This window comes from Petaurus breviceps, unplaced genomic scaffold (assembly GCF_028583685.1).
Source record: "Petaurus breviceps papuanus isolate PSGF00001 unplaced genomic scaffold, PetGlider_PUasm1.0 90919, whole genome shotgun sequence".
In the NCBI taxonomy this organism is placed as follows: Eukaryota; Metazoa; Chordata; class Mammalia; order Diprotodontia; family Petauridae; genus Petaurus; species Petaurus breviceps.
This window is the reverse complement of record NW_027187378.1, coordinates 3,099,699-3,243,877: the sequence shown is the minus strand read 5'-3', so window position 1 is coordinate 3,243,877 and position 144,179 is coordinate 3,099,699. Positions and strand designations below refer to the sequence as shown.

Below are 144,179 nucleotides of genomic sequence, written 5' to 3'. Positions count from 1 at the left end.
GCTTGAAAATGAAGGCTTATAACCACATCTAACTATCCATCTATTTCACCGGTTTGACCAGAGCCATAGCTAGGAATTTTTGTATCCAGGGCAAGAAAGAACAACAGTGCTCTGTGTGTGTGTTTGTGTCTGTGTGTGTGTGTGTTTTGGGGGGTCAGGAATGGGTCATGGTAAATACTGATGCACCAGAAATGGAACATAGCCATAAAGACAGGATAGGAGAGAAGCTCTACAATAAATGAGGACAGGCCTGACTCTCTGCAATTAGCAGCATCAGATCTAGGAAGGAGCCCCCATTCTGATGCAAGAATACCCCAAATTATGTCTGACCTTTCTACTTGCCGTAGTTACTATTCTTTGGGCTCATTGGGTGCATAAGGCCAGAAAAAGGAAAGGAATACATGGTGTGGGAGGACAAGTTGACCCAAGATAATCTTAGTTTGCAGAACAAAAGGAACTCCTTCCATAAATCAAATGGAGTCTATATATAGAATCAGAACAAACACACCTGCTTATTTTGGGCTACTTGAACTTTCTTTTGTTTTGCTTTTCATTCTGACATGGGAAGAAACTAATAAATATGCCTCCAGGAGTTTGAGAGTCCCTCATCAAATATACTCCAAAGGACATCTTTCATTTGCATCTCACCAAAGGGTTAGGTCTGTGGTCACTTTTGATGGAGGGAGGGGGAAGAGAGGAAAAGCATTGTGGTTTGACATAAACATCATGGGGACTAGGCAAAAGAGAGGGAGAAGTTTCTCAAATGAAAGACTAACTAAATGAAAAACCTGTTCTACAATTAGAAAGGCCAACAACAAAGTCACATTTATTGGAAAGCCTAGACGAACATGTCTCAGCCTGTCTGCAAGTCTAACAACCCGTGGATCCTTTGTAGGCCTCCCAAATCCGGTCTCCACTGAAACTGGCAAATCCACAGTGGCCTTGCAGGCATGGGTCCATTTTTATAGTCGTAGAACAAAAGTATTTTCCAGGGGAAGGAACACTTTTTTTATAAGTTAGGGTCTTTTATCCACTAGCTCTGTAACCTTGGGAAAATCAAGTGATTTCTCCCCTGTAAGCCTCAGTTTCTTATGATCAAGGGTTTAGGTAAGGTCAGTTCAATTCCTAACATTACCTCACTCCAAGTTTAGAATGACTTACTCCTAATAAGCTTCCTAACAGAGCTACTTTAAAATGCAATAGACTTCTTCCTAAGGTATTAAGTTCCCCATTATCAGAAATATTCAAGTATAAGTTGAATAAGCACTTGTCACAGACATTGTAGAAAGGATTCCTAAACAAGGCAGGGGGTTGGATAAGATGACCTCTAAGGGACCTTCCAACTCTAAAGTCCTATGATTATATGATTTTACTTCAGTTAGGAATAAATGATATTCTTAAATACTGGCTTAGAAATCAGAGGACATGGATTCAAATTCCCACCTCTGATGCTTACTATCAGTGATGATGATGATGATGATTGGTGACAATTATGATGAAAACATTTCTATACAACTTTAAAGTTTGCAAAATGGTTTATATATGTTAATCCAATTGATCCTCACAACAACCTTGGGAGGTAGATGCTATAATTATCCCTATTTTACAGAAGGCACTGAGTGACTTGCTGGGGTCACATAGTCAGTGTCTGAAGAAGGATTTTAATTCAGGTCTTTCGGACTCTAGTTCCTGGACTCTAACCACTGTGCTACCTAGGTATCCCAAAAGTCACTTAACTTCCCTGTGCCTCAGTTTCCTCATCTATAAAATGAAAAGGTTGAATTAGATGGCCATTGAGGTCCCATAACTCAAGATACTAGATCTATACTCCTATAATCCCAATAGATATATAGATATACATATAGATAGAATATATAGAGACTATACAGTCTCTATAATTCTCTCTCTTCTTTTGCTTTTGGGTTACATAATTTTCTTATATTAGACTTTAAGCAGGTCCAGGTATTAAATTTGAAATGTCATAATAGTCTTACTAATGATAGACTTAATAATAGACTTACTAATGATCATGATAGATCTATGTTTATATCTAGATCTAGATATATCTTTATCATGGTAGGTTAGCTAAGACTATCATGAATATATGTATATGTATTCACATATGTGTATATATGTATATGTGTGTATATACACACATACACAAACAATGTAGTGGGAAAAGCCTATATATACATATACACATTTCCAAATTTTTATCTATATCAATATTGATATATATGTATGTCCACATCTGTATGTGTGTGTGTGTGTGTTTCCCTGGCCCTCAGTTTCCTCATCTATAAAATGAGGGGGTTGAACAAGATGACCTTTGAGGTCCCATACCCCGAGATGAGAGAGAGAGACAGAGAGGTTTTGCTTGCCCCAGACGAGAACATCTACCTCACTATGTATACCTTAACCAAATAGTTCTTTTTTATGTTTTGTTTTTTTGCTTTAAAAAGTATTTTGTTTTTTCCCACAATTACATACCAAGAAAATTTTTAGCATTCATTTTTACAAGATTTTGAGTTGCAAAATTTTCTCCCTCCCTTCCCTTCCCTCTTCTGAAAATGGTAGGCAGTTGGATATAGTTTATACATATGCTATCATGTAAAATATATTTCTATATTTACCATAGTTATGAAAGGATAAACAGATGAAACCATGAGAAAGAATAAAGTAAGTGAAAAAAATACGCTAAACCTGCATTCAAAGTATATCAGTTCTTTATCTGGATATGTGTAGCATTTTCCTTTGTGAGTCCTTTATACTTGTCTTGGATCATTGTGTTGCTAAGAAAAGCTGAGTCATTCATAGTTGATCATCACATGATATTGGTGATACTGTATACAGTGTTTTACTAGTTCTGCTCATTTCAATTTGCATCAGTTTGTACAAGTCTTTCCAGGTTTTCCTGAAACATGCCTGTTCATCATTTCTTATTGCACAGTATATTCATATACCACAGTTTGTTCAGTCATTCCCCAATTGATGGGCATCCCCTCAGTTTCCAATATTTTGCCATCATGAATAGGGCTGTTATAAATAATTTTGCACAGTAGGTCCTTTTTCCTTTTTAATGGTCTCTCTGGTATACATATCTAGTAGTGCCACTGATAGATCAAAGGGTATACACAGTTTGGCTGCCCTTTGGGTATAGCTCCAAATTGCTCTCCAGAATGGTTGGTTCAATTTACAACTTCACCAATAGTGTATTAGTGTCCCAGTTTTTCCATATTCTCTCCAATATTTATCATTTTCCTTTTTTGTCATATTAGTCAATCTGGTGTGAGGTGGTATTTCAGAGTTGTTTTAATTTGTATTTCTCTAATCAAAAGTGATTTAGAGCCAGTTTTCACATGTATATAGGTAGCTCTGATTTCTCCATCTGATAACCGTCCATTGATATCTTTTCACCATTTATCAATTGGGGAATGTTTTATGTTCTCATAAATTTGACTCAGTTCTCTATATATTTTAGAAATAAGGCCTTTATCAGAGACATTTGCTGTAAAGATTGTTTTCCAACTTTCTGCTTTCCTTCTAATCTCGATTTAATATGATCAAAATTATCCATTCTACATTTTGCAATGCTCTCTCTCTTGTTTGGTCATGAATTCTTCCCCTCCCCATAGATTAAACAAGGAAACTTCCTTAATCTTCTAATTTGGTTGTTCTGTTGTCTATGATACCTTTCAGCAAGATGTAGTTTCCTTTCCTTATGTCTTTTAATTAGGTCTATTTTAGCTTTTACTTTGTCTAAGATCAGAACTACTATCCCTGCTTTTTTTTTTAACTTCAGCTAAAGCATAATAGATTCTGCTCCAACCCCTTACCTTTACTCTGTCTGTGTGTCTCTCTGCTTCAAGTGTGTTTCTTGTAAGCAACAGACTGCTTAATAAGCAACATTTGAGCTACTCTGCTATCTGCTTCCATTTATCTGAGAGTTCATCTCATTCACATTCATAGTTATGATTACTGTGTATTTCCCTCCATCCTATTCTTCCCCCTGTTTGTCCTCTCTCCTTTCACCTTCTCTCTGCTTGACAGTGTTTTGCTGCTGTCTACCACTTCCCCTAATCTGCCCTCCCTCCTTAAATTCTCTTCCCTGTCAGTTAAGAAAGATTTTTATATTCATCTAATTGTGTGTATTATTCCCTCTTTGAGCCAATACTGATGAGAGGAAAGCAGTGCCCATTGTCTTCCCTTCCATCTTCCTCTCCATTGTAATAGGTCTTTCTCGCCTCTTCATGTGAAATAAGTTACCCCATTCTACCTCTCCCTTCTTTCTGCACCCACTATGCTCCTCTTTCTCATCCCTTCATTTTTTATGTCATTCTCTCAAATTTACCTTATCCCCATGCCTTCTGTCTAAGTATATTCCTTCTATCTACACTGTTAGTGATACAGTTTTTAAGTTGCCAGTATCATCTTTCCATGTAAGGTCCTGGAGAATGCCGGCTTACCTAGGTGAGCCAAACACATGGACATCCAGATGCCATAGGGTATCTGACTGGGGCACGGTGCTGAAGCATGTGATAATTCTCTGAGTTGTAGTCTTCCGGTTCCCCTGGCTATGCTAAGACATGTGGGGGGTCCTGGTATCGGCTTTTGCCTGCTCCATAGAACTGGGGCTCAGGATTTCCAGTTGATTTGCTGAGGTGGGACTTGCTGCTGGCTTGCTGGGACACTTCCTGTCCTGAAATGTGCTTCTCTTTTACCCAAGTGAGATGGATTGTTCATGCCAATTCTCCGAGTTTCCTGGGCTAAAAGACCACTCTGCCCCATCTTTCTGCCAGATCCACTGTTCCAATATTTGCTCTGGGTGCTATTTCATGGTTGTTTAGTTGTTTGGAAGTGAATGTGAGAGAGCTACAGCAACTTACTGCTTACTCTGCCAGAAGTTCCCTTACATACAATTCTTAAAACTTGTGGGTCATCAGAAAGTTGGGCTATTACTGCTTTAATAGAGCTGTCCTTTGAAGACATGTAGTCTCATTTCCTTTGATAAAGATGGAAACTCAGAAGGTGTCAGTGATGTGGCCCAAAGAATACAATTTCTGTATCCTTTTTGTATGAGTAAGTTCATCCACGTGGTTTATATATTATTCAATTAACCCTCTAGTTAGATCAACTGAGTGTGAGACTTTAACATTGTTCCTTTACATGTTAAACCTGACTAACAGAGACATATATCTAAGGCAGCCAACAGCTGAAGAATCTTACATTGGTGGGCCTTCTGACACTAGGTACCTTGATGACATTCCCAGATTCTCTTGTATGTTCTCTGGATGGTTGTTGTTTCTTTGGACAGTTTTAGATTCAGAAGTTCCTGAGGTACCTGGAGATCGAATCCCAGGCTCAGACACTTAGCACCCACCCAGAAACACCTGGCTGTGTAACCTTGAGCAAGTTACTTAACCCCAGTTGCTTAGGGGCGGCCAGGTGGCTCAGCGAGTAAAAGCACCGGCTCCAGTGTCGGGATGACCTGGATCAAATCTGGGTTCAGATACTCAGCACCACACCCAGAAATAACTGACCGTGTAACCTTGAGCAAGTTACTTAACCCCGACTGCTTTAAAAAAAAAAAAAGTTCCTGAGGCAGTAACTTATAATTTGCTGCATATTTACCAGTCAACACACTGCTAGGTTCACTAAATGCTTGCTGATTTTATTTGGGTATAATAGGTAAACATCACTATTGATACCAGACCAAGAAGTTTACAGAAAAGTTTGGTTTAGGCCATCTTTAATTAAAATGCAAAAAAAATCTACTTTCTATGCCTCTCCCTCCTCCAGTAATTTAATTCTGCCTATATGGTGATGCAAAGTGTTGCCAAGAATCCCATGGAGTCCTGTGTAAACTGACACCCTTGCCAACAAAACTCCATATTAAAACAACAAAAGGCTGTGGGCCTAAGACATACTTACAGCTTCTCTTACAATAATCCCCCTGGGAGACTGTCACAGAGCTGCCAAAATCTCTCCCATATCCTGAGAGTGACTTAAAAACCTCACCTCAAAAACCTCTTTGAAGGACTTTCTGAAAGCAACAGCTTTCAGATCTGTGGGGCACAGTAACTCCACAGGCACCAGTTCTGTGGAAAAAAACAAAAAACAAAACCAAAAAAATAAAAATGGAGGACTGGAAAGTATTAGGCTCTTCTACTCACTGGCTACCCCACAGTGAGCAAAGGCATCATTGTGCAGCCTGTTTCTATTTCAAGAGCTATTTCTATTTCAAGAGTTAGTGAAGACTACCACAAACAACTGGCATTTATATGGCACTTTCCATAAATTATCTCATCTACTTCTATTGATTGTCTATAAGTTGGTGTGAGGATCATGTAAGATAATGTAAGTGAATGTTATGCTTAGTGGGATGTTATGTTAGTAATGATAATAATAATAAAGTAGTGTTAGCTTAGGTGGGACAGTGGATAGAGTGCAGGGCCTTGAGTCAGGAAGACTCATCTTCTTCATCTGAGACTTCATCTGAGTTCAAATCCAACCTTGGACCCTTACTAGCTGTGTGACCCTGGGCAAGTCACTTAACCCTATTTGCTTCAGTTTCTTCATCTGTAAAATGAACCAGAGAAGGAAATGGCAAACCCCTCACTCTGTTATCTTTGCCAAGATAATGGAGTCACAAAGAGTCAGATACAACTGAACTATAACACCAACAATCACTTAGCTCAGTCACCAATCTACTCTATAATTGATACTATAATATCCTCTTATAGCAAAATGACCACACTTTCATTGTATGTTGAAGTCTTATTACTGGATTGTCTCCACAAGAGCCATGTTATAGATGAGACTTCATCAAAGTCATCTTCATCACCACCACCATCATCTTCATAGCCATCTTCCTACTCCTATTTTGTATCTGTATCATGCTTTCTCTTTCTTAAAAAATTTCCCCATATGTTATTTGTTTATGTATGCCTCACTAATCAACTTTGGAGCAAGGATGGAGAACTGACCGTGAGTTTCAAAGTCCCCTGAACTAGTTTCATCTATAATGTTGGCCCAACAGGAGGAGGTATCCATAAATATCTGGGAGGAAATGTTTAACTCCATGGTGCTACTCATAAGCAATGGAAAGATTGATGTGCACACTCTCTCTGGTACAGCCTGACAGGTGAAGAATGGCACAGAAGGAAAGGGGAGAAAGATATATAGAAGGTAGTCAATCACAGGAAAAGACATTGGGCTGGTCAAATAATAAGAAGAGCTGACAATATATAGACTATTCCATTAATAGATTGTAGCTCACAGTGCTAAAAATGGCTAACTGGGAAGCCAAAAACTGAATGGAATGAACGAATGACTCTAGTATTGGGATAAAAATGGAAATAGTGAGTTCAAGATGATTAATTGATGATTAACTGCTGCTTACTTTATGACAAGCAGTGACAGACCTGAATGAGACTTTTAAAACATTTTATTGATATTTTCTATTTTTACTTCTCCTGGTTTTCCCTCTTTATTCTTCCCTTTCCCTCCTCTGAGAGAGTCATCCCTTACAACAGCAATAAAATGTTAAAAGAGGAAAAAAATCAAAATTAAGCAAAACTAATCAATATATAGAAATTTTTCATACCTTTTGACTCTCCCCACAACTTCTTCAAAAGAGTGTGGGAAGCAGTTGTTTTTCAGTTGTTCTGTGGTGGCTGTCCTTTCCATACATGTGAATGTGTGGGAGTGTGTACATGTGTGTGTGTGCATGCATGTGTTTTAGCTCTGCTTACTGAACAGGATTTTTTTTATCTTGATGATAAGTCAGTAGTAGGTACCAGTAGCTCCATTTTACCAATGAAGTAACTGAGGGTAAGAGAAATAAATAATTTGTCCAAAGTCATAGAACTATCTAGAGAAAAAGCCAGTATCAGAATCCATGTCTCCTGACTCCTGACTCTCCTGTTCTTCTTCCTTCATTGTAATTCCATGAGTAACCCACCCTCCAATGAGACAAACAGGACACTCCCGTTTGTATGGCATTTTTCTCTGTAACAAAAAGTGTTTAGTAAGTTTCCGATGAATATTGATATTCCATCTGTAGGTCTGTCCTCCTACCTGTGAAAGAAGATGTGGAGTAAGAATAGGAGTAATGAGCAGTTTTCAATCACTTCAAGCTGAAAGCTATTTATTAAACCTGACAGTGGATTCTTACACTGGGTCCCTTGCCCTCTCATCTCTCCTGACCTCCCACCACCTTCTTTTCTCTTCTTAGACTTATTTAAGAAATAATTTCTGAATTATATTCATAATTTATGAAAAGAAATGATAAAATCAAAACATATTAATGCTGGCATACAAGCTCCAGTCCTATTAATTATTAACAGCCCAAAAAGGAAGTCAGAAATTATTCCAAAGGTGACAGAGATAAAGGAGTCAGCTTGCAAATACAAAAAGCTTATCTGAGGCCTTTATACATAGAGATTTCCAACCTATAACATGCATATTAAATGCAAATTTAGCTCTTATCTCAATGAATGCCACAATTTCACACTTAGATAGAAATCAGATCTAATCCTTCCTGCCTTTCTTTTATTTTGGAAGTTGAGGATGGATTTATAAGCTGGAGGCCACCTACTCTAGACCAAAGATTTAGAGCCAGAAGAAACATTAGAGGTCATCCAGTCTAACACACTCATTTGACAAATGAGGAAACTAAGGCCCAGTGGGGTGAAATGATTTGTTCAATGTCACACAGGTAGAATTTCAATCCAAGTTCTCTGACTCCTTATCAATAATCTTCCCATGGCACTAATCCTATGTGTGATGTGAAGGCCAATTTCTTCCCTTCGCTTAGCTATCCCTTGCCAACACTCAAAAAAAATCTCCCTTATCCTTTTGCATAGTGTCTGAAAATTCATCAGAAGAGGTCAATTTATTTGAATCTTAGAGGTTTCTCTATCATGAATCCCATATTAAGAATTAAATGTTATTTGAGAGGTCTTATATTTTGTAATGACTAGTTGCTGACATCTTAGTGGGAACTGATCGGATAGTAGCACTTAGATGGCATAGTCTGAGGGTCTAGGAAAGGAAAAAAGAACTTTGGCAGGGGGCCTAAGATAACCAGTCTTCTTCATAAATCTGCCTCATACCTGTTCTGACAATAAATAATAGAGGTAACCTTCTCCCAATAAAACTAACTCTCAAAGTTCTCACACCATTTTAAGTATTAGGCCCAGTCATCATAAATACAGACTGGGTAAGAGGTAGCTTTCTTTGGTTTTTGTTTTTTGTTATATTTTTTGAGAGGTTGATTCATGCTACCTTTCATTTAGCTGATATAACAAAGGGGTCTGAGCCAAAGAAGAATGGGAAGCTAAGAAATGTGATTCCCACTTACCTCACTTCCAAAGACTGCTGATTTCTGGCTTGGCAAAGCTATGCAGTTTCAACTTTTGTATTTTGTCCTTGGCACTTTAGAGATGGTGCTTTTTTCTTTCTTTCTTTCTTTCTTTTTTTTGAGATTTTGCTTTTGCCCAGCATTTGAAGCCCTCTCAAGAAGAATGCTAGTGAACAGCTGAATATTTAACCCAGTGAGTGAGCATGGGTCTGGGGGGGGTGGGGAGAAGAAAGGAAATTGCTACTGAATCTAAGTTAACAGTTTCAGGAATCTATCAACTCTGTTGGCATATGGAAAGGAGTCATTAAAATAAAAGAATTCCAAAAGTGTTAACATAACCTCAAAAAGGAGGAGCCAATCAATCAACAAGCATTCCAGTAACTACTGTGTGCCAGACACTGGGCTGTCTACATCTTGTCCTCTTCCCCTAACCTTATTGGCAACATAGTACAATGGAAGGAATGTTGAAATTGGCATACACAAACTGGATGGGGATCTCAGTTCTGCCATTTGGACAGTGTGATCTTGGGTAAGTAACAGCTTCTCTGGGCCTGAGTTTTCTCATCTGTAAAATAAGGGAAGTAGATGAAATGACCTTTAAGGTCCATTTCATATCTAAATCTTACATTGACTCTGTCATGGGGTCAGAAGACCTCATTTAGTCCTAACTATGCCACTCTGAGACCTTGGGCAAGAAACCATATTGTTCAGAACCTCATTTTTCTCATCTGTTAAATGGGAGGGTTGGAAATAGGGATCACTAAAGTTCCTATCAGTTCTAACATTTTGTAATTCCAACTTTATTGCATGTGTGATTGAGTGAGATTTTGGAGACTTCATTATTTTGCTCAGTGAATTCTGAGTATTTGACAGTAACAACAGGTATCTATTTCTACAAAAGAAAGAGTTTAAAGGGTTGGAATAGTACTGAAAACAGTCTCTCCTTAGTTATCCTTTCCTCCTTCCCTCCCACTTCAACTTTCTCTCGATTCTCTTCTTCCAATTCCTTTGCAAAGATAACATCACTGTTCTCTAAATAAATTATAAGGATATATTCCAAGTAAAAGAAAAATACATTGGACAAAGTTTTTCTGGACTATATTCTGTTCCACTTAATGAAAAGTCAGAGTGTTTTCCTTTTCTAAGTTCTACAAATAAGTCCTGATCTCAGCAATGGCTGAAAAGTACACAGGTTACTTTTGTTTTCCCATTTTGCCTGCTTTATTATTAAAAAAAAAAAAAGAGGTGATTCCATTACATCTAACAAGAAATGGTGTAACACCAGGGCTTGAGATGTACAAGTAGGTCCTACTGGCTTTCTGCGGTAGACTGGAGGGGCAGTGAGACTTTTTAAAAAAATCACTGCATAAGAGCTTCAGTGACTGATGCGATGCAGGGTCTGTGCGCTAAGCTTCTGACCTCAACGGTTTCTACAGTAACAGGGAGACTGACTGTGCTGTCTATTCTTGGATTCACACTGGAAGCCAATTAAATTAAAAGGCTATTCATTTCATTATATTTGTCTCCAGGCTGCTTAAATAGAAATGCAAACGACTCCTATTGAGAGAGTTTTCTGCATCATAGAAATTGAGATCACACTCCTAGACCCTATAAAGTGCACAGCCAAAGTCCAATTAGGATTGATTCACAAGACTGATTTTTTTTTCTCTTGCAAATATTCTTAGGGGATATTTTAAATGAAGTCTTAATTTAAGCCCTGACAGTAGTCAGACCATTTCCTAATAAAGAACTTTCCTTTTCCTGGTATAGAAGTGGTCACTACTGGTGAGGAATGTAGCATATGTGGTTAGATGAGGCTGCTGTCATTTGTCATTTAGTTTTCCTTAAAATGTTTTTTTTTTCTTCCCTCTGTTGATTATTTCCAATTTGTCCTATACATAGTCTAGTTGTTTGTAGATTGTCTCCCCCATTAGACTGAAAACAACTTGAGAACAGAAACTTTACCTTTCTTTGTGTCCTTAGTACTTAGCACAATGCCTGACAATTAGAAGGTACATAATAAATGTTTATTAACTGACTGACTTTGCTGTAAGAAAAGGTTTGATGGGGAGAGAGGAAGGGGGAGTTAAAAAGGAAATAATTTTAGTGGGGGGATAAAAGTAACAAAATATTTAAAAAAAAGAAAAAATGGATTGCCAAGCACTAGTAAAGGATTGATGTATAGAAAAGGAAGTTTCCCTGAGACTTAGCATGGAGGGACAGAAGTAAACCTTTTGGAGACAATCTAAGTGGTGAAAAAAAGCTGTCACTCTCCTTTAAAAAAAGAAAAGAGGAAAAATTTTCTACTCTATTCCACTCCCAATAAACAAAACAGACTTTTAAAAACTGAATCAAGAAAATAATGTCATGACTTCATCCCATCACATGAGATAATTGAAGTGACATTACCAGGTATAACAAAGCTTGACCTTACAAAGAAGAGTATGTGTTTGATCAAATGGGAAGAATGAGAAGAGGAATTGGAGTCTTATTTTCTTTTCAATATCCAGGCTTGGCATGAAGAATAACACCCCATTCCTTGAATGAATATAATTTTAGTTTTAGACAGGTGACCTTCACTGTAAAGACAGAATTTTCAAAGTAGGAGAAACTTACAAAATAATAACCTGCAACCTTCCATTTGTGAATCATTTCTGCAGACAGGCAAACACAAATTTCTGTTTGCCCATCATCAAAGGCACATCAACTATTAGGCCTTCTATAATGCCCATGCTATGCAAGCTTTGTTGATAGAGTAGATGTGGGTTACAATGGCTGCAGCAGTCTTCATTGCAGCTTATCTGGATATGGCTGGCAGGGTATAATAAACTGAATGAGACTGAGATGACAAAACATCTGGACACTTATGAAAACACAGAACTATTTCCAAGAGCTTAAAAAAAGCTGTTTAGATCAAGTTGATGAACACTTAACTTTCTGCTCATTTTGAAGAAAAAAAAATGTTCCCATATGAGGACACCTTAGCTGAGGCCTTGAAATGTCTGTTCCCTTTAAAAAATAAAAATAAAAATCTGAGAAGAATTTGTCAGCAGTAGCTCGGAGAAAAGAAAAAAAAAATAATTAGCTACCCAACTTCTTCCTTACCCCTGCCCCCCATTCAAAATATCTTTTATTCCTTTGTCTTAAAACAGACCATATGCACACGTATGTGCATACCTGGTGCCTGATTCCATGCCCATTAGAATCCTCCCTAAAATAAATGCTATTTAGGATGAGACTTCAAGATAGCATGATTGAATTAAAATTGAGAAGTTTGGGACTCGAATACATTCAAAGTGGCATTTATTAGAATCAAAAAGTCATCAAATTGCATGATGCTGATATGCCCTTATCGCTAGATTAAAAAAAACAAACCTCAGATGCCTTTGGTCGTATCACCATTTTCCTTGAGCACCAAGGCCAAAGTATAGTAATTTTAGAAGCACTACAGGGGAAGAGGATAACTAGGTTGGAACATCTGGAACTTGGCCCCTGGGTATCAAATTTCGGCATCATAGAAACAACAGAGTTGAACACATAAATAGAGAGATCAATTGGTTAAAACATGAAATTATCAGAACGCTACTGTGAGCTTCTCCCAGTCTTAGACTGTTAGTACTTCTACCCAACCACTTAATAGCAAGAACCCTCTCTAGCTTTGAGCTCAACTGTGATGTGGTGCAACATAGACCCAGGTATAATCTGTGGATGTCTGCCCCTGGTGGAAAAAAAAAAAAAGAAATGGCAGCTCTGCAGGGGGAATGAAATACAGGCAAGATACTGAACTTCATTCTTCTTTCAGTTGAGATGCTCCTCGGGAACAACGTTAAGTACATAATCCTAAAAGAAAGACAAAAAGTTTTCTTGGTTTTAATGGTTGGATAAATATATCTAAACAGGTAAAGAAACGATTGATTATTGAATGATTGATTGAACTTGTAAAACAATGGGACCAACATTAGTAGGGAAACCAGCAAACACATGTCCCAAGAAAAGATTTGCCCAGGTTTTGGTAATTACTCTTATGTCCATGATCTCCATCATCATAAACCAGCAGTCTCTGTGATAAGTCATTCAAGAAATTGATGACCATCTTCCTAGAGGCTATTCAGGGTCCATTTAACCTCTGTCCCGAGTCATTCTACCAACTAGACTTTACATGTTATAACTGATTGTTAATATGAACGAACGTCCACAGTCTGAGACATTTTGTGAAGATAGAATTCATGGAAAAATTCAGTCAGATTGAAGTAGAGAACTCACATTATATGAAGATAATGTCTGGGAATGGGAGTAAATGGCCAATCCACTTCTACCCGCATGAAATGATCCTTGTTTATATTCATCTGAGATAAATCTGCAGCTAGGTGGTGCAGTGGACAGAGCAACGAGTCAGAAGTCAGGAAGTCCAGAGTTCAAATACAACTTCAGGCATTTCCTAGCTATGTGACTCTGGGCAAGTCACTAAACCTCTATTTGCCTCAGTTCCTCATCTGTAAAATGGGGACACACTGGAGAAGGAAATGGCAAGTCATTCCAGTATCTTTGCCAAGAAAATGCAACATGGACAATGTCCATGAGGTCACATAGAATCAGACATGACTCAACAAGATAAATCTATGTTTGGTAATAAAGCATCCCACTTCTTTAGTTTTCCAATTGAAACAGTACACATTCTGAATCTTACAAGTACTGTTCATGATTCAACAGCATAAATACGTTTGTTAGAATCAACTCAATGGTCCTCCAACAGACCAGAGAGCAAGAATATTTAAAATCTACAGATTCAAGTCCCAAATTTCATTGTTGTTATTAGCATGAAATAGATTTCAAATGAAAGGTAGACCAAGTTTGAAGTGGCAGAGGCCACCATGAATCTTACAATACACTAACAAATGCTCAACCAGCCTCCGCTTGCAGTATAGTGACAGGGATCTCATTATGAATATCTCTAATTGGTGGACTTTTTTTTCCTTCTGTGTTAAGCTAAAATCTTCCTCTTTGTAATTGCTTGCTTTCATCTTGGTTCTAGCCCTAAGCAGAGTTAATTTAACAACATTTAATCATATGAATATTACTACCATTCTCTTTAGTCTACTTTCTCCCAACTGGCCAGTTGGACAACACAGCTCCCTCCTTCCTTCCTTCCTTCCTTCCTTCCTTCCTTCCTTCCTTCCTTCCTTCCTCCCTTCCCTCTTTTCCCTCCTCTCCCTCTGTCCACATAGGGAATTATCCCCTTACTTGTGGTGCTCTGCCCAAAGAAATATAAATTTTAATAACTGAACCTAGCAAGATTTCTTGGAATTTATAGGCTAGAGTTCTTTTTTATGGACCATGCCTTAAGCCTAAATTATTCTGGCTCTATTATTGGCCAATAATAGGTCCCAGTCCAAGTCTAACTTGGTCATTGTTTGGATTCTGATGGCTCAGAGTGTAAGTAGTAATTATATCTGTTTTGGCCAGAAACCCTGAAGGTCTCTCCCTCCCAGATTGATTTTATTTATTTTTTTGACTAAGTAAAAGAGGTCATTCTTTGCCTCATTTTTACCTAGCCTTAATCACTGAATGGGCATTGCCTCAAACAAACTAGGACTTGAGAAAGATCTTAGCTTAAAAAGATCAAGGCCTCCCACTGTATCCAGGGCCATCTCCAGTCGTCCTGATCTATATCTTGCCACTGGACCCAGATGGTGTCAGAGGAGAAAGTGAGGCTGGTGACTTCACAAAGTCCTCTCTCACTTAGATCCAATTCACTGGCATGTCACAACATCTCCTTCCTGATGTCATGGTCCTCCTCAAGAACAAAAGACAAACAGCAACTTTCTCCAATATAAACATCCCATTTCCTTTAACCAAATCACAAACAGACAAGGCTTTGAGTCACTTCACCATATCCTGGTACCTCTTCCATGTGTGTGTCTGTGTGTGTCACACACACACACATATAATTCTTGTACCACTTCCATAAATATGTATATGTATATTTGTACAGACATACGTTTTAAGATAGATCAGTTATATATGTATATATATGTACATGTGTATGTGTATGTATGTGTACGTGTATGTGTGTGGACTCCTTATCTCCCATTGGATCATTGCATCTAGATACAAACATCTACATATCTTCTCAAACTTAAGAAGCCTTTTCTTGACCCTTCTACTTTATCCAATTACTATACCACTTTTTCTTTCCCTTTCCAACCAAACTCTTCGAAAAGATTGTCTACAACCCATACTTCTGCTTTCTTTTGTCTTCAAACCCTTGCACTCTGGCTTTCCTCCCCATCATTCTGCAGAAACTGTTTTCTCACATAGCAATAATGACCTCCCGATATTCAAAAGTATGAAAAAAGAAGAAAAAAGTGAGTCAGATGACATAACGCTACTGAACAATGGAGAGAAGGTCTATTTTGCATTCACCTACTTTACCAAAGTGAACTATCTTTAAACTGGAAAAAAGAGGACAAACATATTCAGAGAAACTAGATATTTTAATCTAGTTCAATAAACATTTACTGTGTGCCCTTATTGTATTATACTAAGTGCTAGATTGGGATAAGCAGTGTGATAACAGTCAAAAGGTTAGAGAACTTTGGCTCAAATTCAAGCTCTGTTGCTTACTATGTCACCTTATGCAAATAACTTTCCTTCCATGTGCCTCAGTTTTTCTATCTGCTAAATTAGGTAGCCATGCTTTCTCAGTTCCCTTACAGCTCAAAACCCTATGAAAACTACAATTAATAAGAAATAGTCTCTGATCTCAAGAGCTCACAGTCAAGTAACCTATGACTTTCAGTGAGTTCAAGTCTTCAAACCCTGACAAATTATATTCCAGAATAAAGAAAAAACTTCAGTTATGTCATGGACCCTCTATCAGTCCTCTTTGAGGAATCATGGAGAGTGGAACAGGCACCATGAGACATGCAGATAATCTGATTTTCAAGAGCTGGGTTACAAAACTATAGCCCACGAGCTTGATGCAAATCCTGGAAAAACAAAACAGCTTATTAAACAGATTTTAGCATGGCACAGAAAACTGTTGGACATAGAATCATGAAATCTTGGTTTAACTATTGCCTCAAACCCTTCCTATTTGTGTGATCATAGGCAAAATTTCTGTAAAATGGGAATAAAGATATTGTATTATGTCGAGAGCCAGCCTCTGACCCGGTCCATACATGGGAAGACTTTGGCTCTGGATTTCTCTCAAGCCAGTTCCCAGCGAAGGCTATATTATGCCTTAAGATTGGCTCACCATCTCTTTCTGACTTGCAGGAGCTTAGGATATGATAACCGAGCTGTGACCCAGACATAGATGTGTGCAAGGGAACAAGGATAATAAAACATATGGAATTACGTAAGTCAACAAGGACATAAAAACATACATATATGCTAAATGTACAAGGACAGTAAATATTTTTGCATGTATTCCTAAGAGATAATTGCTTTGCATTCATTATATAAACCCGGCCCTTTGATCAATAAATCGGAAACTGCTATGACAGATTCTCACCTGGCTCGCATCCATTATTCCACACTCCTTGGTTCAGCCTGTGCCCATTTTGATGCAGGCCTCAGTACCATCTGCCTCACCAGGTGATTATGAGAAAGGTAGGTGCTTTGTTCGTATTCTGTGACTGACCACTTATCCACTGGGGAATTACTTTTTTCTTATATATAGATATGTGTTAATTCCCCATTTATGTTAAATATCAGACTCTCACCAAACATATTTAATGATAAGACTTTTTCCAATCGCCACATTCCTTATCTTCCTCAAACTGATTTTATACATGTTAAAGCTCTTCAGTTTCATGTAATTTAAATTATCTGCTTTTTTGTGATTGCTTCTATTCTTCATTTGATTAAGAATTCTCCCCCTGACCAACTCTGTGATTCTTTTCATATATCAATTATTGCCTGAACCCCTCATTTGCCACTTACCATAGTGTCTTATTGTGGATATATACATATACATATACATGCATATGTATATGTATATATACATACACATACATGTATGTGTATGTCTCTGTTAATGCGATTAAAAATTCACTGAGGGCAGGGGCTAATTATTATAATAATCATGAAAAGGCACGCATAATGATAGAGATAAAGATAAGGATAGGAAGAGAAGAAGAAGAGGAGGAGGAGAAGGAGGAGAAGGAGAAGAAGAAGAAAAAGAAGAAGAGAAGAAGAAGGAGAAGGAGGAGGAGGGAAGGCAATGATGGTACTATATTAACTAAATATAACCAGAGAATGCTTTATGGCTAACCAAAAACTTTATATGGGTTATCATACCTGACCCTTAAAATAGGCTTGGGAGTTAGGCAATATATGCATACTTTCCCATACCGTCAGAAAACAAATGGCTAACAATTCTCAGACAGAGGTCTCCTTAGCTTTCTCTTTGTCTGCATATGCTTCTGTTATGATCCATGAAGAGGTAGGTTTTTGTAAGTATCTTGGCACCCTTCTCTTGTGTCACTAGCAAACTTCTCCCTAAACGATCATTTTTATGGCTCCTCAGAAGTGTCTGAAAATGTAGGGTAAATGAAAGTTCCCTCACTCATAACTACAGGACCATTTGAATAATGATGTGGCGAGATTATTCAGTTACAGGTAAAACAGAGAACAGCAGAGCTTGAAGGGAATTAGATCATCTAGTTCAAAACAAACATTTTATAAATGAAGATGCTGAAGCCCCAAGACACAAAGTGATTTTCCCAAGATCACACAGTAGGTTTGTGCAGACTTTTGTCTATCCAGAGGTGAGATCATCACCAATTCTGGTTCCTGGTGTCAGCAAGAAACAGCTCCCTATGACTGATGATTATGAATGGCCCCTTGACAATGAACCAAGATGGTAGCAGATATCTATCAGCAGCTTGGTTTCCACAATCCCCTGCTCACCAGCTAGAACTATGATGGGGCATTTTACAATACAGGCTTTGCTACCTCATGAAACATTATAATCATATAAAATGTTATGGTACAGATCTGTGAGTAAAATAGTACCTGCCCTTGACATCTCTGTCTAGATCTTTGCTTTGCTTTCTAACACATGGTGCTCCATGTCCTCAGAAAGCTCCCCTGCTCAAGCACAAGAGGTGCCAGATTATAAGGTATTAGCTTTATCCCTAGCTTTCATGGATATTGTTGAGTCTACTTCATATCTGTACATGGAGCACTGGGCACTCGCTGCCCACTGGGCATTATGACCAAGGCAGCAGGAGGAATTTTTAGCATCTAAAATAAAAAACCTGGCTTGTAAATAAAATGAGGGAGCTGGCACTTCTTAGACCTGCTGTGTTTGGACTCTAGGGAATGACCTCATTTGAATTATAATATTTTTTAATTAAATATGTATGCTCTTGCATTCCTCCACTATCTGTGGGAGAATGGTCATAGGTAGCATGGAGGAGGGAGAAAAGGGAAAAAGAAGAGGGAGGAATCTATCAGGGAGAGAGACAGAGAGAAAAGAAGAGAGGAAAAGAGGAGAGGAGACAGAAGAGGGGGAAAGGGAGAGGTGAGAGAGACAGTGAGAGACAGAGAGAGAGAGAAACAGAGAAAGGAGAGAAGAGGAGAGTAGAGGAGAGGAGGGGGGAGACAGAGAGACAGAGACAGACAAGAGAGAGAAACAAGAGAGGTTGGTTCAAATTCCTCCTCTGACACTAGCTAGCTGTGGGACTCTTGGCAAGTTCTATATGCCTAAGGTGGCTCCTTAGTTGTTCTATATGTCATAGACTTAGTTGTTGCAATCTGTGTTGGTGGAAAGACTCCAGGCATTCCATGCTGGTGAAATCACAGATTTCTTATGTATTCTTGTGTGTGTGTGTGTGTGTGTGTGTGTGTATACCACAGTAGGACAGCTAGGTGGTGCAGTGGATAGAGCACTGGGCCTGGGGTCAGGAAGACCTGAGTTCAAATAGTAGCTGTGTGACCCTGGGCATGTAACTTAACCTTCTTGCCTTAGTTTCCTCATATGTCAAATAAGCTGGAGAAAGAAATGGCAAACCCCTCCAGTATCTTTGCTAAGAAAACCCCCGAGGTCATGAAGAGTTAAACAAACTCAAAAACAACAAGAATACATACATACACATATATCTATATCTATAGATCACATGTAGTGCTGTGCTCATTAATTCTAAGGTTTGGTATGGTACAGATAAACACCCCATACATCTTATTGTTATCTACCTGAAGTTCACAGACAGATATTCAGAGCTAGGATAAGGTTTGCAACATCCCCAGTGCAGTGTCTTGCACATGGTAAGCCCTTAACAAATTATTTCCTTATTCCCTTCTCTTCTTTATATGTGGAAATATGAATGTTTATTGACATTTGTCAAGTTCACAATAGAGCATTTAAAAAATAAATTCCTATGTAGCACAATCCCCTTTAAGGAAATGAATAGGTAAACCTTCAAATTTAAAAACAAATTCAGGAGGTGTGATTTTCTTTGCAAAAAGATTCTTCATTTTTCAGAAGCGTTTGCTACAGCCTTCATTTAATATTATATCAACCTTATTAACATTGCTTATATTTGTTTATATCGGTGATAAACCTGATAGAGAAGCTTGTAGGAGAGAAACTTAAGGCATTCATCAATTGAAGGTCAATCATAAATGAAGATAAAATATCACTAGAATTATTGTAAGTTAGTGAGGAAATTACTGAAGATAATTTTATATACAACTTTTTGAAGGACACAATTAGTATTTCAAGTTCAGTATGCCTGCATATGGTTACTATAAACACTACTGGAAAAGCTTACTCAGGTTCTTCATCTATGAAATGGGAACAATAATATCAGTACCACTTGGTTCAGAAAGGTATTCTGAGGCTCAAGCCTACATGTATATAAGGTACTTTACAAAATGAAGGGCATTGCTATGATGAGGTGGCAGCCACAGATTTCAAATATGGGGCTTTATGAATCACCCATTTCTCACAGTTTAATCCTTAAGGTAAGCACCAAACATCGGGTCATTAAGCTATTCAGAAATCCCCCTATCTTCCTACCTGCTGTACCTCCTAGGGCAGGCCTTAACTCTGATAGTATCCCATTTCTGATTTAAGTTGAAGACATAGTTGGCCAGACTGTCTCAATACTCTGGAATCTGCTTCTCTACCCTCAAGCATGGGTGTAAGACTCTGGTTTCCAAACAAGTACCTTCCTTCTCTACTGCACTAAATTACCACCTCAAGATATGTCACCTTTAGCATGCATCCATGACCTGAGGAAGTCCCTCCTGTCCACCTCTTGACTTTTAGGTGACAGACTGCTCCCACAGGCCTTTGTCCTTTCCTACTTCAGGTCTTGTGCTATCTCACCCAGACTCTGGAAACCACTCTCCTTCCTCAATGATATCTCTCCCTCATCTGCCTAGATTAAATTCTATTTATCTAGATTTTCCAGACTTGGCTCTGAATGGTGAAACCATCTTTCCAACATCTGCCTCATGTGGTCTTCAGCCTCTGGGGTCCAGCCCTTCCCTGCTCCTTAAGCCCAGCATCTCAGGATATTGATTGCCATTTTGCTTACTATATGGCTTCTCTTTCCATACTGAACTATCATCTCATCCTGAGCTCCTGCCTTTTTAGCTGAGATGACAAAGAAACGAAAAACTAATGGGTAGAGAATACATTCCCTTGTTTTTAGCTCCTGGATGGAATTTCTTCCCTCTCTCTTGCAGAGTCCTGGCTTGTGCTTGGGGCCCTTCCCTCAGAGGGAGGATCCCAAAGATGACATGCTTTTGCTATAATTACAAATAAAAAATGCATGAGCATACACCAATAACAACATATTTTTTCCACCCTCTCAAGTAATCAGGCAGGGTCATTTCACCACAGCCTACATCTCCAATGCATTATAATCACAGGCAGCATGGTGTAATTCAGCCATGCAAATTGTCCTTGGCTCATATGCTTGGGGACTAAGAGAAATCATGCCACCGTACTTTGGGCAAGCCGAAAGGTTAATGTAAAACAGTCATGAAATTCACAGCAGCAATACTATAGCCCTTTAGGCTACTGACATCAGATGTCTCACCTTTAGACCAAATCCTTGCAGACAAATATTCAATCAGTCCTTCCTTCCTTAAAGAGCAGAAGACCTAGGGCCAAATTGTGGCTCTGTCATTTATGACTGATTTAACTATGAACCAGTGATTCTCTGTGTGTCTCAGTTTCCTCATCTGTAAAATGAGTGGACTGGGTTCAGTGGTCTATAAGGTTGCTTTCACTTCTAAATCCATGATCCTATGACATTTGCATTCCTTTATTTTTTCCTCCTCCTGGGCTATAAATATCATCTCCTTTGGCATTTCCCCACCGGCTCTACTTACTTTCCTCTTTTTTCTTATTTTTTTGCATCCTCAATAAATTCTCCATGTTTTACATCTAGGCATGGGGCCCCTAATAGGAAATGATATGCCAATAAAGGTGAAAGCAATGTCCAGGAATGAATAGAATCCTAGAATGCTAAAGGTGGACAGAACATTAGAGTTCATCCATCTCACCACATTGATTTTTAAAAATTAGGAAATTGGGGAGCAGTAAATTGTCCAAGCTGGTACAGCTAATGAGTGGCATGGCTGGGACTAGTCAAGTCTCCTGGCTCCCAGGCTTCTGCATAAATGAGTAGAATGGGAAGTAACACTATCCCAGGCAAAAAATGTAAAGCTCACAAAGTTTGCCTTTGGTTTATCTAAAAAAATCCTTTCTCTCTCTCTCTCTCTCTCTCTCTCTCTCTCTCTCTCTCTCTCTCTCTCTCTCTCTCTCTCTCTCTCTCTCTCTCTCTCTCTCTGTCTCTGTCTCTCTCACTCTCTTTCCCTCTCTCACCATGTAGGTAGAGCAGTGGAGTGCCTTTTGGCAAACCCTGAAGTCAGGAAGATGCATCTCTCCTAGTTTGAACCTGGCCTCAGACAATTACTAGCTGTGTGACCCTGGGTAAATTACTTAACCCTGTTAGTCTCAGTTTCCTCATGAAGAGTCAGACATGACTGAAATGACCAAACAACAACATCTCTACATCCTTTAGTGCCCCATATTCCAGGGACCCAGTGCCTTAATTTGGCCTTCTCGCCAGCCACCAGACTGTGTCCAGTCCCTGGCAGTGAAGCACAAGATCTGGTCAGTCTTACCAAGCTGCCAAGGTCTTGACTTTGCAAGGAATGTGTAGGTCTGTCCTCTAAACTATCTGGCTTATCACCAGCTTGCTTATGAGGTGGTAAATTTTTAGGCTAAAGCAAGTCACAAAGATCACCTACTAAGGTGTGTTGGAGGAATAATCTGTACCAGTGACCATGACTTGTTGAAATATAGCAGTCTGTACATGTGTCATATTCTTCCTCTAGACTCCAAGCTCTCTGGGGGCTGACCTTGTATCTTATCTAAACTTTGTACTTCTCCAGGGTTCAGCACAGCACTTTGTACCTAGTTAACACTTAATAAAAGAGGTTGAATGGACTCTTTGCCATCACTCTTTTGTACCTTTCCTTCTTCTAGGGATACCCAATATAACCTTCCTCCTAGGAACCAAATATTGTTATACTTTCTCGAGACCTGGAATCAAAATCAGATCTTAGTTAAGTATTTTATAAACTCAACAACACTAAGGTGTAGATGAACAATAAGGCTATCCTTAAAGGGACTGTCAGCACTCCAAGAGGGACAAGGAGTCTTACATTAATTGGAAGGAATAAAAACATTAATTATGAAATTTCAGGCTTTAGCTGAGTGGTTGTTTTGTTTTGTTTTGTTTTTTGGTCTGGGCCTGTGATTTCATTCATGTGGGAAGCTCTAAAAATTCAGATTTTCTCTTCTATACCAGATCAGCTACTCCCTATAACTTAGAGCCTTAGGGAGCTTCCTGGGACACCAAGGGGTTAACTAACTTGTCCACAGTCACACAGTGAGTATGTGTTAGAGGCAAGTCTTTGTGTTTACTTTTTTTTCCTGAACTTAATAAATAAAACAAGAACTCCCATAACATAGTAGAATAGAAAAAAAGATGATTGTACATGAAACTGCAGATCTATTATGTACAACTTGCTATTCCTTTTAAATGTATAATAAAGTTATCATGTAACTTTATTTTCCCCCTTTTTTCTTCCTTCCCCTACCACCACCCTAGAGATGGCTACCATTAGACACAAATACATACCATTCTATACCTACTTCTATTTATGAGTTCTTTCTTTTTCTGGATGTAGATAGGGTTTCCCTTCATGTGTCCTTTGTAGTTAATTGGGTTTTTTATAATAGTTAAAATGACTTAGTCACTCAAAGTTGTTCTTAAAACAATGTTGCTGTTTGCAACATTCTCTTGGTTCTGCTCATTTTGCTCTTTATTATTTCCTGTAAGTCTCTCCATGTGTTTCTAAGATCATTGAGCCCAGGACCCTCTTTGCCATTCTGTCTTACCTAAGCATAATGAGCATCTTTTAATCAATATATAGGTAGGGTACACATAAAGGAAGTAGATGTGAAAGCTGAGAAGTGATAAGTTAGCTCTTTAATCACATTTATCAACAGTCTAGCAATAGATATTGCTATATTCTAGGATGTCTGTCAAACTTGGTCTACACATGCATCTCCACGTGGCTAGACATGAAGTGGCAGGAGGGGTGTAAGAAGCTAGGACACATCTTGGTAGATACCTGCGGAGGGGAATTTTAGAAACCCCAGAGCTATTAACTTCAATTACATTCCAACCCCAGGTTTCAGAGGACAGCCGATTTAAGTAACCTATGTTTCATTTCTATTCCCAGATTCCCTCACACTGTAGATATGGTCCCCTTCCCTTCAAAGTGAAGGGGAAATGAGGAAGTATTGAAAACATACTTCTCCCTTCATCCTTCAGACAAATGCAAGTAGAGAAAATGAGCCAAATTACCCCTACATTGCTGCTTCTGTTCCATTTCCCATAAGACTCATTTCATTCCTAGCCAAAGCAATGACTTATACCTGGAGATCTCTGAAGTTGGAGTCTAAAGCAGCATTTCCATCTGCCTTGAGAACTTCCCACCGATCCTCTCTGAACATCTCCCTGCACGAAAGCTCTCCTTACCCAGAAGTTAGCAGCTGACAGGGCGATGGATGGCTTAATGACTAAGAAAAACACTGATGATGGTTCTTTGAAGCACTGGGTTTCTCTACCATGTCTATGCACATTCCAGTGATTTTTTTCTTCCACTGTTCCTCTCAGGGGAGGAAGGATGGCATAGTGGTAAGAGTATTGAACTTAACCTCAGGAGGGATGAGTTTAAATACCATCCCCAATTCTTGTGTCACCCTACAAAAGTTACTTAAACTCTAAGATAGCAGTTTTCTCATCTTTAGAGTAGGATTCCCTAGAAAGGTAATAACTCATCTCACAAAGCTAGGGGAGGATCTAATCAATCAAAGAAAGAGAAAAAAAAAATAGTGTCCTTACCTTTAAGGTTCAAATCCTACTAGCTAGGGCAATCCATGTAACCTCTTGGTCAGTCATTTAGTCACTAAGGAAATGGGAAGGGAACAAACATTTATTAATTATGTGCCAGGCACTATGGTAAGTACTTTACAAATATTCTCTCATATCATCCTCACAACCTTGGGGTGGAAGTGCCATTATTATCCCCATCTAATAGTTGAAGAAACTGAAGCATACAGAGGTTAAGTGACTTGCTCAGGGTCACACAGTGTCTGAGTCTAGATTTGAACCTGGGTCTTCCTAACTCCAGGTCCGGCATTCTATCCACTGAGACATTTAGTTGCCTCTATAAACATTTATTAAGGGCCTACTATGCACCAGACACTGTGATAATTGCTGGGGATAGAAAGGCAAAAAACATTCCCTGCCCTCACGCAGTTCACAGTCTAATGGAGGAAACAACAGGCAAACAAAGATGTGCAAACAAGCTGAATAGACGATAAATAGGAAATAATCAATAGAGGGAAGGCACTAGAATTCAGGTTGATTGGAAAGGGCCTTCCTTTAGAAGGTGGACTTTTGGCTGAGGCTTGAAAGAAGGCAGGGAAGCTAGGAGGTAGAAATTGCCATGCCTTTGTATTTAATGCTCCGTGTGACTGGAAAGCACTCCCTCCTTACCTTTACAGAATTCCTCTATTCCTTTAAGAGGAATGAACCATATTCTACATGAAGGGAAGGTAGGGGCACAGAAGATATAGCACCAGGTCTGGAATCAGGAAGATCTGAGCTCAGAACTGGCCTCAGATACTTACTGGATGTGAGATCCTGGTCAAGTCACTTAACCTCTGCTTGCCTCAGTTTCCTCATCTGTAAAATGAGAATATTAATAGCATCTACCTCCCAGGGTTGTCATGATTTTAAAGAGACAATGATTTTAAAGCTCTTAACATGACACCTGGAATGTAGTAAGTGCTATATAAATGTTATTATTATGGAGCTTTACCCGATCTCCCAATTGTAATTTCCCTCCCTCACAATCTACTCTGCATATATTTATATTTATTGATGCTATATTTGTGCTATTTATACTTATTTATTTACATGTCTCTCCCATTAGAATGAGTTCTTTGTAAATAGAGTTTGTTTTATATTGTAAGACCAGGACTTAGCATGCATCCTGGTACATAGTAGGTGTTCAATAAATACTTGTTTATTGATTGAAAAGGGAGGGGGGGCTTGGACCAAATGGCCTGTAATGTCCCTCACAACTTTATGGTCTTCTATCCTTCATAATCTATATAAAGAGTTTCATAATCCTTAAAGCACTATGAGAGCATCACCTAAGATTATATAAAATACCACAAAACAGTCTCAATTAATCTTGCTGACAGATTCCAAGGTAGACATGAGGAAAAACGGTAGTGATAAGTGGATGGCGCTGATATCTCACTCAGAACAAACACAGCCAGCACTTCATGCAATTTGGTTAGGGTGGTGACAGTTATTTAGTTCTAATGTTTCAAGCTTGAAAGGCTTAGGAATGGCTGCATAAATTCCTCTGGTGACTTGGGCCTTTGCTGTTTAGGGAGGCCAACCTTGCTTTTTCCTTCTATTACACAAAATGTGTTCACAAATCACTCTTAGAGTAATTTGTCACTGATGATTAAGGTGGTTATTAGGAAGGAGCTGGATTTTAAAGAGTTATCAAAGGCAGTTGTGCATTTCATCAGCAAGAGAAATGGGGGTCAAATCATGCTACTATTTAATTACCCTGTTTTCCTCCAGAGATAATTCAGCTTCTCCAAAGGGTCTTGATTTTCTTTATTTTAAAGTAGGAAAATAGACTAGTTGCTAGTCACTTAATGAATCAGCACACCAGATATGGTGGTTGTGTGTCTTCTAAAATGCCTCCAGATCAAAAGGATAAAGAAATAAGAATTACCTAATAATGACAGGGACTTGAAAACATTTTATTGCTTGTCAAAAAATTACTTTTAATTAATTTTAAAAAGACATAGAGGTTGAGGTAACAGACCATAAACATTCTTTAAGTCCCTCAAGAATTGCTTACAGAACCAAGTCTTTTTGGGGGTGTGAGTCAGAACAACAACAACAATAACAAAAACCACAACTATATAACACTAAGGATTGCAAAGTGCTTCCATAAACATGACTTCATTTTATCCTCCCAACAGCCCTATGAATAGTTTCTATTATTTATACTTTGCAAAAGAAGAATCTGAGATTCAGAGCTGTTAAGTGACTTGTCCAGGGTCATGCTGGTAGGAAGTCTCTGGGATAGCATTTGAATTCCAGTGGTTGCTTCCAACTTTAAAATTTCATGATTCTCGGATTCACTGGGCAAAACAAAAAACACGAAACACAGTACAATATAAAATAAAAAGAGAAAGGAGAGGAACATTGTTTTTTTCAATATGCCATATGGTCCTCTTCACAAGACCAAAAAAAAGGGGATCGACCTTGACAGTAGCAAACGTTTCTTGAGCCACTGCCAATAATATTCATCTCAAGCAACTATATTCTATGATATAGTATTCTTCTGACAATGCTCTCTAAATTGTGTATCATGAAACCCAGAAAGTCACAAATAGGAAGGAAGGAAGGAAGGAAGGAAGGAAGGAAGGAAGGAAGGAAGGAAGGAAGGAAGGAAGGAAGGAAGGAAGGAAGGAAGGAAGGAAGGAAGGAAGAGAAAGGAATGAAGGAAGAGAGGGAGGGAAGGGAGGGAGGAAGAAAGGAAGGATAGAAAGAAGGATGAGAGAAAGGAAGGAAAGAAGAGAGGAAGGAAGGAAGGAAAAGAGGGATGGAAGAAGGGAGGGAGGGAAAGAGAGAAAGAGGGAGGAAGGGAGAAAGAGGGAGGAGAGGAGGGAGGAAGGAAGGGAGGGAGGGATAGAGGGAAGAAAGAAAAACTTACTAAGTACATAGTAAGTGCCAAGTACATGCTAACCACAGGGGATACAGATACAAGCAACAGCGGCCCAGCCAGCCGGGAGCTCACACTCTAACAGCAGAAGACACACAAAAGGAAGCTGAAGAGGAGGGAGGGGAGAGCACAGTGGTTGGAATCACAGAAACAGCTGTCATGCAGACTTGTTTATAGAAATAGAGTGTTTATTATAACAATTCAGGATCAGGTCACTAGAAATTACACAAGAGTTATCATTAAGGAGCCCAGAATCAGAGGCTCCTGCTAGTGCTCACATACCATGGTTCTGTGTATAAGTAACTCAGCTCGGATCCCTGACTTGACATCCATAAAGATTTCAGAAAGGTCATGTTGAACCAAGCTTTTGTATTTGGGCTCTTCTGATGCTCTGATAATAAATTAAATTCAATTAAAGTCATAGGAGATGCTTGACATTGATACAAAAAGGATATTGACCTACCCTTCCTACCTTAATCTGTACCACAGAAGGGCCTGTATGTCCAGTCAATCAGGCAAAGTGCAGGGCAATTAATTTCTCCTTCTGTCTTCTCTTTGCTCTATTTTCCTTATGCAATTTAATCTTTTTTTCCTCTATTCTTTTCCTTCTTTATAATTTTTCTGCCTCTTCTTTCTTTTTTAAAAAATGGTTAGGATCTCTCTAAAGAACCAATTTCACTGTAGCATTGATCTTACAGACAATAGGCCTGTAGATTAAAACTCTGTTGTAGTTTCTAAATCAAAGGATGATTTGGATGACTGATGGTCAGCAGTCTCACACTAATTTTTTTTTAATAACTGGAGAGAAAGCGTTCTTATCATCTCCTCCCTAAAGACTTTTTTTTACCTTACAGTATCAAATGCACAAAACAGAATGACGCAAGTCTTGGACTCCCATTTTCCTTTGATACATGGGGTTATAAAAATATCATAGATTCACAAGAGGAAATGACGTCTCACTATTATGCATCCAGTCAATATTATCCTTAAGTGAAAGGGTATTTACTTCAGGCTTACATAGAATCCAACACTTTGAAGTTAGAACAAGTAAAATGGAACCCTTGTTTGGGAGTCATGATGCCTGAGATCAAGTCCTAGCCTTTTTACTAATCCTGAGGGACCTCCAGCAAGGTATTTCATTTCTCTGAGACTCAGTTTCTACATGTAGAAAATGACTTGGTTGGACTGTATAATCTCTAAGTTTCCTTTTACATTCAAGGTTCAGTCCCTCTGTGGTTTCCTTAGACCTTCATCACTGGCATATTAACAAAAAATGTAATGACAGGAGTTTTAAAAATGGGTCAGTCAAAATGGTCAAGAGTGAGGGATTACTGATGGAGAGTTCACATGCTCCATTAGCTTCTACACAATGCTAAGCACCTTCCCTTTCTATTTACCTGTCATAAACTCTGTATATTATCTTGTATGTACATAGCTATTTACATGTTGTCTCCCCCAACTCAGTGTATGTTCCTTGAAGATAGAGACTGTTTTTGCCTTTCTCTGTTTCCCTAGCCTAGTGCTTAACAAAGTGCCTGACACTCAGTAAGTGATTAAGGACTGCATTGGTGAAGGGAGTTCTTACAGCAATAAGATTACAGATCAATTGGAATAAACTGGAATATTCACCCCTTTTATCCTTCACAATCTAGTCTTCTTATCCAAACAGTCTCAGTCAGTCAGCCATTTCAACAATTCATTCACTATTGTCTTTGACCCTCTTTTCTTCATGGCTTTCTGCTCTTACTGCCTTAAAAAATCCCATTAACTCTCTCTTTTGAATATAAGCTCCATGAAAACAGGAACTACTTCACTTTTGACTCTTTATTCCCTGCACTTAGCACCATCCCTGGAACATAGTGGGCACTACTTAAATGCTTGCTAGCTGATTGATTTTCTACTCTTGCTTTCCTGCTGTCAAGTATTTCCAGAGGAAGTTATAGTATTTGGTTGATTGGTACCACTACAAATTCATGCTCCCAACCCTCATTTAGGACCACCCTCCTTTCTTAAAATTCTTCTCCTTTGCCTGGCAATATATTTTAATATCATACATTCTACATTATCATATTCTCTACTATATCTAGTTCCCTTTCCACCTCACCTCTGTCTCTTTTGTCCCCTTCTGTCATGCCTTAAATGCAGGCACTTGCCAGAATTCTTCCCTCAGTCTTCACTTCTCTTCTCCCTACATTCTTCTCTTCAGTAAATTCATCTGTTCTCACAACTTCAATTAACACTTTTACATGGGTGTCTCTCATCAGTGTTTGGACACATGTCCATGATTAGTATAATCATCAGGGTTGAGAACAGGCAATTGTTTCCAGGTAAAGAACAGCAAGATCTAAGTCAGAATTCAAAAAAACAAAATCAGTTGGCCAAACCTGGTCAGTACCAATGCTTTTTGAAAGCACCTACATCTAAGGGTTGAGATGGAAACAAGAAGCTGTTTGCAAGGGTTGAGATCAGGAGTTCGGGAGATAGCTACCAGATGAGGAGGCAAGACATAAGACATGTTGGGGAGTCAACCTTTCTTTGACTGATTTGACCGAATCCATAAAGCTCCAGCCCTTTCTTCATGGCTTATGTGGATTCTCCAACTCTACTCTGAGCCAGTACATCACTATGGTCAAGACTTATGGCCATCATTCTCCCTCATGACTCATCCATATCAGAAAGGCTGTGGTATCATGCAGTGGCTTCCAAGTCTACATGTCTAGGCCTCGTTTCTTTCCTGAATTCCAGTCCAGTTTCCTCCTAGACTTCATGATATAGTAGAAAGAACACTGATTTGGAAGTCAGGAGACTGCCACAGTTTCTTCTTCTATGAAAGAAGCCTTTAAAGTCCCTTCCAGATCTAAATCTGTAACCCTCTGAGCCATGCCTAGATGTTTAGCCACCATCCCAAACTCAGTTGCCTAAAACCAAACTCATTAATTTTCTCTCACAAAATTAGCTCCTTTTGCTGACTTCCTTTCTTTCTATTATATGCAACTCCCACTCAACCAGTATTGAAAATTTCAAATCATCTTCTGTGCCTTCTTCTCCCTTTCCCCCACCATATCCAATTTGCTGCAATATCCTGTCAATTCTTTCTCTACAACATCTTTCATACCCACTCTATCTCCTTTCTATTCCCATTGTTTAGTTCAAACTATCATTATCTCTTTGTAATAGTCTCCCAGCTTAGTTCCCTGTCATCAGTTTCTTATCCTTGAAATCTAGCCTACACATGCTGCCAGACTTAATATCCTTAAAGTACAGTTCTCACCATATTACCCCCTCTTCTCAAAAACTTTCAAAGGTACTTCACTGTCTACCAAATTAAGTCAAAATTCCTCAACCTGGAATTCAAAACTCTCCCCAGTATGGCCCTGGTAACTATTCTCCATCCACTTAGCATTCCAGTCAAACTATCCAATGTTCCCTGAATATTCTTTGTCCTTTTTTTTTTGCCTCTGTGTCTTCGCTTTTCCATCTACCTGAAAAAACTTTCCCCACATACATACCTCTGCTAAAATAATCCTAAACCTCTTTCAAGGTCATCTTCAGGTGACATCTCCACAAAACTTTCCTGATCCTCCCACATGGCAACAATAGCTTCCTTTACCAAACACCCAGAATACTTTATATCTCACTTGTGCTTCCCACATAATTTTGTCTTGTATCAGTTATCTGTGTCCATGAAATCCTTGCCATTTCACCCTGATCAGATAAACTCTGGGAGGGCAAGGATCATGTTATCATTTCTCTTAGCAACTATTCTAGGACCTAGAAAATGCTCAATAAAGAGTTGTTTATTGGCACCATCAGTGGTACAAGAAAAGGCTGCCCTGGGTTATTATCTGGGATGCCTTGTAGGCACTGACCTATTTGGTGTGATTATAACTGTCATTGATATGGTACATTTTGGTTTAGAAAAAGCTTTCCACAGGGCCTCTCATTTGATCTTTACAACAATCCTGTAAGATCAGAAGGGCAGAATTATTCTCTTTTATGAATCAATCGATCCATGAACAAGTGCTAACTATGTACCCGGTATTTACTGTGTTGAGTCCTGGAATACAAATACAAAGTATTAAGTGCAAAGATCAGAACCATCCTGATTCACAAGGAACTTACATTCTTATGAGGTAGATAAACAGGATCACATATAAACATACACAGCACAAATGCAAACATATGTGAAGTTGTCAAATATGAGGTAGCTGGGAGCACTGGGAAAAGCTTAATATACAAAGGAGGCTTGAGGTGTGTTTTAAAGGAAGACTGGGAACAAGGAGGGATTGTATTCCAGGCACGTGGGACTATGAGAGCAAAGACCTGGAGAGGGGAGTGCTGTGGTAAGACCAGAGATAATGCTACTTTGGCCCCAAAAATCTCAGAATTCCAGAAGAAGAGACTCAGTGGGCATGAAGGGAAGTAATTTGACTGTATTCACACACATACTAAGTGGCAGAGCAAAGATCTGAACCCAAGACTTCTGATTCCAAATCCAGGGCTCTTTCCACTCTGTCACCATGCCCTAAATGTTGGTTTGACAATTTTTCAATAAAAAAGTCTTTCATTTTGAAAGTCAAAAGTATTTCAAAATCTTTAGTTAATTAGATAACAGGTTTAGATGCAAACAATTACTTATTATTATCATTGTTACCACACTTGGTTGAAGTAGAAGAAATAGCACAGTATAATGATTAAGACCAATTATAATAATAAGTAATAGCTTGCATTTATATAGAACTTAAGATTTGCAGTGTTTTATAAATATGATTTTAGTTGATCTTCCTAACAGCTATTTGAGATAGGTACAGTAATTATTAGTATTAATTATTAATTAACATTGATTAACAACATTAATATTTATAATTTTACAGATGACAAAACAGGCCAAGTGAGGTTAACTGACTTGTCCTAGGTCACACAACTAGCAAATGTTAAAATCAGGATTCAAACCCAGGACTTCTGGAGATGAAGCACAGAATTCTTCACAATACAACACAAAATGTCTATTGTTCCTCAACATTCTCAGGAAGATTCCACCCCCAAGCAATGGCGGTAGATTTGGGTGGGGTAAAGAAAACTTCAAAGCCAAGAGATAATGCTTGGCTGCTGGCTAAACCCAGCTAGTTTATAAATGGGTTAGGGAAAAGGTATCAGGATCATGCATAGACAGCCATGGATACCAGGGGGAATAATAATAAACACCACCAGGGAGGTATGTGGTGTGATGGGTATCCAGAAAAGGGATTCATTGCTGTCTATGTAATAATACTAGCTAGCACTGATATAGCACTTTAAGGTTTACAAAGTGCTTTACAAATATTATCTCATTCTATCCTCACAGCACCAAGAAGTAGGTGCCATTATTGATTCAGGATTTTAAAACTGGGACAGTGAAAGTAAGGAGCAGCCTAAGAATGTCAGAGGCAAACATCCCCCAAATTCTGCAGCGCATCTTAAAGACTCTCATCGTACATTTTTTAATAATCATTTCAAACAGTGGATGATACATTGCTACTGGGAGTTACTCCTCTCTATAAAAGCTGCTTTGCTTTACACAAAGGAACTATTTAACATAAATCCAAACAAGGGATGGGGAAAGGAGAGGCTATAGTATTGCTTACTTGCAAATTGTGTAATTTTTGTTAATTATGTAATCCTTAAAATAAATAAACTAAAAAATAAACAGCCTTTTTGTATTTCAGTCTTAATACTTGCTCCTTTTTGTAACTGCCAGAGCCATAATGGCCCCTTTCTTTCCCTCCCTGCTCCCCAATACAGATATGAATGAAAGCTTTTTAAACCATCTCCTTAGAAGTTCTATTAGATTGGTTCCAGTACATAGAGGTGGGAAGGAGCTTCACCCATACACTGATTTAAGACCAGTTCAAATAAAAATGTACATGTTAAAAAGACTTGAGGGAAAACATTTTCAGTTTTTTAAAAAGGTTTTCCTCTTTATACATAAAGATGAGGAAATTTAGACATAGAGGTTAAGTGACTTGGCCAAGATCACAGCTACTGAGTGTCCGAGGCTGGATTTGAACTCAGGTTTTCTTGAATTCAAGTCCAGCACTTTGTCCAAAGTACTACCTGGCCACCCAATGTATTGCTAGGGTGCTTACTTATAGGATGGAGTTGAAGGGGATTGGGGGAGTTTCAATAAAGTTTTATGGAGAAGGTATCATTTGAAAATGACCTAGAGTGTTTGGGTGGGATTTGTGTATGTAGGAAGGGAAGTTCAAGATGATCAAAGAGTGAAGATATAGAGGCCAAAAAAAAAGTATTCAGGAAACATCAAAGACACAGGGGTGTGTCATACTGGAAGAGCCTGGTTGTTGGTTGTTGTTTTTTTTTAACCATTTATATAGCATTTACTATGTGCCAGGCACTGTGCTAAGAGCTTTACACATATTATCTCATTTGATCTTTATAACAACCTCTGGGAGGTAGGTGCTATTATTACCCCCATTTCACTGATGAGGAAAATGAGGCAAATGGAGAATTCAGATTTGCCTAGAGTTATATAGCTAGTAGGTGTCTAAGGTCACACCTGAACTCAGATCTTGCTGACTCCAGGCCTGCCACTCTATCCACTCTGCTACCTAGCAGTATTCTAATCTGATTACCTCATTTTAGAGGTAGAAGACTGAGATGTAGAGATAGCTATGGAAGAAAGGACACAGTTCTTGAACTCTTATTCTGGTTAGGTTGAATATTTTGAACTTTAAAAACAAACTTAGAATCTGAGATCTTGACAAAAGTTTTGTGGACATAGGGAGGGGTGGGAAGGAAGGATGTTAACTTCCATTAATAGCCTATCTGTCTTCTTTTTTTCCAGCATCTCAAGGTGTTCAAAATGTTAAGTCTAATAGATCCCTCTTTTATTAGTACGATGATTAGCTATCATTCCTGAGTCCTCTGCAGTCTTCATTCCTTTCTCTCAAAAACATAATTGAGCCAATAATTTGGCAAAACAGTGAAAGTTGTTAGCTAACTGCTACAAGGCATTTCAGTCAGCAATAATGCCATCCAGGAGATTCATGGCTGAAGAAATGCATAAACAGCAGCCGCTCTCATCCAGAGAAGTTTTATTGGAGATGAAGTTTGGAGCTCTGCAAGGCCTGATTTATTGTAGGGGAGATCAATGTGAAAACACTGTCAAGCTTCTGGAACTAGCAAGATATTTAGATCGCTCCACTCACGTACATCATATTTATGAAAGGAACAGGAAACTGGCCGATTATATATTAGAAAATCCTGGAAGACAAACTACAGCCTTTCCAACGAAGCCTTTTATGAACTGGATTCCAAAAGGCTTCCTTCATTTGTCAGTACTTTGTGACTGGGGAGACAGCCAGCTTCCTAACATGCTTCCATTTTGAAAACTGGTCTTCATTAGGCTTGAAAAATGTTCCTTGTTTCTAATTGCAAGTTGCCCCACTTTCTTTAGTAACCAGAAGATATTCCAGATTTGATGGGGCCCAGGAAGGGGTTGCCCAACAGTAAAAGCTAGCTCAAAGGTCCTAAGTAAACCTTTGCAAAGAAAAAAAAAAGGTCTGGACCCCAACACGCATACTGATTCTGACTTGTCCCCACAGGTGATATTTCTGTCTCCTAATTTTTACTGATGTATAAGAGTATTTATATGACTGTACTGAATCACTTTGGAGGATCTTAATGGACTCTTATCTCCCAAACTGACCAGCTTGTCTAATAAAGCTTTGAATAATCTTATCTGCCAACCAGAGATGAAGTCTTTATGCTACAACAAAACCAGATTTCAAGGTGTACCACTCCAGTCAACCATACCAATGAACTTTCCCTGGATATCCGCACACTGTGGGGGTTTCTTGGGCACTGGATACAGATGTTCATAGGCTCAGAGATGTTTAAAGCTGAGATATTAGAGAATATTTAGCCTGGATCCCTTATTTTATAGACAAGGAAACTGAAGTCCTCATCTTCACTGTCAAATGGGAAAGGGCAAAAAATGTAAACTTAAAATTTTGAAAAGGATTGTATGGCGATGAATTGGGCTTCAGAATATCTGGATTTTACTCCAGATGTGTGCGCACAGATGTCAGTCCCCTTCTGTGGAGCTCATTTTTTCCAAACTGTAAAATAAGAAGGTTGGATTGGCTCTTTACCAGAGGTGAAGTAACTTGCCTAAGGTCACAGAGTTAAGGACAGAGCCAGAATGAGAGCCCAAGTTTCCTGGCTTCTGGTTGGGGGCTCTCCTCACCAGTACTCCCTTCCACCATCCTGCTTATTCTTGAATTCAGTTTCAGTCTTTTCCTTAACTGCTTTTCTTTTCACTTTATAGAGAATATCAAAGTCATCCAGCTGGCTGGTCATTGGTATCCTAAAGACTTTTCTGAAGTAGTTGTTATTGTTGAAATTATCAAGATAATGTCATTGTTTACCAGTGTTTCAACCTTTCCACTCCATTTGGGGAACACAGCTCCTCTTTTGAGTTAAAGGCTTTCCTTCTAAACTGATGGTACAGATGGTTGAATTTATCAGCATTTCAACCCTCAAAAAGGGTTGGTGGGCTGATTTTTTTTTTAAATGTATACAGAGGAGGCTCAATCTCAATTCTCTTGTTGCTTTTTTCTCCTTTGCCCAGGGCTTCTACAGACTTCAAAAGGAGCTCTAGGCAAGCAGGAGACTCAGAGGAGAATGAGTATCTGACCTAATTAAGCATAAACCTTACAATTTTTTCCTCTTTGCAGATGAAAAATTCCCTTTTCTCCACCTGCCTTTCCCTGCTTGATTCCTCCTTATACTGATTTCCTAAAGGAGAGAACCACCCTGTATTTCCCCCAAAGAATCTTAGTTCCTGAAAGTCAGTTCCAACGTTTTAACAGGAAGCAGAGTACAGCCAGGATATCATAATGATATGGAACACTTAGATATTCTTTCCAATCATCTTACCATCTAATGACCTCATCTGGTCCTCTGAACCACCCTCTAAGGTCCACAGAGTAAGCAAATATGCTCAGGCATATTATGGGTCCTTTTTCTATTCAAGCAGAGGGTGAAGGAACTTTCTGAATCTCTCCTCTTTTTCATAAAATATCTAGTCACTCCCCAACCTTAGCTGCATTGTAAACAAAGTCATGGATTAGTTGCATGATTCTCCTTAGAGTTCAGTTCTGCTCCCCCTGCAAATCCTTCCCATTCCCTTATCTAAGTACTACCTTTCTTTTAATGTCCACCTCCTCCATAAGGTCCCTTCCAGATAGACCCATATTCCATGGCCCTACTCTAACCCACAGGGGACTCAACCTTTCCTGTGGCCAGGAGGCACAGTAGATAGGGAACTGGGTCTAGAATCAGGAAGGTCTGAGTTCAAATTTGACCTCAGATAATTACTAGTCATTTAACCTCTGTGTGCCTCAGTTTCCTCAACTGTAAAATGGGGATAATAATATCAGCTACCCCACCCCCCATTGTTGTGAGTGATTTCTAAAGTGCTTAAGTGCTATTAGTATTATTATCATTATTGTTACTAGCTGATATTTTGTGTCTCTAGACTTAATGTGGATTGCAAATTTGGCCATGGGAAGGGATTTCTCCTCTGCTGGGGGTTCAGTTTATTCTTTAGCAAATAATCTCTTTGTTGTTTGTTTCTTTCTTTGTTGTTGTTGTTTGCTATTCCGTGCCACCATACAACTAATTCCTTGTTGTGATGCCCTATTTAGGTTTTTAAGAATCTTCAGTGGCTCCCAACTGCCTTATGGATAAAAGTAAACTTCTCAGCTTGACATTTAAAACCGTCACAATCTGGCTCCGGCCTGCCTACCTTCACAGACATATTTCACGATATTCCCCTTTTACACACTGTGTATTATAGTCAACCCAACCTACCTGCTTTTCTCCAAACCCGGCATTTCATTTACAACATCTGCCTTTGTACTGGCTGTCCTCCATTTGAGGACTGTACCCCTAAGTCACCTCTACTCTCATAATCCCTATTTTCTTTAAAAGCTCAGCAGTGTGCCACTAACTATAAGAAGTTTTTCCTGGTCAATACGGGAAGAAGAAGCAGCGATTTTATTGTCAATGAATAGTACAAAGCAATCAGAGAAACAGATCACAAAGCTGGCACAGAGGTATGATGCATTAGTAATGGGAGGTTTCAATTATCCAGACATAAAGTGGAACTGCTTTTGCCAAAAGCAGAGGAGATATTTTCTTACTTGCTTTAATAAGAAATTTATCTCTTTCGAAGGGTGGAGGAACCAATGAGGAGGAATTTCTATACTCAATCTGCTTCTCACTGACAGAGGAATTAATTACCTGGATTAGAAATGATAAGAACATAGTGGAAAGAACTGACTTCCTCTGAGAGTTTGTGATATCGAAATTGAAAGATACAGTCTGAAAACTACTCTAGGTTTTTGGAAAATAAAGTTCAGAGAAAGACTAGGTATGATCTAATGAACTAAAATTCTACAAGTCAGCCCAAGAGAAATGGGAAGTTTAAGAATGAAATTCTGAGAACACAAAGGGAAATACTTCTAGTAAAGGGGGGGGGAGTGGGAAATAGTTATCTAAAGGGATCAATGTGGATGCACAGGAAACTCACTAGCAAACTTTTGCTTTTAAAATATAAATACAGAAGATAGGAAGAAGGATAGATAATAGAGGATAAATATGATTATCACACAGTTCTATAAAAAGAAGATCAGGAGTGTTAAAGTAGGTAATGAATTGAGTTTACAGGTAAGCTAAAAACAATAAAAGATGGGCTTTCATTTATTTATTTATTCATTTATGTATTTATTTATTTTACATTTAGCTCTACTGGGGAGCAGAGAAGACTCAAAGAAGATATTTTATTATTGCTGGAGATGGGTGGGACGATGATGGCCAACAGGGAGAAGGCAGAGCTGCAACATTTTCTCTGCCAAGAAGAACGATATTTGCATTGGAAATGACTGAACAAAAATGTCTACATGGGAACTGCTAGCCAAGACTAATAAGGAGATAATAACAGAACATCTATTGTCCTGTTTAAGGTAACTTGAAGTGAAAACTTTTTAGTTTGATAATTCAAAATGAACCTTATTACCTTAGAAGCTTACACTTTAGAAGAATGAAAGCTCTTAGACAGAAAAGACTGTCTCATTTTAATATTTTTATCCTTAGTACTTAGCACCTTCCTGAGGTCCACATAAATTCTTAATTGACTGATTAGGTGATGAATTCAAGTCACCAGGCTTAGATAAACTATATTCTCTGGTACTAAAAGAACTGATGGATATGATAGCTGAGACATTGTCAACAATCTTTGAAAAATCAAGATGGCAGGAAATATTTTGAATTTCAAAAAAATAATATATAACAATAATAATGATGATGATAATAATAATATTGAGCATTTATATATGTGTCAGGCACCATGTCAAGCCCTTTGCAAATACTGCCTCATTTGATTCTCACAGCAACCATGGGAAGTTTTACAGTTGAGGAAATTGAGAAAGACAGGTTAAATGACTGTTCACACAGCTAGTCAGTATCTAAGGTATGATTTGAATTCAATTCTTCCTGACTTCAGGCCCAGAGCTCTATTCACTGCATCACTGAATAATAAAATAATGGAAGAGAACAAAGTCTGCAAACTAGAGGATAATAAAGCTGAATTTAATTCCTGGGAAAATTCTAGAATAGATCATTAAAGAGGTGGTTAATAATGGAAGAAGTAGTAATAACAAAAAGCCATCATGGCTTCTTCAAAAACAGGTTAGTTCCTTTTATACACACACACACACACACACACACACACACACACACATGTACTAAACAGAGGGGCAGCAAGGTGACACATTGCATGGAGCACTGGGCTTGAAATTAGGAAGATTCATCTTCTGAGTTCAAATTCAGCCACAAACACCTCCTAGCTGTGTGAACTTGGGCAAGTCATTTAACCCTGTTTGACTTACTTTTCTCATCTGTAAAACCAACTGGAGAGGGAAATGGCAAACCAACCCATTATCTTTGCCAACAAAGCCCTAAATGGGGTGACAGTCAGACAGGAGTGAAATGGCTAAACAACAACAACAAAAAGTATTAGAATGGGAGAATTCATTGACTACAATTTACCTAGATTTTAGCAAAGTATGAAATGAAAATTATATCATGTATTCTTGTGGAAAATGTAAGGAGATGTGGAGTAGACAGTGATACAATGAGAGGAATTTAGATGTGGCTGTACATAGCCAGAGTCAAGGAGAAGCATCACTGTTAGGTTGGCAAGGTCATCTTGGCCAGAGATCTTTCATGGAGGGCCTTCAGGGTCTGGGCTTAGAATCATTCAGCATGTTCATTAGCGACTTGGTTAACAGCATAAATGATGTGCTCATCAAACCTGCAAATGACATAAAGCTTACAGGGATAATTAAGACACTGGTTGACAGAACCAGGATCTACAAAGATCTTAACAGGCTGGTTCATTGAGCTGAATATCATTAGAAGAAATTCAATAGAGATAAATATTAGATCTTACACTTGGGTCCAAAAAACGACATCTTAACAAGTATAAGGTGGAGGAAGCACTGACAGACAGTATTTGTTCTGAAAACAATCAGAAGATTTTAGTGGCCTGTAAACTCAATATGAATCATCGGCATGTTGCTACAGCCAAAAAGACTAATGCAATCTTGGCCTCCATCAAAAGAGTCATAGTTTCCTCAAGTAAAGTGATACAAGCACTGCTCTCTGTCCTGGTCCGACCACATCCAGAGCACTGCATTAAAGGATACCAAGGATGGTAACCAAGAGAGTGAAGGGCCTCAGAGAAGACTGGTGGGTGTGGGGGGAATGGTAGCTATCTTCAAAAGGACTACCAAGTGGGGAGCAATCAAACTTATTCCGTTTGGATCCAAAGGGCAGAACCAGAAGTTGCAAAGAGACAAATTGAAACTCGAAGTCAGGAAAAAGAAAAAAAGAAAGAAAGGAAAAACCTTCCTACCTGAGCTGTATAAAAGTGGAATGAATGGGCTGCCTTAACAGCTAATGGGATCCCTGTCATCAGTTATCTCTAAGTAAAAACTAGTTGACTGCATGTTGGGTACATTATTGTAAGCAATCTTTTGGGGTGTTAATTGGACTAAATGGTGACTGATGTCCCTTCTAACTCTGAATTCTATAATTCTTTTCCCATGTGTAATTAGTTCTTTCTTCCTCTTCAAACAATCATAAGCATATGTCTTGTATCCCCCCTCCTCCAACAGAATTAAAGTTAATTGAAGGCAGAGACTTTTTCGGTTTGTCTTTGCATCCCCAGCTTCTGGCTCAAAATTTACTAAATTTAATTTTAAATGTAATGCTTACTAAGTGATTTGTTCAATTGGATTTCCAATGGATAATAGATAATGGATTTCCAATGGCTAACTGTCTATGTGTTCAAGTGGTACAAATCCCTGATCTCTGTTTAACCCCTTTAAAACTCACAGAGCTTGACATTTCTTCTAACACTAATACCTCTTCCCCATTATCACAAAGCGTGACATGGTACAGAGAGCATTCCAGCACAGTGCTTGGCACACAGTAGGTGCTTAATAAAAGTTTATTGTTCTATTGATTAATCCTGGCTCTGTCCCTGAGCCACTGCACCATTCTCTAAGTCTCAGGGGCCTCCTTTATAAAATGGGCATGCTGATACTTGCCTTTATAAACCCACAGGGGCAAGAGAGTGCAGCAAAAGCACTTTTCGAAAGGAAAAGGGCTCTAGGGATGTAGAGGGCAGAATCATAAATGGACTACACACAACCAACAGTCTTGGCATCACAATTTGGTTGGAAAATTGGAGTTTCTGTATTGCTATCCCTGTAAATACTGAGGACAGAGGCAGGAGGGGGGCAGCAATCATGTGTAGTTAAACACGCACACGCAGGCTTCAGATCTGACACCTTCCCCATGATCAGCCTGGAACCTTGCAGAGCTAGACAACTCACTGACTTCAGAGCTTCCTGTCTTAGTTAAAAAGATACAAATTGCTTCCCCAGTGCATCCTCTCCGGGGAGCGGCACAGGATAAATCAGCCAGATTTGCATGAGTTCGTCCTTCAGCATAAACTTCAGGAAGATCTTATTATTTTTTAATCTCATTTCAATAGGCTTGCTTTTTAAAGGCAGCTGCGTGTTTGTGTTGGGGCTGCTTAGTAGGTTGGATTTGCTTCCTGGATGGCACTCATGACTGGGAAACATGAAGAAGGGGAGCAAGGGATGAGTGAGCTAGTTAATGAGGATTGCTGCTGGAGTCCTTTATCAGGCCCAGGATACCTTTTCCTTTGCGTGGCATTTGAAACTTCTCATGGCAACAATGCTTTGTGAGAACACATTCTAGTAGAAAGGAGGCCAACCTGGAATTAGGAAGATCTGACTTCAATTCCTGCCCCCAACACATGGTGACTGTTTGACCTTGGGTAACTGAAACTTTCAGAGGGTCCCAGGAATCTCTTTTATTTTATTGTTTGATTAATTGCTTTTTGGAGGGGGGAAGGCAGGCAGTTGGGGTTTAGTGACTTGCCCAAGTTAACATAGCTAGTAAGTATTAAGTGTGTGAGGCCAGATTTGAACTCAGGTCTTCCTGATTCCAGGACCCATGCTCTATTCACTAGCTGCCCCCCAGGGAACTCTTTTAAGGTGGCAAGTTGCAGTGAGCACCTTAGGAGCTGGGAATATCTTTAGCATTTTTTTTTCTATATCTCCAGTGCCTAGAATAATGCCTGATGCAGTGCTAGGTATTTAATAGATGCTTTTTGACTGCCTTCCTGACTGATCTGCATAGGTAAAAATTTCTCACCCCAGGTTTCCTGCATCAATGAAATTACAGATCCTCACTTACCACCCTCCAAGACCCCCAAAATAGCCCAAACTGTGAACACCCTGACTAGGGCTTGTTGCTTTTCATGGTCTCTATGTTGCAGTCAAAGTGGCAAACTCATTGGTCCATCTGTAACCTATCTCCATATCTTTCCATAGGCTGTCCTTTAAATATTGGAACAATTCAATCCTCACTTTCTCCTTCTGACTCTAGCTCACTTCAAGGCTTAAGTCAAGTTGCACTTCTTATATGGTCTTTCCAATTCCCCCTAGCTACTGGTATTTCTTTGAAATTTCTTTGTTTTTACCCAGTATGTATTTTGAATTTTCTTACATATGACCATGTTATTTCCCTTGATAGAATGTAAGCTCCTGGAAGGCAGGGACAGTCTTGTTTGTCTTTGTATGCAATCACTATGTCTAGCCCACAGCAGATTACTATGTGCCTACTGCTTAAAAAGTCGTTGTTCAGAGAACATTTGACCTTCTATAGACTAGGGTTTTTAAAACATTATGACAAGTATTTATCATGGATTAGGGTACAGATCTCCTATTCTTGAATTGATGGGTACTTGTCCCAACTGATATTTGTATAGTTTTTGTTTTTTGTTTTTTTCTGTAATAGTAAAAACACTCCTTTACTATTAGATTGTAAATTTCTTGAGTTCAGGAAGCTTGACTTTGTGTCAGTCTTGCATCTAGTACCACACACTGCCTTTAGGATGTACTCAATGATTATTCAATATTGAATTACTGCATGTGGAGGGGACCTCTGGCTGTCAGCTCACAAGTGCTTGGGCCCATTTTACACCAAAGACAGGTTTTGCCGTTTTTGTAATTTGGTCTGGGGCCATGTAGTAGCACTGGCCATTTTCAACAGTCCTACCAGCAACACCCACAGCAACTCTACCAACAGCTTCATTTTATCAAGAAATACTTTATGAGAGACAAGTGACTTGTAGCATTTTCTCCTTCCATCATTCCTGGCAATCAAGGTCATATGATAGTGTATTATTACTTACCATCTTCTAAAATGTTTTTCAGATTGTTGTTCCTAGCACAGTAAGAGATTTACTATGGGAAAAGCTTGCATCGCACCCTTTGTTGCTCTAGCTTTATTAATGAAGACTTACCTTGCCCCGGATCACACACAGTCAGTGGTGGCAGTGGGATCCCACAGATCTCTTGACACCCAAGCTGGCCCTCTTCTTATCAATGCCTTGGCTGCGTGATCTCCTATGAACTCAAGTGCTAACATCTTTTCTTCTGGTGTATGGTTTCCTTATATTGCCACAAAATGGGAGAGTGGAAAGAGGACTGGATAAGAATTCATGGGATCAAGGCGTGTAGTCCTGATTTCATTCCTCACTGTAGGATCTCTACATCTCAGATCCTCATCTGCAAAAGTGAATATTATAAAATTCCCCCTGCCTGAGGAACTACAGGATCATCGATCTAAGACTGGAAGGGATTTCAGAGGCCAGCTGATCCAACACTTTAATTTTGCTGATGAGTAAACTGAGGCCCAAGGTGAATAAGTGACTTGCCCATAGTTACACAGGTAATAAGCACCAGAATCACCATTTGAACACAGGTCTTCTGACTCCAGCATCAGTGAGAGCTCTTGCCTTCTTAAAGAGAAGATTGGAGCTATGTTCCATATTGGCATAATGGACTTGCCAAATATAAATGAAAATGTTAAAAATTCCTTATCATTCCTTAGATCTCATATACAATATCAACATACCTTGAAATTAAATAAGTTTTCAAAAAATAAGATAACTGATTACACAAAACAGGAGATAACGTTTTCACAGGCATCCCAAAAAAGGTATGCCCCTATAAATGTACATATTTTTTATGGGGCCTTCCAGAAAATGGAGCTGCTGCCACAACATATATATCTGTATAATGAAATCACTTGGTATGTCTGTTTGGATATCTTGTCAAGTTATTTTTAAAAATTTATGTTCTATTTGGTTAAGTTTGGATTTGTAACTAGGAGAGGGATATAGGGTACTTTTAAAAGAGGAAAATAGGCTAATCCAGGGTGTTACTGTGTATATAGTTCTTCTGGCTGCTGGGTAGTTGAGTCGGGAAAATCTAGTCCAGTTCTGAGGCTATGTATGGAGCATGATCAACAGAGGACAGTTAGCCTGCCCTTGTTGGGGCTGTTTGCCACTGGAATATGAGCAGAGTTGCTGAAACAGCCATTTGGTTTTTCAAGGCAGCAACGCCAGTTTTCACAGGGCAGGCATGGGTCAGAAACATGAGGTATATTCTGAATCCAAAATTCAACAGTATGAGTTAGAAAACATAGAAGCATAAGGATACAAAAGGACAAAACAGCCAGAAGTTAAGGCAAGAATTCCCCCAACAGAATGTCTAAAAAAGGGCTGAGCTTGTACACAAAATGTGTTTTTTTCATTTTGACTCAATGGAGTGGATTTCTAAATCTATTATTATTGATTTAGAGCTGGAATAGACTTTAGAAGCAGCCTGGTCCAATTCTTTCATTTTACAGGTGTGGCATCTGAGGAGTTTCCAGAGGAGAAAAATGACTTCCCCAAAGTCACACAACTAATAACTGGGAGAATAAGGATTCAAACTGAGGTCCTGGGATCACAGATCCAGTGGTTGCTTGTTCCTCTGCACCATGCTACCTTTAATAGGAAGATAGATAAGGATATAAATATATACACATTATATACATATAAATATATATGTATGTTTATACATGTCTGTAAATGTGATGACTGACTTTGATACACTGGGCTTCTCTCTGCAATGGCAAGGACTCATGATGGAAAGTGATATCAACATCCAGAGAAAGAACTAAAGAGTCTGAATGCAGATTGAAGCAAACTACTTGCTCTCTCTCTCTTTTTTTTTTGTTTTGTTTTGTTCCTTCTTTCTCATTCGTCATTCCATTGGTTATAATCCTTCTTTACAACTTGATTAATGTTTAATGTGAAGATATTTGTAGAACCTATGTCAGATTGCATGCTGCCATGGGGGAAGAGGGGAAGGAGAGGGAGAAGGAGAAAATTTGGAACTCAAAAGCTTGTGGAACTGAATGTTATAAACTAAAAGTAAATAAATTAATTAATTACATTTTTAAAAGGAAGAAAAAAGGAGCACTTGTGGATAGATAGATATAACTTTTGTTTGCAGCTCTTTATTTTTTCTTCTCTACTTTTTATAACATATGATCTTTTATATTTAGGCCATATGTCCACTTGGCATCTCTTGTTGCACGTTATGCTTCTTGCTAATGGCTCTTTCATCCTTAATTTTGGGGCCTTGCCCCTAGATAAGCTTTATTTATGGATACTTCCACAACACTACTAATACTTCCCATAGAGGAAACAATCATGTTCATGAAGTGATGGGCATGTGGTTACAGAAAATGACACTCTTACAAAATTCAGAAGAACAAAAGGTTTAATTTCAAAGGGGAAAGAGCTAACTTTAAAAGAAGGAGAGCAGAAGAATATTATTGGTGTTAGAATCTGAAAATTAGGGTTTGAGTCTGGCCTCAAACACATACAAATTCAGTGATGATGGGCAAGAGTTTATTTTTTCTTTTTCTTTTTAGTAGGGGAGTGGTATGTTCAGAACTGCATTGTATATATATTTTTCTTTAAATTTAGTATAAAATATATAATGTTCTGGAGAAATCTCAAATTCCATATGTTCAATACAAACTCATCTCTGCTCCCTAAATGTCTCCCTTCTTCCAAACTTCCCTATTTCTTTTAAAGGCATCACTATGCTTCCAAGTTTCCCAGGTAACTTTGATATTATCCTTGACTATAACTGCCCCACATAGCAATAAGTGCTGTTTATAACCTCTCCCATCTGAACCTTTTTCTCAATTCATACAAATACCATCTTAGTTGAAGCCTACATCATCTTTCACCTACATTACTGTAAGTCTCCAAATTGATCTCCCCATGCCAATATATCTTCTGTATAGATGTCAAAGTGAATTTCCTTACATGCATCTCTGGCCATGTAATGGTCCTAGTCAATAAATGCCACAGACTACCTTTTGCCTCTAGGATCAAATATAAACTACTCTGCTTTGCTTGTCACAACCTGCTTCTGGCCTCACTGGACATTTCTCTCTCTGTGATCCAGCCAAATTAGCTTTTTCTCACACATAAAACTAGATCTCTTGTCTGCATACCTTTGGTACTGGCCTTCCACATCTGGAATGCACACTATCCTCATTGCTACCTCACAGAATGAGCTCTTCTTGTTCAAGATACACTTCTTTCTACATGAAGCTTTCCCCATTCCTCCCTAACTATCTTGTATCTACCTACCTTGAATTTTATTCTCTGGATATTTATTCTGCATATACTTTACATGTACATGTTATCTCTCCCATTAGAATATAGATTCCTTATGAGTAAGGATTCACTTTTTATATTTGTATCTCTCATACTTGTCACATAATAAATATCTGATTATGATGGTGATATATTTTTAATAAATAATTGTACTCACCAAATTGTGAAACAGTTTTGTAGATTTAGATATTCAAGGACAACTTTCCTCCTCAATATTTGACCAGCAATTAAAACACACCACAACTAGGTGAACAAAGGTCTGAATAGCCAGGTTCCTATGTTCCTATGCCATTGATGTGATTAATTGTGATAAATATTCTAGCATTCTTTCCTACTAAATGATAACTTTTTCCAAAATAGACATTTTACTTAAATAAGTGAACACTAATATTAATCACTATATTTAAAATACAAAATAACAATTTATAACAATATTCAAAATCACTGGGGCTTAGTTATTGTGGAGATCCCATTTATCTGTATTATGGACCAAAAGGAAGGTTGTTTCCTGGGAACCTTGTGCCAACACTGGGCCCAGACCAAATTATATCTGCTTTGAACATGGCTTTTGTTTGGGAACTATTGGAGTGTGACAGTGAGACCAATGTTAAGAATTTGAAAAATAATTTCCATGTCCAGACACTGCAAACCATCTCTGAACTATGTTTTCCCCATTCTTTTTTTCTGTTGCTGCTTTACCCCATAGCAGCCTTAAGATCTAGGTGTTCTCTCAACTTCTACTACTTTTTTATTTAAAAAGGAAACAAAGCAAATGATTCCCTATGTAAGAGTGGGTTCTCTATCCCCAAATAATGTAGTCTGACAGGATTTTATAGCTTTGATACTTTTATCAGATATGTACACCTCTTTGCAATACAGAATCAAATGTATAAAATAGGTATAAACAATTCCTAGGTGCCTCTTTTGAATCACACAGAGGTGGTTATTGTTTGTCCTTCATTCTCAAAGAGGACCATGGCTCCAGGGAGGTGATGCCATGACACTGCAAGTGAATTGGATTTAAGTGGGGGAGGGCTATGAATCAATAGATCAATCAAAGGCACAAAGTGAGTGCCAACAACCTAGTTAATCAAATAGAGAGGAAATGTTTCCAACAATTAGATGAAATGAGATGTCAGGATTGGCAATAGGACTGGTTGAAAGGATTAAAAATTATCCTTGGGCCTACATATTTCAGAGAAGGAGATACTGGTAGAAGTAGTATTCTAGCGACTACTTCAGGAGTCAGGCTTTGGGAGTACTTTGAAAAGACAGACCCCTTGTGCCTCTACCAGAGGCTGCAAATTGGGGAAGGGAAGGAGTAACTCAGAAAAAGATTCACCCTCCTTCCCCCACAATCCCTAGTGGCCACGTCATTGAAGAAACTAGACCAACTAAGAACAAATTAAACTCTGAGGAGGACAGCTTTGGAGAGCATGACTTCTTCAGGGAGGAGACAAGGTCAGCTTCCAGATTCTACGAGGGCCCAAATGTAACATACGGTACACCAGGGGGCAAGCCATGGATATTCTAGGAAGAGAAAACGGACTTCCATAAAACAAGGAGCTATGAGTTAAATTCACATGTGCTACTGATGCTTGAGTTTACTTTCCTAGGAACTCTCTATGTATTTATGTCAGAGTGGGTTGCTGAATTTTTAGAAGAATGTTTTTATACAGTTTTTCTTATTATGCCACCTTATTAAATATCCCTAACTAAAAACTAATTAATTCTAGTTGGCTAAGTCATATCATCTGGATAATCAATGGGGAACACACTAGTAGGAGCTCATGCACAGTGATATTAGAAACCTCAGCCCATCAGGGTTACCCATAAAACCCTAAGGCGATATACAGTTAGTCACTTTCTGGGGACCTAAATTTCTAGTCCAGCCCAAGTTGCAAGAGTTAGCCCAGAGGGAGTACTACACTTGTATTACAGAATGGGGAAGCTATTCTATCATTTCAGTTTTGAAAAATCAACTAGTGGTAAATAAATGCATCCATCTAAAACTTATTAGTTTTTATAATATTAATGTTTGGCTGCTTTCCATTTCTCATTGTGTGCAAATATTTCCATTGTTAACTAAGAAAGGAAAAATGTTTCTGTGAAGGAAATTGGAAAGATGACATCAATTTGACACAGCCATTTGGGGTTGGTACAGAATGGCAGGACAGCAAGAAGTAGTTAAAAAGCTTCCCCCTGACAATCAAGGCCCAGTAAATTTGATGCCTCCTCCTGAACAGGCTCTCACTGACAAAGAACCTATTTCCATAATGACCTCTGAAAGACTTTTCATTTTGACTTACTAATTTGTTTTTCTAACTAGAACATATTGGCAATGTTTGAGTGTGTCATCTGAACAATCGTCAGTTATCCAACAAATGGAAGGCAAACTGGATTAATATTTGATATCTTTTTAAAATTGAAAGAAATCTTTTCTCTCATCATTTTCAAGAACTTTGTGAGTTTTTTTTTTTTCCTCTTCCATAGTCATGCATGAATTAGGGCTACAAATTTCCATTTTGGTAATAGAATCAAATTACCAGAAGCAACTAGTAGCTCATTGGATAGATCACTGGGCCTGGAGTCAGAAAGACCTGAGTTCAAATCTGGGTTAAGACATACTAGCTGTGTGACCTTGGGCAAGCCAAGTCATTTAACCTCTGCCTCAGTTCCTTGAATTGTAAAGTTAGGATAATAATAGAACCTTCCTCCCAGGGTGTTTTGAGGAACAAATGAGATAATTGTTAAAAAAAAAATATAAAAGGCACTTAGCACAGTACCTGGCATATAATAGGTACCATATAAATGTTTATTTTCTTCTTTCCCTTCTCCAAAATACAAAATCCCTTGAAAGAACTGGTATTATTGGGCCTAAAGAAGAAAACACTCTGCAGGGACATAACTGTCTGCAAGTATCTGGAGGGGCTGTCATGTAGAAGAAAAACTAGGCTTGTCCTTGGCCTCAGAGGGAAGATTTAATAGTAGTGAATGAGTGGAAGTTACAGAGCACCTAATTTAGGCTTGAGGTCAAGAAAAAATTGCCAGAGACTGGAGTTATATGAAAGTGTAATGGGTTGCCTCAGGAGGTGGGCTGGTTCCCTATACACAGAGGCCTACAAACAAAGGCTTGATGACCATTTGTTGTATATCTTGTAGGAACAGTTACTTTTTAGGTGTGAGTTGGACAAGTTGGATACCAGTTGGTCACTTTCAACTTCAGAATGCTGAGATTTGTAAGAATCTGCAATATGTAATGTTTTTATGTATATGGCATTCACTTGAAGTCAACCCTCTGAGTTTGTCCTTTCGCAGTTGGTCTAATCTCTTTGATAACATAGTCAATATTGTTAAATATTGTGGGAAAAGAGTGTGACTCTTACTGTTTCAAAAAAAAAGTGATAAATTAATGTACTCAAAGACTGAGTTACAAACACATTAGCTGAGAATATTGAGGTTTTCCTGCCCTGGCAGGATAGAATCCAATCATTTCCTACTTCAATTTTATCTTTCCAGTAAAATAGAAAAAACTAAGATTTTTTTTTTTGTAGTTTAAAAAGTAAAATGGGAACTAAGTCCCTTTTGAAAGTTGATTTCATGAAAACCCTTAGGTTTAAATTTGTTAGGTATCTCCTTTAAGGAGATACTTGAAAATCTGTATTTAAAAATTTGCATCCTTTGTTTTTTGAGCAAGAAGTTGTCATCTTGAAGATGGCCATAGCCATCATAATTAATGGACTAACTTTTCTTTTGGCCAACTTTTTTCTTCTTAATCCCAAAGGCAATGTTAAAAGTAGAATCTGAGCATAAGGAGCCAGGACCCTTAATATTTTGTAGCTGAAGAATGAATTTAAATTGACTAATACTCCAATGCAGAATTGCTTTTTGTGCTTCAAAATGTCAGATAATTAGTTGGGCACAAGGCAGGAAGAATTAGTAACTCTTCAGAGCCATTTTTATTAGTTACTAAAGGTAACCTGTTAGAATTCAACAGGGTGGATCTCAAGTCAACAAACAGTTAAAAGCCTACTATGTGCAGTGAAGTGCTGGAGTTACATTCAGTGCTGGAACTACAAAAAAGAAAAATGACAACTTCTGCCCTCAAGGAGCTTACAGTTTAATTGAGAGAGGAATGAAATATATATGTGTCTATGCATATATGTGTATATGTCACACACACAAATATGTATTATAAATCTATCAGAATGTGATAGAAGTAAAGGAGAACCAGACAGATTGCTCCAGGAAAACATGATGGTGAGATTATGGACATGCTTCTGGGAGGAGGTAGTGCTAAATTTACTCAAAAAAGGATAAGGACCTCAGTGGGTCAAGAGCATGAGGACATATGTTTTGGGCTTATGGGAGACTAGTCTGAACACATACAAACAGGAGAGGCAGAGACTGGTGAATAGTCTATAGTTCATTTTAGCTAGAAGAATTGTGTAAAATAAGGCTGCCTAAGCAGATTAGAGCCAAAACGTGCAGGGCCTTAAATGCCAAGCAAATGAATTTATCTTTCATTCTTTAGGCAATGGGGTTATTCCTGCAGGTTTTCATGTAGAGAAGAAAAATGGTCAGACCTGTGCATTTGGAAGATTATTTTGGCAGCCACGTTCACACTGGAAAAAGGAGCTGCCAGTGGCAAGGGGTTAGGCCGCTAATGTAATATTGCAGTAGAAAGGTGAGGAGGGCAGTGATGTGTTTGGAAGGTAATTTTTATAAGAGGTTTTCAGGGAGAGCTGTATTTTTGGAAATAGTGTTGTATTTTGGGTACAGGAAAAGGTATCCTGAAGTCAGAGGATTTAGGTAAGGGGGTGGGTGAAGTTTTATCTGCCCCAGTGAAAGGCCTACAGAGAGTGTCTTAGGGGATTTGTAGGCTACTACAATTTAGAGGGTTATTCTAGGGAACAGAATTGATCATGGAGTACTTGTCTAAATAGAATCACAGAATTTGGGGGGTTGGCAGGGACCTCAGAGGTCATCTAGTCCAACTTATACACAAAAAAAATCTCCCCATTAAAATATACCCAACAAATGATCAATTGTCCAGTATCTGCCTAAAAAGCCCTGAGGAGTGGGAATTAATCATTTGCTAAGGCAAGGTATTCCATTTTCGGACAGCTCTAATTGTTATGAAAATTTCCCTGACATTAAGCCTAAATGAAATTTGCCTCTGCTGCTTCTAACTGGCTTAGTCCCCAGGGAACAGAGAACAAGATGAATTGTCCCTTGGGATGATAGTCCTTCAAATATTTGAAGATGTCTATCATCCTTACCTTTCCCCCCTTCCCTTTGCCATCATCTGGTTGCCCTCCTCTGGAAACTAAATACTTAAATTGTGGTACACAGGACTGATGCCCTGCAGATGAGGCATGATAGGGACAGAATACAATAGGACTCTCATCTCCTTGTTCTGTGCCTTTCCTAACAGGGCTTTATTTCTCCTTAGGACACATTAAAGGCAAATAGCTATCTGGCAAATATGGGCTAGGGGTACAAGGCTATGGTTTTGTGAAAAGGTAAATTAATCAGTATACTTTTATTACTGCGGATTTCCAGTACCAAGACTTCAGAGTGAGAAAGGAAGCCTCTGAAACCCACCAAAATTCCCCTCCAAACAAATAGAAAACCACCTCAGAATTGGTCTAGGATCAGGGAAGCATTTTACCAGCAGGAAAGGTCTATCTCACTAGGATGGGAGGGGAGCAAGATCCAAGGGGAACTGCAGCAGTGGCAGCAGCCAGCCTCACAGCAGGGGGCCTGCAGCAAGGCTCCAAGCCTGGGGCAATCCACCAGCAAGGCCCCACCCTCCTGCAAGCCAGCAGCCCCCTAGGCAAGTGTGCTGTCGTCTGTACCCACACAGCAAGGCTACACTTCAGTGACCCCACAACCAGCACAAGTTACTAGCAAGGCTTTGACCACACAGATGACCAGTAGTGAAGTTTCACCCTGGGACTGACCAACAGCAAAACCCAATCCCTGGGGTCTACCAGCAGAGAGACTCTGTTTCTACAGCAAGCTAGCAGGAGAATTGAAAGAATCCACCCATCGCTACCTGAAAGAGATCTTCAAATGAAAACTCTCAGGAACATCACAGCCAAATTCCAGATCTCACAGATCAAGGAGAAAGTATTGCAAGCAGACAAAAAGAAACAATGTAAATATTCTGGAGCTCCAGTCAGGATTACACAAGATTTGGTAGGTCCCACATTAAATAACCAGAGGGCTTGAAATACAACATACTAGAAGGCAAAGGGGTTAGGATTACAGCCAAGAATGACCTGCCCAGTAAAACTGAATATAATCTTTCAAGGAAAAATGAACATTTAATAAAATAGAGGACTTTCAAGAATTTCTAATTAAAAGACCAGAACTGAATAAAAAAAAAAATTGGCAGCCGAATACAAGATTCAAGGGAAACATAACTTAAAAAAGAAACAAGAAAGAGAAAACATAAAAAAATATATATGGTTAAACTGTTTCTACATCTATATGGCAAGATAATATTGGTAACTCTTAACAACTTTATTGCTGTAAGAGCAATTAGAAGGAGTCTATGTAGAGAGAGGGTATGAAAATAAGGTGATTTTGATGGGATGATACAACAAAAGTGGTAAGAAAGAAAATTACACTGGAAGAAGAAGGGGGGGGGTGTTGAGTGGGGTAAATTATTCCACATAAAGAAGGAATGAAAGAGAAGGGAAGATGGGGGGGGGCAGGCTTTGAAACTTAAGACTCACTCTCATCAAAATTGGCTCAAAGAGGGAATAACATACATATTCAATTGGATATAGAAATCTATCTTACTCTATAAGGAAGTAAAAATGGATGGGGATAATAGAAGGGGAAGGGGGAACTGATAAAAGGGAAGGTATACTGGGCAAGGTGGTGATCAGAAGTAAAATTGTTGTGAGGAGGGAATGGGCAGAGGGTAAGAGAGAAAGGGATAAACAAGTGAAAAATAGCATGGAGGGAAATACAGTTAGTTATCTTAACTATAAGTATGAATAGGATGAACTCACCCATAAAATGGAAGCTGATAGCAAAATGGATTAAAAACCAGAATCCTACAATATGTTGTTTACAAGAAACACATTTGAAGCAGAGAGATACACACAGGTTTAAAGGTAAGGGGTTGGAGCAGAATCCATTATACTTCAACTGAAGCAAAGAAAGCAGAGGTAGTGATCATGATCTCAGACAAAGCAAATGCAAAAAATAGATCAAACTGAAAGGGATAAAGAAGGAAACTATATCTTGCTGAAAGGTGCCATCAATAGTGAAGTTATATCAATACTAAACATATATGCACCAAATAGTACAGCATCCAAATTTTTGAAGGAGAAATTGAGTAAGTTACAAGAAGAAATAGTAAAACTATATCAACTTTCCCCTCACAGAACCAGATAAATCTAACCAAAAAAACAAAAAAAGAAAGAAGTTAAGGAATAAATAAAATTCTGGAAAAGTTAGATATGATAAATCTCTGGAAAAAAATGAAGGGAAATAGAAAGGAATATACCTTTTTCTCACGTACATGATACCTACACAAAAAGTGTTCACTATTAAGACATAAAAATCTCTCAACCAAATACAGAAAAGAAGAAATATTAAACACAGCCTTTTCAGATCATAATGTAATAAAAATTACATTCAATAATGGACAACAGAGAGATTAAAAATTAATTGGAAATTAAATAATTTAATCCTAAAAAAACAAACAAAAAAAAGTGGGTCAAAGAACAAACCACAGAAATAATCAATAATTTCATTAAAGAAAACGACAACAATGAGACAATATACCAACACGCAGTCAAAGCAATATTTAGGAGACATTTTCTATTTCTAATTGCTTACATCAATAAAATAGAGGAAAAACAGATCAATGAATTGTGCATGCAACTAAAAAAAAGACTAGAAAAAGAACAAATTAAAAATCCATAATTAAACACCAAACTGGAAATCCTGAAAATCAAAGGAGGGATTAAAAAAAGTTGAAGGTAAAAAAAAATCATTGAACTAGAAGCTGGTTTCATAAAGAAACCAATAAAATAGATAAACCAGAATTCAATGAAAAAAAAAAGAGGAAAACCAAATTACTATTATCAAAAATTAGAGAGATGAATTCACCACCAATGAAGAGGAAATTAACACAATAGTTAGGATTGATTTTGCCCAATTGTATGCCAATAAATTTGATAATCTAAATGAAATGGATGAATATCTACAAAAATATAAATTACCCAGATTAACATAAGGAGAAATAAAATATTTAAACGCCCCAATCTTAGAAAAAGAAATTGAACAAGCTATCAGTAACTTCCTAAGAAAAAATCTCTAGGACCCGATGGATTCACAAGTGAATTCTACCAAACATTTAAAGAACAATTACTTCCAATACTATATAAATTATTTGGAAAAATAGGCAAAGGAGTCCTATCAAATCCCTTTTACAACACAAATATGGTGCTGATACCCAAACCAGGAAGAATCAAAACAGATAGAAAATTATAGACCAATTTCCCTAATGAATGTTAATGCAAAATTTTTAAATAAAATACTAGTAAAGAGATTATAACAGTTTATCAAAAGGATCATACAACTTTGACCAGGTGGGATGTATACCAAGAATGCAGGGCTGGTTCAATACTAGAAAACCTATCAGCAAAATTAATTATACAAATAACAAAACCAAGAGAAATCATAGGATTATCTCAACAGATGAAGACAAAGCTTTTGACAAAATGTTGCACCGATTCTTATTAAAAAATATTAGAGAGCATAAGAATAAATGGAGTTTACCTTAAAATAATAAATATTATTTCTCTAAAACAATCAGTAAGTATTATCTGTAATAGGGATAAGTTAGGTTTCCCATATAATCAAGGGTGAAGCAAGGATGCCTGTTATCACTTCTATTTAATATTGTACTAGAAATGTTAGCTATAGCAGTAAAAGAAGAAAAATAAATTAAAGAAATTAGAAGGCAATAAGGAAACAAAACCACCACTCTTTGCAGATAATATGATGTTATACTTAGAAAATCCTAGAGAATCAACTAAAAAAAAACTATTCAAAATTATTAACAACTGTAGCAAAGTTGCATGATACAAAATAAACCCATAGAAATCATCAGCATTTTTATATATTACCATCAAAGTTCATCAGCAAGAGAGAGAAAGAGAAATTCCATTTAAAATAACTGCAAACAATATAAAATTCTTGGAAGTCTACCTGCCAAGACAAACCCAGAAACTAAATGAATACAACAATAAAACATCTTTCACATAAATAAAGTCAGGTCTAAACAATTGGAAAAATATTAATTGCTCATGGGTGAACTGAGTCAATACAATAAAAATGATAATTCTACCTAAATTAATCTATTTACTCAGTACCATACCAAACTATCAAAAATATAGAACTAGAAAAAATAATAATAAAATTCATTTGGAGGAGCAAAAGCTCAAGGATATCAAGGGAATCAATTTTTAAAAATGTGAAAGAAGGTGGTCTAGCCACACCAGATCTCAAACTTTGTTATAAAGCAGTAATAAAACAATCTGGTACTATCTAAGAAATCGAGTGGTGTATCAGTGGAATAGATTAGGGACAAATTACAATATAGTAAATAAGCAGAGTAATCTAGTATATGATAAACCCAAAGATCCAAGCTTTTGCAACAAAAACTCATTATTTGACAAAAACTGCTGGGAAAATTAGAAAACAATGTGGCTAAAACTAGGTATAGACAAACATCTCGCACTGCACATCAAATAAGGTCAAAATGGGTACATGATTTACACATAAAGGGTGATCTCATAAGCAAATTAAGAGAGCATGGAATAGTTTGTCAGATTTATGGATAAGGGAAGAATTTAGGATCAAAGAAGATATAGAGAGCATTACAAAATGTAAGAAAAATAATTTTGATTATATAAAATAAAAAAGTTTTTGCACAAAAAAATGAAAACAAAATTGTAAGGAAAACAGAAAACTGGGGGAAATTTTCACAAGAAGTATCTGTGAAAAAGGCCTCATTTCTCAAATATACGAACTGAGTCAAATTTATGAAAAAATACAAATAATTCCCAATTGATTAATGATCAAAGGATATGAACAATCAGTTTTTAGACAAATAGATTAAAACTATCTATAATTATATGAAAAAATGCTCTAAATCACTATTGATCAGAGGAATGCAAATTAAAACAACTCCGAGGTACCACCTCATACCTATCAGAATGGCTAAAATGACAAAAAAGGAAAATGTTGGATGTTAGAGGGTGTGTGTGAAAACTAGAACACTAATGCACTATTCGTGGAGTTGTGAACTGATCCAACCATTCTGGAGAACAAGTTGGAACTATGTCCAAAAGGTAATAAAACTGTGCATGCCCTTTGATCCAGCAATACCACTGAAAGGTCTTGTAAAGCCAAATACAAGTCCAGGACTGCTGCTGCATACACCTTCAAGGTTCTGATGACATAGTATAGTGAACTCTCTAGTCAGTAATAAACTAAGTCAAAACATTGACAGAAACCCAAGTACAGCATTCACAGTGTTACAGCATAACAAGTTATCACTAAAGTGGCCACATAGTTTTCACCAAAGTGGCCACATAGTTTTAAACAAAAGATATCATTCCGTGAGTCCTTAACGCAATCATCCTTTGGGAGCAAGCCTCCTTATGGGTCACAAAGTACAAAGGTAAAAGTTCTCCACCCATAGGTCACATTGTCTTAATCTCTCAGTCAAAAAGTCTTCTTTCTTCTTAATTGGAGATTAGTTTTCAATCATGATTAATTCAATCTTCCTGAAGAGAGACAAGATAGAGACTACGAAGTCCTCCCACCCTTTGGCCACAGTAATCATGATCTTCTCAGTTTGCATCAAATATCCAAGGAGAGGTCTTTTCATCTTGACTCGAGGTTGGCTCTCAGATTCCATGGTTCCTCTTCCATGTTCCATGTTCCAGGTCCCAGTTCCCGCCTGAATCTACTCAACTGTCAACCGGATTAAAGGGCAGGCAGCTTTCAGTTCCTTGTTCAACTCCTTGTCCAGCTCCTGTTCCGTATGGAAGCTCAGTGTCCAGTCCACCTCAAGTCATTCACAGTTCCTGTTTCTGGGAAGACAAAGCTTAAAAGAGGCACAATAACTCTCATCCACATTGCCAGCACCATCATCAATTCACTATCTGCCTGTAAAATCAGAACAGACCCACAAAAAGGTCTGAGAACTCAGCACAAATCGACAAACAAGGTCTGAGAACTCAACATAAATCCCAGTATAGTCCCAGGACCTCCGAAACCCTCCTCCAGGACTTCTGTAAACAGACAACCAGAAAATCCTCTTTCAGGGCTTCCAGTAAGATCCCAGGGCATCTGTACAAAGGATCAAAAACAAAACTCAACACAGACAGAAGAGACAAACAGAGAGCATGGCCACCACAAAGTTCCCCTTCTCAATTCTGCTCTCTCCCAGCCTGGGCTTCTCCTCATATATGGTCATTAAGCTCCTCCCTGCTTCACTCCTTCCTGTTGCATCAGCAACAAGGGTTTACAAGTTATACTTCTTGACAAAAGACTTGATATAATCATGGGCAAAGCTTAAACTGAAACAAGGTGCTGAATAATTAAATAGCCGAAACAAGGTTTTTACCACTTGCTTGCCATTACAGATCTATATCCTAAAGACTCCCCCCAAAATGGGAAAGGACCTATTTATACAAAAATATTTACAGCAGTTTTTTTGTGATGGCTAAGAATTGGAAAATCAAAGGGCTGCCTATCAATTGGGAAATGGCTAAACAAGCTGTTGGTATATGATTGTAATGTAATATTGTTGTGTTTTAAGAAATGACAAAGAGGATGATTTCAGAAAAACCTGGAAAGACTTCATGAACTGATGCATAGTGAAATGAACAGTACACATTACTGTTCAATGAAGAATTGTGAATGACTTAACTATTCTTAGCAATTAAATGATCAAAGACAATCCCAGAGGACTATTGATAAAGCATACTATCCGCCTTCAGAAAAATAACTTATTGATTGAATAAAGCAAGTTTTCACTTTCTTTTTTGTATTTGAGTTTTCTCATTCAAAATGACTAATATGATGATGCTTTACATAATTCCACATGTATAACCTATATTTGATTGCTTACCATCTCAGGGAAGGGAGGCATAAGGGAAGGGATAGAATTTAGAACTCAAAAATTTAAGTAAAAAATGTTTAAAAATTTAAAAAATAAAAACAAAAATATTATTACCACTGCTGGAAAAGTCACTTTAAATGAATGATGTGTTATTTCCATAACACACTATGTTCAAAAAGTGAACAGGTTATTTTAAAACAAAATAAATTCCTACTAATTAGATGTTGAAAATATCAGGTCATTTTCCACCTTACTCTGTATTATTATGTAGTTGAATGAACTCAATGTTTTTCTTCTTTTTTTCTTCTAGCACTTTTAGGCTTGTACTATTTTCTTTGTGTACTGTATGGGCACGAAAAGTAATGTACCTCATCTATTACAAGAGTAAAATATTATTTTGACATCATACCTAGAAGTAGCCCCAATAAAATAATTATAAATGTTCAGATTATTCAAAAGAATATTTGTTATTGTTATTTCAGTCCTGTCTGATTCTTTGTGACTCTTTTTGGGATTTTCTTGGCCAAGTCACTGGAGTGGCTTGCCATTTCCTTCTCCAATTTATTTAATAGATGAGAAAACTGAGGCAAAGAGGGTTAAGTGACTTGCCCAGGGTCACACAGCTAGTGTCTGCAATGGTAATGGAATTTGAAGATCCCTTTGTATTGATAAGCTGATAGGTAATTAGCATCTAGTTTCAAATTAAGCCTCTGTTAAATAAACAGAAGGTATGAACTCCTGTTTCTGACATAACAGGAAAGGGCTGAACAGGGAGGAGCAATACTGTATGTAAGGAAAAACCCCACCTGGGAAAGTTAGAACTTCTTGGGATGAGCACCTGAAGGCTGGGCTGCTGCTGCTGCACTAGAACTTCCATGGAGAAAGTGATTTTGATTTTGAGAACGGAGTTGCTGAAGACTTCCGAGGGCCAGCCAGAGCTGCTGATGCTACTGAGGATTTCCAAGGGCCAGCTGGAGCTGCTGAGGCTGCTGAGGATTTCCAAGGGCCAGCTAGAACTGCCAAAGACTGAGGAAGCATGACTGTAGTGTGGGTATTCTGTACAAATTTTATTGTGACTTTGTTAATGTGTATGAATGTTCTTGTGGCTTTGTTAACCTTTGTCTTCCCAGGAACTGAGACTGTGAAGGATTTGAGATGGACTGGACACTGTGAGCTCCAATGTGGAGCAGGAACTGCACGGAGAGCTGGACAAGGAGCTGGGAGCTGTCTTCTTTTGAACTCAGGTGGCAGTTGGTTAGATTCAGGCAGGAGCGGGGACCATGGAAGAGGAGCCATGGAGGCTGAAAGCCTGCCCTGAGTCAAGATGAAAAGACCTCTCCATGGGTACTGAGTAGTGATGCAATTGTGATTTACTTGTGACCAAGGGGTGGATGGCTGTGTATTTTCCACTACCCCTGAAGAGGGTACTGAGTAGTGGCTGATAACTGAGTAGTGACTGATGGTTCATAGTGACTATTTGTAACTTAGTGTGCCCCATGGGTGGAGGACTTTGACCTTTTGTACTTTATGATTGAATGATTGAGTTACTAAGTGATTGATTGACTAAATTAGTGTACTTTGTTCAAAACTATGTGACCACTTTGATGAAAAGTATGTGGCCATTTTAGTAATAATTTATTGAGTTGTGATATGGTGAATTCTGTATTTTGATTTTCTGTGATAAGTTGTAACATTGTGAATGCTGTACCTTGATTTTCTGTGAATGTTTTGCTCTGATTTGTTATTGAATAGAAAATTCACTATACTTTGTAATTATAACCTTGAAAAGCTGTTCACAGCAGCCTCTGGAAAACTGCTTGTGCTTGGCTTTACAGTGTCTGAAGCCAGGTTTGAACTCAGGAAGATGTCTTCCTGACTTCAGGTCTGGCACAGTATCCACTGACTCATCTAGCTACCCCAGAGAGTATATACTGCATTGGTAAAATCACCAATTTTAGCCTCTGACAATTTGCGGGGAGTGGGAGGAACTCAGATAAGTGTCTAAAATTTCAACTAAAAGTAAAGCATGTCATCCTGATGCTAAGGTAAAACCAGTTAAACATCTATTCCTTTCATTTGCAAAATGAAATTCTCTTATAGACCATCTCACAAGCAGGTTTTAATCACTCAGCATGCACACACACGTTTAGCTCTCTAAGAGTAATCTTAAGAGGCATCCCAGGTTATTCACTGAAATAGAAAGTACTCTTGGTGATCGGCTAGAGCTTGCCCATGCTAGAAGAACCACTCCCATGTCAAATTTACAGGGTGTAATGGAAAGACTCCATGGAAGCTAAGCTACAGAAAGAAAACCTCATAAAGACTGTAGGCTCATTTTATACAGGGTATCACAAAAATCTTAATACTTAAAATGGTAGTAAGACTTTTGGAACACCCTTTATCTTTACATTTTTGCTGGCTTTCAGTTTTGTTGTTGTTATTCAGTCCTGTCCAACTTCTCATGACCCCATTTAGGGATTTTTTGGCAGGGATACTGGACTGGTTTGCCATTTCCTTCTCCAGACATTTTACAGGTGAGGAAACTGAAGCAAACAGTGTTAAATGACTTGCCCAGTCACGCAGCTAGTGTCTGAGGTCATTTTTGAACTTGGGTATTCCTGAATCCAAACCCAGTACTCTATCCACTGTGCCATCAAGCTGTCCTGGCTTTTGGCTGCATGTACTCTACCTTTTAAAATTAGTTACCTCAAATAAAAAAGGTATATAGATGTGAGAATCTTGTTTTCGCCACACTATCTCAGCTAGGTACTAGTGGATAGGGCAGAGCATCAAGTCTAGAGTCAGGAAGATCTTGAGTTTAAATCTGGATTTAGACACTTACTGTGTAATCCTGGGCAGGTCACTTAACCCTTATTTGCCTTAGTTTCCTCAACTATAAAATGGGGAAAATGATAGCACCTAATTTCCTCAAGATTGTTGTGAAGATCATAGGAGACAGCACATATTTAGGCTCTAAGTGTATATGCTAGCAGTAATAGTAGTAGTAGTAGTAGTAGTAGTAATTGTTGGTGGTGTTGTACTACTACTCTAGTAATAGGAGTAACAGCAGTAGCAACTACAAGACTTTTTCATTTTTGCTTTGCCAAATATAACCTTACTTCTGCCTTATTCTATCACCTTAAGAATAATAGGATGCTCTAAAGTAGAAAAATACCTTAAAAGTCATATTGCCCAAGTCCCTCATTTCATAGATGAGAAAACTGAGGTTCAAAAAAGTGAATTGGCTTGCCTAAGGACACATAAGCAGCAAGGAGCAAAGTATCCAATGCAAACCACATTATAATTCAGGATGTCTTGTTCAGTGCTCTTTCTGTTACACCAAGCTGGTTCTCTAGTGACATGAATTGGCTGGAAAACTACTCTTTTTTGTTTGTCTGTTTGCTTGTTTCATTTTTTGGGGAGGTGATTGGAGTTAAGTGACTTGCCCAGGGTCACAAAGCTGGTAAGTGGCTGAGGTCACATTTGAACTCAGTCCCTCTTGACTCCAGGCCAACAGTTGGTAATCTACTCTTGAAAAGTTAATTTCATATAAGTTTCTCAAGACATCTTTGGAACCACTATAAGACAACAGACTTAGGCTAGGAATTTCCCTCACATATAGCTACTTTAGATTTCCTAAACAACTTTCAACAAACATGCTCAAATAAATGAAGCTGTGTCATGTATTGTTTTGGCTATTGGGAAAAGAAGTTAAACACCTGAGCACTTGATGTCCTTATCATGTAATACTGTATATTGGGGTTTTGTTGGTATTTTATCCCCAACTGTATCATAAGTTCCATGAAGACATGAATTGGATGTCTTACTTAAATTTTATATTTATCTCAGTGCTTGCCAGTGTTCTTCACATAGTAGACCCTAAAAAGTATTTGTGGAATAAAGAAATGAATCTCATTTCTCACAAAATAATGGAAAACTGCTTCTCCAGAATCCTCAAATAAGATGACATTTATAAAGCACCTAGCACAGAGCCTAGAATATAGTAGGAGGTTAATAAATACTTGTTCCCTATGCCCAAAGGGCTATAAAACTGTGCATAACCTTTGATCCAGCAATACCACTACGAGGTCTGTAGCCCAAAGAGATCATAAAAAAGAGAAAAGGACCCCCATGTACAAAAATACTTATAGTAGCTCTCTTTGTGGTGGCAAAGAATTGGAAATTGGGGGATGTCCATCAAGTGGGGAATGGTTGAACAAGTTGGGATATATGATTGTGATGAAATACTATTGCGCTATAAAAAATGATAGGCAGGCGGATTTCAGAAAAACCTGGAAAGTCTTACAGGAACTGATGCTGAGTGAAGTGAGCAGAACCAAGAAAACAGGGTACATATTAACAACTTTGATAGACTTAGCTGACTAACTTTGATAGACTTAGCTATTCTCAGAAATACTAAGACAATTCCAAAAGACTCACAATGTAAAATGCTACCCACATACAGAGAAAGAACTATGAAGTCTGAATGCAGACTGAAGCATACAATTTTCTTTTTTTTTCCCTTCTCTTTCTTGTGGGTTTTCCCGTTTGTTCTTATTCTTCCTTCACAAGGCTAATGTGGAAATATATCTAATAGGATTGTATGTGTGTAGCCTGTATCAGATTGCATGCTATCTTGGGGAGGTGGGTAGTGAGGGGGTGGGAGAAAAAAATTCGAACTCAAAATCTTATAAAAGTGAATGTTGGAAATTATGTTTACACCGAAAGCCTCAGGGTTGTCAGAAAAACAAGGGGGCATGAGGGGGGGAGACCAAGGACTTTGGAAGCCCTGGGGAACAGCTGTGACTAGTATGGAAGGGGAGTGTTCAGACTAGGGCAGCTCAGATGATCAGGGGCTCTAAAATCGCTAATACTAGAACCGGAGAGATTAAGCAGTGGTGTCAAACTTAGATAGAAATGGAGTTAGGAATCCATAACAAGGATCTCTGTGGGCCACATATTAACTTAGCCTTAAAATGTAATTTAATGTTTCGTTATATTTTTATTTATTGTGTTAAATATTTCTCAATGACATCTTAATCTGGTTTGGGCTATATGTTTGACACCTTTGTTGTAGAAGCTCCTAAAAACCCAATGGTCAAAGATTCAGAGGGACCTCAGGAATGCAAGTAACCCAGGGTGAGACCAAATAGGGCAGACCACTCTACCCACAACCACAGCAGGACGTGGACCCTGGACTGGACACAAGGCTCTGGTTCAAGAACTAAGGATGGAAAGATAAGTAAACAAAAAAGGGACTGATCACTACAAAAAATACATAAGGAAAGAGATCTAGGGGTACTCAAAAATTCAGCCTAAGAGAAGAAATTCCATTATGACCATAAGCAGAGTCTCAAAAAGGGAGAAAAAAAATTCTTTACATGTAATTGGAAAAAAATAAAATAGTAAGGAGTAAGTAAATGGGGGGAAAAATATTTGCCCCCTTCCCTCTTCCCTCTTTAGAAAATGTGACACCTGGAATAGTGGCTTTTATCAGGCAAACTGGGATCCGTACCTTTGGCTATAATGAACATTTTTTTAATTCATTTAGCATTCAAAATATTTCCAGAACCTATTTTTTTCTCTGAAAATGGGTAGACTTCATCTATTATGCTTTTACATTTTATATTAATCAGGGCTTAAGCATAATACCAGCTTAAAGGCCATTTGAAAGTGTGTAGTAGGGATTTTTGAGAAACTGATTGCCCACTTCTCACCAACTTAATCAAAAACATGAAATTTGCTCCAGACCAAATAACAATTAAGAAATCCACTTAGAAATTACAGTGACTATTTACATTATAGAATTGGACAAAATCTTATCCAGAAGCCTACAGCCAATAGAGCTACCAGCAGATTCAGCATCAGCATAGGCAATTAAAGGTAGTAGTCTCCCAGCACTAGAAAGCAGCTAGACTGTGTATTCCCTTATCTGAACCAGTTGCGTGGGTGTGCACTCGAGTGCATGTGCGCGTGCACACACACACACACACACACACACACACACACACACACACTAAGTTTAATGCAGAAATACCTCAAATTCAACAGAGAAACAGAGTAGGTAGGACTGAAGAGGGAGGATAATGAGAGAGGGAATAATCACAAGCAAAACAACTGAAGGGTTACTTAAAAGGAAGAATAAAAAAGGAAAGAATTAAAATATAAGGAGATGTCTCATTTGGGAATGGCTGAACAAACTATGGCATATGAATACAATGGAAAATGATGGGGCCATAAGAAATGACAAAGAGATTGCAGAGAATCCATGGTAGCATGGACTAATAGAGTGAATGAACAAAAACAGAACAACTGACACATGGACAACAATAGGGTAAAGAAAAACAACTTCGAAGGACTTAAGAATTCTGATCCAGACTTTGACCACCTACATCTCCAGGGTACCTATGATGAAGCATATTATCCTTCTTGACAAACAGGTGATGGAATCAAAGGGCAGACAAACATTTTTGGACAGGGCTACTATGTGCACTCATTGTTCTTAACTTACAAGGACTCTCCGTCCCCTTCTGTTTTTGTTTTTTTTTAAATTAGGGGTGGGCATTGGGGGGAGGGAAAGTGAGGAATCATTTGGCAATCATGATGTCAAAAAGAACCATTGAAAAATTTGTAAAATTCAGCGTACAGAAGGAAACAGAATTCTGAAAGAGGAACTTAAAAAAAAGTTATATTAAGTGGATACAATGGTTTCACATATAATCCTTTTCTTGTGTTTTGCCTTGAATATGAAAATGTTCATGAGAAGGGATGTCCAAGGTCAAAACTGTTTTAAAAATTTTAATGAAGTTATGGGGATAGTGAGTGGGGCCATGGGATAATAAATTAACACACTCCATGTGGGAAAAATGGCAGTTGTTCATGGGAGAGGGCAAGAAAAGGGTACACACAGTAGAGCAAACATAGTTATCATGTTTAAAGGTGAAAAGGGACTGAAATTCATTTATGCTGCTGTGGTGTACTTCAAATTACTATTTGATCAAAGAATATATAAAGTGCTTTGCAAAGGAGATAACTGCCATCATTACTATTACTAAGTTTAACATATTTGGGGAAAGTAAGGTATAATAAAAACAGAAAGCTCGGAATTGGTTGATGCAAGCACCAGACTTTTAACATCTTATGGTACCACATGCATCTTTCAAATTGGGCAGATAGATGGTGCCATGAATAGAGTGCCAGGACTGAGCCAGGAACACCTGAGTTCAAATCTGGCTTCAGATACTAAATGTAAGATCCTGGCAAGTCACTTAACCTCTGTTTGCCTCAGTTTCCTCATCTGCAAAATGGGAAAAACCCAGCATGGTTGTGATAACTATGTTGTCAAGGAGATAATAATATATGAGTAAAACACATAATGACACACATTAAGCATTATATAAATATTAGCTATTATTATTTCATCTCACTAGTAATAATAGCTTAACAAGTTCATTTTCATACATGCTATCATTAATGTAGTGTGGTATACTTTGTGCCTTGAAAAATTACTTTGTAGTTCATTTTAGCAGCCACTATTTTTCACTTATTTTAAAAATGAAAAATGCAAACTTTCCATCCAGAATATATCTGATGTGCTAAGAACTCAATGCATGGTAAAACAGTTCACGTTAATTTGTGAACTGTTTACTCTTATATGTTGGTCATTTTAAACAGATTTATTAATGGCCTTAGTTTTTTAAAAAATATTTATAGAATAAATTACTGGTATACTCTCGAAATGTATTTCCTTTCACATATACCATTATTAATACTCTAAGCAATAATTATGACATAAGGGAATAGTATATAGCACTTAAACTGTGGAAAAATCATCAAAATGTATGACCTAATTTTGAATTATAATGTTCACCACTGTTGTTAAAGTTAAATAAGATAGAGACTTCAGTCTTCTATAATATATGCCCCTGTATAAATCTCAGCCTGGTTACTATTAACAAAGAAACATTGAGCCTAGATGTTTTATATTCTCTAAATTATTATACAGAAATTGTGAAATGGAAAGAGTTTACTGGACAAGAAGTCAAGAAACTTGGATTCCAGGAGTAGCTACAACAGTATGTATGTGGCTATGTGGCCTCAGGCAAAATTATTTCACTTGTGTCGGAGTCTCAGATTATTCAATTATCAAATAAATAGTTCTGGAAGGCTACTACCTTAATTGACTATGCAGGGTGGGAGAGTGGAAACAAATTATCTCTACAGTCCCTTCCAATTCTAAAATACTAGGATGTCTATTATTAAATGGCAACTTAGTGTTTAAATGTCACTAGTACTGGTCACCATTTAAAAAACTTCACATATAGAACTCTAATATCAATACTTTAATACTCAAATATCAACTTGGCAAAATAAGGAGCAGTTTTCTTTGCATTTTTCAATGTTCGAGATTTCTTTTTTGCCTCAAGCATATCTTGTGCATTTATTACTAAAATGTAATGACCCAGCCCACCACTACTGTACATCATAAATAACATAAGAAAAGAGTGGGGAAGATAATTTAGTTTGCCAAACATTTACTTACTAAGTGCCTACTATGAGCTGGGAACTAAGTTCCAGAAAATCACAGATGTGAAATTCCTGAGTCTAGAGTAATGGATGATGTTAAGGGTCAATGGCAGGGAAAAGATTACAAAAATAGAAAACTGCTGCAAAGTGCTTCCAGATATTCCCAGAAGGCAAAGAAGTTCTGGTTTGCTACAATACCCAGTAGACTTATAGGGTAAATCATCATTTTAATCTCTTTCTCAACAAAAATATTCCAGTCCAGTCAAATGGTTTTTTTCCTATAGAAATACATATTTGATCTTAATGAGGTTAAAAAGATCTCATTTTATAGAATCGTGCTTTATAGGCAACCATTTTTTATAATATATCTGTTTCATATGAGATAACATGTAATGGTGTATACAAAATAGGTTTCCAACAAATATTAATTGATCAAAATTATAAAAAATCAGCTAGAAAATTTGTGTCTGTACTTATTAAGTCATTACAAGAATTTTACACGTGTTTAATAATTTAAAACAATACAACAAAAGGTCAAAGAAATAAAATTCAAAAAGCATCTTCACTGGCTCTTTCTTCGATATTCTGGCCTCCATGCCAACCAGTGTCTAGTGCAGTGTCCAATTAACTGGGGGATCCCCTCTTGACTCTTTCTGTCATCATCAGGCAAGCAGTTTTAGTACTAACTTTCTACATTCACCAGGAAAGCAAAGATAATTCTAATAATCAGTTGTTTCACAAATAACAAAAAAAAAAGTAGACAGGTTCACTACAACAGAGATCAGTCGATGGTGAGGAATTTATACATTTTTAAAGTAGATTATGATGGAGGTAATAGCTAAGACATTCATGGATATAAAGTTTTGGGCTTTCTTTCTTTTTTATTTTTTTTTAGAGAATAAGCATTTATTTTCTTTTTTTGGAGGGCATTTGGGGTTAAGTGACTTGCCCAAGGTCACATGGCTAGTTTTGTGTGTGTGTGTGTGTGTGTGTGTGTGTGTGTGTGTGTGTTGTCTGAGACCATATTTGAACTCAGGTCCTCCTGACTCCAGGGCCGGTGCTCTATTCACTGCGCCACCTAGCCACCCCTTTGGGCTTTTTTTTTTGCAATTCAAGTTGTATCTGGGATTAATGTGATGAGAGAATACAGTTCTTTTTCTTTGGAATATTTCCAAAAATCCTTTTTATAGTATGTTTGCTTCAGAAAGATGAATTTTGAATATACAAACTGGGTCAGTGAATATTTAGAGGCTTCTATAATAAACTCTTTAGTTGAAAAGTAGCAGAAAGATGCATAGAGGTTATGATCTTAATTTAATAGAGGAACACAAAATGGAAAACAATACAGCCGATCTAGTAAAAATGTTTATCTTTTAACTTCTAATATAATGTTTGAATTTTGAAATATTTCCTGGCTTGGCATAACAAGGAACAGAAGCATGTTCATATCTAATACTAGATGTCACTTAGCTTAAGCACAATGCATTTGTTTTCCTAGTTTGTCAAGATTCACAAAAATTTTCTGAAGCTATAGTATCAAAATGGCACCCAATAAGGAATTTAATAACAGGAATACATATATAATATACGCATTCATGCACTCCATCTCATTAGCTTAACAGTCAGCCTTTAAAAATGTAATTAACATAGTTATTGTTCCTGAACGATTCTGTCTCAGACTTACACCTTCTTTAATGATACAAGATAACTTAAAACTGAGCAAAACAAGTGATCCTATAGAAATATCTATACAAATGAAAAATGTTAAAAGTAGACACTGTTCTTGCTTATTTCACAAGGATTTAAAAAATACTGAAGAAAGCAACTCTACGAACCAGTTTTATGTTTATTTGTATTTAACATGATTATACACATTCATGTGTCTAACAAGATCTGCACTGTTACATTAAAGATACAGTACAATAAACATTCAACATGAGGTACTTCATATTTATATATTTGTCCTTCATAAATAATGCTATAAGCCTGCTAAATTCAAGCACCCTGAAGCACAACTGGCTGCTGTGATCTGAAATTAGCTTAGCTTAAGCACCTTAAAAAAATTCAGTGCAATAATTATGTAGAAATTAAACCATTTACTTAAATACGATTTAAGATATAAAGAATGTTACATTAGAATGCTAGCCTAGTTTCCCTCTATCCCCAGAATGAACACTGAAATACAAAGACTGCCAGGTACATTTAAAAATAGCATCTACAGCATGTTCTGTTTATTGAAGTTGTGTTTATATACCAAAGTTGCCTGGTTTGTTAGAAATATGGTCTAGTTTTATAACCTATAACTACCAAGAATATACTCAGAAAAGCTAAAGCAAGCACATCAGTTTTCATTCCACTTTGTCTAACATATTGAATGGATAACAGACTCAAAATAAAGTTTTCCACTGTAAATAGGATGTCCAACTTCAACTCAAGAATATCTGCCTAACCTCATCACATGGTAGATCAGCACTTTAAAAAAGGAACGAAAAGCAAATGTAAAATGAGAATGAGTTTACTGGCAGACACAAAAGGGGAGTTATTCTATCTGGCTGTCATTAGGGTTAATTCTTGAAGCCACCAGGAATATAGCTATTTAAGAATAGCATGGACAGTGACTCACTAAACTAAGCATACTTCAGAATAAGGTCATCATGTCTATCTCAACTCCTTGGTGCAATGCCATTTTCCTGATTTCTAATACTTTGCTTTTTATAAAAGAATGTATGATGCCTAATCAGTCTCATTTTTTGTACTTGTTTTGTGGTGGCAAGGATTAACAGGCAATTTTAACTATATTAAAAAATAATTTGCAGTAGTTTTTTAGGGAATATTTCTCTTTATTCCATTAGTATTTTGGGTATTCTCACTATCCACAATCTCCACAATATCACATTATTGTTAAAGCTCTTAGAAAGCTGTCCTGGGGGCATTCTCTAATTACCAGTGACAGTCAAACTCTTGATTGTATGGATGGGGACAGTAGCACAGAAGATTCTGAAATCTCAGACAGTTCACTGTCCTCCTCTATTAGATTAGGTAATGAGAAAGCCATCCCCATTTTAATAGGTAGAGGAAAGAAAGTAGCTTGGTAGCACACTAAAGAAGCTAAAGGAAAACTGTCTAGGACCATACTAGGGTGAACAGAGGAATATTTCTGTTCTACTGCCTAGTTGGCAGACATGGAAAAAAGTAAATTCCTGAGTGTGCAAACACACACACGCACACACACCCCAATACTAACCCCTAGCTTCAAAAAGCCAGTCTAGGACTGTGCTGAGCAAGGGGAAGGAGGCAGCCAGAAGCCGCACTCTGGGTGGCGGGGGGGAAGCCATCTCAGGATCATACTGGGCAGGAAAGCAACCCAGGAATGCATGGATAATTCACATGCAAATTAGCCAGAAGGTCAATCATATTCAACATCACCAATAATGCAGGTACCAAACTGCCATGAGCTATCTTATGAGGAAGATTATTTTTTGTAAAGCAGATATTCCCTTATTTATATTGTGCATGGAGCACATGAGAAAGCCTGATACAATGATGACATTTTGGGTATTAAGTATAATCTACTTCAATCCCTCCAGACCATATTCTATTTTCTGTAGGTATATCACACCACTTTAGAGTGGCCAGAGGGCACTAGTCTAGCCATCTAGGCATTTTAAAGAATTATGACTAATGGATATATTATCGTATGTTCAAAGCAATTAGGTAAAACAAGTAAAACTTACTGTTATATGCAGGACTTAGTCAACTAATTGGCATTCAATCAATTTCATGGTCCTCTTTTAACAAAGGATATGGAATGATAATAGTATACAGTAAATAATCTAGACAAGTAACTATTTTTTTATGAAGAGCTACATAGGGGAAAAAGCTCTAGCATTTTTTGTTCCTCCAAATTGTGAATTCTCACATGGGTTATCATTTTGGTAACTTTAAGATTTCTTTTCTTGCCAATAAGTGACAAGCCTGCAGCCCTTTTCTGTTATGAATGAAAACTATGATTTTGAAGCTACTTCCAAAAGAAAGATATGTGCTTTAAAATTCTGTCCTTCTAGATTAAAGAAAAATAGATTAATTGTTCTCAAGGAGTCCCTTTAAAAAAAATCCAGCCTTTCGATTTTTCATTGACACCTCCAGGGAAATTGCTACCTTTAACTTAACATGTACCAGTCCAATTAATTCACGTAGCAAGTACAAAGCAAAAGCTGAAAAGCAGAGAAAAGGAATAAAAGTTAAAAGTGACTATTACCTACTTGCTATATATATATATATATATATATATATATATATATATATATATATATTCAACCAAATGCAAAACCATTACTTGTAGGTAAAAGAACTTTCTTCCAAACTAGTCAATTGTTTCTTGAGTCTTAAAAATAAAATAACCCTTCACCTCTATTTTATACTACATATTTACACTATGATCAAAATAAAGCCCAAAGAGAAATTTAAGACAATTATAGAAAGGTTGTCAACTAGACAAAACTAGTAAAGAAAATGTACACAATTTTTCTTAGTATATAGACGCAACTCTTAAAATAACATAACCTTAATCAGAACTTGGCTCTTTTGAGCAACTAGATAGGAGTGGAAAGCTGCATTTTAGGCTAAAATGTAATTCTGAACTGCCCATAGCATTATTAATTACAAATTACCTGTACTGATCACCTATCTGCAGATAAGCAGAGCATCAGCATGTCTGAAGCAGACATGCACTTCACAGATCACACTTTCTTTTGGAAATGGTTTTTTAAGCATAAAATATAAGTTCAGGAATCTGTCCTCCCTGCACACCAGTACCATTAGTACTGTCTGAAGAGCACTGAAACTGCACAGTCACCTTGCCACACTGAACCTCTGTCATTCCTTCCTGTCCAAAGTAACTCAACTCATTGCCATCCAAAATGACGCTGGCCGTGTAAAAGGTGTCTGGTTCAATCTGCACAGGATACTCAAACCACACTGGGAAAGTGTTGCTAGATCCATCTGAGAAATACTTGCTTAAGTTCTGTCCCAGAATGACACCCTGGCGTTTAAGTTCAATCTTGGCACTGTATTCGGCTGAGCCACAACTGGAGCCATAGAGGCCAAAGCCAGCAATGAAGACCCTTTTGTCCACAGCAAACTGAATGCTGTCACATCGACCCCGGTAGCGCCACTGGTTGCTTCGGTAGGCACAGGACTGGAAGCGGTGGCAGCGCTGTGGAACGAGGCCCTTACGGGCATTGCTCACAAACTCTAGCTCAGGCTTTTTGGCTGCTGTGTACCAAAGAAAGATATCGTTGGTTTCATTTAGAGTCAAAACTCCAGACTGGGCAGCGCCATTTGCAAAGTCATCAAGGGCCATGGTGGGAATTCGAATCAAGTACAGTGCCTTTCCGAGGACCTTCCGTTTATTTTCAATGCTCAGTGACAGCTCCTGGCGTTGACACTCAACTTCAGCCCAATTGAGAGCAGCCTCGAAAACAACAATCTCTTTGGCATTCAGAGTCTCCCTGCGGAGGATACTCTCTAATGTTTGGAAATCAATATCACAGAATCCCTCAGACTTGAGCGCTAGCTCAGCTTGGGCATCGATCACCTCCCAGCAACGCTGGGTCAGGTCAGGCTCTTCAAAGAGGCAGCTCTGGGAAAGCAGCACACAAGCATTCTTCGCACTCAGACTGGTCTCCAGGAAATTGACACAGGCACGGGCGAGATGAGGGACGATGTACTTTTTGGCAGCATAAAGGGTAGCAAGCACTGTGTCAGCAGCCAAGTCTATTTCATCGCAATAGATGTATCTGAAACAAAACACAAATGTGTAAATGTGACTCCAGCAGAACCAATATAATTAGCACCAGAAAAAGCAACAATGGGCAAGTTGTATGTAAACACACATAGACCTGCTGTACATCAATCCCAGAGAATTAAGCAAATTATTTAACTAGGTAAAAGTTATTCTTACTGAAATATGAGTACAGAACCAAAATAACCCAAGAGCAGGGATTAAATATCTAAGGTTTCTTTCTTATCTTGGATCATCTTTAAAAATGTAGTAAAGGGTATGAGTGTTAAATGGCTGGTGACAAGCAGAAAAATGAGGAATAAAATGTCAATGTCCAACTGGTAACAAAAAAAAAAAAAAGAATAAAAGTTCAAAGGTAAAAAAAAAAAAATCACACAAACATGAACAGAAATGAAGCACAAATAGCCTGAGAGTTTTCCTAGTGCAAGGAAAACATATCCCTTATAATGAAAGGACTATTCAAAATTGGTTAGTATGACAGAAATATTAAAAACATTATTATAGGATGATTAGCACTGATTATCACTATACAAGGATCTTTTTATAACAACATATATTACAAATGAGGAGGATTTATTAAAGAGAAGATCTTATGCAAAATGAAAAAAAAAACCATTTGGTTAGTAACTGATACTTGAGAAAATGATACTTGGATAAAAAGGTGAAATGAACAGCCTGTCTTATAGAGATTTTTTACAATGGGTCTGTCCGAGCCTCTGAATGAACCTCCATCAGAGTATGAGTCTAATACAACTCAGAGACTAAACATTGTGAATATATGGTTATTGAGGTATAAGAAAAGTTAATAATTCTGTGTTTATTGAACATATTAGTTTTTCTCCAAAATCTTTTTCCTCATTTCACAAAAAAGTTTATGTTCAATATATTTTACAACAGGTGAAGGGAAAAGGTTCTTGGAATTATTTTATGGAGAAAGCTTTACATATAGCATCATGAGAAATTTCTTAATTACTACATAAGGTTTTTCTAAGATGCTATCAGCATCAAAGATAAAATAATGCAATGCTAAAAATGGTGGAGAGACAAAAATAAACAATCTCTGTGCTTGGCAGAGTGTGCACTCTACTGGGCAGACTGCATCTGAAGTATTACATTTAGTTTGGGGATGTCCTGTTTTGGAAAGGACATTGATAAGGGTGAGAACTTTGAAAATCATAAGGGAAAGGTGTCCAGGATGATGAAGAACTTTGACGTCATGCAGCATGAGAATCAGCTGAAAAAAAGTTGGTTTAGATTGTAGAAGAGAAGACCCAGGGGACAGGATGGTTGTCTTCAATTATTCTACAGAATACGTAAAAGAGGTCTTAGAGTGTTTTTGCTTACCCAAGAGGATAGAAATAGGTGCAATCAATGGAAATTGCTTAGGTAGACTTAGGATCACAAGGAAAAACATTCTAAAACTTACAAAGTAGAAGTTCAATGTACATAATGAAATAAATTTCTTTAGTATACGGTAAGTTTTCCCTTACTGGAGGATGTTACAAGCCCAAATGGCATTTTGTAAAGTATATTGTACCAGGTATTTTTAATCAGATATAGCTTGAACCAGGTGGTCTCTGAGGTTTCTTCCAACTCTGACATTCTATGATTCTGAATATCTAATAAATTTTTTCCCTATTTACTTTGCACAAGCAAAGTTTGTGATTATAAATTAGATAATGTACATAAAGTACTTTGTAACAATAAAATGCTATGTAAATGTAAGCAACTACTATTTCAGCAGAGAGTTTCTATTTTTTTTGTGGAAATACATTTTCCTATAAATGAGTATGTACATATTCAAAAGTGGAAAAAAATTCCTCCCATTTAGAAAGAGGCCTATTTTAGATATATATATCCTAACTTAAAAAAAAAAATCTCATTAGATTTTCCTGAAAAGGTGTAATTTTTATGCAGAAAATAATTCAGGTAGTTCTAAGACCAGTGAATGATGAAAAATGGTTTTTATTCAACCCAAACTGGCAGTTAACTTAAAGCTATCAACTTGGGTAAAGTTTCCTTAAGTTGTCAAGAGTCTGGAATAATTACATAAATACATTTATATGCATTCCTTCCAATTTTAAAAGTAAGTAGCACAGGGGTAGCTAGGTGGTGCAGTGAATACAGCACCAACCCTGGAGTCAGGAGGACCTGAGTTCAAATCCAACCCCAGACACTTAACACTTGCTAGCTATGTAACCTTGGGCAAGTCACTTAACCCCAATTGCCCACTCTTCCCCCTTCCAAAAAAAAAAAAGTAACACATTATTGACAAACTTTATGTTTTTAATGTGAAGGAAAACCAATTCAAATTTGCCCATATTTCTGTGATACTGTGAACCTTCCACTGTCATTTCTAGACATAAATACCTTCAAGGAGCTTAGGATCATAGCATAAGGAATGCAGGATCATAGATTTAGACCTGAAAGGTACATAAGAGGCAAAATGGAAAACATCCATCAAGTCTAACACCCTTATTTTGCAGATCTGGAAACTGAGGGACAGGAAGGTTAATTAGCTTGCCCAACATCACACAGGCAGTAAGCAGTAAGGACAAGATCTGAGCCCAGGTCCTCTGACTACAGAACCAGAGAATGACCTGGAATTGTAGCATACTTTGGAAACAATATGTGAGACCTAGAACCTACTGTCTGCCCATTGTGTTTTTCAATATAACAGAACATTCAACAAATGATCTCCAAAAATTTCTGGCTGCTATGTGTATTTAATTCCCTTCCCCTGATCTTATCACCATTTTCCATCCTCAAAACAAAATAAATAAACAAGTAATATCCATTATATTTTTCAATCTCTTCTTATCTGAAGTACTTTTTTAAGTCATTGAGAAATTTGCATGGATGGAAAGATACACATTGACAAAAATGATATTTAAATGAACTGACTTTAACTATTATTGAATAGCCACCTGCTTTAGGAACCACTTAGTTGAAAGCATTGAATTCTGAAGGTTGCTTTGATTCTGCGATTATGAGTCAATTTTGTGAGAAGTATAACTCAAAAAGTTAGATCCATCCTCTTAAATAAGACAGTTCAAAGAAATAAGGATGGTAGTTGAGAAGTGAAGTTATATAACCAAAATCATAACCCTGATCTTTTATTACCAGGGGTCATGTCTAGACTAGACAAAGGACTAGTGAGGTATTGATGCTTCAACATCAGTGGGAAGGCAGCTAAGTGGTGCAGCAGATAGTATGCTGAGCCTAGAATCAGGCCCACTTGAATTAAATCCAGCTTCTGACACTTACTAGTTATGTGACTCTGGGAAAGTCACTTAAACTGTTTGTCTCAGTTTCCTAAACTGTAAAATGGGGAAAATAATAGCATCAACTTCACAAAGCTGTTATAAAGATCAGATGAGATAAAAATCTGCATAGCACTTAGGGCAGAGCCTGGCACATAGTAGGCACTACACAAATGTCTATTCTTTTCCCTCTTTCCCTTTCAATAAAAAAATGAGGAAATGCTAGTATCCCATTGGTTATGATCAATACTTACTAATTCCTCCTTGGTAGCACTACCAAGTCTCCCCATCTGGGACCAGCCATGGTGAATATGATATGCTACTGACTATAAAGTTAGAGAGTAACAATTATCTTCTGGATTCCATTTCTCTTGACTTTAACAGAATAACATATCAACTATATTAGTATCATGTGGCATACACCCATATTTTAAAATTTGGTGGAAAATTGAATATGATCATTAAAAACTATAAATAAATCAACTTCATTAGATGTTGATATATTTACAAGAAGTTTAATCTTGAAGCAAAATGATTACTAGGACTTTTTAAAGAAAAGAGGAAATGTGTAATTTTATATAGAATCTTATATATGTTACATAAGCTACATTCAATATATTTCTTTTGTCTTTGCTTTTCCTTGTCATATTCTCTAACTGCTGAAGATATCTACTGATCCAAATGTGTTACTCAACTCTGCAGCTAAGTCAGAATGCTGAATTAATGACATACTATTATTTTCTTCAGTAATAGAAGGCAATGTCAAACATAAGAGACTGGAACTTCCCTGCAGAAATAATCTGAAGGTGAAATTTATTTTTTCTTCACATGGACATATCTAAAATGACTCCAAAGGGAATAAAGAAATGGCTGTTTTATTACATTTTGAAGCTAGATGTTCTCCTATGAGTCTAATTTCAATGTACTTTAATGTTAAAGTTATATTCAGCAGCACTAATCAGCTTCCAAAATTTAGCAGACTTTCAAACTACAACTGAAATAAGGAACTAAATACTTTCAAATACAAGTTTCAGAGATCTCAAAAACATTGCTATTTCCAGTAGATAGCATGTAAAATGTAACATTTATTTTTAGCCATTCGTGGAATCACAACAGAATGGGGTGGGTTAGTTGCACAATAAATCAGTGAATAGTTGTCAACATATATGTTTTGTATACATGCTTTTGATTCCAATGAACTGAAATCCCTGCAGCAGCATTTTATCTTTAGCTCTGTTTACCACATTGTGGTACACTAAAGGTTAAGAAAAGGCATTTGACAAGCATTATTTAGGATGACTAATGGATTAAAAGGCAGTAATTGAGAACTACAGCATTATATTATATAGCATTAGTACCATGCTACATGGGCTGATTATTTTTAACTGCTTAATGTTCACATAATTCTGGGAGATACTATTGCTCATTACATACCAAATGACTCTTTAATAAACACAGAAAGAAAGAAAAAAAAAACACACAACACTGTGTAACTCTGTTTCTACATTGTAATTTCCACATTAAAAAAAAAAAGCTGGTCTTTCTGGGAACCCCAGAGTCAGGAAGACCTGGGTTCAACTCTTGCCTCTTACCTATACTAGAGGTATAACTACTGGCAAGTCATTTAACCCACAGTATGAGTTAGAGACAAGCTGCTGAAATTCATTGGTGGAGGGAGTTCCTAAACCAGGAGTTCTCCAGACTGCTGAAAGTGTAGGCTGGAATCAAAACAATATTATAAAATGAGTATCAGTTTATTTCAAAAGGCAGTTCAAGTTCTAGATGTTGGTGACAGCCTAAAACAACAATCCTTACAAAACAATGAAATTTCTTGTACTCTGTCTTCTAAGGAAATGAGTTCAAAATACAAGTATATCTTTTAAAAATAATGATATATTATCTATGGGCACTAGTATTTCAGAATTATGTGAGATTAAATGGTGAAAAGCAGTCAGCATATGAATTAAGGCACTGATGATAAATAAAATAATGCTGTTCTCTCCATTTTTGCTTTAAATCTGTTAGATATTCTAAGTAATGTCTGTTTAAAAAAACTTTTTGCACTATTTTTAAAGTCATTGAATTGTAGAGACCACAAAAATCATCCCTTTCAAACCCCTTATTTTACAGTTGGGGAAGCTAAGTAAGACCCAAAAAGACTAAATGACTTATTCAAGATCATATCACTAACACATTAACACATATTAGTAACACTTCTAGGATTAGAAGCCAGGTCTCCTCACTCCCAGTTCAGTGTTCTTTCCATTAAAGAAAAGTATTTTTTTTAAGTTAATGCTTAAATTAGCCAGATCTATTGCTTTGTGGATACTGAGTTAAAAATCAAATCAGAGCCACGTATCCAAAGACCACATGTTAAAATTTCTAATTAAGAACTTTGTATTGTACAACATGCTTTTAAATGTAATCGTGTGCAGTCTTTTTGGGGCATTAAATGTAAATATCAAAAAAGCAAACTCTTTTTCTATTCATGCTTCTGTTGATGTTAAAATCTAACTCACAATTTAACTGTGTCAGTAGAAGAGTAACCATACAGCATGAGCAATTCTTTTTGAACACATAAATGATGCTTACTTCAGCATAGCGAGAAAAGCAGCAGGTTCGACATCTGGTATACGGATTTCATCTTTGTCCTCAGCAAGCTCTCCATAAAACATTGCATGGAATACAGAGCTCCCAACAGCTAAAACATACTGTGGAGAAAGGGAAATCTTATTTCATGCTCTAAATTGAAAGCACTTTTAACAAAAAACTACCCAGGAGAGTTACTATGAACAATGAGTTTTAATAGCTATGTAGCACCAATACCAGCTCATCTGAAAAAGCAGAAACATTAAAATCTTACAGAAGTAAATAAATCCTACATGTAAAAACTGCCTTTAAATTACTACACTAGTTGCCCAAATGTTTAAAAGTGACTGCTGAACTGGCACCCACAGAAAAATCTTATCTAACAAACCAACTCTCAGAGAGTGGTAAACACACACTACTTTGCCAGCCTGTCATAGCAACTTCCAGTCACAACAGATTTTATCATATGACTGGAACTTCAAGAGTGTGCATATATTTGCGAGGGTTATAGAAATGGATAAATGGGGGCAAAGAAAGCCTTATTAAGCAGCCAAAATACCTCACGGAAGCAGTTCCCTCCCTGATATGCTACTCCCAATCCTCTAATAAGTAAAGCTTAGACACAACCAACCATGCAGTGCCTGTCAAAGGAAATCTGTTCACACTAAGTTCCAGCCTAACAGTTAAAAGTTTCCTCTTTGTTATTCCCAGGTCGAAACTGATAATGCAGCTGTTGCTTACTTTGTGTCCTGGCAACCGCTGTGTCCCACCTGGTGGCCCAACCACAAAATGAACATCTGCCATCAAATCATTGTTGAACATCACCGCATTTCTACAAACAGAGGCAGTTCATTAATTCACAGCATCCAGCATTTTTTACACACCCGGTCCACACTCCCACTGGCCACAAAGATTGAAAAGCCAAACAATATTTCAGTTACTTCAAGGTAAAACAACAAAGATTTTCAAATATATAACCATGCTTGTAATCACTAAAAATGTTTGTGAACTAAATCCAAAAAACTCATCCATGCTTTTTATAGAGCAAAGAGTTCCCATTATCTAAGAATTTAACTATGCATGTCTCATGGGCACAACTATATGAGTTAAATATTACAGCTTGCAAAAACATTTTTATCTTGGAAGAAAACAGCTGTACTATTTGGAAAAGATATGAGGCACATTTTCATTACCAACAAAGCTTCTGAATAAGATAGGAAACACATAATTTGAGTTAAAAACAAGTTGCAGGACATACAAAAGTAAAAACTTCAAATGAATATAAACTTTTAAAGTAAATAGAATGGTCTGTACTCACCTTTCTCTGATGGTGGGATAAAGCCCCTGCCAATTAGGGGCTGGGATAGTATTATTGTTATTGAGATTCTGCTGGTGGTACTGCTGGACAGTTGTTGTACTGGAGTTGGCTGGCTTCTTACGGGGAAAAATATCAGCAGCCATCTTCTTCTTTTTTTTGGTCTTCAAGGTAATGATTTCATAGCAAACTGGTGGCAACTTGCTGCTGTTACTGGTATTTGCCTTCTTAGAGCTTTTCTTGGACCTGTTCTTGACAGTCTCTGGAAGCATCAAAAAAAAGGTGAGACATTTCATGTTCTTTCCCTTGTCATCTACCATGAGGACCGTATGTCTGTCTGTGTAGCTAGATAGTCTACATAGGTAAAGATCATTAAGAAAAATAGAATGTATGCCAAGAATTTAAAAGTATGCAACAAAGCTGATATTCTGCTTCTCTTCCAGTGAGGCAAGGTGACCTTTTCACTATGATGAATAAGAAACTGGCTTTAAGTTTGATCCAGTACTTGATTTGTTAAATATATCTCCATTATGATTCTTGATTCTTTTATTTGCTTCTAAGAGCCTTTCTCAGTTTTCCAGATCACCTGAAAATGCTACACTGTGCAAAGAAGATATACATAGAGCTGTAGCACTTGTTTTCTGAATTGGGTTAACAAGATGTGCTTGCTGTAGCAGTGCGAGTCTGTTCAGCTGGCTGAAGTTGTGTGTTGAATGGATCCGAGGAGAGTAGGTATTACAGCCCTGCAGATGGAGTCAGACAGCCAGTGCTTTGAGCCAATAGCTGAAGTCACCGACAATGATTGGACCAAGAAACACAGTGACACCTATTGTAATGTGCATAGCTCCTGTGTTAAAGGGACAGCAGTTGCTTTTTCTTGCTCACTGTGCATTCAAAAAAGAAAGTACATACAGAGCACATTTAAAATGCAAGAAGTGAGTTTATCCCTATAGTGGTTTCCCCCCCCCCTCCTCTATAGGCAGATAATTTTCTTTAGGGAAAAACAAATAGCACCAATTAACAAAGGACGTTTTCTCCTTTTATTTCTACCAGAATAATTTCCCAGGCAGCATTTAATTCAGAGTATTTTAACACAATTCTCATGCCTAAAAGAATTAATAGCAAAACCATATTAAACAAATTTATTGCAGGAACATCTTTTAATAGTCTCTTTTGATGCAAGTTATATTATAGTACAAAACAAGAAAGAGATGAGATCATGCATGTATTTTAATTTACTGTGTTTCTAGCTACAATAATGCTTGTTGATAGGATTCCCAAATCTCAACACATTTAATTAGGCTCACTTACAGAGATCTGGTTGTACTACATCATTAAAAAAAAAAACAACCTTCTAGATGTACAAATAATATCTATATGAGACAGATTACATTGCTGTTTAAAGGCTGTAATTCACTGAAAATACACAAGTTGGCATTATTTGCTGGGTTCAGGATTTGAAAATTTGACTTAGAGCTGATAGTCTTATTTAGCTTTGTCATAAATTTAAAGCAATTAACCAGAAGCTTTTAATATCAAACTAATAATAAGCCCATTTAAAGCATTAAGCACTCTGCTGTTTTACTTTTTTAAAATGACACTAGCAGGTTTTCCCTGCTTTGAGTCATAAAAATAGGAGTTACTGAATGGCATATATAAATTCAACATTCATTTCCGGTCCCCATAAGGGAAAAAAGGAGTATTACAGTCAAAGCACCTGTTCTATATTCTTAACATGCTTATTTGTAAAGAGGAGCTTATGAGAAGGATAATTTAATCTTATTCCCATATTTATTTTGATTACTTCCTCATTGGCTCATTCAAAATACAAACCATCTTCAATCTCCATGTATCTCATTATCACTCTTCTCTACTCCTTTGTTCCTTATTACGCCACCCTTATGAATAACCTACTAAAGACCATACCAAAAAACAGCAGTCATACATCATCTGTTCCTTCATTTCCCATCTTCCACACTAAACTTATCTATTTCCTTATCTATCCTTTCTCTTTCCTTCTGCTTCTAGAGGATGAGGTGGGCCCTCTTCCTTGTCAGACCAGATCATCCATTTGTACCCTCAATTCCATATCTGGTTATTTTACAAAACCTCAATCCAGTCATCACATTCTCTCTCTGTCTCTGTCTCTCTCTCTGTCTCTGTGTCTCTGTCTCTAAATATTCTGAGGTCTCTTCTATGCAAACACATGCACACATATGTGCACAAACCACCCCACCCCCCAATCCTGGAATCCATCTGAATGTTTTATATTTCTCCTCTTCTTACTGTTAGACTGCCAGAAATAGCAGGCTATGTGATCTACTGCTTCCATTCCCTCAAGTCACTTTTTCAACCCTGCAAGGGCTTCAGAACAGACCACTTCATAAAACTCCTAACTTCATGATATCCAGTCCTAATCCAAAGGCAGAATCTGATCAGGCCTCATGTTCTCAACCTCTACCTTCTTGATAGTTTCTCTTCCTTTGGTTCCCACCTGGTCCTTCCACTTGCCTGACTACTCACTACTCAAACATTTTTGCTAGTTCACTTCCTTTTTCCTTATCCCCAGTCCCTATCCCTCAAAATCCCATTGGGATTTATCAGGTAAATGGGATTAAACAGCAATGTCCTGAGCTAAAAATTGTTAATGTCTCTTCTGCCTTTAGTTGTGATAAGCTGAACTCATATGCTTTGATTCACCCGACTCCTTTGGATAATAAGCACTGAATTCCTGCGGCATATAACTTTCAGTTTTACCTCTTGCCAGTTCTTCTTCTTGGATCTTGCTGAGTTTGTGGTTTTAATCTTAATCCTATCTCTGATCCTGCTTTCCATATCTTCTTCCTTTCAGCTGTTTGGTCTGTTCACCTGATTCCAGGTCTTGGTTTTCTGTACCATCTTGCCTGTCTTTATATAAGCAAGAACATTTCATCCTCACTGATACTCCTCTACAGATCCTAGCTCTGAACCTACCAGAAAATCAGATTTTATGGACCAAATATAATCCCTCAGTGTATATTTTCAACCCTCTTCTTCTCCTTGTGTTCTTTTCCTTGATAGTAAGGTCTATTTTCAAGTTTCTGATAATCATTTTTATGTAGATGACTATCAAATTAATAAATTCAACCTTAGTCTCTGAGCTCCACATTTCCAATTGCCTACTGGATACTGATTAGATGTCCCACCAAACCTGAAACTTAACAAGGGCAGAATCTGAACTCATCATTTCCCCTCTAAAATCTAACCATCTCCTCAAGTTCTCTATTTCTGTTGGTGGCATCACGTTCCCAATTATTTGGTTAAAAATTTTAGTATTGTTTGACTCTTCCCTTTTTTACCTCATCCATACACCTCAGCAATTGTCAACCTTTGTTGAATCCACTTCCACCAATATTTCTCACAACTGGTCTTCTATGTTCTATTTACACTACTTTATTTTAGGGCCTTATTACTTCTCACTTGAACTACTGTAATAACCTTACAGGTATCTCTGTTTATAGTCATTGGTCTATTCATTTTTCAATTTATCCTTCACAAGTCTGCCAAAATAATCACTCACCTCCTCAAAAGCATGGTTGTGTACAATATAAAATATTAACTCCGTAGCTTAAGTCTTACAGCCTTCATTTAACGTTCTGCTTCCAACCTACCTTTTCAGCCTTATTCTACTCAATTCTTGTCATGTACTGTACTCTACCTGCCAACTAAGGTTGAATTTGACCTGCTCACCCTGATCCTGGTGCAGTCACTCAGGCGACTTCTTACATGACTGGGATGTACTCTCTTCCTCATTTTTGCCTTATGAAATCCAACTCTTTCTTGAAAGTCCAGTTAAGAAGACAACTCCTGCACTGCTTTTCCTGATCTCTCAAGCTAGAATGTGGCGTGTCCCTCCCTCCTCATATTTCTTTGAGTATGTGGTTTAGACTTCTCCTTTGCTCAAATTACTGTCTACTCCATACCATACTTAATAGTTACATGTCTCATCCCTACATTTGACTCATTTCTGTTTCTTGAGTACCTAGAATTATGCCTTTAAATACTTATGGTACTTAATGCATCTCAAGTTGAACTGAAATTTTCCTACATGCTAGGGTCTCCTGTTTTCATCATCATCATTGCCTTAGCTGTTTGTCAGAGCCACTAGAAGAAATATCAATAGTAGAAAAGTAGTCTATCTTTCTTGGCCCATTGACTCATGGATAAATCCACAACCTTTGACGCAAACTTTTCTATTGCTATTTGAAAGAGGCTGAGTACTTCAGCTTATTTATTGGAATAAAATAAACATTCTGGGTTGCCATACAAATGTAAACAAAGGCATAGTTTCAGATGAGGACTTCAAATAAAAAGTCACACAAATATCAAGAACTTAAATCCACTACTCTCAAAGTATATATCAGACATTTCAGGAAGTAAAGCAAAATATGAGAATCCTGTCTTAGCTTTGCATAAGAAAAAGTCTGTAAGCACCAGTCACTTATGTTTACAGAAGTCCTCAGATATTTCCTCACTCATTTCATACCTCAGACACAATTCTTAGAGACTCAGAGTAACCATTTAAATGAGATCTCAGAAGTCGAATTATCCAACCCCTGTCATTTTACACATGAGAAAATGGAGGTACAGTGAGTGACTTGTCCATTGAAACCCCTAGGAGGTAAATGGCAAAGCCAGAAGTTGAACTCAGCTTCTCTGCTTCCAAGTCCAGATCTCTTTCCAGTGTATCAATTTTAATAAGGTTATTTTCTTTACCAGTCCATACTAAATTAGAAAAAACATGGTATAGTGGAAAAGAATATCAGTTTTGCAGTCTGAATTCATTATCTGCCTCAGCCACTTACTTGCTGTGTATACAACATCAAATCCCTTAAAATCTGAGCCTCATTTTCCTCATCTGTACAATGGCAATTAATGTCTATACAATGTCTCTCTATAGAGTTTGTCCTTAAGTATGTATATATGGGACACTACAAATGGACAATGATATGGGCTTGGAATTGAACAAGCCAAAAAACACTTTTTAAGTGCCTGAGGCACTGTGCTGAATGCCTGGGTTACAAAATAAAAAATAAAAAGAAAGGTAAAAAATGGTCCCTGTTCTCAAAGAGCTCACAGTTTAATGGGGGAGACCACATGCAAACAACTATGTACGAACAAGTTACAAGGAGAATAAACTGGTGATAAGCTTAGAAGGAAAGCACGAGGGTTAAGGGGGGGGGATCAAGACAGGTTTCTTGGGGTGGCCAGGTAGCACAGCGAGTAAGAGCACGGGCCCAGTGTCGGGATGACCTGGGGATCGAATCCGGGCTCAGACACTTAGCACCCACCCAGAAACACCTGGCCGTGTAACCTTAAGCAAGTTACTTAACCCCAATTGCTTAGGGGCAGCCAGGTGGCTCAGTGAGTAAGAGCACTGACCCCAGTGTTGGGATGACCTGGGGATTGAATCCAGGCTCAGACACTTAGCACCACACTCAGAAATCCCCCAATTGCTTAAAAAAAAAAGACAGGCTTCTTGCAGAAAGCAGGACTTGAGGTGAAACCTGAAGGAAGCCAGGGAAGCTGAGTGGCAAAGATGAGAATTCCAGGCTTGGGGAAAAGTCAATAAAAATGTCAAGACTCAAGGGATGGAGTGTCATGTACCAGCAAAAACAAGGAGGGCAGGGCTGCTAAATCACTGAGTAAGTAGAAGAGAAAACGTGGAAAGACTCTAGATTCTTGAAGGATGTATCATCAAAGTACAAACCTCTGGAAAATCCTGTCAAGGAAGAATAGAATAACATGGACCTGGTGACATATATTTAATGTACATCCCACTTACATTCTGGGAGGCTTATCCCAAGGCTATCTACTAAGTAATGATTTTTTTCACAATAGCAAATTCTCAAGAACCATTACTAACTTGTAAAAAGTCAATAATCAGCATCCATGGAGATATGCCCTACACTGACCAAAATCACAAACACTATCGAAACTGAATTAAAGTTTTTTTCTTGGAGAGCCTAGAAAAAATAAGAAATTACTATATCTGAAAAAAGTAGAAAAATATTAGTAAGTGAGAAGAGGGTAGAAAAGCATGTTATTCATTACCATCATAAAATAAGATAAATATAAAGAATACAGGGCATATAACTTTATAGCTGGAATAGATTTTTTTAGTACATTCAAACTTTATTTTATATATAAGAAAAATAAAATTGAGAAAGACCAACTAACCCTTATTTCTGAACACTTTCCAGGGGTGCATACTACTTCTCAAATACATTTTAGAAAAACTATTAAAGATAGATCTAGAACTACTTAAATACTTGAGCTCAAAAAAATGCTCATCAACAGTTCATTGTCAACTTGGAAGGAAATATACAGTAAAATGCCACTGAGATTTGTGCTAAGCTTGTACAAACATTTTTTGTCAATGGCTTGGATAAAAGTAGACAGTGCACTTCTTGAGTGCAAACACACAACTGAGAGGAAGAGAGCCAAAATAATCTTGACAATCTAGAATGCTAAACTGCATCTATTAAGATGTAATTGAATATGGATAAATGACAAGTCAAAACTCTGGATATAAAAAAATTCAAATTAATAAGTACAAAGAGAGAGACATAATTAGATGACAATTTGTCTGAAGAAAGGGTGCAGGGGGAAAGCAGTAGATAGCAAGCTCAATTAGCAAGCAGAGCAATACAGCAGCTAAAAAGTCAATGTAAAATTACATTAAGAGAAGCATAACTTCCAGCAATAAAGATGTGAAAGTCCATCTGTACTCTATCCTAGTTAGACTCCATATTGAGCACTAGTCGGTTTATGAGTACCACATTTTTTAAGAAAAACATGGAAAGACTAGAGAATATCTAAAATGGAAAAGAATTTCAAGTTCATGCCCTCTAAGTATCAGTGGAAGAAGCCAAAGATATTTAGCCTGAAAAAGAGAAGATTCAATAGAAACTTGACAAAACTGTTTTCAAGTGCTGGAAGGAACTGTTATGTTTAGTAGAGTCTTCAATTAGTGCTATTTGTCTCCTGAGGGTAGAAATAGAAGAAGGGGGTCAGATTGAAGGTGGGGATATCCTGTGGGACTGCTGTTTTGGGGGGATGGGTGGGGGAAAAACGGGGAGAAAACTTGTAACTCAAAATCTGGCGGAAACAAATGATGTAAATCAGCAGTTAATAAAGCATTTAAATTAAAAGAAATAGAAGAAGGGGTCAAAAGATACAAAAAGACAAATCTAAGTTTGATGTCAGGGGGGAAAAAAACCTTATCTAAGTCAAGTCATAAAAAAAAGGGGAATGGGAGATTGTTTGGGAGAAAGTGCTGGGAAAAAGAGGGGAAGTACAAGCAGTGGCTAGATGGATTCTTTTATGGGGTCTGGGTTGGGCTACATGGCCCCTGAGGTTCCTTCCAACCATGTACTTTCGAGATTTTGTAAAGGGCTATATACTTGGAAGGATACATGCTTATATAAATTGACAAGATCCTAAAAGATCTAAAAGATATGAATCATATAAAAAAAAAGGAAAAGATTAACTTTTTTCCTTTCATTAAAAAATCTTTAAGTAACTCTAAGAATACATGAAAAACACTGACCAATATAAAACATTAAACACATGTAAGATGATAACAGTCATGTTGGAAATCAAGTTATATGTCCCTCTAGATCTATTATTTTATACTTTTTCTTCTGCATTGACAAAATTGGTTTTAAGGAGAAGAGGGGAAAAGAAGCCTGTGAGTTAAAGTAAATTGAACTTACTGTTATTTATATTATATCTAGATTTTAAGGTTTTTTGTGAATAATCAGTATATTATACTTCTTCCATCTCCTCATACTGCCAGTGGTACTGATTTTCATGGTTGTTTCAAGGGTATGTTTTTAGTAGCTAATGAAATGATTTCCCAAAGGAATTTAAATTTTCATGAGCATGAGTTTGTCTACCAGAAAAAAAAAACACTATTTAAAAGCTACAAAGTGTTTTGTTCAAACAACTGAGTATTTATTGGGATACTGCCTATTCCTACTTTGATAAAGAAGTTGGGCAATAGAGATGACTATGGAAATCTTGTCTCTGCTAAATTTCTAGGGCAAAAGGAAAAATCTTGGTGACTAGTTTAAAAAAAATCCAAAATAATAATTGTGACTTTGAAAAAATCAGTCACAGAACATGCTGTCATGACTAATATCAACAACCTGGGACACAGCTTTATAGGATTTAATTATAACTGCATAATATTCAATATGACAAACTCAAGATATATCTTCAAGGATAGAGGATGCTGTATGAAAAGCAGTGTAATGTGGGAGAAAAATAACAGCCCTAGAATCATAACATGGATAGTTCAAAGATCTCAGCTTCCTCATCTAAAAAATGGAAAGGCAGACCAGTTGAGCACTAAAGTATCTTTTCAGATATGTGGTGTCAGGCCGACTTGAGAGTCAAATCTGGCTTCAGACACTGACTAGCTCTGGGCAAGTCACTTAATTTGTTTACCTCAGTTTATTCACCTGTAAAATGAGGATAATAACAGCATCTAACTTGCAGGGCTGTTGTGAGGATCCAATAAGATAATATTTGTAAAGCACTTAGCATAGTGTCTGGCACATAATAGACGCTATTTATTCCCTTTTTCCTTTCCAGGTGCCAATCTTTAATATAAAATTCTGATTCTGTTACTTGTATTACCATGTGAATTTGGATGCTTTGCTTCATTCCTTTGAGTTTCAGTTTCCTCTGCAAAAAAAAAAAAAAAAAACCACTAATACCCACACCACCTTCCTACTTCATAGGGTTGTTTTAAGAAGCAACTGAGATGATGCAGACATATGAAATTACTCTGTAATAGGAAAGAGGTGCTATAGAAATATTTTTAAATAATAATTTTTTAAAGGAAACATAAAATCCCCAATTAGTATCAATTTTCTTCATCCCTCTTTTTTTCATAAACAAAGTTCAAGTAGAGATTATTCTTGAGATTGCCACCATCTTCACAGTCCCCCAGGCTTGTAAACAAGGAGTCATCCTCAACTCTCTCTCACCCACCACATCCAATCTGTTGCACCAAAGTCTGTTAATTTTACCTTTATAACATCTCTCACATACATCCCTACCCTATCTCCCCTCTGACACCACCACCATCCTGCTGTAGGCCTTCATTACTTCATGCCTGGACCACTGCAATGGCTTGCTGTTTGATCACCTTAATACAAGCCTCTCCCTATTCCAATCAATCTTCCATGCAGGTGTCAAAGTGATCTTCCTAAAGCGCAAGTCTGACCATGTCACCCCCATACTCAACGAACTCCAGCAGCTCCCTATTCATAATAAGAGCTAACAATAGCTAAAATTTATATATAACACTTAGATATGTCAGGCAATTAGTACAGTGCCTGGAACAAAGTAGGTGCTTAATAAATGTTTACTGACTTCTTAAAAAACCTGCTGTTTTACTTTTTTTCTTTATTTTTTTCTTTTTTTTTGCTTTTTGGAGGGCAACTGGGATTAAGTGACTTGCCCAAGGTCACACAGCTAGTTTTTGTGTTAAATGTCTGAGGCCAAATTTGAACTCAGGTCCTCCTGACTCCAGCACCTGTGCTCTATTCACTGCCCCATCTAGCCGCCTCCTAAAACCTGCTGTTTTAATACAATTTGTTTTAATTTATCTGTTTGCTTCTGTCAACTCTATTCTCTGAAAGTAAAGCTTTAAAACAGAGTACTGATGACATCAGAATACTCAAATAATGAATCTATTTAAAGTAGATACAGAAAAAGACATAACTGAACATGAGAAAATTCAGTAAAAATCTTAACTTGCCAAGCTCTATAGGTACATGGCCCTAATGATAAAGAAAAATATTGATTTTAATAATAAAAATAAGACAACTGATATTGTTAATAGCTCAGAAATAATATCTACCTGAATGGGAGAATAAGGTCCACCTTCAAGGTCTATGTTTACTGCCAGAATTTTTATCCATCTAGAATCTTGGCCATCATTTCAACTGAACTCCTGAATCTGGGGACTAAATAAGTTTTCAATCCATCCTAGTGAGGAAATTTAATTAAAAGAGCTAATAAAATTTTTGGGAATCTAGAGCAATGTATCAGTGCGGCACCAGTCTTAAAATTTAGCCTATTGTTTGATGCCACTATTTTTGCTTCATGCACAAAGTTTTTAAAAATAAAAAATCTTCCATGAGGCCCTAAAACAGAGCATAGCCGACTATCTACTATCACAACAATTTGTAGGGTTTTCAATCATTTTATTTCAGATTTAAGTGTCTGATCTCCTAATCATCAGATCATTTCAGAGCTGAAAGGTAGAGCTGACTCCCCAAGCTCTTCCCCAATATTGTAGATGAAGCCTATGTAATTTGTCCAAAGTCACACAACCAGCTTGAATACACATTAAATAAATATTTAATGAGTATCTACTATGAGTAAAGCATTATGCTAGGCACTTCTTGGTGGCATCAGAACCAGAGAATGGTTCTCCTAGCTTCCAGGTTAGTAGTGTTCCTTCCACTCACAATATCCCTGGCTGCCTTTATAAACTGCAAAAGTAGGAGATTCTTTAAGATTCCTTAAGACTTACATCCGCAGAGGTCTGCAAGAGATCTATTCGGTGTATTCTGCATATTGTCAATTCAATAAGGAAATAAACTATAACTAGAGGTGGATTATAACTGGTTTGAAAAGCAAAAAAAGGAAGAGATTCTACAGGTATAATGAAAGTTGGAAAACAGATCTATTATGGTTTCAACCAATTAATTAGATACTGACAATTGAGGTACAAATATTCTACTAAGATGAGAACTCAATGGTAAATTTATTACAACTTAATTATTATTCTCTGGACATGTCTGTAGATGACAGCAAGTTAACCTAAATAGCTATGATGTGGTGATATGAATTCAGGTTAGAAATGCCTACTGAATGAAAAGAAATATAGCAAGAATCTGCTAAAATAGAACTTCTAATGGTCTGAAGGAAGACAGTAGTAGATAGCAATCTGATACACAAAAATCAGGAGCAAAGTAGTTTATTATGAACAAGAAAAAAAAATCACTTAAAGAGCAATAAGAGCAAAACAAGGCCTATACATTTTTATAAATTTGAAAATCCTGTTCTGAAAGCCAAAACCTGGCACACAATGAGCACTAAATAAATGTTTGCAGAATTGTCAAACTGGATTTTACTCCAGGATCTGCCACTAACCATCTGAGTGGTCTTTTTGAAGGCACTTAAACCCTGTGTACCTCGATTTCCTCATCTACCAAGCAGAGAAAAAACATGTGCTAATGCAGTTATTAAGAGGATCTAAAAGAATAATATACATAAGAGCACTTTGGAAAAATCAGAAGTTTTTTTGCAAAGCTTCCACTTTATAAAATATAAGGTTTCATTATTAACTCTACTACAGTAAAAACAACAGCAATGCTATCTTTAATACAAAAGACAGTGGTTATATAAACAGGGCATAATGAGACAGTAAATATAGTCACGCTGCAATACGGTCTACAAATGGTGGAGCCTGCTAGAGGCTTATTTTCCCAATGAATCATCTCTTCCTCCCACTGTGCAAAACAAGACCTAGAAAAATGGTTGTGGGGTGTTAATTTTGTTTTCTTTTTTTTCATTTGGAAAAATGCCTTAACGTGTTGAGTGCTCATAATTCTACGAAAACTCATGAAAGGCATGGATCATGCCTTTAAACAATTATTATTCTAAATAAAATCTAACATGATGCCATTGCCTCTGGGTTACTCAACTATTTAATGGTCTGAACACAGTTTTCCTAGATACTAAAGCATACTTAAAACATTAATTTCAATTCAGTAAAAATCAGTTATTGAATAACTGCTATGAAATCACTTGAATTAAATCATATCATTGTATCCTACCTTGAAGCAACAGAGGTTGCTTCTGAAAAGTCTATGTAGCTAATTATGGCTGATTTTTAGGTTTGTGGAGTGCTTCATATACATTGGTTTGGTTCTGGATTCCATACTTCAGGAATGAAACTGACAAGCTGTAGAATATTCAGAAGAGAACAATCAGGATGGTAAAGGGCAAGGAGTTCGTGATGTATGAAGATCAGCTGAAGGAGCTTAAGGTCCTTAACCAGAGAACAGAAGACTGAGGAGGCAGAATTTAGGATATTACTGTCATCAATTGTTTGAAAGGCTGTGATGTAGAAAAGGGATTAGATTTCTAATCCCTCTTGCAGAAAGTAGTACTGCAAGAAATGGGGGAAATCTGAAAAGGTCTGATGTAAGGAAAAACTTCCTAACAAGCAGAGCTACGCACAACTGAAAAGGTATGCCTCAGGAGGCAGTAGGTTCCTGCTCAATGGATGTATTCAAACTAATGACCTTGTCAGGTATGCTGCAGAGAAGATTCTTTTTCTTTAAGAGGACGGGACTAGATGGCCACTAAGGCTCATTCCAGCTCTTATGTTCTGAAAGTCTGTTATCTCATGAGCTCTTCACAATTAAGACTGTGAGGAACGGCCTACTGTTATCCCCATTTTACAGATGAGAAATTTAAGACTCCGAGGTTAATCTGCTTCAGGGTCACACAACTAATAAGTGTCTGAAGGAGGATTCCTGACTACATACAAGACCTGTATTCTATCCCCTGGCCTATACCATGTTACTTTTATGCAATGTAAGCTAAATTATATTTTAAATAAATCAGGATGATTTTTTTAGGGGAATCATATTGTGAATAAATTTGTAAAGTGAAAGGTAGTCTTTTATAGAAGGAAGTAGTAAATCCCCTACTGTTTTACATAATTTTAGAGTTTCATATATAAAAGGTTATACAAATTGAGGTACACCAGTATATAGTTGGGCATAAACTCTGATATCTTTAGCTGTTACTTTGCTTTACAGTCTAATTTGATGACATAATATACTGCTTATTAGTGTGCCCCAAATAAGGTATTTTTAATGCTTCATTCAAGCAAGAGTAAGGAATATCTTCTTTATAAACTGGTCGTCAACTACCCCTTAAAAATACAAAATTCTGACTGAAACAGATTAGAATAATTGTGCTTTTATCATCTCGCTGAACGAGATGGTATATAATCACAATTCTCAACTGGGGCTGCTACTATGACAACTGTTGGTATGGCGAAAATTCTAGATACATATGCCAAAACAGGAATTTCCACTGATTAAACCTGCAAAGGCCTACTATCACCCTTATATTTTTAGTGGATTCTTATGATATATAACTACAAATGTAGAGAAATTAATAGCCACATTTAATCCCTAGAGTTACATTTGTCAAAGGTATTCTATCAAACAATCAGATATTTACAAATGCACCCAATCTTTACAAACTAAATATAGTGACAAAGGATAACATCTATATAGTTATCTCTTATTTTCATATAAACAGAGCCTACATAAAATGTTAGTCTAAGAACAAAAATAGGCCTCATCACAAAGTAACACTGATCATATGTGATATACGTGCTTTATTCTCTATACACATCAAAAAATACAAATCTTTGTTAAAAAATACAATCCTTGCCCTCCTAAAACTATTGGAAAGGATTGGAAGGTAGGCTGCATTGGGGTCAACAAGATTACAATCTAGGACTTAAACCCAATTAAAAATTCTGTAAGGGATAATCTCCATCCTGCATTTACTTCATAAACATTCTCAGAAAAGTCTGAATTGTTAGTTGAGTGGACAATAGGATTTCTGATCACCCACCAAACACGGGAAATATTTACTTCATAGATGCTTTTGGCGTTAGGTTATGAATGTGACTGCTTCTGTCACAAGGCAATATCCAATAATCTCATTTTATTGGTGAACACCACAAATGGTCATTAAGAAAAATCAAGCAGGGAGCAATTTTTTTACCTAGGAGATACAGGGATTTCTCATTTGTACAACTTTTCTCCAAAGAGGATAAGGGTAAATGGATATATGGAATACACAAACTAATGTTTTCAAGTTTTGCAACTGGGTATCTGGAAAGAAATGCTACTTTTGTAGGTTTTGAATTCTTCACCTATAAAATGAGGGTAGTGGATAAGATGACATCTAAAATAATTCCCAGTTTTACATTTCTGATTCTATGATATCTCCCTCAAAACCCAATTTTAATGGAGATTTAGTTCATAAAATCACTAATAGTCCCTATGTACAAGGAGTCACAGGAATGAATAAACCTGCAAAGTGATTTGCAAATCTTAAAAGTGCTATATAAATGCCAACTATTATCAAAATTCAAAATATTGATTTAAATTAACCTGAATTTTAAATTGTCTCCTCCATGGAGCCATCAGTAATTCTCAGACCCCAACTGAAATGAGATCCCATTTCCTCTGAACTCTCATGAGCATTTCATGTGTAGCACTGTTATGTACTTATTATATTTTACCAATCCTCACGAATTAAATCCATTGAATCTGATAAGATCACCAAGTGAAGTAGTAGGGAGGAAGTCAAGAAGGCCCAGGACAAAACCTTGAGGGACATCTATCAGAGAGCTTGATCTGGAAAAGGAGCCAGCAGAGAAGTGGTCAGAAAAGTAGGAGGAGAAACTAGTGTTATCCCAAGAACCTAGAGAGAATAAAGTATCAAGGAAAAGAGTGATCAGTAGTAGCAAAGGCTTCAGAGAAGTTAGTAAGCATGAGGGTTGAAAAAAATCAATTGGATTTGGCACTTAAAAGATCACTCGACACTGAAGAGAGCAGTTTTAGTGGAATGATAACGTTGGAAGTCATACTGTAGGGGCTAAGAAGAAAAAGAGACAAGGAAAAGTGGAGACACCTGTTGTGGAAGGCCTTTCCAAAGAGTTGAACTACAAGGGGCAGAGGATGTATATGAAGATAATTATGGAGGATAAACGGATCAAGTGAAGTGTTTTGTTTTGTTTTGTTCTGAAGATAGGGAAGACAGGGGAATGTTTATAGACAGTAGGAAAAGAGATAGCAGAGAGAGAGCTTGAAAGTGAGAGTGGGGATCAGAAATTTGATGTAGGTGATGTAGATTTTGACCACAGCTACTGAAATATTGTTTGTAGAGAAACAGAGAGATTAAGATCTATGTCAGTTGGAGATATTACCTGCTTTGGTGAAACAGATGTTTTGAAAGATATTTGAACTTGGCATACTTGGCCCAGTGCAGGGAATACAGCTATAAACGTAATACAGTTCCAGTCCTTTAGAAACTGATATTTTAATGAGGCAGACAAAATATAAGGAATCTGTTCACCAAGGAGGAGGATTTTAGTCTGTGGTAAGGGATATGTATGGAAAGTGCAGTCACAGTACGGTTCAAAGTAACAAGTTACGGTGTGAGTGGCAGGAAAGATGGCAGGGGTGATTGCCATTACACAGAATCTGTATACATGTATTTTCTCCCTAGTACACCCCTGAGATCAGTAATTGTTTCTTTTTTGTTTTTGTAATTCCAGTATATTTATTACATCAAGTTGAATTTTAAGATAGCCTTTCTTTGAGGATATACAGTAATGTGGTATGATTATGAGAAGAAAATCTCTTCGTTTATTTAATCTTTATAATAAGTATTTAAACAATTGTAAAAATGACATGTATTTAATCATATATTCACTAAAGAATTAGAAGCAACATTATACTAAAGATAAAAAGATAACTGATTTGTCATTAAAGGTGAAATAATTTTTTCACCAGTCTCTAGCAGCATCCCTTCCCTGTTCTAAAACACGGGACCCATTCTACATAATTTTTCTCTAAAATATGTTAGGGTCTTTCCAATATATCTTCAGTTATTACCCATGCTGATTTGCTTTAATTACTGTGAGATAGGGCAGTTTACTATAATGACTGTGTCATGAAATGGGAGGAAGAAAGGAAAGCAAAACTTGAAAAATAAATATTTAAGTAATCAAATTTTATTTTAGATTTGTATGCCATCTGGCTTTAATGCAAAAATGGCTGTATATCAATTTGTTAGTGCCTCCACACATCTCCTTTTCTGTCTAGTTTCAGATTTTCAGAAATAGCTTAAAAGACAACAGCATTAACCTGGTCTCCTATACTAGGACTCCTTGTAGCAAGTAGTATACTGGGTAGTAAAATCTACCAAGAGACCTACACGTTCAGATACACATTCTGTTTACCGTTTTATGACTTGTTAAGTCATTTTTGGTCTGGTTCCAATCATAGTAATTGCTATGGCTCTTATACCATTTTGTGTAGCTATCGAACTTAATGGTGAAATGATTGTTCCACTGTGTATTGTAAAATGGGAAGAAAGTAACTATCAGTCACCTATTTTGGTATGTACATTTAGATTTTAATGTTTTGAAATTCATTTCTTATTGTTAACAAATATAGCATGAGTACCATCTCTCTACTATATTCTATCCCAAAGTATGAGCAAAAGCTCAAAGATAAAAAATATTTTCTATACAAATAATTAATTGAGCTGTCAGGATTCCATGACCTCTGACACAGATATACATGAAAAAAGAGGAAATGACTCAGAAGGTGCCCAAAATGCTGCTGTTCACTTTACAACAAATATATTACTGCTAAATCTTTAAATATTCTCTGTGCCCAAGACTCAAGCAGCTTAGTGGTCAGACTTCTCCAGGCATACACACATCTTAAAAGGATACAAAATGCACATTCAGATGTTATCTTTCACACCTGAAAAGGGTAACTAGTTTAATTATAGTAGTGTGATAGCCACCAGCAAAGAATCCCTGTATCTCCCAAAATTTATATATTGGCAGTTGGCTTCCCTAGTGCTGGGGAGAGGTTAATGCCCTCTCTAGGGCATTGGCAGCAGCTGCTTCCTTCCGTCCCCTATGTTCAGGTGTCATGCCTTTATTTTAGTTATATGACCATGTGATCTCAGGAGAATTTGAAAAAAATCCCCAAGGGCTTTGGGTGGACCCAGTAAGTCAGATTTTTGGAATAACATCAACAAGAGTCACATGGGATGCACAGGCATAGCTGGGTTAAAATTTGGTAAACTGGAGGAAATATTCACAGCGATGAGATCATAGATCCATTGGAATATTAGGGTATGTCCAAGAAATATTATTCATGAAAACCAACATTTACATAATTATAAAGTTGTTATTCCCATTTTGCAGATGAGAAAATTTAGACATGATTGTGAAATGACTTGTCTAAGGAAATATAGCTGTAAGTAGTAGTACTAGTATTTAAACGCAGGTCTTTTGTGAGACATGGGGATTACAGAGAAACCCTGCCCTGAAGAAGCTTGTGTTTTATCAGGTGGATACATTATCAGATCTCACTAGAAATTTCACTATTTATGTTAACTTGCATGTACTCTGCTTTTTTAAAGAATAAAATCCTATTAGGAATACTGTTACAATGTAATTTGGCTTCCTTTTTCTCTTAAGAAATCACATGAGTCTAAGGTAAATGTAAATGTAGACCATACTAAAATTATTTCTGTTGCAACAGCATGTGAAATTAAACATAGGAAATACTTTCTCAGTGCCAAATAATTTATTTCTTGAATCCAATTGAAGTAGACCTGTAAATAGTTTAGTTATAATGGCACCAGCGTAGTTAAGGTTATGCCAACATTTATAGCACAATATGCCTTTATATAGCATCCTTCACAACAGACTTAGAAAATTTTGTAATATAAAGCTAATTAAAAGCAGCATAAAACATGCTTCTTTAATTTGGACTTAAAATCAGAACAGATTTGGCTTTCTGAGTTTTAGCCAGAAGCTGATTTCCATAATAACCCTCTGTTTGTCATAGACTTTTAATTCTACTTTAAAATTTTGTTAGGGAATGAAATTTTACAGTGTCTTGGGTTAGAAGTTTAGAAAGTTTTGCTGGTCACTTCCCCTCACCCCCGTTTACTAGCAAATGTACAAGTTGTTATTTTAGGAATTGAGCGCGAAATGCCCTGAAATATCTTATGATTTGTTTTTGTGAGAGAATTTGTTAATTTTCAACAAATATAGACCTTGTATTTTTAGTTTTTCCTCTGAGTTTGTATAAAATAAATAAACTTGGTTTTAATTACACTTGAGTATATGAAAAGAGGGTGGGTGGTAAATCAAGCTTTTCTAGTTCTTAAACACCAAGCACCAACTTGCTTTGGCATCTAGAAATTTCATCATGGTGCTTAGTATTCAAAAATTATGTGATTGAAAAATATGAACATAAAAGTGTGAATTCTGATATTAAAGCTTAATTATTTCAGGGATATGAGGTAAGGTACCATGGTGGCTGTAGTTTCTCCTGGGGACTGAGTTTAAATATATGTCAAGGATTCTGAGTGGAGGCTTCTTGTTTTTGGCTCTTCCTCCTGGGCCAGAGATATCAATCACCTCTGCCACCAACCTGAAGTCAAAATATCTAAGGCCCAGGGTCCTACGGTCTATGGAGCCTGTTGGCTCTAAGCCAGGTAAGAAAATTGTGGGCAGGGAAAATATTTGACCATAAATTTGGTTCTTTTTGAACTTGCAATTAATGTTGTAACCTGTCAGAGTCCAAACAAATTAAAATACATTTTCCTGCCTGGTTTTCGAGCCCTAGGGAAGTAAAGAAGATGGTGAGAGGGCTGGGAGGAGAAGTAATGAGTATGGAGGGCCAAATTCATGAGAACTCTTCTTTGTTGCCAAATTAAACGTTCAGTGTGCCATGATTCCTCAGAGCAAACAAGAGTTGTACTGTGACAAAAATAAAGTTTGAGGGCTCCCTGCTAAAATCCCAACTTATCTTGTATGGAAAGGACCTCTAGTCTACCTTCTTCAGCTCACAAAAATTTCACCTGTAGCAGGAAAAGGCTTTCCTCTACGATGTTCCAGTGGTAACTCTCTCTCTTTCTCAACACCATTTCTATCTTTTTCTTGTAGTTTTGACAAGGGAATGAAGCTTATGTGGTTTTGGTTGGCTTGTAGTATAGCCTTCTTAAAGTTTTACGTTCTTCTACACTCTCTGCTTGGGTGGGGAGAGGAGCATGGGGGACCAGATAAAAATGTTTGACTATTTGAAAGCCCCTTTTAATTTGGATTTATTTAGAAACTGGATCTTTCTATCATAGCCAGGATAGAAGTATAGTAGCCACTTGTAGGCCCTTTGACCAGTCATCTTTCTTAAGTGGGTTGCTTAAGCACCTTAGAAAACTTGGGGGTCTCATTCTCTCTGGACTCACCATTGCTTTATTTGGCTTCAGGGCTCAGGTTAAAGTCAAGACATGGGTTTGAGAATTTGCACTAAACTGGTACTTGGGAAGCTGATACAAAAAAGACCTTTATTATGTGGTACAGCAAGCAGGCAAATAAAAGCTTTACACACTATATAGCAATATAAACAGAGGTTTGTCCCCAGTGATGCAAGAAAATCACCCAGCTGTAATGGTAATAGGAATTTGAAGATCTTCCCTGACCCTTAATAAGCCTAAGGGAATTTTAAGACCTTCCTGCTTTGAAGATATACCCTGCCCCTTAATAGGCTGAATGTAATCCCATGGAGCCTGTAATGGGAGGAGTTTGCTGAAGGATGGAGCCCACAGGAAGCTGGGAGTCAGAGTAGCTAGACTGGAGGGAGGAAAAGAAGCATTTGAGGGAGACAGGCTTGTGAGTAAATGTTGGTTTGTGGAAAGGCAAAAGTATGCTGTGGCTCTGTGCTGTTATGGTTTAACTTCTTTGCTACTATGAATTAGCTTACTGGTTTGGGGATTCAGTTTTCTGGTGTCTGAATAGATGTTTTGCTTCTGTCTTCTATGTGGTAAGTCTGTTATATTTTGTGATCAAGCACTATGCCAGCATATTTATAGTGACCATTGGTGTTGTGAATATTGCATTGGTGCCACTTGTAGGCCCAGCACAAGGGGAAGGGGATGTGTGGGGAAAGAAACATTCAAAATTGTGGGTCAGGTGGCAAAATTATATAACCTAAGAATGGGCATGACTGAAAACAGGTAATGGGTACCAGATGTGGGAAGGATATCTGTAACCAAACCCCGATATGACAGAGAAATTTCTGGGGTCACTTATCAATCAGTACTAGGCTCAAGGGAGGTTTAAGTAGTGAGAGTTTTCCTCACTCAAAAGCTATGAGTATTATCTGCCTGACACAGTGTTAATATAAATCAAAAGAGTAGAAACAAACTTTGTTTTTGCCTATATGCTTCATGGACACTCAAGCCTAAGTGACTCCATATTTGAATGCTATTATTATAACTATAACATCAAACAATGTAAAGTTTACAATTATCACAACTATATTGGTGCCAGTCTTAGTGTAGACATCCAATTGGTCATTTTTGTTTTTCTGCAACTCAAAAATCCTGAGCTCAAATGATTCACCATTCTCAGCGTCCCCCAATAATATGGATTTACAGGTGTGCCACTATACTTGGTGCTAATCTGGCTTACTTAATAAACAAATCTGGTTCCTAGATCTTGGGAGGATTTGGTCAAAGCCTGATATTTATGACTGCTATGTTGTTGCTTTTTTCTGTTAGTTTTTTAAGATAATTTTAAGTAAAAAAAAAAACCAACAACTCAAAAATCGATGATTTTGCTGGCCCCAAACCTGTCCTGTTACATTTTAATGTCCAAAATTTCTTCATTTTAAAAATCATTTAAGTGCTTGATAATTGTAAGGAAGTGGACTGATTATATAGCACAGTCAGTATGCTTCATTGATGCCCACATAATACTGAGGTCTAAAGGTAGGTGCCCAACATTTGGGGTAGACTCTCCGTGGACGGTTTATGGGGGAAGAGTACTCAAATTGTTTTGAATTATGTTCAAGGTACTGTCCTAGGTGCTGAGGGAGATAGATGAGAAAGAAACACACCATTATGTGACTGAATTTACACAGTAAGGGAGACAAGACATAGTTACAAATAACTGTGTAGTACAAGCTAAGATATAATGAGTACATAACTGTGCTAAACATGAAATGCTAATTAGAGTTCAGAGGAAATGGGATGCCATTTCAGCTGGGGGATAAGTATTGCTGATAGCTTCATGGAGGAGATAACTTAAAATCCAGGTTAATTTGAATCAATATTTCAAATTTTGATAATAACCGGCATTTGTATAGTACTTTAAGATTTGAAAAGTACTTTGTAAGTTCGTTCCATCTCCACATCAATGTTCTGTCTGACCCTCCTACCTTTCCAAGTTTCTTATACCTTTCTCTCCAAAACGTACTCTTTGGTTCTATGACATTGATCTCCTGGGTGATCCATGAACAAGACACCCCATCTCTTTGCCCCAAGAATGTTATCTACCTGTCCCCCATGCCTGGAAGACTCCCTCCTCCACTTGAAATACTGACCTCCTTGGCTTCCTTAAGTTCCAAATAAAATCCCATCTTTTACTAGAAGCTTTCCCCAATTTCTCTTAATTCTAATGCCCTCCCTCTGTTAATTTCTTATTTATCTTCCATGTAATCTTGCATTGTCTATATCTGTTTGCATGTTTTCTCCTTCATTAGACCGTAAGATCCTTGAGAGATCCTTGCCTCTCTCTGTATCCCTAGAGCTTAGCACAACCTTTGGCACATAGTAAGCACTTAATAGACATGTGATTTGATTATAAATTTGGTCCTCAGAGAGACATAGTCCATACTTCCTAGTTTGGGAAGATGTGTTTACTACTATCAGGACTTTCAAGAATCCATGGTCAAATTCATACCTTAATGAAGCATCAGAATATGACTTTACTAAAGGATGATTCTAAGTTCTATGAAAACAAACTACGTTTTCAAATTGAGCTATTTTCATAAGTGATCATAATAGAAGAAAATAATAATAGTTCATAATGAAAGGATATTCTTTCACCTAAAGATCCTTAATTCAACCCATGACAATATAATTTACCACTCAAGACTCTGGATCAAATGGATTTTAAATATGGTACTTTCACACTAACCATTATTCATATAACTAAACCACAGATTTTATCCTAATTGGAAGTTTCAAAGAAAAAGCAAACTTAGAGCTTGGCTGTATTTTATAATGTCATGCTACTGAAATTTTATTTCAGCATATGCAGAAGCTGTAGCTATCTATAAATGCAGGAATATAAGCTTCAATGACAGGGCAATATCACTCTTACTCATCAATTACTTCAAAATAATGAATAAAAATAAAACATATGAGAACCCTGAGAAACTTTAAAAATAAAATTGGTAAAATCCAAAGACAAAAGTAAATAATCATTGTATGTAAGTACCAAATTTTAGTTTTATATATTTTAAAAAGAGATCCACCACCATCTTCAATATTTTTTTATTTATTGATCCTCTATTATATATCCAGTAAAACAAACTTCCTGACTATCACAGCAATTATTTCCATAGTAGCTACAGGATCATGCAAATATTTCTGGCTTTATCTTAAAATAAATATATTCAAGCAAGCTAATGTCTTTAAGTGGCGAGATATTTCAAAGACGGATGTGATACAATATTGTCATTCAATAGGGTTCAGACTTCAAGGTCATCCTTTTCCCTTCTATTTCATATGTATATATATATTTGAGTTCCAAATTTACTCCCTACTGCCCTTCCCCTACCCACTGAGAAAGCAAGCAATACATTAACTACACAAGTCATGCAAAATATATTTCTATATTAGCTATATCAAAAAAAAAGCAAGAAAAACAAAAAATAAAGAAGAAATTATACTTCACTTTGCATTGAGCTCATCACTTCTTTCTCTGGAGTAAACAGCATTTTCATCAAGAGTCTTTCAGAATTGTCTTGGATCACTATATTGATCAGAGTAGCCTTTCAGGTCTTCAAGTCTTTCAGGCTTGATCATCATTACAATATTACTGTTACTACGTACTGGTTCTTCTCACTTCACTTTGCATGAGTTCATATAGATCTTCCCATGTTTTCTTGAAACTATCCTTCTCATCATTTCTTACAGAATAATAGTAATGTATCAAACATGTGCTACACGTTGTTTAGCCACTTTCCAATTGATGGACATCCCCTCAATTTCCAATTTTTTGCCACCACAAAGAGTTGCTATAAATATTTCAGTACACATAGGTTCATTTCCTTTGTCCTCTGATCTCTTTGGGATGCACACAGTGGTATTGCTAGGTCAAAGGTCATGCACAGTTTTATAGCCCTTTGGGCACAATTCCAAATTGTTCTCCAGAAGAGCTGACCACTTCACTCCAAGTCATTAGTATACCTATTTTCCCTCATCCCTTCCAGCATTTGTCCTTTCTAAGAGGTGTATGGTAGTACCTAGAACTGTTTTAATTTGTCCTTCTCTAATAAAGAGTGATTTAAAGCATTTTTCCATGTGACTATAAATAACTTTCATTTCTTCTGAAAAATGCCTGTTCATTTCCCTTGACAATTTATCAATTGGGGAATGGCTCTTATTTTTAAAAATCTGACTCAGTTCCCTATGTATTTGAGAAATGAGGCCTTATCAGAGAACCTTGGGGCAAAAAAATTTTTTTTATATTACTTCACTGTCCAAAGTATCTTTTAACAAAATGCAGTTTCCCTGATTATCCCTTTAAATTAGGTCTATTTTTGCTTTTGCTTTATTTCAGATGATTACTACCCCTGCCTTTTTTACTTTAGCTGAAACATAATAGGTTCTGATCCTGTCCTTATTTTACCTCTACATATCTTTCTGTTTCAAGTGTCTCTTGTAAAAACAACATATTGTTGGAGTCCAGTTTCTAATCTGTTCTGCTATCCACCTCCATTTCATGGGCAAGCTCATCTCATCAACATTCAGTCATGATTACTGTGTATTTCCCTCCATCCTATTCCTCTCTGTTTATCTTTCTCCATCTCCCTTTATCCTGTCCCTCCTCAAAAAGTCTGTTTTGCCTCCATCCATTGCCTCTCTTAATTTGCCCTCCCTTTTATTACTGTCCCCTCCTCTTATCCCCTTTCCCTCTTATACAAGTGTGTGTGTGTGTGTGTGTGTGTGTGTGTGTGTGTGTGTGTGTGTGTGTGTGTGTGTGTGTGTGTGTGTGTGTGTGTAGGCTATGGTCCAGCCAGTAATTTATCTCACATGATTCCAAAACATTTAGAACAAATCATGGCTCTACCAACAGTGCATTAATGTGCCTGTATTTCCTTAGTACCTCCAACATTGATCATTTCTGTCTTTATTTATTTTCATTCGTGTGAGATAAAACCACAAGATCTGTTCTAATTTGTATTTATATTATTAGTGATTTGAAACCTATTTTCATATGGTTGTTAATAGCTGCGTTTCTTCTGTTGAGAAGTTTTTCAAAGATTCTCAAAAGAATTGCAAACTTCTAATAAGTATATATAAGATTTCTCCAAATCACTGTATTATGAAAGAAATGCAAATCAAACCAACTTTGATGTTCTACTTCACATCCAGAAAAATTGGTAAAGATGACAAAAATAGAAAATTAATGTTAGTTGTTTTGAAAAGTAATTTGGTCTATGTATGTCACTCCCCTTCCTTCCTCAATGAATTCAATGGTTTACAATTTCTTCTCCTGCTCTCATACTGAGTTACTTCAGTGGACATAGATTCTTCCTCAAATACTCCAACCAATTGGTTCTACTATCTACTCCTTTACCCCACCTCTGTCACACACAAAGATAATATCTTCAATCTTGCCATCATCCACAAATGTACAACTTCCATGTTCAAGAATTCTGAAATCCCTTTGTTGTTGTTTGTTGTGTCTAACTCTTTGTGATCCCATTTGTAGTTTTCTTGGCAAAGATATGGGAGTAGTTTGTCATTTCCTTCTCCAGCTCATTTTACAGATGATAAAATTGGGGCAAACAGGGTTAAGTGACTTGACCAGGGACACATATGTAATGTCTAAGGCCAAATCTTAACTCAGGTTTTCCTGACTCTAGGCCCAGGGCTCTATCCACTGTACCACCTAGGCTTCCCAATCCAGCTATAATCCACTAGCTCTCTCTCTCTCTCTGTCGCTCTCTCTGTCTCTCTCTCTCTCTCTCCTCCTCAATTTGACTCCTTGGTGAACCGATTCAACTCTATGCTATCCTCCTGTCTTGAATCACTTACCTTGCATATCATATTGCCAATGACACACAGCCAAGCCTCACTGTGTGTTGATTTCATTCCTACACATCTGCTACTGAACAAGGATGGAGAAAATCAAGCAACAGTTCTGAGTCCACTACAAATTTATGTTATATGACCTAAACTGGACCCTCACTGATGCTAGGCAATCTTACTCCCTTATCCAACTCACTATCCCACTCTGCAGTGGATCTTCCAAGTCCTCTCATCCCTCCTCAAACCTCCCATGGGTTCCTCTCCCCTCATTCTCAGCTGAGATCTATGCCTCCAATTTTACAGAAAAAACTGGGGCCAATGGCGGCATACACCCCCTTCTCTCCTCTTCCTCAGTTTTATCACTCAGGTGCCTTCTTCTTTCTCCTCCACCCCAGACTGAAGCGGCCTCACTCCTTACCAAAGCCAACCATTCTACTTGTTCAAGTAATTCCATTCCATCCTGCCTCTTCCAACAGATAGCCCCCTCTGTCACCCTCACTCTTTCCTTTCAATCTCTCTCTTTCATTTCCTATTGCTTATAAGCATGCCTGTGTCTCTCCCTATCCTGAAAAAATCCATACTTGACCCTTCTCTCCCTGCTATCATCTCATTCCTCTTCTGCCCCTTCTAATTAAACTCTTCAAAAAGGTCCCCTATGACAGGTACCTCTACGTTCTCACCTTTCGTTCTCCTCTTAACCCTTTACAATCTGGCTTCTGACCTTATCATTCTACCAAAATTGCTCCCCCACAGTTCCTAATGATCTCTTCACTGCCAAATCCAATGGCCTTTCCTCAATTCTCCTTCTCCCAGACCTCTCTGAAGCCTTTAACACTGCTGCTCATTCTCTCCTCCTTGACACTGTCACTCTCTTCTCTTGGTTTTTCAGAACACTACTCTATCTCTAGATCCTTGGCTAGATCCTCTTTCCAGATCAAACCCTGTAACAACAGGTGTTCTTCAGGGTTCTGTCCTGGATCCTCTTCTCCCTCTATACTACTTCACTTGGTGATCTCATCAGCTCCCATGGATTTAACTACTCTCTCTATGCTGATAATTCTAAAATCTACCTATCCTGCCCCAGCCTCTTTGCTGACTTCCAATCTCACATCTACAACTGCCTTTCAAAATGAATGTTCAATGATACCTGAAATTCAGTATGTCCAAAACAGAACTCTTTATCTTTCCCTCTAGACATCCTACCTTCCCTATTATTGTAAAGGGTAACAATTTCCTCCTAGTGACTAAGTTACAGGCTCACAACCTAAGAGTGAGCCTGCATTCCTCGCTCTCTCACCCCCCTCCACTCCCAGCCAGTCTACTGCCAAGGCCTGTCAATCATACTAGCAACATCTCAAAAATATGCCCCCTTCTCTCCTCTGACAATGTCACCACCCTGGCGGCATCGTCACCTCATGCCATGGCTATTACAATAGCCTGCTGGTAGGTCAGCCTGCCTCAAGTCTCTCCCTAATCCAATCCATCTTCAGTCCAGCCACTATAAGGCAGGTCTGATCAAGTAACACACACCCACACCCACACTCGGTTATGTCCAGTGGCTTCCTTTTGCTTCCAGTAGCTAATACAAAAAGCTCTGTCAGGCATTCAAAGTCTTTTATATAGCCTAGCCTCCTCCTACCTTTTCTGTTTTCCTTATATACTCTTCAACATGTACTCCAATCCAGTGACCCTGGTCTCCTGGTTGTTCCAAGAACAACGCACCCCATCTTTCAGCTCTAGACATTTTCTCTGACTGAACTCCACGCTTGGAACCCTCATTCCTCCACTAATCACTGACCTCCTTGGCTTCCTTTAAGTCCCAACTAAAACCCATTTCTCAGCTCTAGTGCCTTCCCTGTCCAGCATTCTTTACCCATCCCGTACTGAGCTTGCTTTGTACATGGCTGTTTGCACATTGTCTCCCCCACAGGTTGTAAGCTCCTTGAGGGAGGGATTGTCTTTGGCCTCTCCTTTTTATCCTCAGTACTTATGTGCCAAAAACTCCACTAAGCACTGGGGATACAGAAAATGGTAAAAACAGTCTTTGCCTTCAAAGAGCTCAAATTCTAATACAGGAAACAACATGGAAACAACAATTTACATACAAGATAACAAGAAAGGAGCCATGGGCATTGGGGAGGAATGTGAAAGGCTATTTGTGAAAGGTTAGACTTGAATGGAGTTTTGAAGCTGGGGAAGCCAGGAGTTGGAGGTGAAGAGAAAGAATTATTACATGCATAGTAGACAGCCAGATTCAAAAGTTGGGAGTATAATGTACAAGAAAAACAAGGTCAGTGTCCTTGGATTAAAAGACTGTGTGGAAGGGAATAAAGTATAAGATCAGAAAAGGACAAAGATGTCAGGTTGTGAAGGTCTTTAAATGCCAAACAGAGGATTTTATATTTAATCCTGGAATAGGCAGCCACTGAAATTTACTGAGAAGGGGAATGACATGATTAGATCTGGGTCTAAGGAAGATCACTTTTGCAGTTCAATGGAGGACAAACTGAAATGGGGAGACACTTGAGGCAGGGAGACCAACAAGGAGAGAATAAGCCAGGAATGAGGTGATAAGAGACTGCATAATATATCTTGTGCAAGAACTAAATGCTAAAGGAGCACAGGTGGTGTTTTCATCAAAAGCAAGGGATGTGCCTCATCTCATTTTGACTGAATGTCTGCATAAATATCCTGGTTACGAGTCAAAAGGGTCAAAAGGTAATTCTGTGATGTAACAGGAAAATGGTTTTATGAAAATCACTCTACAGCCAAGTTTTCTGAAACGCATCTATTGCATAAATTGAGAGATGACCATAAAGGCAAAAGTAATAATATCTAACATATCACACATAAAAGATGACCAAAGTTTCATGGCGGACATACCTCTAACTTTAAATTAAAACTAGCTTATAGAGTTTTGATCATTAGTTACATGACAAAGTCTAAAAGTCTTTAAAAATTCACCAAATATTTTAAAACTAAAATCCTAATCCACTTATTAACAATGTCCTAGAGATCCAGCAAAGATATATGACTAATTTGTCTATGAAGGAGTTTTGTTTTGTTTTTGCATTGAGTTTCTTTTTAAGAAGGAGAAAATTTATAGTTTAGTTTGGGGCCAGATGTTCTTTTCCTTGTTATTTTAAACTATCACCACCTTATAATTACCCTAACTTAAAAAAAAAAAAAGAAGAGAGGGTTCAAAAGTCACCTAGGAACAGATAATTTTTGCCTGTTTAAATGTATCTTACACAGAGAGTACTCAAATTGGTGAAATTTTTTTACTAAAGATTTTACAACAGCATAATTTACACTTCTTTATATTTGAAGTATTTTACTGATCTTGAATTTTAGAGCAGATATACTAATACAATTCTTATGGTTAGTCTGTACAGAAAAAAGACAGTCTGAAGCAGAATGAGACACACTGTTCTATTCTAGGGGCTTGAAAAACGACTGAGGTTTCCTACATTTTGAAACTGTCAAAGACATGTACCAGGATCAATGATTTGCAGAGTCTAGATAAAGCTTCTATAATGCTTGGTCGTGATGACCCCTTACTACTCTGCTGCATTGTACAGTAGGCAGTTCTTTGAAAACAGGCAAAAAACATCTTTACCTTAAGAAACAATGATGCAACTCAGGCCTCTCCAATTCGATATCAATTCATACCTTCACATCTAGTGCAGAATGTGTAGTATGCAGTCATTTGGTGGGAAAACAAGAAAGTTCAAACACAAAAAATCACAACTTGAAAGGACCTATTTCATTTGTGTAGGACCTCCCAGGAGGAAATGTCTAACAAAGTAAATCAATTGTTCTTCAATATATAGACTTCTTTGTGTTAGGAAACCTCTACCTCGAGCCTGAATCTGCCTCTAGGCAATTCACATCCATGGACCAAGCAGAACAAGTCCAATTCTTCTAGATGACAACTCTTCAAATACTTGAAGACAGTTACTAAGACACCAGTAAGTCTTCTTAAAAGCTTGTTCCCTTCCCCTTTCCCACTGCTTAAAGAATAAAATGCAAGCTCCTTAGCATGTGACGTTCCTCAGTGTCTCGCTCCAGCCTCCCTCTCCAGGCCTACTTCCCAGTGGTACACTTTGCTCCCATCCAAACTGGACAGTTTGCTATTCTGTGAATCCAGCGCCTCATCTTCACAACTCCTGTGCCTTCTCTGCCCAGACTTTCCCAAATGCCTGTCATGCACTCCTACCTCACTGCTACCTCTTAGAATCCCTAATTTCTTTCAAGGTTTAATTCAAATGCCATATCCTATGGGAATCTTTCCTGATACCCCTAGATGTTATTGCTATTTCTGTCCTCAAATTATATTGCATTTATCTGTTCAAATGCCACATCCCTCCAGCAGAATATCACCTCCTTGATGGGATGGGGCTTTTTGTTTTCATTTTAGTATTTGGACTGCTGGCCCTGTGCATAATGCCCTGCACAAGGAAGAGCTTAACAAATTCTTACAGAATTGACATTAATCCATTAAGGACTACTTTTTAGGTCCAGTCACTGTGCCAGTTCATAGTATACTTAATTGGACTATTGTCTAGTCCGTATCTCTTCTATTTGTCCACAAGAATATGAAATGCTTTGTCAAACATTGGATAAATTGAGTGTAACCTAATACACAACTAAGACTCATATAAATACAACTACAAAACAATTTTATAATAAACAAGACTTAAATACTGATTTTTCACGGCTGGACTACATCATGCCAATGAAATACAAATGACAATACTCTCCAAATTACTCTGCAGATTTAATACCATGGAAATCAAATTACTAAGGACATACTTCATATAATTATACAATAACAAAATTCATTTGGAAAAAAAAGGTCAAGAATGCCAAAAGATATAATAAAAAAGTAGGAAGAAAATTATACTGGTGCTATCAGTTCTACAACTATACTACAAAGTAGTACTTAAATGATCTCATATTTGATAAACACACAAGCACACACACATACATCTAAGTTGATTATTGGAAAAGAGTTGCTAACCAAGACCTAGAAACAAATACAGAAGCTCAGTGTTTAAAAAAATTCTAAACTACTGGAGAATTGTTTATTCAAAAGAACTTGGTAGAATAAAGCAGTCTAGAGACTCTAAATTACAGGGAAGGTATGAATCTTCTTTGGTGGGAGGAGTTCCCTATATGAATAGAATCATAGGTCCAGTCCTATATAACCAACTATATTGGGAAAAAGATCAAACCAGTAATAAGATGACTATTTAAGGTAGACAAGATAATAGTATTAGCTGGTATTTGCCAGCATACTATTATTAAATATGCCCATTTTTCAGATAAGGAAACAGAAAATTAAGTATGTATCTGATGCAGGATTCTATCTTAGATCTTCCTCACTCTAAGTCCAACATTCCAGAGAGCCACAGATATCCATAAATAACTGACTCTGGAGAGAAGGCTGAACTACCTACCTCTTACTTTGCTTCTGTTTTCTCTTTTAAGAAGAATGATCTTTAGACCAGCAAGCACAGACTAAAAATGAGGAAGAGGTAACATGGAAATGGTAAAGAACCACTGTGCTGTTCTTGATGAATTCATATCACTTAGTTCATACAACCTAAATATAGTGAGTAAAAAGATGACAAATTCTAGTTTGTGAACCTGGACGACAAAAAAAAAAAAAAAAAAAAGAAAGTTATAAAGAGTTGGCTTTAGGGAAGAATGAGTTATTTTGTGTATACTGAGTATGAAATGTTTATGGGCCATTCAGGTGGAGAAGTTAAGCAGGCAGATGGTAACGTAAGACTAGAGCTCAAGAGAAGAGAGAAGGGATAGAGATGAAGATTTGGGAGTCATCTGCATAGAGAATAAAAGTTGATCCCATGGAAGCTGCTGAGATACATTCTGGATACCTTCTTGCCAGGCCACCCTGCTGATACTGCTACTCCCCCGCTGCAAAGGGGATCCCGATGCTCTAGAGAGCTCAGCCATTCCAACTGGGTACTCCCACTGTAAAACTGTTGTCTTGATTGGTGAAAGCCTGTCCTATCCAGTCACATACCCTCAATCATGCCTTACCTTGCCAATCTTCTGACCATACTAAAGCATGAGTACTCCCATATACTTTTTAATCTGTAAAGAGAAGTCAAATCAACACTACCATTCCCTCTACAAAGTGTATGCCAAACAATTACTTTATGGTTCTACTCACTATCCCTATGAGGATACCAAAACACCCTTCCCTAAACCCCATTCCCCAATTTATGCTGCCTTCCCTTATTCAAATGGAGTTGCTTTAAGACAAAGTCATTTGTTTTGCATCTGTATCCTTAAGAGAAACACAGAGCCTGGCACATAGTTATCACCCTGGGAAAGGGAGGAGAGAGGGAGATGATTATAGCTTGAGAAGATGGGTTCAGATCTGGCCATATTTGTAGGCATGAGGGAAGGCACTGGAGGATAAGGGGATCTCAAAAATTAGAGAAAGGGGATTGACAACTTCCTAAAAATCAGAGAAGATGGAATAAAGGACACAAATATAGGATATAACATTAACAAAAATAAGAAATACCTTCTTTTCTGAGACTAGAACAGAAGAGGCAAAATGCTAAAGCGATCAACACAGAGTATATGCAGAGGGGAGGGTTGTAAGGATCAAAAGGACTGGAAAGAGGTGGGGGAGGAGGGGAAAGTAAGGAAGGTTTGATGGGCACTGAACACCAAATAGGGGATTTTATATTTGATTAATTAAGCCACTGGAGTTTCTTGAATAGAAGGGTGACATGGACAGATATGAAGAACTCTTTGGCAGCTGTGTGGAAGATCGACTGGAGTAGGGAGACTTGTAGCAGGGAGACCAAACAGCAGCCTATTACAACAGTCCAGGCATGAGGTGATAAGGGCCTGCACCAGGGTAGTGGCAGTATCAGAGGAGAGAAGAGAATGAAACAAAGGTTAATTCCACAAGTCTTGTCAAATGATTGGATATGGAGAGGAAGGGTGAGAATGATATCTAGGTTTTAAGCCTGGGAGACTGGGTACCCTGGACAATAACATTAAAGTTGAAAAGAAAGCAGTTTGGGAAGAAAGATAATGAGTTCAATTGAGGATATGTTGAGATTAAGATGTCTATGAGATATCTTGTTCTAAATGTTCAATAGGTAGTTGAAGATTAAAGACTAGAGGTCAATAGAAGAGGTAAAGAAGGCTAAATAAGTAGATTTGAGATTCACCAGCACAGAGATAATTCAATCTATGAGATCACTGATGAGATCTCCAAGTGAAATAATAATATAGAGGGAGAAGATAAGGTAACTCAGGACAGAACCCTGAGGGATACCCAGAGTGAGTGCAACCTAAGAGTGAGTTGAAGATCCACAAAGGAGACTAAAAAGGAACAGGTAGGCAAGAGATCCAGGAGAGAGTAGAGTCATAAAAACCTAGAAGGGGGTAACTGTGTCAGAAGCTGCAGAAAGGTCGAGAAAAGTGAGGACTGAGAAAAGGCCATTAAGTTTAGCAATTAAGAGATTGATAGTAACTCTAAAATTCATCTCGGATGAATGATGTGGTCAGAAGTCAGAGTATAAAGAATTAAGGGACTGAAAGGAAAGGAAGTAGAGGCAACTATTATAAATGGCCTTCTCAAAAATTGTAGCCACAAAAGACAGGAGAGCTATGGGATGACAGCTAATAGGATTGGATGGATCCTTGAGCGTGACATGGGCATATTCACAGGCAGTATGGAAGTAGCCAGTAGACAAAGAGATTGAAAATTAAGTAACAGAGTGGGGGTGATAAACAGGACAATTTGCTGGAAGAGAATGAGATCACTTATGAACGTAGAGGGGTCTGCCTTGGCAAAGAGAAAGATAACCTTATTATGAGACAAGGGTGACTGTAGACATAGTAACAGAAAGAATCTGGGATATATGAATTGAAGAGGAGAGAAAAGAGCCACAATAATTTTCAGTGGAATATGAGGCAACATTGTCTTGCCAGAATTTGTATTCCATGGCAGAGGCTTCAAGAATCTAGCATTACCTCCACAACACAATGTGGCAATAGAATGAGACTTTAGTGAAGAACAGTTCAGCTATACTTCAATGCATCAAAATCCATGATCTTATTAATATGGGTTCTCCCTCCACTGGTATAGATAACAACCCATACACAATATGGTAATAGACTTTTACTTGAGAATCTAAGATTTATAAGTTTTTTTCTATGAAAAAAATATGTTATTTGGTACAAATAATATGCTATAATAATGGGAAAATCACTGGACTAAAGTGAAGCAGGAGATTTGGGTTCCAGTAGTGGCTAGTTATGTGACCTTGGTATGTTAAACTGTATCTCTGGGCCTCATCTGTAAAATAAAGAGTTTTTTAGTAAATTAATCATTTGAAGTGCTTTCCACCTCTAAAAAACTATAGTTTTATGAGTCACAAAAACCAATATGCTTTATTTATTGCAAGGATATGAACTCTTAAACTTGAATTTTGAGATATAAGAATTTTCCAGAAGCTTGAGAAAATTAATTTCAACCATTATTTTCATTTTTTTCTAAAGCATTTGGCATACTTCCTTCTTTTCATAAATTGTTAATATGGAACATAACCTTTTTCTTGATCTCTCAGGGTAATGACTATGGACATCAGTATGTACAATGCTGGAATATAGTATTGTCTTCCAACATTTCTGAACTGCCCCTCCACTAAATGGTCCAGGCTGCTAAGATTCTGAGTGATTTCATTTTCCTGTCTTTTCCCTTGTCAGGATAACTACCATTTCTTTCTGTTATTACTATGCCTGTCTCCAGCAGGGGCCACTTCTAATTTGTTGTTTGGTACCTTCTAACTCTAATGATTCTATAAACCAGAGCTGTATTGGAAGGAAAAGTAAGTTCTAAATAAGAAAGGAATCTCTCCTATGAATAGAGTATATTCTAGTATGGTCTTTGTAACATGTTGGCTCTTCTGAGGTTTTTATTTCTTTTTTAAGGACATATGGGGGGGGGGAAAGGTTCTTCCTTCTGGGTTCCTAACTGAATCATTTCCATTTGAATTGTCTTAGGAAGATTCTGAAGATCACCTAGCAGGATAAGGTACCACACACTGAAGTCCTTACTCAAACTAAACTGCCAAGCATTCAATCTCTACTTCAGAGAGCACAGCTCTGATAGACTGACTACATTTTTTGAATGCAAAGCTTACACTTGCCAAAAAAACTATATTGTCAATAACTAGAGCTGTTCCTAGATAAAGGTGGTATTACTTTGCCACTTTGTTAGAGAAGAAACCTCTAAGAAGCTGGAGACTAATTTACCCTTAATTTTAACTGGTTGCTCTTACCTTTACTTTAAAATACTTCCAATATTATTCATTAGGAATCACCTCTCTGAGCAGCATGTTAGTTTATTAGTTATTCAATCATTTTCAGACATGTGAGACTCTTTCTGACCCCATCTGGGATTTTCTTGGCAAAGATACTGGAGTAGTTCGCCATTTCCTTCTCCAGCTCATTTTACAGATGAAGAAATTGAGGAAACTGGCTTAAGTGACTTGCCCAGGGTGACATAGCTGGTAAGTGTCTAAGGCCTGATTTGAACTCCAGCACTAACGCTAACCCTAATTCTGCTCTATCTACTGCACTATCTAGCTGCCTGCCCAGAGTGCTACAGTTATTTTTAATGATAATTTCCAATATATGTGAGAGTTTCTCTAACTCTCCAATCTGTACACTCAAACATTTGCCTCATATGTTATATTTCCTCTTGGAGGATGTCAGTCAAATTCATCCACTGGGAAGGACTTATGACAACAGAACAGTCAAGAAGCATCTATTAAGCCTCAACTCTGCGCCAAGTAGTGTACTAACTGCTGGGGGTGTAAAAGCAAAAATCATTCCCTGTTCTTTAGGAGTTTGCAGTCTAATATAAGAGATTAGCATATACAAATTAGACATTGATAAACAGACAGATCAATATACAAACGAGGTATATAGGCATATGGGTATATGCCTACAAAGACATATATATGCATATAAACGTATGCACGTGAACAGATATATACCTATACAAATAGATATATAGATATGCATATACAGATGTGCACCTGTACAAATAGATGTAAACATGTGTACATATACATGTGTGCACTCATACAAACAGACATCATGTACATGGTGTATACATATAAATGTAAGTGTATATTCGCATAAATATACAAGCATACATGAATGTGTCTAGATGAATGTACAGACATACACATGAACATGTCATTCAGTTGTGCCCAAATCTTTGTGACCCCATTTGGGGTTTTCTTGGCAAAGATATTGGTCTTTCTGATTCCAGGGCCAGCGCTCTATCCACTGAGCCACCTAGCTGCCTCATACATGTATATACACATATGGAGGTCTACAGAGCCATTTGCTGACCTCATCGTTGTACGCTTGAAAACCTGGACAGTCTACCAGCACCATGCCAGGTAAAGTGAATCGCTTCCATTTGAATTGTCTTAGGAAGATTCTGAAGATCACCTGGCAGGATAAGGTGCCAGACACAAGATCCTTACTCAAACTAAACTGCCTAGCATTCAAAACTCTGCTTCAGAGAGCACAGCTCCAATGGGCTGGCCACACTGTTCAAATGCAAAATGTACACTTGCCAAAAAGCCTATTTTATGGAGAACTCACACAGGGCAATAGTTTACATGGTGGTCAGAAGAAGCAATACAAGGACACTCTCAAAGTCTCTCTTAGGAACTGATTGTGTGACACTGTAGTGTACAGGGAGACACTGGCAGGACCGTTCAACATGGTGTGCCCACATCAGAGAAGGTGCTGTGTTCTTTGAGCAAAGCAGAATTGAGGCAGGTCAAAGCAAACATGAGATGCGCAAATATAGAGAATTCACCGCAAATATTCGTATTGGACTATTTGTGTCGGACCTGTGGTAGAACATTAGGAGCTCATATTTGTCTAATCAACCACAGTCTGACACACTGTAGCTTGACTATAACATAGAGATATCATTTCAGTCCTCTTTGAGAACAGACAACAAACAACCAACCACCAACCATATGCACATACAAATTTGCACATAGGTCTATATACATCACAGACGGGTGGTGAAGACCTGAGTTCAAATTCAACCTCAGGTACTTACTTGCTGTGTGACCCTGGGCAAGTCACTTAACCCTGTTTACCTCAGTTTCCTCATCTATAAAATTAGCTGGAGAAGGAAATGGCAAACCACTCTAGTATCTTTGCCAAGAAGACTCCACATGGGGTCGGAATGAGTTGGAAACAACTAATGAACCAAAAAATAAAGAAAAAAGAAAGTATATGTTCTTATATACAAACATGCCCGGATTTGTATATATACATGCTGGTATATATTAGGCATCATGTATATGTACACATACGAATACACATATATGTGCACATGTACATATACACGCACGTATACAAATAGGTATTGCAATATGCAAATACATGCAGACATCTAAGCAAATACACGCGCGCGCGCGCACACACACACACACACACACAAATATAAACATGCAAGTACCTACAACACACGCATACACACCCTGGAGATAATCAGCAGAGAGAAGGCAGGGGCATTAAGAGAGATTAGGAAAGGCTTCCTGTAGAAGTAGGAGGTTGGCTGGAACTTAAGGAAGCCAGGAGGCGGGGATGAGGGAGAGCATTCCAGGCAGGAGGCCGGGATGAGCTGCCAAGACTGTCGTCTGGAATGAGTATCTTTAAGCACCTCTGCCCTGTAGCACCAGGCTGGGCACTAGGGGTTGTGATCACAAAGCGCAACAAGGCACGGGCCAGTCCCACCGTCTCCCCAAAGTCCCGGGACCCCCCACAGCGAGCAAGGGAACTTAAGCTATGGCTGTTCCCCTTCGGCACGAGAGAGGATAACTCTGGGATACTCTGGGACGGAGTTCAACCTCACTTAATGCAAAGTTTGCTCTCTCTCTCAACATCCGCGGTGGGGGGATGGGAGGGTCAACCGAGGTGCAGGGCGCCCCTTGGGGGTGCTTCCCTGCAGGACCCCGCACCCTGGCTGCCCCCGCGCCCCACCAGCGTCCAGGAAGCGGCCCCTTCCCCCTTCTCTCTCCTCCTCCTCCCCGCCAGAAGCTCCAGGAGATGCTCGGCCGCCCCCGCCCCTTCGGCCGCTCTTGCTCTCCGCGCCCGGGCCCGCACCCCACGGCCGTAGGTCCCCTACGGACTGGGAGGGCGTGTGTGCAGCCGCCATCGTCCAGCCCGCTCCACTCGCGAGGAACGCCTTCTCCCCGCCCCGCCCCCCTCGCGGCTGCCCACGCCAGTGCCCACTCGGCGCCACTCACCGTACGTCGGGTCCGAGGGCCGTCTCGGAGCGAGGACCAGGGCAGTTAGGCAGAAAGCGCCCAGCGGGGGTCCGCGTGCACCCGCACGCAGGGCACGCTCCGGCGAGGGCGCGAGGCGAGGCGCGCGGCCGAGGCGGTGCTACCGCCCGGGCTTCCCGGGGAGAGGAGACGCGGAGCGTGCGCAGTCCCGGCCGGGGCCGTCACCCGGTGCTTGCCTTTGTTGGGTCTCCCAGGTCCCGGGTCGGGCCGGGGGCGGAGAGAGTGAGGGTAGGAGGGAGGTGATGCTGCTCTCGCAGCAGAGTGTGAACCCGAGGAAGGCTGAGACCGAGAAGAGGATGAAGGCGAGCAGTGGACGGAGCATCCCCAGCCCGGGTCAAACACTTGGTACCTTTGTACCCAAAGGCCCATTGTTCATTCATTCACCCTTCCTTCCACGGACAGTTACGAAGCAGCGCTTGCTGCACCGCAGGCATTGTGTTAGGTTCTGGGGAAGACAAAGATGCCTGAGACAGGATTACTGCGGGACACAGAGCAGGAAGGGTGCCGAGGCTCCGCATTTTACGGAGGAGGAAACTGAGGTCCAGAGAGATGAAGGGATTTGGGTTTAGTTGCTCAAGGGTAGTAAGTGGCAAAGTGCACGACCATAATAACAATAGCAACAGCAAACATCTATATAGCTTGACCAGGGCTCCTCTGTGACTTTGGACAAGTCTCTTCTTGTCTCTGAGCCGCGTCATTTTTATCTACAAAATGAGAGAGTTTGAGAATAATATGAAGGAATTTCAAAGAAACAGCTTTAGGTTAAAACAAACAAACAACTTTCTAACAAAGAGAAAGTTCATAAGTGGAATGGGTTGTTTAGAGAGCTGGGTGAGCTCCCCCTTCATAGAAGTCTCTAAGGAGAAACTGGAGGGCCACTGGGTTATTATTGTAACTATAATAAAACTGAATTATAGCAGGTATTGAAAGGTAAAGACAGACAGATGGGAGAGATCGCATTCACTTCAATAAGTGCATACTATCTGCAAAGCATTGTTGGGAGTCACTGAAGCAGGATTCTGTAGGACTTAATAATGAATTGGTTTATAGCTGGGGTCTTTTAAGGTTGCATCAAAAGAAGTCCTGACCAACAGGCAGACTAGTCTCATTTTACCACCATCTTTAATAGGTATTGTGTAAGGGACTGAGCTACAAGCTTTACCAACTCAGCTTTAAAATAAATGGATTGACTTGTGAAGACTACAAGTGTGAAAGGTTAAACATGCCATGAGTTGGGTCTTGCTCAAATTGTTCTTCATGACAGGAAAAGATGTGTGTGTGTGTGTGGGGGGGGGGGGGTGATATTAATTTGAAAAAATAAATTTAAAAATACAAAGCCATATACATTATTGAAACTATGACAGAGGCAGATATATAATAAACAGTATATGAAGAATTGGTATTTTTCCTATAGGACCAGTGTTTTCATCAGCATAGGGAGATTCCCTCCTTTTCAAAAGCAGAATGAACTGCCTCAGAAGGAAGTAGGCTTCCCATTAGGAGAGATTCTTAAGGAAAAATTAGAATGTCAGGTATATGATAGATGAATTTTTATTTGGATATGGTTTAGTCTAGATGACCTCTGCACCAATCCTGAGATTCTGCAAAGTAACCCAATTATTTCTCTGAAGTATCTGATTTCTCCCCATGAAAAACAATTTTTCAGTTTCTTTTGGAAACATGTTCCTGAAGCAGCTGATGGCTTGTTAGTTATTCAATGAACTATTAAGAGCTGCAACACAAACAAAACCCTGCCTATTTTGATACCCTACAGGGCACGTGTGGTCACTCCGAAATGGATGGATTCCATTTTACCTTTATCAGTATAGATTCCCAATAAAGATTTGTAATATCATAATTATGATTAATGTTAATGATGATGTTCTAGTTATGATGTGTATTTTAAATTGATGTTTTTGTTTTGTTTTTTAATTCACAGAGATACTTAGAGTGTTCTGCCAATGCCTAATATTTGCCCTCGAGGAGCAAAGGACAGTCTTCCTGATAAAGCATCATTAGCATGTTGTTTCTTTTCTTCAAAGGTATTTAGGGCTAGGATAGAGTAAACAAATAGTGAAAAGACATTTTATGGGGCACAAAATAGCAGTCCTCCAGGAAACTTCTACTGAATACTCCTCAACAAATTCCTTCTCTTAAATCTAGATAACTGTTGCAGAAATGACCCTGAAATCTTGAAATCAATATCAAGGAAGTATAAAACCTGGAAGATCATCCCCATACTCTGCTAGAAATGTTTCAGCTAGAGGGCTAGTGACAGAACAGGTATCTCTTACCTGAAGAAGAATCTAGCTAAGTCCAGAAAGGCTATCATCAGTTTAGCTGTAGGATGATTTTTGTATTATGTAACAGCTCCTAGAAACTATCAGCTAAGACATCTCAGTTAACTAATCAAGCTCTTATTAGTCTCTAAATATGTGCCAGGCAGCAGAGATATAAAGCAAAGAGCTTACATTTTATCAGGGCAAACAACATACGTTTGTATCAGTGAATACAAAAGAAATAGAAGGGAAACTCAAAGGATATATATATATATATATATATATATATATATATATACATATATTTTTTTTGATGGAGAGAGAGTGATGGTGGTTCAGGAAAGGCTTTATATAAGGTTAGAGATGGTGATTGAGCTAGGCTTTGAAGAATGTTATGAATTATAAGAGGTATAGGTGAAGAGGGAGTGAATTTCACTTGTTCAGGACAACCTATGCAAAGGTACAGGGAAGGCAGAGAGAGATTACAATTTACAGCAGTGGAGGAAGTACCCCTTCCACCCAAATCACAGATCATTATAGTGTTAAATATCAGTTATCAAATGTCATAGTTACATAAAATGACCCTACCAATTAGAAAATGGTGTGGTTGTTTTCACAACTTTCCTAAATAAAACATTACAGATGTTTTATTATTGTGTATACAACTGGTACAGCAATTTGGTGTGGGGCTAAATAAATCTGATAATGAACAGTTCCTTAGATGACTGCACTATCTGTAAAAATCCTAAATGCCATTATCTACTTCTACCCTAAAAATCACAGAATCATCCATTTATAGCTGAAATGAACATTAGTTAACTTCTAATCTAACTCCCTCTTCTTTTTACAGATAAGGAATGTGAAGCCCACAGAGGGTATCTGCCCAAGATCACACAGGTAAGTGGGAAAGCTGGTGATAGAACTGGTAGCCTCTGTCTTCAAACAGTGCTTTTCCCCACTGTACCAAACTTGCTCCAAAAAAACTAGGATAAGCCCATAATTCTGATGTTTTCATCCTGGAAGACAACTTCAGCCATAGAATTCGCACCTCAAAGGTACCCTCTGCCCCAGTAGCCCCTCTCTTTGATTGGATGGCTCTTTCTAGAAATTCCATTTAAGGAGGGTGCTCAAACCAGACTTAAATTCATTTCTCCCCAGGCTATACTCTAGATTCCTTCCCCTTTCCCTTTATGTGTTATCTTCCCCCATTAAAGTACAAGCGCCTTGAGGGCAAGGACTATATTTTTTTATTGTATTTGTACTCACTTGGCTCAGTACACTGTGAGTATTTAATAAATGCTTGTTGACTGACTAAAAATAATACAAAGCAGAAAATTTGTTAGTTGTGTAATTGGGACAGAGCACACTGCAATTGCTTTGAAAATGATGCTTCCAGTTGGCCAAACCCCATTACAATTGATAATAGAAAAAGCAAAGTATATTCTTGAAGTCTTTCCAGGTTGGTGGCACCTCCTAGAATGTATACTCTGCTAGCAATGCCTTTGAGAATAGAGGATTACTTTTATGCTAGGGAGAACCTCAGTAGAAATTAGGGGCTGTGCTTAAAAAAAATAAACATGTGTACCAAAAGTGAGATGCATAATAAGCTAAATTTTTCTGTGTAACCAGCAGCAATAACAGCACAATAAAACTCAACATTTTGCTGATTCCTGCTGTTATAGATACTTCAATTCCTGAAAGATGAATTCTTCTTGAAAAAAAAAAACTCATCTTCTCTATGAGGTGTAAACACATTCTTCATCAGATGTGTTTTTTTTTTAATCATATAAATATTCAAACCTTCCTTTCTGTATTCGGAATTCTAGTTCAGTGAGGCAGTGGAGGCTCTTTATATTCCTTTGAAGGTGCACTCAAATTTCAAATATCATGGAGGCAGTGACCTGTATCATTTTTTTTTTTGCACATTTGAAACCAATAGCTCTTTAAAACATGCTGGAAATTTAATATATTCTTAAAAGCAGCCATCAAAGTAAAATGCATTTTATTTTATCAATAAAGCATATGACTAAGCTGTGTTTTAAGAACATAAAATAGACATAATTCTTGCTCTGAGATTACTTATTTGGCATCCTTGGAACCTCAGAATCCTATAGTCAATCCATTTCTTTCTTTTACATAGGTGTGCTGAATTATTTGCTCTTAGATTATAACCCTAAAAGAATAAATTTCCATTCAAAGAGTTCTGAATTGCCACTGTATTTAGTGCCAGTGTGAGAAGATGACAAAAAAATAGACTAAGAAAACAACACCTGCGTATATTAAGATGTTTGCCCTTTTAAAGGGGTTACTTCTATTTAAATCTCCACAAGGAAGGAAAAGTCAAATGTCACAGCTGGAGAAGGCATTCTAAACTAAAGAGAAATGAACTTGGAAGAGGGAGTCCCTTGAATGCACGCCTACCAGAGTTTACCTCATTGCACTTGGGAAACAAGGACAAAGGGTGTCATGGAAACATCTAACTCCTGCTGGGCCAACAATTGGCCCCACCCAACTCAGTGATGTAAGCATCCTTTGGCTGAGAGTTTCCCTCCCTTTCTTGCTCTGCCTACTGTGTTCCTCTCATAAGTCAATCACATACAATAGAGGGAAGCAAGTAAACAGAAAGATATACATGTCTGTCAGGCATTTGCTCTGGCAAGGGAAATACAAAGAATACAAGCTGTACCAAATCACCTACCAGGGCTATTTTTATTCCTTCTAAAGGATATCTCTTAGCTGATATCTGGGAGATACTGCCAGGGCCTGACACATAGTAGGTAATTAATAAATACTGATTGATTGATGCACCACTGAAACAAGGTCAGAATTTGGGGGTCTGGTAGAAGAAAAAATAACCAGAGAACTTACTTCGAGAATCCTCAATGACAAAGCTGTAAAACAGATACAGGAAATAGGATCATGAGATTTAGAGTTAGTTCAACTCCTTTAAAAATTATAACTCCCTTATATAGCCTTTTAAGATTCACATAGTGCTTTCTTCACAATAAATCTGTAAGGTAGGTAGCAAATATGAATGAATGAAAAGGTATTAAATTCTGATTACATGTGTCAAGCACCTTGCTAAGCACAGAGAATACAAAAACAAAACCAAAGTAGCAACACAGATAGGTGAATGTGCAGGGCGGGCTAGATAATTTCTTCTGGAAAATCACAAGATAATGAGTGGAGTCATAGAGAGGAATACACTGACATACCCTTCTCAATAGCAATGGCAGCGTGAATTTGATTATCATTCTAGGACTGTAACAAGGCAGATGTCTGGGTCATAAAGTAAAGCAGTGATGTTGGACTTAAGTAGAAATCTTAAGTACTCACTTGGACTGCAGCTTGAATTAGAAAACTAATATTAATATTATTATATTTTGTCATATGTTTATTTTGTGAAATATTTCCCAATTGCATTTTAATGTGGTTTGGGCAGTACTTAGGGGTATTGTGAACTTTGAGTGGCCCATGGTCTCCATATCTAACACCTCTGAAAGTAAATCCTATCTGAGGCCACCTAAACAGAGTGGACTGCATGAAGCACCCATTTTTTAGAACAGTGTAGCACCAGGGTATGAGTTCTCTAGGGCTGAAAGTATTTTGTATTATTATAACTATTCTACTGATGTGGAAACTGAGTCTGAGATATAAAGTTGTACAATTGGAGGTGGAAGTGAAATCTTAGTTTTCTAACTCAAGATCCAATACATTATTTTCAGCAATATTTTTTTTCCTTAGTAGAATTCAAAGGTATTTCTAAATGTGGATGGGAAATGTGAACTAGAAATTCACTTTATTTTGAAAATGCAAAAGGATCTGACAAATGTGTCTTTGATTCTATTACCCATGAGGAGGAACCTGCTTTAGAGAGGAGTTTACTTTAGAGAGAAATGAAGTATTCCTTAAAGAGATTTAAACATTCCTTCAATTCTATAACTGGTTGCAGTCTGGTAATGACATGGTTAGGAGAATCCTTTCCTATTTGTTGTATAGCTGGAACTATGAATGTCTTCAAAAAGCACTAGGGACTAGAACCTCGGTTTTTTTTTTCTTCTCTTGGCTATTATGCTCTCGGTTTGACAGCTTTGCTCAAATTGTCTGGTGAGCGTAAGGAGAGTGGCCTTGGACCCTATTCACTGAAGGTGACGTTTGGCTTCATTAAATTGTCTTGATTACTGCATCTGTTCTTTTAAGTTTTAGGTGGAGAATAGATATGGCGACTAGTTTTGAAAGATCAGGAGAGCAAGCCACTGTCATGCCAGCATCTCAGCATCTGGGTTTTCCAGCACTGATGCACAAAGTGTCTGGACATGAATTGGGTGGAACCAATGCCATGCAAGAACTGAGTTAGGTTTTAGTCTAATCTCCCAAGAGACCAAAGGGAGACCGGAGAGATTATACTGCTGAAGTTTGGGAAGGGGGCAGAGGTCTGTACTTTTGCTATTATTATATCTTCAAAATAAATTCCTTTTGCAAAAGCTAGTTGATGTTAAGTGGTTTAATAGAACTTGAGTGCTAATCAGGTACTGGCAAACTAACAGATTGAAGGGCAGGTATAGAAACCTACCACCAGTAGGGGCTCAAGTCAGTGAAGGTGTTGGAGAGGAGACAACTCCCGACCCCCTAAGGGGGTTGTATACTCTTGGAAATTTGAAAGGAAAATGTAAGCAGCCTGGCTCTAGGATGGTGAGTCAGAGCAAACTTGCTACACAAAACTTTAAGAAACCTAAAGTGAGGAGAAAGGCTGTTATTTGACTTCTTTTAACATGTTTCCAATTCATCAAGATTAAGATGAAATCCTAAATCCCAAGAACCAATGATAACTGATGAGTAGAGCTATGGCAAGAAAAGGCCAGCTCCTTTTGATGTGCCGAGTCAAGTATGGAAGGTGCTGACACTCAGTGATTAATTTCTGAAAATTTGGTTGAATGAATCAAATTATATGTTATTTGATGCCATTAAATCTGAGTCCCTGTATTACATGGGAACCTTTAGCTTTTCAAGCTGCCTCCGCCTGTGAAATTGAACATGTCATTTATAAGCTATCATGTAATTTTCTGTTTTCTGAAACAAAAGCAACAATTTAGGTACATAAGAGATTACTGTATAATTGACAAGCCTGCTTTTGCAATTTAACAATTAAAATAGTTTTAAAATAAGAAACTACTAGATAAAAATGTTTTCATTCTAGGATGTCTTTTTCAATTTAATTATTAGTAAATATTCTATTTTTGTGAGATCTAAAATGGAATTATCCATGTTGGAACCAGTAGTATGTTAGATATTTCTATATTGCCCCATCTGTGTAACTCACAGATATCCTGGAAAGAATATTTCCAGATAGAGAAGAAAGTCAAGTTCTTAAACCCAATTCAAACATTATTAAATACCTAGGATGCTCAAGCTAGTAAGTACTGGTAATACAAAAATTAAATAAAATGGTCTCTGTTCTCAGGGATCTTAGAATCTAAGAGAGGAAAAATCATGTAATAGAAGGAATCCCTATCTTTTTTTTTTAATCCAAAATGGTACCAGTACCATTTCTGTCTTTACAAGTTTATGTGACTGTGGGCCAATGATAGAAGTTAAACTTCATTTCCTCATCTGCAAAATGAGAATAATATTTATTACTATATCAATTTACATTTATTTATATATTACTTGAAGGTTTTCAAAGTATTTTCCTCACAAAAACCCCATGGTGTAGTTATTGCCAACTGTTATTTCCATTTTTACACATGAGACTAAGACTCAGATGTTAAGGGACTTGCTTGAACTAGCAAGTAGCAGAGTTGGGATTTAACAAAGGTCTATTCTGGCTATGAATCTAGTGCTTTTTCTAATATATTGCCTCTTTTTATATAATGTTCTCCATATCTTTCACTGGTGGGAAATTATTATTTGCATTGTTGCGAGGGAAGTGTTATAGAAATATGAATTATTATTTACTACTAATAGTGATAAAGGAGATAAGCCATGTAGACACATGACTGCAAGATAAATGTGACCCATATTAAACAGAGGTGTCCAGACAAAGTACTAGGAAGAAATAAAGAGGAAAAGATCACCTTCAACTGGGGACATGGTGGGTTAGGAACCAAGGAAAATTTCATAGAGCAGGGGATGCCCAAGTTGGACTAAAGAATAGTATCTCAATAGGTACAGATGTGTATTGTTAAGGGGGGGGGGGAGGGAATGAGAGTCCTTTCAATGTATAGGAAAGAATTTGAACAAATATAGAGGAATGTGAAAGAACAAGATAAGAACAGAGGATGGTGAGAAGCACAGTTTGGTTGGAAATTTAATGCTTGAAGAATAGTGCAAGATGATTGAATGAAGAAATAAATGAATGAATGAAAAAGGCACTTATTAATCATGCTTTGTGCAAAGTATAGTACTAAGCATATTATTAATAGAAAAGCAAGACAATCCTGGCTCTCGAGGAACTTACATTCAAATGAGTGAAATTACCCATATAAGAAAGTTCATCTTCAGGGTAGATGGAAAGCCCTATTTTTGGTTTTTGGCAAGACAGAGTTTACAGAATAAGAAGGAACAGATTAGGTTGTGATAGACCACAGATCTCATTATCTTATCATTTTCCTCAAACCCCCTTTTCTAAACTTCCCTATTATTTTAGAGTGCACCACATCTTTCCACAGCCAGATTCACAACCTTGTTGTTATCTTTGACTACTCATTTGCATTCACCTCACATATCCAATGAGCTGCTAAATCTTGCCAATTCTATATCCATGTCTCTCCAATCTGTTCCCCTCTCTTCACTCAACCACCAGTCTAATTCAGACCTTGATCACCTCTCACCCTTGACCTTTACAGAAGCTTCCTAATTGGTTTCCTTGCTTTGAGATTCTCTGCTATCCAATTTATTCTACATGCAATTGTCTGTGATTTTCCTAAAGTCTGACTTTGCTCAGATTCCAGTGGCTCCCAAAATATTATTTCCCTATTATTTAATTCAGCTTTTATTAATTTCTATTTTGTGTAATTTTACTATTGTATATAATTATTAGTAAAGTAGTATATATTTAATCTAGAAATAAGTATATATGGGGGAAGGGGGTTATGTTCATATTTTTTTTTTTCTGATAAGGGTGTACAGTTAAAAAAATTTTTGAGATCATAGGCCTGGACTACTGATTACTGGTTGAGGTATTCACATTTTAAAAAAAAATAAAGAACAATTACCACAATGAACAGGGCTAAATTGTTCACTGTCTCTTAGAAGGTGCTAGCCCTAAGCAATAATAACAATTTGTCATGTTTACATGGTTCTTTATAATTATAGAACATTTTGTCGCAAATTACCTCATATGAGTCCTACAAAAACACTGCCAAGTAGTCATTTCAAGTATTATCTCAATTTTTTTAATGGAATCACTGAATTTCTGAGTACAGTTTATCCAATTCAACACCTACTCAAAGCATGAATCCCATCTGAGACAACCCTGACATAGTCATTCTGCATCTGAAGAACTCCAAAAATGGGAAATTCATTCCTTTTTCAAGGCAACTCATTCTATTTGGGGTAGCTCCAAAAGTTGTTTATAGTAACCAAAATCTGCCTCCCTGAAGTTTTTACACATTGCCCCTAATTCTTCTGTCTCAGGCCAAACAGGACAACCACCACAACAGTTCACAACCTATTTGCCATTAAGGTACGTGGTGTATGTGTTATCCCTAGATTACAGAAAAGCATATGGAAACCCTAAGAGGTTAAATGACTTGCCAGGGAGCCATAGTAAGTAGATATTTGAGGTAGGACTCAAACTCTGCTCTCCTGAGTCCAAGTCTAGCATTCCAGACACCAGGCTGGTGGAGTGGAGAATTTGAAGTCACAGGATCAGAGTTCAAAACTTGACTATGCTATTTAGGAAAGTCACCTAACCACTTGACTGAGCCTTCTAGCTCTAGAACTATAATCCTATGATGTCTAAATATGTCTAGATCCTTCAAGTAACTGATCCTAGTTCCACAAGATCCAAAGCTATATAAGGTTTGTACATACTATATTGTAATATCTTTATAAATAGACTTTGTCTTCTAGGTCAAAAAGCTTCCACATCAACTAGACTATAAGTTATTAGAAGCCAAGAAACCCTGTTATATACTTCTTTTGTCTTCTCCTCTCTCTACCTGGCAGCCTTCTAGACATGTAGCAGGAATTCCACAAACATTCACCAGACTCCTTCCCACTGAACTGGAAAATACACAGCTCTCCAAATTAGGAATGATCTATTTCACTTCTTTTAAGCCCTCCTAAAGCCTCATATTCTGATGTTAACCTTATTGAACCTTATCTAAAATTACTTTGAAATGAAGTCCAATGAGTCAACTAAATTATCTCAGTCTACTAGAAACTTTGATTTATGAAAATATTGCTTAAAACACAAAAGGAAGAAGGAGAAAGAATGTGAGATTTGGAGTCAGAGGAGTTGGATTAAATTCTGTCCTATTTACTTACCACTTCTGTGATCTTGACCATGTATTTTATAAAATTCACTTTCATCATCTGCAAAATAAGAGAGTGGGACTAGTTCCTCTCTTAACTCCTTAACAGCTCTAAATTCCTATGATCTATACTATACAATCTTTTTCTTATGCATATTCTTGGTGTAATATGATTTGACCTGTATTTTATTTTCATTAAATTGTGTGGGCACATTATTTTCTCTCATAGTTAAATGTTTTGACTATTAAAATAATTTAAAGTAGCAATGTCACTAAATAGCTTTTGACTGAAAACAAGGTCAACTTTAAGACAATAGGTGTTGTAAGTCTAAAATAGGAAGACTGGATCCCCCATAAGAAGTTTTGGAGATCAAGAGCAACAAAGTTAGACTAGGTATAGTCTTTGAGTTTTGTTTCTCTGGAATGATATGGCTTCCTCCATCACAATCTCTTTCTAGCATTCCTTTACATCCCATCACCTATACTCCTGTGTTTAGATATGACAATATCTGACATTTTACATATTACTTTGATGTTAACAGAACACTCTACATACATTATGTCATCTCATACAATTACCCTTTGAAGCTTATACTATAGGTATGCTTACTTCCCTCTCTAGATGAGCAAACTGAGGCTTGGATAGTCCAAGTGGCTTGTCCATGGTTTACAACAAGGAAGTGATAGTGAAGCAGAGACCCAAATTCAGGTCTTCTGACTGTTGATACTTAGTATTCTCTCTTATTTCACTGTAGTTAGACTTGTTTTCTCAAGTAGATTTGGAAAATTTGTTTTCAGTCACTCTTGTCCTCTTGCACTACTGTCAAGCTAACCAGGGACTCCAACTGTAACAGCTCCCTTTTCTCCTGCCTTCCTATCATATCCCATCCCATCCCAGTCAATATCTAGCTATCGAGTGTCCAGTTCTTACTGTTCTCTGAAGGATCGGCTCTTTTTTCCTTCTTTTTTTAAGTTAATGGCAAGTTGATCTTAATCCACTCTCATATATTAAATGGAGATCAGGGACTGACATGTTATTCACCTTGGGTAACATATGTGCATTTTAACAGGGGCCCTTTTAGAAAGCTTCTTCAGGGTAGGGATGGTTTGTCACGTTATTCTTACATCTCCAAAACATAGCATAGTACTTTGTACATAGAAGGCACTCAGTCTTGAACTAAAGTGTTGAATAGCCAAGCAGATTAGCTATCACAGAAGGAATTTCAGGCACTCTGATGAGAGTTTTATCAAAACTCTCTTGGTGATGCTCGTAAGCATCATGGTAGAGATCAATTTATCTTACAGTATACCACATGTATTTGGAATCATTGTATATAGTCTAGGAAAAGAAAATGGAAAGATCAGGCCTAGGAGAGCACAGTGGAAGATTGGGGGTCACAAGGTCCAAGTATTCTCTATATTCACCCCGAGTCACATTCCACCTTGTAACTCATATAATTTCTGTATCAAAATTAAGCCCTGGTGGAATGGCACTTAGCCATCTCATAGCAGAATACAGGCATGAGATTGTCATAGGGAACACAATGAAAACAACACTTATTTTAGGGAACAGGGAGAGATTATTTGGTGTACACTGTGCCCACCTCCCTTGAATGCCACCATCTGTCTCCCAGCATTTTGCCCAGCAATTTTATTGGATGAAAATGAATATATGATACTAGCTCTATTAGAAAAGAAAGAGTAATAGTGATTTGTCTCTGAATTACAAGGCAATTTATTCATTTGTCTTGTAATGATAGCTTCTGTTGATTTAAAATTCAAAAGATAACTTTAACCAGAAACAAAGAAATTTCCATAGTACATATTCAACTCTGTGAGTGGGTATAATAGTTGGAGATAGAGTATTTTAATAATAATGCACCCAATGTTTCAGATTCATGGATCATAGATTTGGAGCCGGAAGGGATCCCAGGAGCTTCCTATTCCAACTCCTTCAATTACAAACTATGAAAATGAATCCAATGGAGGTTAAGAGACTTGCCCAAGGGCTCACAGGTAGTAAGGCAGAATTTGAACCCAAGTCTTTGACTTCAGAGTCAATCTTCTTTCCCTTGTATCATATTTGAAGGAACTTCTAAAGTACTCCAAATATATCTCTATCTATCTATCTATCTATCTATCTATCTATCTACCTATCTATCTACCTATCTACCTGAAATCAGATGTCTGAGGAAAGACATCAACTCATTTCTATTTAAAGTATAATTGCTGTATATCATATGACTTTAAAAGGGATAGAATATAAGGAGCTGTAACTTCATGGATATGAACACTCATTCCAGATCATTTAAAAGGTTTGTTGAATTGAATTAGTTAATTTACTAGGGCTCAGAAAGGTATAGCAGCACACACACACACACACACACACACACACACACACACACCCTTTCTAGTCTTCTTAAACCTTACTCTACATCAGCTACTCTTCCATACACAACATTGGCCTCCTGGCTGTTCCATAAAGACACACTCTCTCTCGGCTCTTGGACATTTTTACTGCTAGTCCCCATCCCTGGAATGCTCTCCCACCTTGTCTCCACCTCCTGACTTTCTCAGCTTCCTTCAAGTCCTAGTTAAACCCACTGGAAGCCTCTCTGAATCTCTCAACTCCAGTGCCTTCCCTCTGTTGATTATTTCCTAGTTACGCTGTATTTAGCTTGTTTGTACACATTTGTTTGCATGTTGTTCCCCCTGTTAGATTGTAAGCTTCTTGAGAGCAGGGATTTGTCTTTTGCTTTTCTTTGTATACCCAGTACTTAGCACAGTACCCACCACACAGTTATTGTTTGTCCTTTCTCTAAGAGGACTCTGACATAAGGAAGGTGATGACATGACATGCAAGTGAATTGGATTTAAGTGAGGGAGGGCTGTGCAAAAAGCCACACTTTCTCCCCCAGAGCCATCTTGGCACCTGCCATATACTAGGTGCTTAATAAAGGCTTATTGACTGATTAACTAACTTACAACCAGTTAATGTCAAGAGGTAGAATTTGAATAGAGATCTTAACTTTAAACCTAGCACTCTATCCACTCCATTCCACTACCTTTTTATTAAACTATATTGTCTGGATATATTCCATATTTTCTCTTAAAATTGGATAATAGCTATATAAACCCACAAATTGTGTTTTTAAGACATACATATGTGTGTCTGTCTATCTATCTATCCATCTATCTATCTATCTGTCTATATCTTTTCAAAGGGATTTCATTTTATGTACATGGCTAGTATTAGAGAATAGATTAAATTCTGACTAGTAGAATATATGTCATGCTGAATATCTAATAAATTAGCATTCTTTCATTTGGTCTTTACCTGAAAGCTATAAAATTTATGTTCAAAAATAAGAATACTCAGAATATATCAGTTGCATAACTGACATAGAATATGGTAGCACACTAGTCCCAGATTTTCCTAGTAAGGACTTCTGAATAAATTTTGCTTAATTATGTTTGATAGCAATAACAACAACATCAACAACAACACTAGCATTTATATAGTGCTTTAAGGTTTGTAAAACACTTTTACAGATACTGATTTTATCCTCCCCACAACCCTGGGGAGGATAATAAATATATTTATTATATTTTATTATATATTATATATAATAAATATATAAATAAAAATGCTATTATTATCCTTATTTTATTGAGACAGATAGAGATTAAATAACTTGTACAGGGTTATACATCCAGTAAGTACTAAAGCTAAATTTTAACTCAGCTCCTTCTGACTCTCTAGAGTCATAATTTTCATGAACTCTCTATTGTAATCAAGTTAGTTGTTGCTTTTCCTTCTATTCCACAGCATGTGTTAATTTTACCTTTTTGCTTTTTCTAGTCATAATCTGTTCTTTTTTTTTGAGGGGCAATTGGGGTTAAGTGACTTGTCCAAGGTCATACGTCTAATAAGTGTTAAGTGTCTGAGGCCGAATTTGAACTCAGGTCCTCCTGACTCCAGGGCTGGTGCTCTATTCACTGCACCACCTAGTCATCCCTCATAATCTATTCTTAATCAATGACTGTTAATCCACAAATCTTCCCTCTTGAGAAGAATATTCCCCATATTTTCTCTCAGAGGGACCTTAGTTGTTCCTAAGGGACCAAAAGTTCCTATTTTGGGCAACGAATGGTACAGTAGAAGATTCTCAATCTAACTTTGATTTTATCCTAGGCATAGAATTCAACTTTTTCCCTTGTACTTCCTATAAGAAGCTGATATTTATACAGTACTTTAATGTTTGCAAAGTACTTTCTATATATTTTCTCATATGATTATATGAAAAAAATATACAGGCATTATGCTCCTTTTACAGATGAGGAAACAAAGTATCATAAATCAAAGTATGATATACTTGCCCATGGTCACACGGTAAATTTGACCAAGGTAAGATGTGAACCCAGGTCTCCTCTAACTCGAAATCCAGTCCTTTTTCCACTGTAGCATTGTGACTATTCCCTGTGTTGAGACAGATACTGATACACCTTTCCATAATATCTATAAAACATATCTTGTCAGAGAGAATGTATATACAGTGCTCGATACTTGAAAGCCAGACATATGATACTTAATAGTCCTCCCCTATGTAGTTTCAAGGGCCATGAAGGGTACTGAAGCAGGCACTGTGGAGTGCTTAGAGCTTGGTCAGGCATCAAAGATGCTAATGTCATTCATTGCATCCTGAGCCATTGTCAGTCATCTTGACTTTTGTCCTGCCACTGGACTTTGTTAACTCTAGAAGAGAGAATGAGGCTGATGCCCATCTCTGCCTCACTAAAGTCCAATTCACTCACAAGTCAAGAAACCACTCCTCATACACTATTTTACCCCAACATCATAAAGTCATTGGTCCTTTTCAAAAACAAAGGATGAGCAACAACTATTTGGTGTAAGTGGGTGTGGCAGATGTTCTCTAAGAGGTCAACCAGATAAGCTTTATTGCAACAGTAACAGCCTTGCTGGCTCCCTTCTGGTTTCTGCACAAATATGACTCAGGAATTCAGTAACATAGAAAGAGGAATGTTTATTGCAGTTCACTATTCATTGCTTCCCTTAGGAGAAGAGAATGTGTGCTCTCAGTCTGCTCCCTCATGAACACAATCCCCATTGTTTTATTCCTGCTTTCACAATCACCCAATTTACCATAACATTCAGCAAGGTGATTAGTACAAATACAGGATTAGACAGATGTGTTTATACACACATATATACATATAAGTGAGTGTATATTTGTACATATATATGAATTAATATTATATACACATATGTATACACAAATATTAATATGCATAGGTACTCATTCTACTTCCAATTGACTATAAAATTTCCAGATCTTAGATGTATATGACTGTAAATTTCACTAATTGTTTGGGACTACTGAACCCTATCTGACCTTTTCCCATTCATTGGTCTCTAGCTTCAGCATGGTTCCCATGTGCCTTCCCCTCCACCCCTTCCGCTGTTTTTCTATTCTCATTGCATTGGCCTTCAATTCCAGGAGGACTTGGTTTTATGACTTTATTGAGCTCAGATTATCCTCTTTCCCTTCAATTCCCACAGCTTTGCCCCTTCCTCATTCCAATATCAGCCTAGAAACAACTACCTGAAAGATAATTGTTCTCATAGCAATATTATAGTGGGCTTAGACTATTTGGATGTTTATACTCTTGTCAGGCTTATGTTCAATAGGCATATCATCAAATACACCAAACATAATATGGTGGGAAGAGTGATGGACTTGGAGTCAGAGGACCTGTGTTCAAATCCAAGGGCTGCCATGTATTCTCTATGTGACCTTGGGACAACTCGGGACCTGTTTCTTAACTTATAGGATATTGGAGTTGAACTGAATGACCTGAAAAGTCTCTTTTAGCTTTAGATCTTGGTCAGTAGAGATTATTTTAGCTGTGTACTGACTGCTGATGCTCAGATATAGTTGTTTCTTATGAAGGATATGTTTAGTAGCTAGGAGTTGTCCACAGCTGAAGTCATTCCAATGATTAAGGAGGGCAGGGGTAAAACCATAATGAAGACAAAATTACACTTACTCACTGACCAAGGCAGATTGCATGGGAACTCTTTGCTCAAGCTCCGACCTCCTTAGAACTCTATGCCTTTTCATGAAGTCTGCTTTTTTGCTCTTTTAGCTTTCATTTGATGCTACTCAGGTAACCAAATGCTGCAGTCCCCAGACACATTTCCTGCCTTGGGCCTTGCTTTACATTTTACATTTTGTTCTACTATTCTGGAGACTGACCTTCCTCCTCCGTACCTCTTGCCTCTTGCTTCTCATAATCCCACATATAGCAATGACATAGGGAGCTCTTTAGCTACGGGATCTAGACAAGTGCATAGCTGGCTGGGCTCAAAACTCTCATGTGTTCGTCCATCTGGCCCTTCTTTGTCTAGTTGACTCCCTGTCTATTGACTGATTGCCAACCCTTGCAGCATGAAACCCAGACATTGTATCCTGCCAGCTCCACTCTTGAACTTTGTTGTAAATCTCTGGCTTTGATCCTCCTCTCTCTGTCCTTTCCTCCCACCCATACAACTCCCTGATCTTTCTGCCTGGCTCCTAGCATTGACTTGGCCCACATTCCCGACTTTTATTTGTACTTAAACTTCTCTGCTTCTTTCTTCCTTACTCCCCAAGGATGGGTAGTTCACTCAAAGCCATGTCCTTGAGGATCCTGTCCGGCCATACTCCTCACCAGACCTCAGCACAATCTGGTTACACTCTCATTCTGTCCCTTTAGCTAGAGGGGAACTGACAGTCATTATGAGCATTATCCATCAGCTACCACTAAGGCTAAAAATCCTGGGGGAGGCCCTAGCAGTTTGGAGAAAACGGTGTTCACACAGCTGTGTGAAGTAGTTAATTATCTCCCAGGTCCTAAGTATTGTCAAGAAATTCTCTTCATGTGGGTAATTGAGGGTTTAGGTATGGTTGGAAGCCAGCACCTACTTAGGTGCTTGGGACAATGAGGAGTGTGAAGTATGCAGAGAACAGCCTGTGGGTGGAAATCCCATTAAGCTTCGGGTGATTTTGTGTTGTGAGTTAGGGAGAGAGTAATTAATTAATGCCATCTATGCAAAATAAGGGAATGTGAGTGAGTGTGTGTGTATATTAGGGGAGGGTAGGTTGTGTCTATTCCTTGGTAATTTTAGAGTGTGTTTTAGGCCTTCTTGTGGATATTCTTATGGGATTTGAGGTATCCCCTAGAGTAGGGATTCAATGTTTTAGCATCATGGATTCTTATGGCAGTCTGGAAAAGCTTATGTACTCAGAATATTTTTAAAAGCATAACATACATAGGATTACAAAGAAAACTAATTTTATTGAAATATAGTTATCAAATTGTTAAAAAATCAAGCTTAAAGATTCTGGGTATAAAAGCCCTGTCCTGGAGTAAATTCCCATGAGAGGATTTTACCAACACACTCTCTTACAGCCTAAGGAGTAATTAATTAATGATTGTGGACAGCTGTGCAGATGCTGCCTCTGCTCTGGTGTCTGCTTCCCCCAGGGGTCTCAACTTTAAAAGCAGCTATCAAAATGGCAGGCCCAGAATTATTAGACTGTAACCTCACTGAGATTGAAACATGTAGGATAACCCTGCAGAAGAGAACACCTGACTCAAGCCAGCTAAATGTCTCCATGGCAGGAAGAGAGCAACTTGGCAACTGTCCCAAGAAAAGATCTGTCCAAGCCTCAGGTAATCTGAAGTTGATTGTCCAAATGAAGCTGTTCTCTGACTTCCCTGAGCCTTGCGATTCAGCTCTGAGTGTTCTGAGATGTCCTTCTAATAATCTAATGGTGTCCACAGGGTCATGTCCTGACCTGACAAGTGGTCATTCCCTGGCAACAAAACTTTAAGAGATTTTTCCAGGAGCAATGGGAGGTTTCTGATGACCAAGTTTATGCCTGAACCACAAACCAATGGATCTGTTTGCAAGGAGGGGATTCAGTTGAACCAGCCACCTCCAGTCACTTAATAGAAGATATTGAAAATCTGGTCTACGAACCACTGAGAGTCAAAGTGGCAGATATCTGCCTGCTCCTGACCCGCCTGCACCAGGCTTAAAGATAGTATATATGAATCAAGATCTACCTCAGCATCTAACTAAGGCAGCAAGATCACTAGAAGTCTGTACCTTGTACACTAAGTGCTCCACACCCCCACCCTACCCCTTACAATATGCCACTCTCAAAGAACTCGTGTATCTCTTGGGGAGCCAGCTAAAAGTAATACCAACTGGATGTACCTGTTTATATTGTGGTTTGTCCAGCCAAGGACCCATGAGGTCAGAGATATACCAAGGTACTGCAGTGCTAAGATCATTTAAAAGCAAATCCTCCTTCTATACAGAAAAAATACAACCCACTTGTACCTGCCCTTTCAATCTGTAATTACTAAGAGGCTGGGTGCTCAGGATCTGAGATTGGGGGACCTCTTGTACATCAAACTGGCCTAGAGAAAGATGGTAGTTCTATAACCCTAAATGACCAGGTAGTTGTAAGAACAACTAATCGCCAGCTTTTATGATCTGGACCAGTGACTCCAGAAATTAAAGCTTCGTGGGGAACAGACATCATGTAACTTCCCTCATGTTTCAGAGGTGCCTAGAGTATGAGTGAGTGACTCTGAAATAAGGGTCCATTTCTTGGGGAGCTTTGTTCTTTCTATTGCCAAAAGAAGTACATGGAAAACAGGTGAAGGTAAACATTTCAGGTTCTCTCTAGAAACGAAGAACACATTCTCGCCCAACAATTGGCCATAATAGTATGTCTTCAGTGCCAACAATGCAGAGATGCTACCTCTCCAACCACTAACCCAAGGATCCTGTGGTTAATTTGGCCCTATGATGCCATCTACTCACATCATCCTCATTACCTGATTGGGTCCAAATCCTAAAGCAGAGACCATGCCCTGGAAAGACCTAACCCTTTAATAATAGCATTTATATAGTGTTTTAACATATGTTATCTCATTTGTATATGTCATTGTACATATGGTATCTCATTTGATAATGAACTTTGGAACAACTTGAATCCCCTTTACCCTGATGTGAGTGCTTCCCGTAACTCTCCATGCCCAAGTAACTCTGCCACTTCCCTGCCAGTTGCCCTGGCAAGCTACTCCTCCCAACCCTTTACTTTCTAGTTCTGTAGCTATAATCAAATTGGAAAAGGTGTGTCAATCTACCACCTGGTGCTGATCCCTGTCTCTGTGGCTTCCAGTTCAAAGAATCCTTTCTGGGACACCATTCCTTTTTATATATGACCTCCCCAAATTAGAATGTAATTTCCTTGAGGGCAGTGCCTGTTTTTATATCCCCAGGGCTTGACTCAGTGCTTTGTACATAGTAAATGATTTAAAAAATTTTTAAATTATATTTTCCTTTAGGAAAGGAGTGATCCAGGAAGGCTTATAGAATTCCTGTGAAAAGCTAAAGGGGTTTGTTTATTCATCCTTCTAGTTCTCTGATTGTACTGTTTATGTATCAAAATAGTAATGAGTTAGGGTTCTGCCATAACTGGTCTCAATAGCTTTATGGCCTAGCCCTATCCCTTTTTGCTGACCTTTTGAGCATCAGATGGTTATGTAGACTGAATTAGATGTTCAGTAGGCATGCTGATACAACCTCATTCATATTCCAGAGGGGGGTGAATGAAAAATAACTTTTAGCAGCCATTTGGAAAGTGAAATATCCCTTTGGTTTTCAATTCTTTTAGGACTTGTTATTTTTGGGATGAGGGAGATAAGGAGTTCTTTACTTCATCATTTTCCCTGGCACCAAAAGACCATCCTTTAATATCTGTGCAATAATAGTGACAGCTGACGTTCACATAAAACCTTAAAGCATCTTGTGTGCCTCATCTCATTTCAGTCTCACAACAACCCCCCTGTGCTATGGCTACAGTTACTAAGAGATGTTCAGTGACTTGCTCAGAAACTAGATCTTCCCTATTGAGCTGCTTTTCAGAGTGGTCTGCTTGTAAAGTCTGAGAAATGCAAGTTAGAGTGGGAATTCCAGCATTTCTGGGTTGGATATTATGACTTTTGGAGAGTATGAGCCCCTAAAAGGCTAAGGCAATGATACAGTGGGGGTAGCCATGATTGCCAAGAACCTTCAGCATCTACTCCTACCCGTTTATTGTCTGTTTCCCAACTTCACTACAGCCTCACAAATCTCTTCAAGCACCCAAAGACTTTGTTGGACCCTTGCCCCTGAACAGGCTTTTTAGGGAATTAAAAGGATTGTTCTCTAGCCCCTGAAGGTAACATAACCAGACCTGTGAAATCCTTTTGTCATGGAAATTGATGCCTTTGACTTGGCAGTAAGACCTGAGCTGGCCCCCTCCCAAGGAGGTTCGTATATTTCACTGAAGTTGGCTATAGCAAAACTAGGCAAAACCCAACAGAAAATAAGTAAGAAACGACCTCACCCCCAAACCAATATTATTTGGGGAAAAACATTATTAACCACAAAGACCATAAAGAACGATCCTTTTAATTCCCTAAAAAAGCAAAAACAGTCTCTACCCACAAGAAGTTTATGCCCTTGTTGTGAGAGATACACACTAGGGAAATTATGGCAAGGGAGGGACAGTTTTGGTTTGGAAAGTTCTAGAGATGGTGAATTGAGCCATAGGGGCTCTATTCTTTACAGGAGCAATGACAGATTGATTTGGTTATGAATTCACAGAACTGGCAAGGAGCTGGAGAGCATGCATACAGCCATAAGACTATTGGCAAGAAGATGACCAGGAAGTATAGTGAAGCATGACTGGAACTGGGGAAGAGATTTAGAAGCAATTGAGTTGAAATTTATCATTTTATTGATGGAGGAAACTGAGATCTGGGGAGAACAAGCAACTTGCTCAAGGTCAGATGGGTACTAAGACCTTCCCTGTGGTCTCATGGTAGTGTTGGTGTCCTTATAAGTATGATGCTAACCATCTTGGTCCCTTCAGTGGCATGTCAACAGAAGGAAGCTGAAGGGAAATGACCTGGGCTATTAGAATCCTCTGCAAGCCTAGGCATCAGAAACAATGGGCCTGGTAATTGAACTGCCACGCTTTCAGAGGTATGGTTCCATACTGCTAAGAGTGGACTTCATCACTCTTGTGAGAATAGACTGCTTCAGGGGGCAGCTAGGTGGCGCAGTGAATAGAGCACCGGCCCTGGAGTCAGGAAGACCTGAGTTCAAATTCGACCTCAGACACTTAACACAAAAAAACTAGCCATGTGACCTTGGACAAGTCACTTAACCGCAAATGACTTCAAAAAAGCAAAAAAAAAAAAAAGAGAGAGAAAATAGACTGCTTCATCCTCTGCAGCAGCTCCCCTCATAGCAAGCAAGAGAGATCCATCATTCCTTGAGGAAAATCTACTTTCATACCTCACATCAGATTGGAAAGCTAAATGCCATAGTGGATAGAGCACTGGATTTGGCATCAAGAAAACCCAAATTTTAATCTTGCTTCTGTTACTCACTAACTCTGTGATTCTTGAGACATTAGTCTCTCTGCGCCTCAATTTTCTTATCTGCAAAGTATTGGATTTGGTGGTCTATAAGGTCCAGCTCTAAATCTATGATGTAATGAGGACATCACTCTGCAGCTCAGTTTTGGTCTGGCCTCCAGATTAAGGTTAATTTCTAAATTTCAAATTTCCTCAAACTGAAAGTCAGTCAAAGGTAGTCATTGGCATACTTGGGCTGTAATTCCATAATTCCACCTACCACTAGAATGATTAGTCAGCCCTTCTGCTTGAAACAAAGTTCTTCTATTCCAACTCAATCTATTCCTTCAGATGGAATATTCATTCCTGTAAATTTATGGTTGTTACCTTTTGGTTCATTTCTATGTTTATCCCATACACTGATGCTCTAGGGATAGATGACTTATATGGTCAACTAAGGATAGCACAAAATTACTTAGGAGAAATGCTTTTGGCAGCCAACGACAATATATACCACTTCAGTGGAGTCTTTTGCAAATAGGAGAACAGATATGGCTATGAACATGAAATGTCTGCAATTGACAGAACTTCAAAGTAGCTGGCAAATCTCCTCTCCTGAAGCTGACTGCTTCCTCTCTATTCAAGATATAAGCCCAGTGGGTGCTGCTCCACCATACACATTGACCTAAAGCTACCCATACCTGGAAGACCAACCTCTACTATGTAATATTGGTTAAAGAAAGGGCAGGAAGAAGTCATAGTGAGGGGAATCTTTGCTTTTAATAGTCACAGAAACTATACTACCTGATGGGGAAGGAAGGTTACGGACCAGAGTATGGAACCTGTAAGCTGGCTCACCACCTTTCTATGCCAGGATTGGTGAAGGCCTTCTGTCAATAGTATTACATCAAGCCCAGGCACAAGGGCCCCAATGTTATGGTGTCTATCACTCTCTAAGTTCCATAAAGTTTTATAGTGATATGGTGAATTTTCTTTTTTTCTTTTTTTTTTTTTTGCCTTTTGGAGGGCAGTTGGGGTTAAGTAACTTGCCCAAGGTTACATGGCTAGTGTTTTTTTTTTTTGTGTGTGTGTGTGTGTGTGTAGGTGTTAAGTGTCTGAGGCCGGAACTGAACTCAGGTCCTCCCGACTCTGGGGCCAGTGCTTTACTTACTGCGCCACCTAGCCGCCCCCAATATGGTGAATTTTCTATCTGGAAGAGGTTTGGTTAAATTTGCTTCCTTGTGAATTCCATGAGGGTCAATGAAAATAATGGTGGCATAAGGAGCTCTCTATATCCAAAGACTCTGGGAAGGGTTAGAAATCATGGATAGCCAGTGCATGGCTAAGGTTTAAAATTGTATAGATTGCCATGTGTATTTCTCAAAAGTGATAAGTTAAACTGATTCTTTGTCTTTTGCTTGGTACCTAACCCAAGAGGCATCCTGCCTCTCACTAGCCTTTCTTCTGAAACTTGTTGAGGATTTTTGCCTTTGACACTGCTTCTATTTCTGACACTGCTTCCTGCCTTTGGTCCATTCAAGTTCATTGACTTTCTCTAACTAGGTCCTTAAAACGTGATTGCAGTATTTTATTTCTGACCTTCATTGTCACTGGGATGTCTTCCATACCCTTTAGCATTGTATAGGAAGATATGAACAACAATCTCAAAGGCTTGGAAAATAAAGATGGGTTTTAATGTGCAAAATTGGATGGATTATTCACATAGACAAAATCTTGGATTTCCCAAAGTATATATACACATCATTTTTTTTGTTGCTATTTTAGTATTCTCTTGTAAGTGCCCTACCTTTGTGATAGCTCATATGAATTGGAACTTGTAGAGGATACAATGACAATTTTATCTGTTGTCAATTTACATAACTGTATCTACTCTAATCTTTCCTTCTTTTGCTTTCCTTTTTTCCCCAATAAAGCTTAGAAAAAAATCACCAAACCCTATGTTTCTGACCTCTATCTCTACTGGGATCCTTCCCTACCCTTCTCCAAACTCAAAGGAGTGGATTAATCAGAACTCTGGACCAGACCCAGCCTTGGCCTTTTCCTGACTTTAGTGGAACCCCTACCCTATCATGAGACCAAATGGAAAGATCCACTCAAAAATAGATTTTATTCTGTGAATCTTTCAGTACTGACTCCTTCCAGGATTCTGGCAATAGCTACAGGAATTCAACCAGTGTCAAAGAGGACTTGGGGCCATAAACCCTGGACATCCCTAACCCTGCTCTAGTCTCTAAGATGTCCAAATTTCAGGAATCAAATTCTTTCCTACTTCACAGTAGACATCCATTTTTAAGAACATGCTGTGCCTTAACCCAGAGAGATCTTCATTCTGAAGTTCAGCAGGGTTTAGTAAGGCATCTAAAATTGGATTCAGTAGGAAAGAATGCAGTAAGATTGTAAAGAAAAAGTGTCCATCAAAAGCTTTATGGCATAAGTGAAATTTCTGTACCACTTCTCTTCAGGAGAGTATAGAAAAATTAGTCCTACGGTAAACAACTATTTCTGTTAATTGTATATTGACCTTTAATGTCAACATTCTTCCAATGATGCTATGAATCATGAGACACCACCATCTTTGAAGGATCAAAACTTCACATTTCCCAATATACAGCGGAGAGGTATATAATAAGCATAAGACCCCAAGAATGCTGAATTGGGATCAAGAGGACCTCTGTTTTAACTCTACCACTTCTCAGCTGTGTGTCCTGAGGAAGGACACCTAACTTGTTCCTTTCCTTATCTGTAAAATGTTCATAACATTCATACAATCTTAAGTGTTTCCCTGAGGATCACATGAGATGATGTATGTAAAGCAATTTGTAAGCCACAAACCTATATATGTCTGAGCTGTTATTGACTTTGAGTCTGTAGTTGTTTCTACTCAATCATGCCTTCTTTCTATGTCAGTCTCCAGGGACCATTATGTATCCATCTTTATGCCCAGCCCAGCACATTACTTGAAGCAGACACTTAATAAATGTTTATTGAATACTGAATAAATGAATGATGATCGTCAGCAGCCATGGAGGGACTACAATATGTAGATCATTATCATGGGCTCTGGATGATCCATGGTTGATTTCTCCAAGAAGCTTAAAAGATCAAATTATAAAGAAATCTATAAAATTATTATTTTTTTATTTTTGTAGATGATAGCAGAGCTTTCCTCAGGAGATAGCAAAGCATGATGAATGTTCAGGTCTCATGCTTTGGACTACCCTTGCATTTCTGGTGTTTGACTGTGTTTGGGAAATATCCATCTAGTGCTTCAAAAATAATAGGAAGTTCAAATGCACATATAATCACTTGGCAACTTCCTCTTCCTCCCCGGGAATCAAACCCAAACTCACTTGCCTATAGTTGTAGAATCTACCAATTCTTTTCCCCCTTTTGAAAGCTGGGGTGACATTTGCCCTTTTGTATCCCACAGACCCTTATTCATTTCCCCCATAATCTATATATATATTAATTACATTGAGTTAGAAATCATATTCACCGGTTCTTTCAGTACCCTTGGAATCTAGTTAATTTGAATCTGACAGCTGTAACTCATTGGCAGTTCAATGCCTCTTGATCTCCCTATTCATCTTGGATTTTAACCCACAGAATATGAAATTTTGAAGAGAACTGAGCAGCTATATACTCCAAACTGTGTGAGAAAGGAATCACCATCATAACATGAGCAACAAGTGGTTTGAAGACCTCCAGTGAGAGGAAGCCAACCATCTCCTGAGTCAGTCCATTCCACTGTTGGAAAACTCTAATTGTGAAGAGGTCTATCCTAGTGGTTCTTCATAATCACAGTCAGCATGGAAAAAGAACTTGGCAGAATAGAACATTAGGTTTAATCTAATGAAATTAAATTTGCAGGGAAAAAAATGTAAATTCTTGGGTGAAAAAAAAAGATCAATAC

The 144,179-nt window shown here is 37.8% G+C and overlaps 1 protein-coding gene across 4 annotated transcripts; it reads right to left on the bottom strand.

Annotated features, from left to right (window-relative positions):
• Positions 1–71,905: 71,905 nt before the first annotated feature.
• BTBD3 (BTB domain containing 3) lies at positions 71,906–118,110 on the bottom strand. Of its 4 annotated transcripts, none has more exons than XM_069075425.1 (5): positions 117,961–118,110; positions 80,588–80,846; positions 80,011–80,101; positions 79,273–79,391; positions 71,906–73,412 (listed from the first exon to the last, which is right to left on the bottom strand). In XM_069075425.1, exons 2-5 carry the CDS (start codon positions 80,728–80,730, stop codon positions 72,380–72,382), a joined length of 1,386 nt encoding a protein of 461 aa, XP_068931526.1. In that variant the 5' UTR covers positions 80,731–80,846; positions 117,961–118,110; the 3' UTR covers positions 71,906–72,379. The 4 variants fall into 4 exon arrangements, with proteins under 4 accessions (XP_068931526.1, XP_068931525.1, XP_068931527.1 ...); XM_069075424.1 differs by having other exon boundaries at positions 80,588–81,468; positions 117,961–118,077; XM_069075426.1 differs by lacking the exon at positions 117,961–118,110 and adding an exon at positions 114,952–117,716.
• Positions 118,111–144,179: the final 26,069 nt, after the last annotated feature.

Bases quoted from the DNA above. Each gene is read 5' to 3' on its own strand.
- BTBD3 (XM_069075424.1), bottom strand. From the start codon at position 80,904: ATGGTAGATGACAAGGGAAAGAACATGAAATGTCTCACCTTTTTTTTG. The intron at 80,102-80,587 runs GTGAGTACAGAC...CTCTGTTTGTAG, and splicing joins TATCCCACCATCAGAGAAAG to AAATGCGGTGATGTTCAACA. The intron at 73,413-79,272 runs GTAAGCATCATT...GTTTTGTTTCAG, and splicing joins GCTTTTCTCGCTATGCTGAA to ATACATCTATTGCGATGAAA.